Here is a 113,096-nt window from a genome sequence, read left to right as displayed (position 1 = left end):
AGTTATCAAATTTCCTCCCATGATCGAAGACAAATACTCTCGGGATGCCAAATCGAGTGATGATATTCTGCCAGATAAATTTTCTGACAGTTTGCTCTGTAATGTTCGAGGCTGCTTCGGCCTCGATCCATTTACTGAAGTAGTCGACACCAACTATCAGCCATTTTTTCTGGTACACAGCCTCTGGAAATGGTCCCAGTATATCCAGTCCCCATTGGGCAAACGGGAGTGGATTAAGGATCGGCTGAAGATCCCTTTCTGGCTGATGGATAACTGGAGCGTACTTTTGACATTTTTCGCATTTCCGAACTAGCTCCTTAGCATCTGCGATCATGGTGGGCCAGTATATCCAGCCCTCAATGCCTTGTGGGCTAAGGTCCTTCCCCCAATGTGGTTCCCACAGATGCCGAGGTGAATCTCCCGTAGGATATAATCTGCATCTGTTGGTCCCACGCATTTCAGCAATGGGGCTGAGAAGGACTTTTTCAAGAAGTTCCCCCCTGAAGACAATGAACCTAGAGCTGGTTCTCTTTATCTTGGAGGCTAAAGCTTTATCTTCGGGAGTTTCTCCCCGAAGCTTGAAAGCTAGGATGGGGTCCATCCAACTAGGCTCTGGGTCAGCGCAACACACTTCAGGTGCTTCGTCGACACTTCTCTCTCGACGCACTTCTACATATACAGATCTGTTCAGCTCAGTAAGAGATGAACTGGCAAGTTTGGAAAGTGCATCGGCTTGAGTATACTGACCCCTTGGATCAGCTGAACCTCAAAAGTTTTCAGCTCTGCAATGACTGACTTGATCTTGGCAAGATAAGCTATCATGGAGGGCTCTTTGGCCTCGTAGCTGCCGCTGATCTGATATGCAACTAGCTGAGAGTCTGTTTTTAGGCAGACGTGATCGGCTTCCAGGGAGATGCACAATTCTAGGCCGGCGATTGCTGCCTCATATTCGGCTTCATTGTTCGAGGCCTTAAAAGAAAATTTTAGTGCATACTCAAAGGATTTGCCTTTGGGAGAAGTTATCACCACTCCTGCCCCCGAACCGTTTTCGGTGGAAGATCCATCCGTAAACACGGTCCAGACTTTCTTTTCACTGTCTAGCGCTTCTTGGTATGAGCATTTGGCAAGAAATCCGCTAGAGCTTGAGCCTTAATGGCAGCCCTCGGACGGTAGCTGATGCTGAATTCGGTGAGCTCAAAAGCCCACTTGGCTAGCCTACCAGATTTTTCAACCTTGCCGAGAACTTTTTCCAACGGCTGATCAGTTAAGACCACTATCTGATGGCAATCAAAATAGGGCCTCAGCTTCCAAGCAGCTACTACTACCGCGAAAGCGACTTTCTCGAGTAGAGGATAGCGAGTCTCGGCATCCGTCAGTGTATGACTGACAAAATAGATCGGTTGCTGACTTTTGCTTTCTTCCTTCAGCAATACTGCGCTGATGGTGGCTGGGCTAACGACCACATATAGGTACAAAGTTTCTCCTTCAGCTGGGCTAGCCAGCGTTGGGAGTTGAGCCAGATGCTCCCGAAGCTGTTTAAAGGCGTCTTTTTGCTCTTCCTCCCAAACGAGCTCTTTTGTTTTCGGGAGTTTCAGGGCTTTGAAGAAAGGTAACCCCTTATCCGAAGCTCTGGAAATGAACCTCGAGAGGGCTGCCATTCTTCCGGTGAGCCGCTGAACATCCCGCTTCGTTTTCGGCTCAGGAAGGTCGAGCGCCGCTTTGACTTTGGAGGGATTGGCATCAATCCCCCTTTTGCTGACCATGAACCCAAGGAATTTCCCTGACTTCACGCCGAAGACACACTTCTTCGGATTCAGCTTCATTTGATGCTTTCTCAAGGTGGCAAAAGTTTTCAGCCAGGTCCTTTACATGGTCCTCTGGTTTTTTGCTTTTGACGATCGAATCGTCAACATAGACTTCCATGTTTCGGCCCTTTTGATCGGCAAAAACTTGATCCACCAGCCTTTGATAGGTTGCCCCCGCATTTTTCAATCCGAAGGGCATCATTTTGTAATTGTACACCCCAACGTTCGTGACGAATGCTGTCTTTGCTCGATCGTCGGGGTGCATGAAGATCTGATGATACCCCGAGAATGCGTCCATGAAACTAAGTAAGGCATGGCCACTTGTCGAATCGACTAGCTGATCGATCCTCGGCAAGGGATAGAAATCCTTCGGACAAGCCTTATTTAGGTCCGTGAAGTCAACGCACATCCTCCAGGTACCATTGGGCTTCTGAACCATCACCACATTTGCCAGCCATTCTGGATATTGGCAAGGTTCGATGAATCCTGCCTCCAGCAATTTTTTGACCTCGGCTGCGATGTCTCGGTTCTTATTAGCGGAGTAATTCCGCTTCTTTTGCTTAACTGGTCGACACGTTGGGTCAACATTAAGCTTATGGGAGATGAGGTCTGAACTTATCCCGGGCATATCAGCTGCCGAGAAAGAAAACACATCTCTGTTGTCCCGAAGGAGCTGAATAAGTTCACAACGGGTGTTTCGGATCAAGGTCCATCCCGATTGTTACACATTTCTCAACGTCTCCTTCGGCCAACTCAACTGTTTCAGTCTGTTGGTCCATGTCCATTGCTGATGGACTGGACTCTTCATAATCTGGCCTGCTGCCAATGTCAGCAGGTGTCCTAGTCTTTTTGTTCTTCGGCTGGCTCTCTGAGTCTTGCGGCTCAGCTGAAGAGCTAGCCTTTTCCCTTTCGGGCCCTTTACCTCTGGGTACAGATCCTTGGGCCGAAGCACTTAGGCCTTTCGGCTTTTTTGTGCTTGACTCTCTTTCTTTTTCTTTCTCCTCCTCATCCTTGTCGTCATCTGGGCGACTACTGGATGGCTTGAGGTAGTTGCACCTTCGGGCGTCCTTTTGGTTGCCCTGTATCCTTTCGGGGAAGCCGGCGTCTGAGACGTAAATCATCAGCTGATGATAAGTTGAGACGACCCCTTGGATCTCATGAATTATGGGTCTCCCCAAAATCACGTTGTACACTGAAGGAGCGTCAATGACCAAAAATTCAATCATGACGTTCCTGGCTGCCTCATCGCAGCCGATGGTGACAGGAAGTGTCACCTTCCCATCTGGATAAGTTGAAGCCCCGTTGAACCCGGATACCGGGTAGGGTACCGGCGTAAGGTGCTTGGGCTTCAGCTTGATTTGATTGTAGGCCTTTCGGAACAGAATGTTTGCTCCGCTGCCACCGTCAACAAGGACCTTATTGACGTCGTGGTTGGCCACCGTGGCGATAATCACCAACGAATCCTCGTGAGGGAACGTAATCCCCCGGCAGTCGGCGGCTGTGAACGTCATATTCGGCACCGGCGACTGGGGAGATTGAATGTCAGCGTTGTTCACCTGGTGAGTCAAAGCTCTAAGGTGTCGCTTGTGCTCCCTCCGAGAGTATATTCCTCCCGAGATAACATTGATCGGAGGGAATTTCCCCTCCGGCTTTTTACTGTTTTTCCGGGGGAAGTCGAGGTCTTGCCGAGAGTCCTTTGCTGACTTCTCGGATTCTTTTTTCTCGCGGTGATCCGCGATGTATTTTTTCAAGTATCCCTTCCGGACCATGTCCTCTATCTGGTCCTTCAGTTGAATACACTCCTCAGTGTTGTGTCCCGAAGACTCGTGGAACTCGCACCACTGATTTTTATTTTTTCGCTGATACCACTCTAGGAGTGGTCTCGGCTTTCGGTAACTCTGCTCCTCCTTCGTCACACTGTAAATTTTGGCGCGTGGAAGAGAGAGCGGAGTGTAGGACTCGTATCTGCCTGTGTATGAGGCAGATCTTTCCTTCTTTGGGTCGCTGGCCGAAGATTGCTCCGAGGCCTTTGACTTTCCCTTTGCCTTATGGCCTTGGCCTTCAGACAAGGGTATTTGTCTTTGTTTCCCTCCCCCAAATTGAGGTTGGGTTTTCGCTTTGTTCCATTCTTCGGCTCGGATGAACTTATCCGAGGCATTCAGAGCTTCCTCCAAGGTCTGCGGGGTATGCATGACCATGAAGTCTAGGAACTTTCCGGGCTGAAGGCCATTCTGCATCGCAAAAACGGCTAGCCCCTGGTCCAGCTGAGAGACGCTAGATGACTCGTTACTGAAACGGGTCAGATTGTCTCGGAGGCTTTCGGTTTCCCCCTGTTGTAGACTCATGAGTTCTGCAGTAGTCTTCTCTCGGCGGTTTTGCCGTGGAAAACTTGCTCCTGAATTTGGAGGACAGATCATCCCACCCTGTTATGGAGCCTTGCTTTACTCCCTTGGAGATCCACGCTTGCGCGACCCCCTTGAGAGTGGTTGGGAAATATTTGCACCAAGTCGCTTCGGATCTGGGGCAAAGATGCATATGAGTCTCATACGAGGCCACGTGATCCTTCGGATCCGAGGTCCCGTCATATGTGATGTGCGACGGTATTTTAACCGTGGGCACGCGCTCTTCCAGTATCCATTGCTCGAATGGTGAACTGGCGGGTAGCATAACGGCCTTGCCCTTGTTCCTGGCCGAAGGGACCGCGCTCCGCCCTCTTAGAGAGGTAGGAGTGGTTTTCGTCCCTGGCTGGGAAGTCTGGGCCTCGGCTGCAGGGAACGAGAGGCGACTGCGCACGCTCGGTTCCTTGCCGCCGAGTCGGTCGAGGACGCTTCGGCGAACAGTCTCAGGTTCTCGGTGAGTAGATTCTGGCCGAGAAGCTGAACTGCTGCTCTTATGAGCTTCTAGTCGTGAGGATGAGGATCCTTTTAAAAATTGAGGGTTCTTTTTCCTCTCTTTTTCATTTTTCCAGGAATCCTCTTCCCACTCTTCCAGTTCCCGGAAGGAAGGAAGCTTCCCACCATCATGGTCTAGCTTCCTTCGCTGATGTCGGGTATGCGGAGGAGTTCGATCACGAGGTGGTGGCATATTTTGTGCCCTCATCGCCTCCATGAGTACTGCCAGCGCTCTTGCCACCTCTTCCGAGCTGGGCCCCGTCAAAGGGGTCCTCGGCCGAGTATGGGAATGAGGGCGCACAGCCGATGGTTGGCTTTGGGGCACTGAATGTGTCCTATGATCGGACTCACCCCTGCTAGACCGAGAGTGACTCGGCCTACGATGAGAGTCATGAATTACGGGAGAAAGGGAATCCTCCTTGTATGATCCTCCCCCCGAGCTGGCACCCTTGGGAGAGTTCCGGTCCGGCGAGGGTGATGGTGTAGGGGTTTTAGGCTTTTCGCCCGCTCCTTGACGGAGGCTTTTGCACTTGCGGTTCTTAGCCATTGCTACTAAGATTATTGCAAGATGATCTTGGTTAGAAATTTGGCTTAAAGATTTTTGAAAGTCTTCCCCACAGACGGCGCCAAATTGTTTCGGGTGAAAACAATGGGACCTTGCCGAAGGTCCGCTGAAACGGAGAAGACTAGATTCGGTCCAAGTTATGTTGGGCTGAAGGTTTCCTGCACAGTAAACACACGTAAACTAGCCTCGGGGGTGTTGCCGAGGAAGGCCCCTCCGATGCTAAATTCAGTACAATGTGTAGAAAGAGAACACTATGCAAGAGAATTTGTTGCTTGAGGCTTTTCTTGAGTATATGAGAATATATATGAGAATATGTGAATGAATCTGAATATATGAATATTGATGGCTTTTATACCTCTTCATACATGGAGAAGTTGGGCCTTAGCCCAATTGGCTTGCTTTGAGGGCTGACCTTTGACTTTAGCACAATTGGAGAGATGAACCTTGACCTTGGGCTTTTAATTGGATCATTTAATGCCTAGGCCCAATTGGACTAAATTGGACCCAAACATGAGGTATTTTTGTCTCCATCTTTTATCTCCGATACTCTGGAACGAATGAACCAATAGGCTTCCTACTTGTCATGGAGATCATCGAGTATTTTCTCCAACCGCATACACTCAGCAACACTTTCCTCTGTAACATCCCACCCTTTAGCCGTTTTTTAAAAGTTCCTCTGCATCAGTGATCTTTTTTTTCTAGATCATCAAACTTACCTCGGCCCCAACTTGCAAGCGAATTAACCATAATACCAAGTCTATAACTGACATTTACCCCAGTAGAACCAGCCCAGTTTTCACGCACGATCTTTTCACACTCGGGATCAAGTAACCATCTAGTTTCAAACTTCCGTTCTCTTTAATTTTTCTTCTTCTTTTTCTCGCTCAAAGTCTTCGGCATCATGAAAATGGGAGAATGATCAGACTTGTACCTACAAATTTGCTCTACACGAGCATTCGAAAACAATGACCACCAGGCAGAATCCCCAACAAAGCGGTCTAATTGTTCACGCACTCGGGTCTCCACTGTTCTTCCCCTCTCCCAAGTATACCAAGTACCCTCGACGCCAAGGTCACGCAAGTTACAATTATTCATAACTTCAAGAAACCAAGCCATAGCTCTCCGTTCACAATTGGAGGTCTCTTCTCTTTCATCATAACTGAGTATTTCATGAAAATCCCCGCCAAAAAGAATCGGACCATCAACCTCATCGTATAACTTGTAAAAAAGATCCCAAGTTTTGTGTTTGTTAGCCTCCTCCGACCAGCCATAAAGTCCCACAAACCTCCTTTTTGCGAATTTGGTACTGTTAACATCACCATAGATATGATTTTGAGAGAACGAACGAATCGTGAAAGACGTCACTTGTTCACTCCAGTAAACACACCACCCTCCAACAAGTCCAACACTACTCACTCCCAAGACATTCGAATATCCCAACCTTTACTTCAGATTTTCTACCATCGATTTATTAACCTTAGTTTCCGAGATGAACACTATCTCAGGGGCAAGGGAGGCACACATCCTCCTAAGAGTGGAAACTGACCGAGGATTAACCATTCCTCGACAGTTCCAGCAAATAGTACTCATTTGGAGGGGCGGGGTTTGGTCGAGCCAACCTCCACCAGACTAGAGAATCCAGATGAGACCTCAGGGACAATTTTTGATTTTTTCCTAAAAGGTAACTCCTTTTCCTCTATAAAAGAATGGCTTTCAACAATAGATCTTTTTTGAGTGGTCATGATTACAGGCAATAAATTTGTCTGCATTGGCTCTCTGGGAATCTTTTTCCACTTTTTCCTTAAGGAAATAACCTTAGTAGCTGCATCTATCATTATAGGATCACTAGAAATTAGGGAAGCACCTTCTTTATTAGCTTATTTCTTAGTAGGATTGGGCTATAACACCCCAATAATTCTCTCTTTAAAACCTGTATTAACCTGTAATAACCTGTAGTAACCTGTAAATACTTTTAATAACCTGTGAGAGAATTACTGGCGTGCTACCGCCACGTGTTCAAACATTAAGGCTAGTTTCAAATATCAGCAGCGGAAAACTAATTTAGTTTTAAAAGAAAATGTAAGTTTCAAAACCAGTAATCAAAACCAAAGTTAGACTTACAAGTTGAAACCATAACGACCCTTATTCAAAACCCAGTAAAATAGGAAGCGAGTAGAGTAAAAGTCAAAATAACATCAATTTATGAAATGAAATAAGCTAAATGATTAACCAACGCTCCACTCAAATCCCATCACCCTGATGCAAGTTCAGTTTATGCAGAAACCTGTGATTAGTCTGCTCCCCAATATTACAAGTGTAAGAATTGGATCATTATAGGGTCATTGAAGGCGAAGGCCATGACCAAGAGAAACACGCAAAAGCACGTCATCAGCAACGCTGAGTACATACAAGCTACGAAACACAGTAAAGAGCCTTAGCATGATACTAACAAGCATTACATAAACTCAATATAATCATTGACTCGAACACATGATTCAATTGTTACTTATTACAAAGTTTTTATTTAAGTAGCATTGACCACTTCATTAATTGATTGGATTAAGCAATAGATCGGGTTGTCCCCCTGTGCTCCATTCTGGAACATTAAATAAGAAAACCCTATGCCTCCTTTCGGATGACATTAATAAAAATCCAATGGCAGACGGCGCGACTCCGTGGCCATAGCTAGTATGAGATCTCATCTAACTCATTATAATTTTGAAAGAATTTAAAACAAGAGACTCGTAGATCAGACGGCCTCTGAAAAGTGCACGGCTAATACCCCGTGAACCCTAACCCCTGTTTGTCATTACTCTAGATGTGCACAAATCCAGAGTTTTATTGCTCATCCTTCTTGCACTTTACGTGATTTACTAGTTTAAATTTGGTGATGACTCATATGCAAACAACACAACTAATCATACATCAATCATTCAAGTTTCCAATTCAATTCTTAATTTATTAGTGACAAACAACATTTATTATTGAATCCTTTAACTACCTCGGTGTATAAACACCTTAAGTGCATAAGGCACCTCAATCCTCAACCTCGTCTTATAAGACTTTAAATCTCCCTTTACTCATTCCATTTCATTAATCATGAACGAGTAATACAATAATTCATTCCACATATTCACGTACCTTTGCCTCTAAGCTCAACTTGCATGTTATTGCATAAATAATACTTACAAGATAAATTAATACGCAATTCTCATACATGAAACAAAGCCAATCACCACATTAATCACCAATCAAACTTACTACCATACAATTCCAACCAATCTACAAGTTTCCTAACATGATTCTAAGGTTTTCCAAGTCTTTAACATGCTTCTAAAGTTAAGGTTTTCGTATCCTCGTACGTACCTTGAGTACACGAGTTGGTTGGCCACTTACGGAACTAAAAATCGCCTTCTACAAAGCCCTCTCCTAAACCAAACAATAATGGTTCAATCAATACCCAAACAATATAATTTACAGCAATATTAACTTACTTTAAAACCCCTTAAACCATTGAAATAATGCTTTTAAATTACTCACAATAGTCAAAGTTAATAATTCAATAGTTCAAGTATAAGTTTATATGTTAAAATCATGAAAATATAGCTTATAACATAAAATTCCAGCAACTTTAAAGTAAGGATTATAATATGGAAATTTAGTTTAAGAATATTAAACAACCTTATAAACATCTCTACTTAAAATAATCATTATATGCTAGGTTAGTATGTTAAAAACCTAAATAAAATCTATCATAAAACCATGATTTAAAACTTGTAAAACCAAGATTAAAATCTGAAAATTTAATTTAATAGTAGAGTGTATGAATACAACAATCTAAACTTAAAATATATATTTAGAATTCAACTAGTTTCATAAAAACTCAATTAAACCTTCAAAATTCAATTAAACAACACTTTAAAACCTTCTTTTTTGCTAGAATTAAAAGCTTATATATTATTCTTAAAATTTCCTATATAAAAACATTAAAATACATAATTATTCATAAAATTACAGCAAGTTTAAAGTTTTATAAAAGTCTGAAAATTTATTTTAAACATTAAACCTTCGTTAAAAATCAAAAATTGCCCGAAAACCATATTTAGAGGCTGAATTTGGCCACGAGAGGGTGGTGCTTACTACCAAAGGTAGTGAATTTTTATTAAAACGTCGTTTACACACGAAAAACAAATTTTTTTGCAAAAATCAGACGAGTTACAGTCAAAACGTGATTAAAACGTGATTAAGGAGAATTACGAACGGAATTCAGAAATTAATTACGAAATAATTTAGAACTTGCTGTTGAATTAAACATCATCATAGTCATAGAAAAATCACAACAAAATCATGCTCAAATTGAATAAATTTAGCAATACGCTTTTAAGCCCTAAAACCATGAAAATCAAGTTTTAAACCCTAATTTCACAAATTATGTAAATCTGAAAATTTAAACTACATATCATAATTTATAAACTTGATAATTTCTCATGTTTTTAAGGAATTTAAACATGATTAAAGTAATTAAAACTAACAATATAAATTAAAATAACAATCTTTCATAATAATAAGGAAGAAGGAGAAACAAGGAAGGAAGGAGGAAGAAAAAAACCGGCGACCTGGTGGTTGGGCGACGGTGGTCAGGCGGCAGCAAGGGTCCTGGGCGGTGCTACGGTGGTGGTTACGGTGGCAACAAGCTTCGACCCTTTTTTTTTGTTTGATCGTGAATGTAGTAGGAGGGGGAAAGCTTGGGTTTTTTTTTATTTTTTTTTATTTTTTATAACGTGAGATTAGAGGGGGAAATAAGGGTTTTAGTTTTTCTAGTTCTAATAAAACTAAGATTAAGGTTTGGGATTAAAGTAAGTGGGTTTTAGGTAAAAGAATGGGTTTAGTAATTTATGGGTTGGGCTTGCATATTAATGCATGATTACAATATGGGTAGGGAAATAATTTAATAAAATAGTTTTATTAGTTTTATAAACATTAAAATTGTTAGCTTAAATCATAGTAAAATAATTTATGTAAATAAATAACTATAATCAAATATTCACAAAAATATGTTAAAATATAATTTTAAATTTCACAAAATTACGGGGGATTACATGGGCTCAGGTTGGTGAAGTCACAAGGGTCCCACAAACCTCTGCCACCACTTTAGGGTTTGATCCATCTGCTTCAATGCTCAAAACTCCCAAATCACTCACTTTATTAGCAGCAATAGAGTTCTTTTCAAGAGTTTTATCAACAATGTGGTCAGCAAACTCACTTTCCAACTCAACATCTATTCTCTTGTGATCTTTGCTTGCTTCAAAAATTAACTTACGAGAAACACCTGACAACACCAGGGTCATTATACAAAGTCCTGCAATTATTCTTCCTTGCCTGTATTCCTTCCATCCATCTCCTAGCTTTCTCCTTCTCAGCAAAAGAGATTAAACTTTTAAGAGGAGAAGCTTTCATGAAAGGTCCATATTGATAAACTATCTCACCACTTGCCTCCTTTTCCATCACATTGTTCTGGAAATCACGATCGGTATGCCCAAGTCTGCCACAGAAAAAACAGAAATCCCCCAATCTCTCATACTTAATGTCTAGCCACTTCTTTGAAGCATGATTCATAGAAATGGTACATCCTCTCCTCAAAGGCTTATTTATGTCAAGGTCAATTTAATGCGCATGTATTCATTCCAACCCAAAGGATCAAAATCGTTGTATTCCAAGAATCCACCAAGACTCTCTCTAATGTCATAGGCAAAAGAACAGTTTCTGCTACCAAAAGGGACATTCATGAGTCTGATCCAAAAAGGAGATCGAGAAAAACAATTTCGGATGGTTGTTTGTCACCATCCATCTCTTGCAGGAGCAACAACTGATTATCGAAGGACCATGGTTTGCCCTCTAATACTCTATCTTTATCATATTCACAAAAAAATTGAAATGCAAACAAGTTTGTCTCGACCACACGCACGGTGTAATACCCCGTATTTTTTAAACGTATTTTCTAATTAATTAATTAATTAATTAATTATTTTCTAAAAAGGGTATTTTAGTCATTTATTTTATTATTTGAATTTTGGAGCCAAAAGATATTTGAATTTTGGCGCCAAAAGTATTTTAAAACTTAATTATTATTTTTGGATTTTGAATAAGATTTATTATCCATTTATTTTATTTTAAAAACCGGATTATTTATATATTTTTTGGATTTTTTAATTAAGCAAAAACTATATTTTATTATTTAAATTAGGAGACCCAAAAATTCCAATAAATTGGCTATTAATTTCGGATTTTCCTAGTGTGGAAAATCTGATTTTCTTAGTTAATTTATTTAGTGAATAATTGGTATTCTCTTAATTAATTATTTTATACAATATATATTATTTACACAATTATTTTTAATCCCTTAAATCTAGCAAATAACTTCCTAAAATACACTAATGAGGTCCAAAAATTTGAGCTATGGAAGCTAAAAATATTCGGCCCTCTTGGTTGATTTTTGGGGGAATTATTTTGATAATTTGTATTTTTATTTATCTTCCTCAAAATTATTATTTTCCTTAATTTTTATTTCTCACCTTCTAAATATTTGATCATCTTATTCCCCTACCTTATTTCATCCTTGATTATTCCCCAAGTAAACCTCTTTTGCCATATTATTTTTCAGGACAACATACTTTCCTTAAATTTATTATTCTTAATCACCTTAATCTCAAACTTTTCATATTTCTTTAACAGTCTTCTCCAAGTAATTTCCTTAATTCTTTTTACCATAATTCTTCCTACATTCTCTTACCATAATTCATGCATGAGCTAGCCTATAAATACCCATTGATTCATGGCTAAACACTCACACCACTCTAATTCTCTCTTAATTTCTCTCTAATTCTTTTCTCCTTTTCTTTTTCTTTTCTTGCGCCACCACCACCAATCACCACGACCACCACCAATCACCGCCAACCACCACCACCAATTACGATTAAGCACCGCTATTTATCTCCTAATGTTAATCTAATTCGATCAAGAAGTATGGTGGGTAAAGTAATGACTAAAGGGGATAGAATAACAATTAAAACAAGCACTAGGGGGAAGGATCAAACATGTTATGAATTCAACGAAGTTGGGCATCGGAAAATAGGTTTACATGTAACCCAAGCAACTCATACAAGGCAATATCAAGAATACTCTCTAATCACCTATCGGGATTAAGAGCTTTCCTAGCTAGCATACACTCACACTATCGTCGTAAGGCATACAAGCTAAGGTCATGCAATAATCAATCACCTAATGACTATTCCTAAGTCGCACTATCGTCACGATTTAGTTCACGTCATTCAACCACAACATGCATATGGCCATAAACATGGAGTGGCTAATAAGTATAAGCACAAGGAAGATTTAATCATAAATATTCCAAATTAACCTAGCCTAGCATACATCAAACTCAAAGCATATCTTCACCAAACCCCTAGCAACAAGAAACTACTCACTAGTCATAACTACAACTACAATCATACTAAGCAACATTATAACCAATGAAATAGTAAGAAAGACAAAGTTTTTATCAACTAAACTAACAAAGGTAGAAACTTTAATCATAAAAACAAGAGAAAATAGAGAAATATACCAAAACCTTCATTGAAATCCAAATAAAGAGCCATACATCATTCAATCTCCAAGCTTGACCATACATCAATGTTGCAAAATTACTTCTTCAAAAACTAAGAGTAAAACTAATGTTGATAGACAATGAAAATTACACTAAAAACTATCAAGATTGTTCAATACAAAAGTGGCTAAAACAAAAACCTAGAAAAATTCCTTAAAAGCTCTCCTCTAAGGTTTCTATGCTAAAATAATATCCCTATGCTAGAATGTTCTCCCTCGTTAGCCGTTTTGCCTCCCCCCTTTTGTTAATTTGGGCTGAAACCGGGATTTGAATCAGCAGCAGACAGGCGCGCCCGCGCCTAACAATGGCGCGCCCGCGCTTTAAATGATGGAGCGGCCGCTCCTATAAATGCGCGCCCGCTCCAAAGTGGGTATTTAATGGTTGGTCCAGCTCATCAACGCGCCCGCGCTCAAGGGATGCGCGCCCGCGCCTATAGGTGGCATGCCTGCTGCTCTGGTGGCGCGCCCGCGCCATTTGCCTGGTATGGATTTCTTCCCGTTTTGCCCTTGTTCCTTCCATCTCCGAATCAACGGCATACACCTGCAATCATAAAACAGGAAAGCAAGGCGTAATACAACAAAAGGGGAGGGGAGCATAGACTACCTAAACCATATGAGTACACATTACGCGCCACAAAGGTAGAATACTCGAACTAGGCGGATCATAGCAAAAACATACTAAAATGGACCGAATTATTACTAAAACTACTAGAAAAGACTGTCCTAAGAGCGACATAAATGTCACTCATCAACAGCCGCCAGCTGCCGCCACCTCTCTCTCTCTCTCTTTTCCTTGGTTTTCTACCTTTTCTTCTTCTCTTCTCTTATTTAATTAATTAATTATTATTATTATGGGGGATTTATAAAATTATTATGAGTAGTTTTATTTAAATAAAATCATATTTTTATTCATGTTTATGAAAAATAATTTAAAAGGTTCATTTACATATAGTTGGGGGGGGGTTTAATTTAATTGTTGTGATTATTTGTTAACCTTATATTAATTAAGATTATATTTATTTGTAGGGTGTGTTTGATCCAAGTTCTTGAAGTTTCTTTGTGTGTGCTAAGCAAGGACTAAAAGTACGTTTAGGTGGCTAGATACCTTTGAAATTGATTGCGTTGAATAAGCATGTTTTATATGATGATTAAATTATGAATTATGCAATAGAAGCATGTTAAAATAATTGGTTTGATAAATAAATCGGAGGATTGATATTATATCATGTTTTGAATGGTTTGAATTACTTATCATGTTTGAATAAAGAAATTGATTTGAAAAGTTTGATGAATTAAAGAAAAGGGGTTTTTTTTCAAAGGAAGAATTATTGATTTTGAAAGGTTATTAATATGAGATTTAATTCTCACGTATTTATTAAAAGGTTGATTTTAAAAGCATGTTGAATTTAATTAAAAAGGAGTTTGAGTTATTTATTGGAATTATTGAGTTAAAGAGGTTTATTGAATTATTTAAAAAGCTTTATAAGCATATTTATTATATTAATTCCACTATGTGGATTCATTGAAGGCTATGGACTTTGTATGACCTAGTCTTTCTCCAAGAATAGCCTTGAAATAGTAGGAGAATAGCTTGGGGGGTTTGCACACTTAAAGAGGAGATTGAGTTTTCGAAAATAATTGATTTGACTAATCATTATTATTGAATTATTGAGTTATTGGAATTATTTTGAGAATATTTGAGAATTGGTTTTCGAAAGAGGAATTGGTTTTATAAATCGTTTCATCGAATTGTTGAATTATTGGAATTGATTTGAAATCATGAGTTTTGGAATTCATTGGATTAATTATTGGAATTGGTTTTAAAAGCATGTTTGCAAATAAATTGAATTTACTTATCTTGCACTTATCGTACTTAGCATATTTTGCTAATCCGTATTTCTTATTTATTTTGGTTCACCCTATTTACAGTAATGGTAAGCAGTGTTGACTAATTTAAGGTGGAGTCAAGAATTGAGCATATGGGAGTCTCGGGAATGTTCTTCACCTAGAATTAGGATCTTTGGTCTTTGATTAATTATGAGTACTCATGACAATGGTTTCTATTTATAGTTATTATTAATAAAGAAAGAGTTTGAATTTCCGCTACAAAGTATTGGTTTTGGTTAGTAGTTTGAGTAACCTTATGTAATCACGCGGCGGTAATACTGATAAGTGGTTTATCTGACCAATATGCGCTCCTAGCTACTTTGCTACAATCTGCCATCTATTGAAGAACAGGGGAGCGGGCGTGCACCACCTTTAGAGTGGGTGCTCCTTCCTGTCAAGTTGAATTTTTTTTCCTTCTGAGGACACCGGAACGGGCACACATTTCTTTTGGATTGGGCGCTCCTAATTGTGGAGCGGGCGCTCCTGACTGGGAATCTGGGTTACTTTTGACGAATTTCCCTTTGTAACTCGGGGAGTATAAATACTACCCCTTTAGTTCATTTTTAAAAAAAAAAAAAACCAGTAGAATAGTTTTCAGAAAACTTCCTCTTAGTTAAATCCTTAGTTCATTAAATTAGTTGATGATTTAGTTTGGAAATTCTCAAATCTAATCATTGTAAAAGCAAACTTCAAGGTTCATTTTCAGATTTTCAGCATTTATTCAACATTTTGAAGCTTCAATAGTAACTTCTTTCACTTGTCTCTACTTATTTTCTGATTTTATTTTGTTGTTGCAAGTCACTTGAATCTCTTTTAATCTTGATAAATTGTTGTTGCATGTTATTTTTATCCATAGTGAATCACTTTTCTCCAATTTTAGAATTACTTAGAATCCCAACTTGGAACTTTGCATGTTACTCACAATAAATTGTGAGTAGTCCTCCTTACTAGGGGTTGGGTTAAACTCAACCTAATGGTTAATTAAGTAAACTTGGGAGAAGTATTGATGTTTGATTTGTGAATTGATAGTATGAGATTGCTTGTTAGTTCTTCATGATAGGAGTAGCTACCCTTGAATTTGGAGCTTGATGGCATGTAGAGCTGTCAATTCGGGTAAACGGGTAGGGTTTGGGTTGGGTTAGTGTGGGTCGGGTCAACTCGGGTCGGTTAATTTTGGGTTAATGTCATAATCTTTACGGGTCGGGTTCGGGTTGGGTCATGCTTGAGTCGGGTAACGTCAGGTCATACATCTTTTCGGGTTTGGGTCGGGTTTAGGTCAGGTTAATAACATGTTGGGTTACATTCGGGTCGGGTGAATAATAGGTCGGGTTTAATTCGGATTTTCACGGGTTAAAACGGGTTAGGGTCATTTTCGAGTTCGAGTCGGGTTCGGTTCAAGTCAATAATTTGCGGTTTATAACCAGGTCGGGTCAATCTCGGGTTTGAGTCGGGTTCGGTTCAAGTCATATAATTTGCAGGTTATAATCAGGTCAGGTCATTTCCAAGTCGGGTCATTCCCGGGTTCAAGTCGGGTTCGGTTCAAGTCGATTATTTGCGGGTTACAATCAGGTCGGGTCATTTACAAGTCGGGTCATGTTCGGGTACAAGTCGGGTTCAGTTCAAGTTGATTATTTGCGGGTTACAATCAGGTCGGGTCATTTACAAGTCGGGTCATGTTCGGGTTCGGATCTCAAATATTGGGTTAATCTGGGTATCGGGTTGATTTCAGGTCTAGTCATATCAGGTTTGGGTACATTTTCTGGGTCGGTTTGTTAACAGCGTATGTAATGACATTCACGTTGACTCATTATCAATTACTTCGCTTATTATAAGAGAAATAATTTCAGATAAGTTAAATTCTAATAAATCTAGATAAGATAAGGTTTAATTTAGATTTTTAGAAGATAAGTTCAAACCCTATTCTAATCTATTCACATTGTTTCCACTCATTGTAGGGATAACAATTTCAGATAAGTTCATATCCGAGATGACTTGTTTTGATAAAATACAATAAGTTCATATAAATTCGGATAAAATAAGTTTAGTTTAGATAAATTAAAATACAACAATTTTTTTTCTAAACTTATTTTATTTGAAATTATCTAAACCTATTTATTTTTAATAAGTTCATATCCGAGTTCACGTTTTTTTTAATGGCATTTTTTTTAAAAATAAGATTAAATAGGCAAATGAATAATAAAATTAGAAAAATAAAAGATCAATAAAAGCCTTTTAACAACTCTTGTTCGAGTCACCACTTTCTCGAGTACGAACAAGTCAAGTCATGATCGGGTACAGGTAAATTATGTGGGTCAGATTATCATCTTATTCAATCATTATCACGTTCAATTCAATCATTATTCGAAATTATTATTTTTTTTTTAACTTTTTTTTAATGGAATTTTTTTTATATATAAAATATAGGATAAAACAAACAAGCCTAAGGTCAAATTGTATTTGTAAACCGTAATTGACTACATTAATGCACATGCGCCTATATAGTAGTAGTATTCGTACACCATAATTGTTTAATTGAAATATATAATGAACTTGCATATAAAAAGTAGTAGTATTCGTAAATCGTAATTACTAGAGAATTGTAATACAAATAATAGAGAATTTTATTGAAAATATTTGAATAAGCTTAAATAGGAAAATAACTCATATAATTAGGGAAAAAAATATGACATAATATTATTTGGAGAAAAATGTGATAGTTTACGACTTAATTAGGTAACAAAATAAAAAAAAATATATAAAAAGGAAAAAGAGTGATTAGAGCGTTCAATTCAATCATCAGTAATTCACTCTCAAACTTCAAATTATCACCTTCATTAGAGCATAGAACTCCTAATATACTAAAATTCTCAGCGCAAATCTCGCCATTTCCGCCATTACAATCTAGCTTTCCTAATATACTAAAATTCAGAGATCCACCCATGGCTATAATTCACCACTGTTCGGCCTCTCTTAGACTCACACAATACCACTCTCAATCTCAAATCTCACTCCCGTATTCTACCTTCAACAAGGAGTCAAGGAGTGGTAATCAGTCCAATTTTACATTTTAATATTATGCTTAGCATTTTGATTTTAAATAATTTGATAATTTTACATTTTAATATTATGCTTAGCATTTTGATTTTAAATATATTTAGGGATTAAAACGTTTAGGGCAAATTTTTAGATTTAGATGTTCTTGATAATTTTTAGGGGTTTAATTTGTTAATATGTTTTGGTGTTAAAGGGGTCAAACTATCATGGCGGAGGATGGATTTGATTACGCAGCTGAAAGAGGTATGGTTCATTCTAATTAAATTTTGCAGATTCCATTTATATGCTTCAGTTAAGGAGATAGTGATTCAGAAACAATAAAACGTGAAATTTAATGTATCAATCTTATACTATATGCCATTGTAAAGTAATTGGCAAAAATTAATTGATTTGCATGTATATAGAATCGCCAGATTAGATAAAAAAAAAAAAGAATCGCCAGATTTATAAGTTTCTGGTTTTGCTGTCACAGTTGCTCGATTATAGGTGTTGTGTGTCTCTTTTACTAAGTACTATGTATGAATTAAGAGTAGAACAAAATATTGGCAATCATATGTCTTACTATTACAAAATATATTTCAAAATTCTCTTTATTACAAAGTAGTATAATAAATTATGCATTTTTATTGATCTAACTCCTAATCTTTGCCTGATTGTTTGGTGTAGTGGGTGACTTCGAGTTTGAACAAGCATCAAATACATGCATGAGTGTTGGAAATGCTACCCCAACACCTGAACCCCATCAATCAATATCTCCAATTCAAGGAAAGCGATCTCCTATTTGGCAGAATTTTGAGATTAATGGTGAACATGCTGCATGCAAGTTTTGCAAAAGACTAGTCCAGAAACATAGTGGTTCAACTGGTATGTCTAATCTAAAGAGACAACTTGATAAGTGCCCACTATATAAAGATTCAGATAAGTCTGATGAGTCTAATGCATCTGAATTTGACCAAAAAGAATACTGTAAGTTATTTGCTAGAGCTATATTGAAGCATGGTTATTCTTTAAGTATTGTTGAACATGAGGGGTTTAGGGAATTGCATACATATTTGAATTCCAAGGTTAGAACTATTTCTAGAAACACAATATTGAAATGGTGCATGACAGAGCATGATGTGTTAAAGCAATATGTTCGTAATACGTTTAAGGCCTTAACAAGTAAAGTGTCCTTGACTTGTGATGTATGGACAGCTTGTACTACTCGTGGTTATTTGTCTCTTATGGCCCATTTTGTGGATAACGACTGGAAATTACGGTCTAAGGTGCTGAACTTTAGGCATTTTCCACCTCCCCATAATGGTCATGAAATTTATAATCTGGTTTTTAGTTTGATCAAAGATTGGGGTATTGAAAGAAAAATTTATAGTATGACTATTGATAATGCAAGTAATATGGATTCTATGGTTGGGAAACTCCAAATTGAATTGGATGCAATGGCTAAATTACTTCTTGACGGTAAATATTTTCATGTTAGATGCTCTGCCCATATCTTAAACTTAATTGTCAAAGAAGGTTTGAAAGTCATTGATGAATCTATTGCGAAAGTTCGGGAGAATGTGAAGTATGTTGATTCTTCTGAAGCTAGACTTATAAGGTTTGAGCGGTGTGTTTCTAGTTGTAATTTAGCTACAGGTGTAAAGCTATGGATGGATGTTCCTACTAGATGGAATTCTACTTTCTTAATGCTTCGTCGAGCTCTTGATCTTTTACCGGCTTTGAAAATGTTCGGTAGGATAGAGAGCAATTATCACTTGGCGCTTACTGCTCATGAATGGGATATAGTAGAAAAAATGTGTGATTTTCTTGAACCCTTTTATGACATTACTAATTTGTTTTCCGGTTCTGAATATCCCACCTCCAATCTTTATGTTGCCAACATTTGTAAAATTGAGTCACTATTAGTGGCTGCTTCTAAAGGGGATGATCCAAAACTCAAAGAAATGGCAGATCTTATGCGTTGCAAGTTTGATAAATATTGGTCTGATTACTCTGTGCTATTATCTTTTGCTGCAATTCTTGATCCTCGGTTTAAGTTGAAATTTTTGAGACATCTTTTCAAGGATTTGTATGAAGCTCACATGGTTGAAACAAAAGTCCAGGAGGTGTATCATGAATTTGTTCAATTGTTTAACCATTACAAGGATCCTCTTCCTACTTATTCTTCCCAAGGTAGTTCAAATTCAGATGCATATCGTCCACGCAAGACTAGTAGAGTTTATGCGGTAAGATTACGACAAATATTATCATTATTCAATATGTTAATTACTTTTTTGGGTTATTCTGTTTTGAACTTTTTTATTTGTGATTTCAGAATTTTGTTGCTGATGTTGCTAGTGGTGACATGGGTAAATCTGAATTAGAATTATACTTAGAATTGCCTTTAAAACCTTGTAATGTTGATGAGGAATTCGATATTTTGGGCTATTGGAAGGAGCAATCAACAACTTTCCCAAGTCTTGGTCGTATAGCTAAAGATATTCTTGCGATACCTATTACTACTGTTGCTTCCGAATCTTCTTTTAGCATGGGTGGCAGAGTTTTAAATAGGTGGAGGAGTTCACTCTTGCACAAACATGTCGAAGCTTTGATAACAACTCGAAATTGGTTGTATGGTTATGTTGAGTTGGAGAAAGATGGGGTTGAGGTGGAGAAGGAGAAGGATGTGGATGATACTTCTGCATAGCCAGATTTGTAAGTTGTATTTGAGTTTTTGAAAATGAATGTAATGTTTTTTTAATCACTATAACACTATTATGTCTCTTACTCTCTTATTTGTTTGCTTATCTTTTTGCAGGTGGATGTCACTCACCCTCATTTGCTCACTGGTTTAAAACCTAAAATTAATAAAGCATGCTGCCTGCTTGAGCCTTACTGTCTTTTTCAGCATTTTAGTTTAAACTCTTTACTTAGTTTATGTACTTGTTCAATTGTAACCACCTTGTTTTGGTGATGAAGAATTGCTATCATTTGAGCTTTTTTTTGCTTCACTTACTCTTTTTACAATCAAAGATCATGAAAAAATGGCTATATTTTTCTAGTCTCTTGCTTCTTATCTATGGGATATTATGAATTTCTTGCTGATATTTTGTACATTGAATATTGCAACATTAAAGTTTTGTGGAAGAACAGCAAGTGCTGAATTTCTGGTCTGCTTTGGTTGTTTCTGTCTTCTTATTATTTCTGGCAGCTGATGTTTCTTGCTAGTGCTCTGCTAAAGTCTGATCCTTGCTGGGTTGGTTCTTGCTGGTTCTGTTTGTGTTGTGGTTGTCATGCTGGAAGTGTTGTTGCTGCTTGCTTGCTACCTGGTTTATCAATGGTCGTTTTTGTGTGCTTTTTGTTGTTGCAAGCTTGCTGGTGTGGTGTCTAGAGGTGCTAGTTGTTGTATGTTGGTTCAGGCTGCTGGTGTGTTCTGTGTTGTGTGCTTCTTGCTTGTTTGCTTTATGCCTGTCTTTACTGCTGCCTGTAGTGTGTTGCAAGGTGTACTGGTTGATGTTTTTGTCTTCTGCCTTGTTGTTGATGTGTTGTGTCGCTGTTTGCTACTGTAGCTGCTTGTTGGCTTTTGTCTTCCTGTTTGTGGGGTTGTTGGCTGTTGGCTCTTGCTGTTGGCTGCCCTGTTAGGAAGTGGTATGTGTGTTTCGCAGGCTGTTTATCTGCTGTTGTCAGCTCTAGCTGTGCCTTCTGTTCTGGGTTTCTTGCTTGTTGTCCTCTCTTCTGCTGCCTGCGTGTGTGTGTCAGTTGCTGCTCGCTTTTGGTTTGAGTTGGTGTGGTGTCTCTTTGCTGTTGGTGGTCTATTGGAAGTTGGAATTGCTCTGGTGGTCTGCTGGTTTACACAATACTCTACCTTTTTGGTGTAGTAAGTGTAGTGTGGCAGAGACTAGTGGTTCTCCACCTTCAACCCCCTGCTTACAAGTTATTACCCACTAAAACTATTCACTGATCAAGCCACAAGATTGAGGATTTATGACACAAAATCAATGAAATCGGCAACAGCAATTGATTTAATTAAATAGGATAGTTAGAATTACAATGTATTTGTATTACAAAGCAATTCAAAAGATGTATTTGCTGATCAAGTCTGGTACGAATGTTGGTAGCCAATCATTTTTGAATAAACTGTAGATGATAACCCCATTGTTGAAGATGCGCATGTCATATATAATTTTATTTTTTTTAGTTATTGGTTGATTCTTTCCTAAAATATGCATTCATTATTTTTTTTTTACTTAATCTTATTTGCCTATTATATTGTTTACATTTCAATGATTGTTCATTAAACTAAAAGAATTGAAAGACTTGGTAAAAACTATTACTTTGTTTAAATATAAGATACATTATTGTTTCGAACAAAAATCTGAAGTATATATAGTCATCAGATGACAAAGTTTCGACAAAACGAGTAGCTTAGAATATATATAGCATATATCTTTATTCAGTATCCGATCTACAATACTAAAGATGTATAAAATAACAAGTTGAGTTGATTTCAGGTCAGGTCAATAACAAATCGGGTTGAAGTCCGGGTTTAGTAATAGGTCGGGTTAAATTCGGGTCGGGTTAGTAATAGGTCGGATTAAAGTTCGGATCGAGTTAGTAATATGTCGGGTTAAAGTTCGGATCGAGTTAGTAATATGTCGGGTTAAATTCGGGTCGGGTTAGTAATAGGTCGGGTTAAATTTGGGTCGGGTTAGGAATAGGTTGGGTTGAATTCGGGTCGGGTTAGGAATAGGTCGGGTTGAATTCAGGTCGGGTTAGTAATAGGTCGGGTTAAATTCGGGTTTTGACGGGTTTAATCGGGTTTGGGTCAATTTCGGTTCAGGTCGGGTTCGGTTCAAGTCAATATTTTACGGGTTATATTTGGGTTGGGTCATCTCCAGGTCGGTTCATGTTCAGGTTCGGGTCTCAAATAATCGGGTTAACTCGGGTTTAGGGTTGGTTTCAGGTCGGGTCAAGTCGGGTTCGGGTCATCATTTTTCCGGGTTTAAACGGGTCGGTTAATAATCGGGTCCGGGTCGGTATTTCGGGTCGGGTCAGCTTTTGACAGCTCTAATGGCATGTTATGCTTAGTTTGACATGGAAATGTAGATTAAGTATGTTATTACTTATTGCGATTTGATTATGTATCTCCTATTGCTAAACTAATGAGGGATATAAGTTTAGGAGTGTGAGTTGTTTTCCTAACTGCATGAGGTTGGTCTTACATATAGTCCTTGCTATCTCTTGTCTCTTTTACTCCCAATATGCCTAATTTCCATGGTTGAGTGGATCCCATTCCCTAGTGCTTTTAATTACTTGATAATAGTTTGTTTGTCTATTTGACGAACCCCCAATCAACAAAAGTCTTCGAACTAGCTTGCGTATTAAGATCTTTAGCGATTATATCCCGTTCCTTATGGACCGAACTCTTACTTATCATTGTGCTTGGTTTGTGAGATGTTTGCTTATAAATGTGTTTGAATGAGTGTGGAATGTGCGACCGTTCTAACACCCATCAAATAAGCCTAAGTTTATCTCTACGGTATAATTATACATATTATACTAGTATTTCCATAGAGGGAGATTTGGGGGTGTTACACACAACCATACCTTCTTTAAGTCTCCAGATTGAAGTTAGGGTTCGCTTCAGGGCTTCCGCATTGAAAGGCCTGCTAGTTAACAATGTCCCAATGAGAGTCAGCGAAAGAATTGTCTTCGAACATTGATTACCATCATCCTCGAAATCTCCCCCAATAACAACACTCTCCTCTTCTGTTATATGGAGTTTCTTCCAATTTTCCAGCAAATTGTCTTCCATAGTAACAGAAATCGAAATCGGTTGTGAGAAACGAATTGCAAATAGATCAAAGGAGGGATATGCACTACGAAACGAAAACTCAACCCTAGGTTAAGAACTCACTTGAACCCTAAGCAAGGGATTTGTGTAAAATATTTTATATTCTGCATTTAATCCCCTCTATAACGTCGGTTTCTATTTTTTTTTTTTTAATGTTTCTATTTATTGTGTAAAATTTTACAAGTTAGAAAATCTTTTAAATTATTATTAATATGAAAATTTCCTTTGATTTATCTACACACTATAAAAATATCAAATTTTTAAGTAACTTATTGATACATAATTAATCAAAACCGTTGAAATGACAAGAATTTGAATTTTTGTACGAAGTATATATATATATATATATATATATATATATATATATATATATTATATATGAATTAAACAAAAATAATCGTATGTATAAGTTAAATGGGCATGTATCAATCAATCATAGCCTTAATCCCATAAGTGGGGTTGACTACATGAATCAAAATTGATTATTTCGTGTAGTTAGCCACAAAAATCTTCCTACTCCATCCCTTACAATCCAAAGTTTCATTCTCATGCAAATCCATATACTTCATATCCTTCCTAACTCCTTCCAACCAAGTCATTTTCAATTGAGCATGTAATAATGTCAAATTTAAATGTATACTTCTACTTTATGTATTTATGAATTCTTATGCTCTGTTTTTTTTAAGGGAAAAGATAGAAATTATTATTGAAAAATTAAACTAAGTCCAATTCCGCTAAAGTTATGATACTTTGTGGGAAAGGGCCCAAACGAACAAGTTCCGAAGCATCCCTTGTATCCCATCTAGCTACTAGGTGGGCAATGGTGTTACAAGAACGTTTAATATGCGAAAAAATACAAACATTACACAAATTGCTATCCTTCCTAACATCATCATAAATTAAATAAATTGGAGCAGCCCCTTTGAAATTTACATTGTACAACAGGGTGTACCATGCTCATGGTACACCTGGATGAAAATTGTCATTAAAAAAAAAAAGCAAGCTTCCTAAATTTATGCTCCTTAATTGAAGGAATTTTGGTATTTCCTTTCCATAATTTTAGCTTCTCATATCCATAATTGTTCATAATCAGTTTTTGAAAAAATAGAGAATTTTTAGAGAGAAAATAAAATTTCAAGAGAAAGAAATAAATTTTTTTAGAGAGAAAATGATGGCTCATCGTGAATTTCGTCGCGATCTATGATTGTCGATTTGCACCTGATGATCAGTAGATTGATGTTTTTGATAATTGATATTTAATTTGAGATTTTGTCACCAAATGAGAAGGTAGTTTTTAATTTTTTTTTTCAATTTATATTTCATAATTTTGTTGTTGATGATGAAGTTTTTAGATTATTATATTTGTTCATGGATCATTGTTAACGAATTCATCACCAAAAGAAAATGTAGTTTTTTTTAAAAAAAAAATAATAAATTTGTGTTATTTTCGGAGGTTGAAGATGAAGTTCTTTTAGATTAGGAAAAATGTTCTTATATCAGTTTTTTTTTATCCGTATTCATTGGAATGAATATGTTCATTGAGTTTAATTAATGCTTTTTGGGTCTAAACTATATGTTCTTTATAGTCACAAACTATGTTCTTTGGATTTGAACTATGTGTTCTTTACGTTACAAACTATGTTCATCTAATTGCGTATTTTTTTCAAAAAAAAAAATAATCTAATTGTGTATATGTACATTTTTTAAAATCAGGATCATAAAGGTTGATGAAGACGACATACTTTTGGGACCTCTTCTATTGATGATTGATTTTCCGATAGATCTAAAGAACATTCGCTATATTAATAAAGAACATGATAATATTATTTAAAGAATATTATTTATATTATTTACCCAACATGTTAAAACATAATTCAGAAAACATTTCACAATAAGTAATGAACATTGTGTGACAATGAAGGTACATTAAAATTACAATAAAAAAACATGGACATTTAAAAATCATATAATGAACATCATAATAGATACATATGACCAAGATGAATATCATAACAAAATATAAAAATATATAATTGGTTATTTAGAGAATTTTTTAAAAAAAGAAAGAGAACAGAATTAAAAATATTGGAATTTGAAATTTTGAAAATGAAATCTTGATAAAAATAATTTTAGAGAGAGAAATTATAAAAAAACTGAATATTTTGAAATGATTTGACATTAAATACGTGGTAAAAATCAATTGGTAATTTATCTTTTACCTTTTTTAAAAACTGTTTCACCAAAATATCACGTTTTTTATATTTCAATGCTCTGTTCTTTTATAAAGTCGTGATGTTCATTACAAATATAAGTTATGTTCTTTTTGCTTTTTTTTATAAACTAGTTTTGATTCGGGTGTACCATGCGCATGGTACACCTGGGTGTACCAACCAACGATTACAACCCCTTTAGTCCCTTTGTTCAGTGCATAGATCACATTGATAGCATCACTCTTTATAATCACGTTCAAATACCCCAACCTCGCAACAAGTTGTAGCGCATAATGAACAACCATAGCTTCCCAAATCTCTAGAGATGAACCATATGCCGACTTCACTACAGCAACAAGCTAACAAAGAACGGGTTTAAAATATTTATATATATAGTGAAGAAATCATGTAAGACATTTGAAATATATACTTATGTGAAGCTTTGGCTTAGTGGTAGAGTGAGTGGTGGTCACTAATAAGGGAATAAACGCGTCATCAAACGAATATTCCTAAATCAAATACAATTTATAAAACCTAAACAAACCTAATACGAGTATAAGGTAAGCATAGGGGTCGAACCACAATGAACGATTAAACACCACCAAATGTTATCAACAACTAAGCTAGTTCGGGATAAGGGAAAGTAATCTAAAGTCTAATGACACTAAAACAAGAAATAAAGTACTAAGGGAAACAGTTTAGGTATAGCTAGCATTCACTCAAGCATAGAAAAGGCATGGAATTGAATTGAAACGTGAACTAAGCAACTCATGTCAATGATTTAAAGCATAATCTAAGCACCTATCGGGGCTAATTGATTTCTCAACTCAAGCGCAACTTACACTGTCGTCACAAGCCACACGAATCAAGGTACAAATCAAGCAAATCATTCAATGGAAATTCCTAGATCACGCTATCGCCATAACCTAGTTCAATCCACCCAACTACAACAATTGATGGGCCCCTCAAATGAAATAATTGGTAAGACATGGAAAACAAAGCATTTTAATCTCAAACAAATCAATTCCAAACCCTAAGACATGCTCAAGATCCAACTACACCACCACTATCCCCTTAGTTGGGGAATTAATTACTAATCATGCTAATAACAATATTAATCAACAAATTAATAAGCGTCAACAGGATTAAGCAATACTAACAACTAAAGCAATAAACAAAATAGAGAAGAGAAGGTAAGAAATTTCTCACTGATTAATGATGGAAGGCTCCAATACAAGCAGTGTTCTTGAATCTTCAACAACCAAAATCCACCATTGGTTTCCTTACTTTCTCTCTCTAAAAACTACTCCTAAAACTAACCCTAAAACTAGAGAAAGAGAGAGAGCTAAGAAAAATATTTAATTAGAAGGTAAAACTAAGCCTTTTCTTTTAATTACCCCAAAATGGGTATTTATACTAAGCTAGGAAAGTAGAAAAATTAAATAAAGGAAATAAAATAAAAAGGAAAATAAAGAAAGTAAAAGAAAGAAACAAAAAGAAAATAAAAGAAATAAGAAAGGGGAAAAATAAATAAAACAAAATAAAGTAAAAAGAAAACTAAAAAAAATAAATAAACCCAAAAGAGTCAGCCACCCTCTTTTCTCTTTCTTCGAATTAGGTTTCCCTCATTTGGCTGCTTTGCTCTTCCATCATCACGCACCACCCAAACATCAACGGTCATCAAATCAACGACCATAATCACAAAATTACATCATCGTTATCACCAATAAGCCGTTGGATCTTCATTAATATCACGTGCGAAGCTCGTGACCGAACCTAGATTTGCGCGCCCGCGAAGACACCGCGCAACGGCCGCGCGAGCTTGATGTATTCATTTTATATAGTATTTTATCCCCGTCCCGTGATCATAGTTAGGAGTATTTTTGGCTCTTTAGAGCCAATTTTATTACTAATATGTGTTTTCTAGTGTTTTCGTAGTTGTGGTATTATTCTACAGGAAACTGCAGATTTGGAACATTTTCCGGCATTTAATGGAGCCACCGCGAGCATTGGAGTTGAAACGTATTTATATGATCGTGTTTAGAAGCCCAAGACCGTAATTGATGATTCAATCCGGTGATTAAGGGCTCAATGAGGAAATTTGGAGCTTGGGCAATTCGATCCAATAAGGATGACGAATTGGGCTAAGGTAACAAGGCCCAATGGACGAAGAAGTGTAAGCCCAAGTATCCGCCCGATCGGGCAGTGCTCGCCCTGAGGCGCGCCCGGCCGGGCGAGAGGAGAAGGCCCGGGCACGCTTCGCCCGGATGCGCGCCTGTTTCTGAAGGGAATTTTATTATTTTCTTTCTTTTGTAATTTCTATCTTTGGTTTATTTTTAGTAGGAGTATAAATACGCTTTTTAGTGAGAAATTACGGGTCTTTTACGCTTTCATTAGTATTAGCTAGTAGAATTTTCTCAAAGATTGGATTTTTCAGTTTTCTTTAGTACTTGAGTACTTTCTCTCCCTAAACCTTTTAATCAATCAATCCCTTATTTTCCGTTAACTCTTGGTACGATTTCTTGCTTACTTTATTTTCGCAATTTGATTAATTTGTTGTTTTCATGCATTCCTTGATTACTATGATTAGTTTAGATTTAATTATGTGTGAGTAGATTTTAATTCTAGGGTTGTGGGGATCCATGAATAATACGAAGGGGTAAATTTATTATTGTTAATTATTGATGATTGATTAATTTCCTATTGATTGATTTAATGCTATGCAATTAGATTAGGCCTGGTTTAATTGTATGAGTTTTGCATTATTGATTCGAGATTCGAGAGATGAGAATTGATATTTAGGCTTAGTTTCAATAGGCATGTTAATCTATTAATGGTTAGGTCGAGATTCGAGAGATGAGATTTAATACCAGCAGATTGATTATGTGATTATAATACGTAGCGACAACCCTTTATAATCTGGTTAATTTATGCATTGATAATTGATCGTATGTTTTACCCTGGAGTATTATTTATTGGTGAACCTATACCCTAGAGCTCTTTATTATTGATTATTCCTTTGATTTATTTGCTTAGTTTATTATTAGTTTAATTCACACAAACACAATTTGGTTACTTAATAATTTAGATTATAATTATTGATTAGGAATAAAAGAACACTGTTTCCTTGTGGATTCAACCCTACTTCCCTATCTACTTTAGTTAGAGGACTTATGTAATTACTTTTGATTAGGTGATACGACTAGATCCTGTCAAAACTTTGGCGCCGTTGCCGAGGATACGGTTTTATTTTTATTTTTGATTATTTTTTGTAGTCTAAATTATTTTCTTTCGTCTCAGAGAACGTAAGTTCTTTGGGACAGTTTCTCATACTTGTTTTTTTAGTTCTGTGTTTATGCCCAGGAGTTCTAGATCAGGTTACATTCCGTTTGACCCTGAGATTGAACGTTCCTTTCATAGACAGAAGAACCTTTTTAGACATGTACGAGCTACTTCCGAGGGTTCTATACCTTTGGAACCACCATCTGATTCTAGTGATACAGAAGTTTATTCAGAACTAGAAGCAGAGATGACGCACCAACCACCTCGCAAGCTCAGCGATTACTCGCAGCCGTCCCTAGCAGATTTCCCACATCTTACTCCTCCACCTGCCCTCGAAGGAGTACAATTTGAAATCAAGCCCCAGTTTATTACTATGATTGAAAGGTAGCAATTTAGCGGAGCTAAGGGTGAAGATCCAAATCTTCATATTTTAGATTTCTGCCAGTATTGCAATACTATCAGGCAAAATGGGGTCACGCAGGACCAAATCAGGGAGATTCTTTTTCCCTTTTCTTTGTGTGGTAAAGCAAAATTGTGGTATAATGGATTGAATAGAGTTGCTCTTGGTATACTAACTGGGATACTCTTGCTTTGAATTTCTATAATAAATATTACCATGTAGAGAGAACAGCTCTACTACGGAGTTCAATCACAAATTTTTCCCAAGAGGTTGATGAAAGTTTATATGAGGCTTGGGAAAGATTCAAGGATCTGCAGAGAGAGTGCCCACACCATGGGATGCAACAATGGCAGCTTATTCAAGCCTTCTACAACGGGCTTGGAAATTCATCTAGATCAATCCTTGATTCGGCAGCTAATGGAAGATTTATGAATCTTCAAGAAGATGTAGCAGGAACAGTAATTGAAGAGATGTCAATCCATAATTCTCAATATGGGAATCCTAGAGGTTTCGCTAACAAGGGAAAACATAATGTTGATTCAGTATCCTTTTTGCAGGCTCAATTAACCTCTATTTGTCAGAAATTAGATAATCTTAGTACTGTTATTCCTGCTCCCGTATCTAATGTTTCTGCTGTCAATAATACTAACGATTCTTTTTGTGAAAATTGTGGAATTGTAGGACAATGGGAACAAGAATGCAGGAGTTCCATGGAGCAAGTTAATGCCTTCCAAACCTATAGGCACAATAACCCATACTTCAATACTTATAATCCTGGTCTCCGAGACCATCCAAATCTTTCCTACAGGAGTACCAATGTGCTAAATCCTCCACCTCCACAACAACCACAGCAAAAATACTATCAACCTCCCAACCAAAGGGCCCAATCATAAAATCCACCTCCATCCACTGACCCTGCCTTGTCAAAAATTAGAACTATGTTAGCAAGTATGCAAAAACATATGCAGAGTAGAGATGCACAAATTGATTCCCTTGTAGCCCATAATAAAATTATTGACAATCAAATTGCGCAACTTTCTGCTACTCTACAAAATCGCCAACAAGGAACCCTGCCATCACAGCCAGTACAACCCACAAATCATGCTAATGCAATTACTCTGAGGAGTGGTGTACATTATGATGGGCCTCCTATGCCCCCTGATGATGAAATTATCATATCTAATAATGTTAGCTCTGATTCTGCAGGGTTAAATAACTTTGTTACTAGCCCTGTAGGGTTGCAGGGTAAATCTAGTACTTCAACTGATAACACCCTGCAGGAAAAAACTAACCCTTCTCTTGATAATGCATTGCAGGATAATACTAAACCCAAAGCTGGTGATGAAGGGAAACCTGTTATCAAACTACCATTCCCCAACAGACATTTAAAGACAAAGTTGGACAAGCAGTTTGGTAAGTTTTTGGAGGTAGTGAAAAATTTGCAGGTAACTGTCCCTTTCACAGAATTAATTACACAAGTTCCTGCATATGCTAAATTTATGAAAGATATTCTGACTAGGAAAAGGGCTTTTAATGAGGTAGAGACTGTAGCTTTCACTAAAGAATGTAGTGCTTTACTACAAAATAAATCTCCAAAATTAAAGGAGCCTGGAAGTTTCTCTATACCTTGTCATATTGGTAATGTCTTTATAGATAAAGCTTTATGTGATTTGGGTGCCAGTGTTAGTGTCATGCCATCGTCTATTTGTGCAAAACTTAATATGGGTGACTTAAAAGTGACTAACATTACCCTACAAATGGCAGATCGTTCTGTTAAATATCTCTTAGGTATTTTAGAGGATGTTCCTGTTAGAGTGGGAAAATTTTATATCCCCGTTGATTTTGTAGTTTTGGACATGGCTGAGGATACGCAAATTCCTATAATTTTAGGGAGACATTTTCTCCACACTGCAGGAGCTATTATTGATGTGAAAAATGGAAAACTAACCCTTTCTGTAGGAGATGATAATATTACTTTTAATTTAGGGAAGGTTTTAAAAGGTCCTATGATTAAGGAAGATTGTTGTAGTATTGAAGTTATTGATGTGATTGACATTATTTGTGAAGATAGCTTACCACAGGTTCTTGCAAGAGATCCCTTGGAGGAAGTACTTTGTGGTGATTTTACTACAGGTGATGCTGACATATGGAGCAAAGAAGTGGATGCTATAGAGGCAGCTCTCTCCCTTGAAGAGCTTGGCCCTAAAGAAAATTTGAAGGTAGAAAAATTGGTTCAGGAATCAAAACCTGCAGAGGTAAAGAAACCTGAATTAAAACCTCTTCCTTCTCATTTAAAATATGTTTTTCTTGATGAGCATGAATTACACCCAGTGATCATCAGTACTGCACTTGATGAACCACAGATTTCCCAACTCTTAACGGTTCTTAGAACTCACAAAAGGGCAATCGGGTACAGTATTGATGATCTAAAGGGTATTAGCCCTGATTTTTGTATGCACAGGATACACTTAGAGGAGAACCACAAGCCATGTATTCAACCTCAGAGAAGGTTGAATCCTAATATACAAGAAGTAGTTAAGAAAGAGGTGATGAAATTACTTGATGCAGGTATTATTTATCCTATTTCTGATTCATAGTGGGTTAGTCCTGTGCAGGTAGTACCTAAGAAGGGTGGGATGACAGTAATAAAAAATGATAGGAATGAATTAATTCCCACTAGAACTGTGACAGGGTGGCGTATGTGTATTGATTATCGTAGATTAAATATAGGCACTAAGAAAGATCATTTTCCCCTACCCTTCATTGACCAAATGCTTGAAAGGTTGGCCAATCATAAGTTCTTTTGCTATTTAGATGGGTACTCTCTATTTTTCCAAATTCCAATTCACCCTGATGATCAGGAAAAGACTACATTTACTTGTCCCTATAGTACTTTTGCATATCGCAGGATGCCATTTGGCTTATGTAATGCCCCTGCCACTTTTCAACGTTGCATGATGAGTATTTTTTCTGAATTCATAGAGTCTATCATGGAAGTTTTTATGGATGATTTTAGTGTGTATGGTTCTTCATTTGATGCATGCTTAATTAATCTCACTAAAATATTGAAAAGATGTGAAGAATGCAATTTGATTTTGAATTGGGAAAAATGTCACTTTATGGTGACAGAGGGAGTAGTTCTTGGTCATATCGTATCTGATAAGGGTATACAAGTTGATAAAGCTAAGATTTCTGTGATTGAGCAATTGCCTACACCAGTTAATGTTAAGGGGGTTAGAAGTTTCTTAGGTCATGCGGGATTTTATCGCCGTTTCATCAAAGATTTTTCTAAAATTGCTAAACCATTAACTCAGCTTTTGTTGAATGATGCCCCTTTTGATTTTACTAATGAGTGTCTTGAGTCTTTTAACAGGATTAAGCAAGCTCTAATATCGAAACCTATCATATGTGCTCCCGATTGGAATTTACCTTTTGAGATTATGTGTGATGCCAGTGATTTTGCAGTTGGAGCCGTGTTAGGACAGAGAAAGAACAAAGTTCTACATGCTATTTATTATGCTAGTAAAACTTTGGATGAAGCCCAAGTCAATTATGCTACCACAGAGAAGGAGTTTCTTTCTGTCATATATGCTTTAGAAAAATTTAGATCATATCTAGTTGGTTCTAAAATAATTGTTTTTACTGATCATGCAGCTCTGAAATATCTGATTGCTAAGGCAGAAACAAAGTCTAGGCTTCTCCGTTGGGTTCTCTTGCTCCAAGACTTTGATGTGGAAATTAAAGATAAAAAGGGAGCAGAGAATGTTGTAGCAGATCACTTGTCTAGGATCAGATATGATGGTGGTAAAGATTCTCTCCCTATAGATGATTCCTTTCCAGATGATCACTTGTTCTCAGTTGTAGAGCAACACCCTTGGTATGCTGATTATGCTAATTTTTTAGTGGGTGCTACTCTACCTCATGACTTGTCCTATCAACAGAAAAAGAAATTCCTTTATGATGTTAAACATTATTTTTGGGATGATCCTTTTTTGTTTAGAGAGTGTGCAGATGGTTTGTTCCGCAGGTGTGTTCCCGAATGGGAAGTCCACGGAGTACTCACTAGCTGCCACAATTCCCCCTATGGTGGACATCATGGCCCTGCTAAGAAAGTCGCCAAGATAAACGAGTCAGGATTTTATTGGCCTACCATGTTCAAGGATGCTCAGGCCTTTGTCATAGCTTGTGATTCCTGCCAGAGGACTGGCAACATCTCGCGGCGGCATAAGATGCCCCAAACAGGTATCTTAGAAGTTGAAATTTTTGATGTTTGGGGTATTGATTATATGGGTCCCTTTCCCTCCTCAAAAAGGAATCGTTATATACTTGTTGCCGTTGATTATGTCTCTAAGTGGGTAGAAGCCATTGCCACATCAACCAATGATTCCAAAGTAGTTCACAAATTATTTAAGAAAATTATCTTTCCTAGATTTGGAGTCCCTAGAGCCGTAATTAGTGATGGAGGATCTCACTTTCATGAGAGGAAGTTAGACACCCTTCTGAAAAAGTACGGAGTATACCATAGAACAGGTTTAGCCTACCATCCCCAAACTAGTGGGCAAGTAGAGGTTTCAAACCGTGAAATTAAAGCTATTCTGCAGAAAGTGGTAGCAAAGTCTAGGAAGGATTGGAGTGATAAGTTTGATGACACCCTTTGGGCATATAGAACTGCATTTAAGACCCCTACTGGTACTTCTCCCTATAAACTAGTGTACGGAAAAACATGTCACCTCCCAGTGGAATTAGAGTACAAAGCTTATTGGGCAATCAAAGAGCTTAATTTAGATGCTAAGTTAGCAGGAGAGAAAAGGTTACTTCAACTTAACCAGTTAGATGAGTTTAGGTTGCAGGCCTATGATAGCGCACGTGTCTATAAGGAGAAAACCAAGAAATGGCATGACAAGATGATCCTTCCGAGAGAATTCAAAGAGGGTGATAAGGTTTTGTTATTTAATTCTAGACTTAAACTGTTCCCAGGAAAGTTGAAGTCAAGGTGGTCAGGTCCTTTCACTGTTAAAAGGACAAATAAATTCGGTTCTGTTGAATTATATGATGATCGTGGTGGTCTATTTAAGGTAAATGGTCAACGATTGAAATTCTATCACGACGGGGCTACGATAGGTGCAGTTGAATTAATACACCTAACCGATCCCTCCTCATCTTGATTAACATATGGTAAGATGGTCGTGCGGGACCTTGATAAACCAGCGCTTTGCGGGAGGCAACCCGTATTTTTCCTTTATTTTTTTTCCTTTTAATGTTTTTTTTTATTTATTTTTTTTCTTTTTAGAGAGGCAGAGAGAGGGAACTAACACTGTTATAGAGTGTTTTGACGCAGGTTGGAGAAAAAGAGTTAGCCAAAAATCAAAAATCTAGCGAATTTTTTACGAACTAAACATTCAGCCTCGCGCCCGACCGGGCGCGAGAGACCTTCGTAAACGTCAAAAAATCACCCGACCGGGCGAAGACTCACCCGGCCGGGCGCGAGAGTAAGTTAGTTTTTTGGCAAAAGCTCGCCCGACCGGGCGCGAGATTAAGGTGCGTTACAGATTTAGTTCGCCCGACCGGGCGAAATCACGCCCGGACGAGCGCGTCTAGATCGCCCGACCGGGCGAGAGTTTGCCCGGCCGGGCGCGCCTCTATTTCTCCGGAATCACCTTATTTTTTCCTTTCTTTCTTCTTTCTTTCTCCTTCCTCCATTACTTTCTCTCTCTAAAACTCCATTTTTCTCTAACTTCTCTCTATGTTTTTTTCCTTCATCCTTCATCCAAATCTCAAATTTCTTCCATCATTATACTCCCCTCTTCATCCCCTACATTACTATACTAATATTATTATTTTTGAAGGGTTCAACAATCATAATTTTGCCATGTTCAAGAGACAACGAAGTGTTCGCGTTACGGGGTCGGGCTCGGGTTCGGGCCAAGGAGTTCCGTATGATCCGGAGCTCCAACTTCCGGATTTGTGGCCAACCATTCGGATTACTACATCCGATCAGCGTGACCGTTTGATAAATCTCGCCGTACGTGAGGTAATTTCTTCCCGGTGGTTACACCGGGACACTCTTAAGAATTTAGGCTTGTATGATCATGTTAAACAATTCATGGCTGATATTGGCATGCGAAAATTTGTTGATATGTACTACTCGACATATAGGGAGTTGACATGTGAATTTCTTTCATCCCTTAATGTAGCACAATCTAGGAATGGTCCAATTCTACATTTTCGATTAAACAACAGAAACATTAATTTAAATTATGTGGAATTTGCTGAACTGTTTGAACTGGATCCCTCTCCCCCTACTGAATGGAGTGAAGAGTATAAGGCAAATGATATTTATTTTTCTCTAACGGGCAAAAATTGCCCTAATTCGCAGCATGCCAGTACTCTTCCATTCCATCACCCCGTCCCTAAAAATTTTCACAGATTTTCAGGGACCTGTTTTCTGGGACGTCACGAACCCCACAATGCTCAAACTAACGAATTAGATATCCTAGGGCATTATGTTTTTGGTTATGGACGATTGAATATCGCCCGTTATATTATTCATCACCTGAGTAGGCACGCCAATTCCTGTAGCAACAATGCTAAAACCCCCATTCACATTGGCGGCCTTATCACTAGGATAGCCCTTAAAAAGGTTGGGTTCAGTGAGTCTAAGTATGCAGGGATTACTAACTGTGGGGGGAATCTCTGATAAACCTGTCATATATGCATTTTTTAAACTGGATTAAAACCAGTCGTAACCAAGTTTCAGAGTGGTTAGTCAGAGTCGACAGGGAGTACATCCCTGTTTTCCCCCTCCCTAACCCTGAGTTGACAGCTTTTCCCCCTGGGCAAGAGTCGTATACCTACGAAATTCTACTTGCTCATGCACAGGGTTTGCCCTGGCATCCACCACGTGCCTCACCTCGTCCACCATCACCTCCACAACCTCACTATGAGGCACCACCACCTCCACCTCAGGTACCTCGACCCCGACCCACACCAGATTCCGAGACTATTTGGGATTTACAGAGTATAGGTCAGGCCATAGGTAGGGTAGAGCAGCCCAAGGGTGACCTTAGGCGGATGGTTGGCTTTATTGACCAACAGTTAGGGTATGTTGAGAGGAACCAGGGTAGAGCCCTTTTTCCTATGTATGATGATTATGCTCGTTGGGGTGCTATTCTCGATAATGTTGTTTACCCTGACTGGTACCAGCCACCACCCCAGGGATATGTGGATCCCACCACCCATGGTATTTACAATGATTATTCCGCATTTGCCGGTTATGGGCAAGACTTTCCATTTGGGGGGTTAGGGGGGGATGTTCACCCTAACTATTTTGGTGGCGGTTCTTCTGGTGGTGTAGGTGGCAGTGGCGGTGGGTCTGGCCAGATGGATGAGGATGGAGATGATTAGTCGCGCTGGACTAATTCCCGAGTCAATGAGGACATTGTCTGATTCTGGCTTGGGGGAGATTTTGGATGTAAGTATATTTTCATTTCTTTATTTTATTTTATTTTATTTTTGTGTGTGCTTTAGTATAGTTTTTATTGTTTTCTAGGGTAGATTTACTGCTTTGAAAAAAAAATAATACAAAAATACGTTTCAATGGATGATAAATCATGCTTCCCTGTGCCCTATACATGAAAATTGTTTTGATTCTTGGTATATGATGATGAGTATTGTGGATAGGTTAGCCATGATTTGATGTTTGATTGCTTTGAAATCTTAACATGAGTCAATTTTGCCCAACTGCTTGTGAATATAGTGCTTGACTAGTTGATTTGGTTAGGAATGTGTGTTAGTTCCTGGTATGTCAATGAAGTTGAGTATTGGTTTATAACTTTAAGTAATGTTTGTATGACTCATTATTATGCACAATGAGGAGGACGAAGGCATTTGTTCTTTTAGGTGGCCTTCAGATGTTTTTAGATACATTTGTTCCCTTCTTGCTACCCATGTTGTTGCTTGTGCCCTTTTATTGTTTATTAGCCACATTACAATCCTATTTTGCCCCATTGGTTACTAGTCCCAAGCTTGGCTTGAAGGAGCTATTAGTGAGTGAGGTGAGGGAATTTGTAGTGTGCATATTTATTTGCACAGTTTTGGGTGAATTTGAGAAGTTGTTTATTTGTTCTTATTTTTGTGGATTGAAAAAAATTGAGAAAAAGTGTTCAAAAGTTGAAAAATTCCGAGTGAGTTCTGTGAAAAAAAAAGAGCAAAGAAAAAAAATTGTTGATGTTCTATTATAAGAATAATAGCCCTTTTATTGTTTATTTAGCCACATTACAAGCTTATTTAAGCCCCATTGGTTACTAGTCATTCTTATAATATTATAGGTTCACCAATAAATAATATTATAGGGTAAAACACAACAATCAATCATCAATGCATCAATTAATCAGATCATAAAGGGCTTTCGCTACGTATTACAATCACATAATTAATCTACCGGTATTAAATCGCATCTCTCGAATCTTGACTTAACCATTTATAAATTAACCTGCCTATTGAAACTAAGCCTAAACATCAAATCTCATCTCTCGGATCTCAAATTAATATTGCATAACTCATACAATTAAACCTGGCCAAATCTAATTGCATAGCATTAAATCAATCAATAGGAAATTAATCGAGCATTAACAATCAACAATAACAAATTACCCCTTCATATTATTTATGGATTCCCACAACCCTAGAAATAAAACTACTCACACATATTAATATCTAAGCTAAGCAAAGCAATAAAACAAGACATGATTAATCAAGCAATTAAATTATTGAAAATAAAAGGGAAATAAATCATTACCAAAATAGACAGAAATAATAAATTTCATAAACCAAAAGAGTTGAGAGAACAAGAGTATAATTCAAAAGCTTAAAACTAAAAATCTGGAAATTAACTAATGGATGATGTCCGCTAATCTCGCTTAACAAAGTGTATTTATACTTAGGCTCCTAAATCCTAAAGTAAAACAAAGTTTAAGTCGCAAAAACGCTCCTCAAAAGCACGCGCTAGGTCGGGCACCATCTCGCCTGGCCGGGCCCGCCTTCGGCTGGCAGCCCTCTCATCTCGCGCCCGGTTGGGCGCGCTTCAGGGCGAAGAGTGTTTCCTTCCTATCTTCCTCGCCCAACCGAGCACGCCTCAAGAGCTTCCCTGGTCGGGCGAGCATCCGGGCAGCTTAGACTTCTTCGATTGGGCTATTTTCTTGGCCCAATCCGGATTTTCTCTTTAGGTCCTTAACATTCGGTCCATTGCCTCGGTCTTTTCTCAACTATCGAGCCCTTAATCATCGGTTTGATTGCTCCAACGCGGTCTTGGGCTACGGAATGTGGTCATATGAACGCGATCCTACTCCAATGCTCGGAGTGGCTCAAATAAGTCCAGGAAAATGCTCCAAATCTGCAACTTCCTATAAAACAATACCATAGCTACGAAAACACTAGAAATCACATATTAGTAATAAAAGTAGCTCCGTAGAGCCAAAAATACTCCTAAATATGACCAAGGGATGGGGGTAAAACACTATATAAAATAGACATATCAAACTCCCCCAAGCCAAACCTTTGTTTGTCCCAAAACTAAGATCTCATCAATGAACAAATAAAACATACTTCACCCCAAAATCAACTAAAACCAAGCATAATCGACTCAAGGCAAATCCAACAAATAAGCATCAAAGTCAACCAATCAAATCCATCCAACTACTCATCTACCCTAACAATCGTCAAACAAGCGAACCACAAGTGCATATGGAATTCATGACTAGTGCTCACACACTCTTTACTCATTTATGTGGCGGATATCAAATGTATCCAATCGCTCTCCATCCAACCCCTTTATTGTGAACAATGCCCTTCCAAACTCACAACACTCGTGTGTTTAAGAAGACAAGCACTCGACCTAGTAGTCGACTCGAAATATGTCAAATCATTCTTTGCATTGATAAACAACTAATTTCACATTCATACAACTCTATGCACAAAGGTCGGAAGGTCTTCATTCAAAGCTTGTAATGTAAGGATTTGGTAAAGGTCTTCAAATGTAAAACTGTGAATGAAAAAGTGTTAAGAGGAAAATGTTTCAGGAGGAATCTCGAAAGAATAATTTCTAGGCGTACCTTGTTTAAAATTGGAGCGTATAAAAAAAAAGGCATAAAGTGGGAGAAAAAATGCGAGTCGAGAGCCTACCAAAGTACCAACTCCTAAAAACCCAAGAAATGGAATAATCGTATAATAGAGAATCTCGAGTCATTGGGCGCTACGTGAGGCTGAATTCACATCAGACGTTTGATATGAACTACTTCTGAAGAATTTAGAAAAAAAAAAAAACAGAAATTGTGAATAAGTAATGTGATTAGCTGTAGTCGTCAACAAAGCAAACATGTACGAGGTTTAGCTTCAAAAATCCATCTATTCAACATAAAAATATAGTGGAATTTAGGTGTAAAGGAACCAGTTGAGGAGGGTGGTCCCCCTTTTCTTACATAAAAAGTGCTTATGACTAAACTACCTTTAGAGGGTAGGACTAGTCTAGCTTATTCTAGGTCGAAAGTTTGGCAAAAAGTCAGGCTGAGAATGAAGGGTCGTGTCGGTCCAACAAATTGCTTTCACCGTTGGTGAGTGGGAGGGATGCACAACCCTGACCGCGTGTCTTTTTCATATTAACTACTCATTCATATGGTCATGTAGGACATGTTTTCTTCAACTTGTTTCAGATACTTATTACTTATTCCTTATTCCTTAATAGATTCTGATCAGATCAGATCAGACCAGAACTTTTAATTATCATTTACTTATTACTAAATATCGTTAATTGTGTATTAAAAAAAGATATGAAAATTATATATTTGAAAAGATCATAATGAGTCGAATCTAACAACATCCATTTTGATAATGTTTTTCTTTATAGAGTATTAAAATGTGGTCAAAGTTTTGTCAAATTATAAAATCAGATCAGATAATAAAAGTTCAGATTAGACCAGATCAGATTTTAAGAAAATCAGACCAAATCTCCTTATTTCAGGTGAAGAGAACAAGTTCGTAGTCATATATTTAGCGCGACATCACACAAAATTATCATTAAGGGACATTAACCATTAAGTACGGAGTAACAAATCAATTTTTGGGTAGAAAAACGAAATTAAAAATTAGCGGTTAGGTGATCTAGTCTAGTATGGTGTACTGAACAGTGAACACTCAGCACTTCTCTACTTCTCCGACGAGAGGTTGTCGGAATCGCAACGCTCAAACTGTTGTTATTGTTTCGGAAACTCTGACACTGCAGTTGATCGCACCTGCAATCTTTTCCCAACAATTGGTTCTTTAATTTAGGGTTTTGGCGGATTAATTTTATTTGAATATGAATGTTACGGTAAACTCTTTACCATCTTCATCTTCATCTTCTTCGTTTTCGGAATTTCTAATGGCAATGCAATGTTAACAGGAATTGAAAACCCTCGAAGAACTCGCGGATTCTCACCCAGATGACCCTTCCCACCATTTTAATCTTGTAAAGTTTCTCTCTTTTTTAGGGTTTTAATTGCAATTGTTAATTTTGTTGGATTTAATTAATTATAGTTTCGCCGAAATTAGATTGAATTGCTGATTGTCTGGGGGGTGGTTTCAGGGGAAATTGATTTGGGAAAGAGGAGAAGAATGGAGAGAGAAAGCTGCAGAGCATTTTCTGAAGGCAGCTAAATTGAATCCCCAAAATGGGGAAGCATTCAGATTTTTAGGTCATTACTATAGTTGTGTTTGTTTGGATACCCAGAGAGCTCTCAAATGCTACCAGCGTGCTGTTACGCTTAATCCCGATGATTCGCAGTCCGGGGTTTGTTCTCTTAGCTTTGAATACCAATTCAATCATCAATTATGTCTTGTATAACAGTTATGCTTTCTGTTTTGTTACTGCTTTCTAGAATTTAAGGTACATTTTGTTTGGTTTTATAAGGAAGCATTGTGTGATTTACTGGACAAAAGTGGGAAGGAGAGCTTAGAGATTGCTGTGTGCAGGGAGGCGTTCGGGAAGTCACCCCGTGCCTTTTGGGCATTTTCCAGACTAGGTTTGCTGATGGTAAATACATAAAAAAAATTTCGTTATAGTTGTTCCTTTTGCATGCATCCTTGAAGGGAAAAACAATCAAACTTGAAAGAGAAGATTGTGTATTTATGTTTATATTGAAATGCATTGCCCTTATATGTTGGCATATACATACATATGTTCAGGTGCATCAAAACAAGTGGTCTGAGGCTGTTCAGAGTCTTCAGCATGCCATCAGAGGCTACCCAACCTGTGCCGATCTCTGGGAAGTCTGTATCCCTTTTTATACTTCCCATTGTATCTCCTTTGTGTAAATGCATGCACCTGATGTTTTGTATTTATCTAGCCAAATTGACTTTACTTCTTTTCCTTTAGGCGTTAGGTCTTGCCTATCAACGACTTGGCATGTATACTGCTGCCATTAAGGTACACCCCCTTCCCCACTGCTTTTTTTTTTGTATAAATTTAATATTATTGGCTTGTCAAATAAAGTGATTAGTGGTTTTAAGTTCATTCTGCTATTTCCTCACATGTGACCTCAAATGTATTCTACCTTTTATAATTAGGCTTTTGTGCCATGCCACAGCCATGTGTATATGTTTAAAAGAATTATTTATCTTCTGCCATTAAGACACAGTATGTCAGCATCTTTATTGCATGGAAACAGGATATGGAAACACAAACACACAATTGCTGAAGCTCCAATTTCATACTCGTAGGAAATGTGGAAACTCAAACTTGAGCAATAAATTAATAAGTTTGATTTTGCTAATTTTGTTAATTTTAAGAAATGTGAGAAACATAGGGTCATTTTGTGGCACTAACTATCCTTGAGTAGTCTTTTTTATTTAAAGAAAACGTTCCTCTCTTAGTTTCCCTGTGTCCAATGTAACCTCTGTGGGAGTTAGCATGCTTTCATAGGCCAGTATATATGTCAGTCCAATTGATTTAAAATGAAAGAGTTGCCTCTGTTTTTACCTCATTTTAAACTGAGAATTTAAGTAAATCCACTGAGAAGCTACATACTTGTGAAGCCTAGACGCCTAGTGCTTAGAGCCATACAAAATCTCTAGCTTCACGCACTGAATTTTAAAAGAGGTAGCAAGAAGAAGGTTGAGATTTATATTGAAATGTGTAATTGCCTTGGGAAAGAAGTAATGATGTGATTGACTAAGTGTGACTACTTTTTTAGATGTCATAATTTCTTTGACAAGGAAAAAAGATACTAAGTACCCCAAAGAGAGTATGATTCTCCTTAAGAAACTAATGAAAAATATTGCATGCTAATCTCATTGGATATCAACCAAAGCTAAGCCCTTGAAAATACGTGTAGAATCGAATTTTTAATATTTGATTCCTGCTCTACTCTAACGATAGAGACTTTATAAATCTATGACTCGTATGAGTCACAGCTCCACCCCCTCCCCCCCACCCCCCAAAAGTTGATTTTGGCTTGATCTTGAAAGTTGTTAATGCTGGACTGCTTGTGCTGCTGCTAGTAATGTTTTAATATGTATATATGTTTGCATCTTCAAGTTTCCCTCTTCATACATCTACTAATGAATTGAACATATGTTTTCTGCAGTCTTACGGGAGAGCAATGGAATTGGAAAATTCAAAAGCCTTTTCTATGATTGAGACTGGAAATATTTTTCTAATGCTTGGTTCATATCGGAAGGTATGTCTCTGTTTAAAGCTTTAGCTTAAAAGAATTTAATGCATTAGTTCAGATTAAAGGTTGGATTACATTGTGAGTTTCGCTTATGCAATCATTGCAAAAGTTCTTACACTGTACTTCAGTCCTTCCAAAACAGTGCATAAGGATTTGACCATCGCTCATCCTTTTTTTTTTTTTATTAAGCATGTCTTTATTACAAATGCAATAGTAATATTGTGTTATTTGAGTATACTTAGTACATCAAAGAGGTTAAGGTGTCTTTTGAAAGAAGATCAATGAAAGAAACTAGTTTGCTCGCTAAATTTCACGTCAGCAAAAGAAAAACTCCTAAACATTTCTACAGAGTAGTGGCATGAAAGAAAGTCTTTGATAGCCATGTAAACTATAATCTTAGTAGCCATTTATATTTTTTAATATTTATTTTGAAATTTTGTCCTAGCCAAGATTGTTCCCAAAATTGACAAATTGGCTTGGAGATACTATTAAGCAATAGGTGAGCCAGGCCACTGAACACCCTTTTAGGCAGCCTATTCCATAGACAAGCCACTGGAAATGTAGAAACTGATGATTTCTAGTTTTTGAGCTCTCAGAACACAAAAATCTGTATGTAGGCACTGATATGCTCTCCAAATTTACTAATTGTCAAATAAACGTTTCTCAACAACTCATCATTGCAAATTCCTCTAAGGGGCGTTTGGAAAGTGAGGGTAAGGGAAAGAGATGGTCTGGCTATTTTAGTTGTTTGTTAGGCCAAATTTACTAATTGTCAAGTGTTAGTTAAGCCTGATACTTGATGTTTCTTGATTAATTGCTTCATATTAGCTCATGAGTTTTTTTTTTTTTTTTTTTTCTCTTATTCTTCGCTTTTAAGTGATATACCCTTGGGGTCTGTATAACTTATATCTTTACTATTTCAGGAAATATAAATTTCCTATCTCTCTCTGAACTCTTTTGTGTGTCCTTTCCTTTTAGGGAATTGAGCAATTTCAACATGCTCTAGAGATATGCCCTCAAAGTGCATGTGCACAGTATGGGCTGGCTTCTGGGCTTCTTGCTCTATCACAAGAATGCATTAAGCAGGGTGCATATTCATGGGCAACATCTCTATTGGAGGTTCTTGTCTTTTTTTCATGAATAGGAAGGTGCATTTGAGATTTTTCTTCTGATAACATAGCTCCTAATTGTTGCAGGAGGCATCTGAAGTTGCAAAAAATAGTGCTGTTTTGACCAGTAATATGTCATGTGTATGGAAGCTACATGCTGATATACAGGTAATTGTTTGAGCTTCATCTTAAAAAATAAAAAAAGCACACAAAAAAAAAAAAAAAAAAAAAACACTGTTCTATCCCTTTTTGGTTGTAATTATATTAGCATACCTATGCAAGAAAAATAAAATCCTGATTCTTTTCTACTCTCAAATTTCATGTGAAGTAAGTTCCCACAAAGGGCAGAGGCATTTGTTTGGACAACTATACATATTGCGAAATTTTACAATTTGCAAACTTGGAGATGTAACAAGAAGCTTTTTCCTGTTTCTGTGTGATATCTTGTGATAGTGGAGAGATTTGAAATCACCTATTTTCATAATTATAAGGAGGTTGGATTTGTTGAAGTTTGTATGCATGTCAAGTATCTATGTTATTTGAATTGAATCTTTATAAATTGAATCTTCAAGTAGATTCTCTTATCGCAATTCTTTGTTGAATAGGATAATTATAGTGTATCTTTGGACAAGTGATACTAGTTCTAAGATTAAACGCCCACAATCACTGCTGTGTGCTGTATGACTCCCTCCTCAATGCACTGTCACCATTCTTTTTCTATACCATCACCACGTCTTTCCTCTTATTTTAATGACCATTCTTGCTCTCTTTTTTTGTGTTGCCTCTCTCTTCTTTGCCTGATTTTGTTTTATTCTAATGATCATTGAAATGTTATGTTGGTACAATAAAATCCTGTTTTAGTTGTACAATATATTGAAGTACTTTTCAAACTTTAACCAGTGGTTAAAAGATCTTGCTAGCACATGGCGCACTTAGATATTACAATACAAAGTTATTATGTAACCTGGTTTGCCTTCATGAGAGGGAGGGAATCAAATATGATTCAGTCTTCTACATGTTTAACACAACTGCAATTAACTTGTGCTGGTTACTAAATGCTTCTTATTTTGTTTTGCCAGCTTACTTATGCAAAATCATTTCCATGGACAGAAGGTGGTAATCTGAAGGGCGAGGAAGCCTTTTCTAGGTCTCTTCTTTCCTGGAAAAATACACGGCAAATAGCTGCTGTGTCAGCCAAATGTTCCTACCAGCGTGCTCTGCACTTAGCTCCATGGCAAGCAAACATATATATGGATGTTTCTGTGGCTCTTGATCATGTTTGCTCTTTACAGGGGAGTCGTGAAACTGATCTGAGCTCCTGGTAAGATTCTCCATTCTGCTTCCTTTGAACTTAACTTTTCCTTGCTTGTTTCAGTTCTCAAGATGTCATTTAATTCATGACTTCATCATCAGGAAAATATCTGAGAAGATGCTGTTAGGAAGCTTGCTACTTGAGGGTGACAATCATGAATTTTGGATGGCATTGGGATGCATGTCTGATCATAGGGCATTGAGACAACATGCCTTTATCCGAGGGTTGCATTTGGATGTATCTCTAGCTTCTGCTTGGGCTTATCTCGGCAAGGTATTTCCTTGGGCACTCCTAGAAGCATATTTAACACCAGTTTTCTACTAAATGCACACACACACCCAATTAAATTTTGGAGAATGGACAGGGAGTTGTGGCTCTATTTCCAGAATATCTAAAAAGAAGGAATTATATTATTCTTTATTATAGTAGTGCTATGAATTCTTAACATTACAGGGATATAACCATTATATGTTTGTAGTAATATGTTTACTTTTTCAATGGCTGTTTGTTTACATCTGAAACCTGAAATGCAGAAAATCTGCTGCAGGTAATAACATAAGTGATACATGAGTGAGCGCCATTAAGGGATGTACAAGGTTTTAATTGAGTGGATTTCGTTGTATGTAAGAAAGTTATTTAGTGAGTTCTGCTGAATGTAGTAGTTTCTTGTTTCCCACATATCATTAGTACTCGTTTGTTTTCCTCTTACTCTAAACAAAGTTATATCTTAAGCAGTCTTTTGAGTCAATGGATTCGCTTCCCTTACTTTTTTGAATAAAGACTCCGTTTGATGGACTGTATGTGGTCATTATAGAGCTAAAAGTCAGTCTTAAATTGTATAGCAATAGCTATCCTTTACTTCTACTGCTTTATATTTCCGTACACATTAATGAGTGTTAATTCATTGACTCTGTACAATAGAAGGAGCCTTGCGCACTGCGTTGGCGGCTGTTTGGATTTCTTTCTTCCCTATAAAAGATGAATGATTTCAAAGTCCAAAATGAAGCTAAATAGTTCCATCCTGCATAATTTTAGTTATTGTATAGGCTTTTGACATTTGAAAATTCAGCACCATGTGGCTCATGCCTATTTTGGATTTGTGCTGTGGGGTTTGCTTTGGATTTCTCCTCTTGAAACTTCTATCTCTAATGGTCTTTATGACGTTGAGGCTTATGCTTTGGATGTTGCTTTTTATAGCTATACAAAGAAGAAGGTGAAAGCCAATTGGGAAGACAAGCCTTTGACAGGGCTCGAAGTATAGATCCTTCTCTTTCATTGCCATGGGCTGGCATGTCAGCAGATACGATTATCAGGTACTACCTCCGTTTTTTTTAGTGCATCGGTTTGGCTGGCACTAAATTTTAGGAAGGTGAGTTGAATGGAGTAAACTATCTTGTATGTGGGGTTTGTTTGGGAATTAAAAATTATAGAATGGAGATAGTGGGGTAATAGTTTATAAAAGAGCAAGGGATGTGAGAGGAGAAATACTTGAAAGGTAAGAGTGGGGACCATGTGAGGAGAGAGATATAATAAAATATACTACTAAGAGAACATGTCCAAAAAGGGAAGTGATGCACTAAAAAAAAATAGTGGGAGTAGCTCTTTGCTTGTTTGTCTGACTTTTATTGATGTTTCCACCTGATTCTTCTTTTATATGATATTACCGAAGGGAAACTGCATCAGATGAGGCTTACGACAGTTGCTTACGAGCCGTTCAAATATTGTCTGTAAGTTTATCAGTTCATACATGCTATCTAAATTACTGGCAACAGATGTCTTTCCTCTGGAGCTTAAAAGAATATTGCAGTAATCTTATTTTTGATTGGTTATTAATTTTATTTTACTTTATAAATATTTTTCCTCGGTCAATAACTTTGTGATGTGATGTACCTGAGCGTTGTAGTTATAAATTTCGGTTTTTCCTGCTTCACAGCTCGCTGAGTTTCAAATTGGTCTCGCAAAACTTGCTCTACGTTCAAACAACCTATTATCTTCAGAGGTATGATGAAATTCTGATGGATTCAATTGAGACTGGGTAATTGTGCTGAGTGCTAGGCTGATTGTTTCAGTAATCAAATTTCACATTTATTTCCCTCATCATTGCCCCAGGTATTTGGATCTATCAGGCAAGCGTTGCAGTGTGCTCCTTGGTATCCTGAGTCTCATAATCTGAATGGGCTAGTTTCTGAGGCACGACATGATTATCAATCTGCTATCGTTTCTTATCAGCTAGCACGTTATGCATGGAAGACTTCTACACTTTCCTTGCCCCATTCTCATTTTGTTGATATATCAATTAATCTGGCTAGGGCACTCTGCAAGGTGTGTGTATATGTTGGCTTCTCCTGTATAATTTTTTCATGTGCCCGTTTTTCCATTTCTTTTGGTTTAGATGTGAAGAAGCTGCTCTCATATGATAACTGAAAAAGATATAAAACTGGTGAATAGGGATGGCAAATAAAAAAAAAAGTAAATAAAGTTGGGAAATATTGGTTCATTCTAATATCGTTCAGAAAACGATTTTTCATGAACCAAACATTTGTGGTTTTGGGTGGATCCAGCGGGTTTTTTTTTTTAAAAAAAATTATTTTTTATATAACAAATATAAGTATGTTATTCATTAAGAAATTGAAAATTAATTCTATCTACTATTTCATGGTACGGGAATCAATGGAAGGAGAACAAGTACACGGTATACCAAACTAGGAGACCAAAGAGAAATGATTGATCTTACAATAGTATAACATAAAGAATGCAATGAGAAGAAGAGTACAAGATTAGAAAAGAAAAGGATTCTTTTGTGGGCACTGAAAGGGAAAAGGAGAACATGTTGTGGCGTAACACTTTTATGGTGATTTTTGTGGTTTCTGGCCAGAATATGTGAATCTTCTCAGGAACTGCTTTTACTAGTGATTTGTTTTGGGATAGAATAACCTTTTAGCAATTCTGGGGGCCAACGCAGTGGAGGCTTTTTAATAGTTACTCAGTGAAGGAAATTCACCGGTGTTGAATAGTTCAACCTATTTTTCTTTGGCTGATTTGAGGACAATTTATCCTCTGCTCTTGTGCTTTCTGCTCATAAATATATCTTTTTGGTTATATAAAAAAGGAGTTGACCTTCTCTTTATATAAAGAAAAAGTAGTGAACTTTTTCATTATAGAGGTTCATGGGATTTGTGAACAATTTTGAATGTTTCAACCCTACAATTCACCACAGCAGGTTGGGGTTGACTCGTTATGCTGTTTGTTTCAGTTACAATTTTGTGTTCAAAACCCTAAATTCTCATGTTGATTTCAGGACAGATAAAATGTTGCAAGGTCTATTAATTATATATTGTTAATGTGTGACCAAAACAACTCCAATTTTGTTTTGCTGTTAATATGCCTTACCTTGTCTTTTTCCTTATATTTAAACCTCATATCGTTACCCTTAGAAGCCTCAAATAGATAAAGCATTCGGAAAAGAATCTTTCTAGATTTCTCGTGATTGTGATGTTTTACTTCTGATACCATGAAATGCTGTTATGAGTGTCTGCTAAAACTCTCTAGAAACATGTATTTTTGTTGCAGGCAGAAAATGTACTAGAAGCTGTGCAAGAATTGGAAGATCTGAAGGAAAGAGGTTTGTGCTGTCAAAGCGTCTGCCATCTTGAATTTCCTTTACAGTGTGTTGATATTCTCCTGTTGCTTCTCTCTCAAAGCTGATTCAGAATAATAGCTGAATCTGAAAATTTGCGTGAAATTATTGCATCTTCGTTTGTTATAGAGGATGTGATTTAGAAAATTATATGTTGTAGAGTCGTTGGGCTTCCCGCCTTCACTTGCTGGTGTTTAAATTTTACCATTCTATATTTTGACAGGTAGCTGGTAGTCTGGTGTTGATATGTGCATTAACTCAGTGTTTTTAATGAGCATTTTAGGTTTTCTTGACGTTGAAGGCCTTCAAGTATATGCTATATCATTATGGAAACTTGGCAAGAATGATATGTCCCTATCTGCTGCTAAAGATCTTGCTACATGTGTTCCCACCATGAAGCTGTCCACTGCAGGGGCATCTATTTCTTTGATTTGCTGTCTTCTGTACTCCATTTCCGGGGTAGGATCAACTATCAATAACATTTTGCAAATGCCTAGGGAGCTGCTTCAGAGTGCAAAAGTCAGTTTCATCATATCTGCTGTAGATGCTGTTGATCAGAGCTGTCAATTACAGGCTTTAGTCTCAAGTAGCCGCCTTATCCTTTCAACACAGGAAGAGATTATGGAAATGCATTTGCTGATTGGACTAAGTAAACTAGTATGTTTCTTGTCTAAGTGTTGTTTCTCTTGTTTGTATTATGATTTCTTTGTTCAGATTTCGGGATTCTATCACTTGGGCAGTCATTTATGGTGTGAAATTGGTATACTGATGAATTACACAGATAAGAAATGGAGATGGACATTCTCTCGGTTTACAAAGTGGCATAGATCATCTTAGAAAGGCGTTGCATATGTACCCCAATGGAATTTCTTTAAGGTACATCACTTAATTGCTGTAATATTTAGATTTATGTAAATTATTGTTCATTCACTATCTGGGTATATACTTTGTAAATGTTATATATATATATATTGTGTATGTTTCTGTCTAGCTTTTTTCTCAAATTGCTTTCTCTGTTTTCTTATTTTATATATGCACTATCTACACTATACAATCTCTATTTTTGGCTATTTTTTCACAAGGAAATCCATAGTTATGTGGGGTCTTATTAGATTCATTTTGATTTATACTTTCCACTTACATTTTTTTCTATTAATTTCTAGTCATTGATTATTAAAGTTATAATTAGTTGAAAATATGCATTGGCAAGTGTGTAACAAGAAGTGGTTCATCTGAATAAAAACGGAGGAATTAGGAGATATATACATACTCTGTTTAATAATACTTGTGCTTTCTATGCTTCCCTTAAATGGAAATGCCACAATACTTGCTACCTAGTACTACTTAGAAAATTTTTACACCTTAAAAATACAAAATTGCCTTAATATTGAATGATGGGAACCAGATTTAGGGGGCTAAAAGGTAATGTTGACATGCCAAAAGTTGGTCCCTTTCTATCTCATTCTCTATGTAGCAACTATTTTGAAACTGATGATTTATTTTTTGTCAATGAGCTTGTTTAATATGCAGGCTGTTTTGATAATTTAACTCATCATATTGTAGTAATTTCGAACTTAATCAAGGTGCCATAAGTTATGTTTTGACTTTATGAGAATGGAGCTGCCAGAAAGTTTGAATATTATATACTTTATGTACCTTATAGAAGAGCCATGGAAAGTTTTAGAGTGGGCTGAAATGAGAAGACTTTGTCAGTTCATCTTTTGTGAGTTATGTTTAAGAGGATTTAGAGTATGCTTGGTGCTGTCTACAAGATGGCAGCTGTTAAAACAGCTTAAGGATCTGGCCATTTTAAGAGAGTAATAATTAGCTGATGGGCCTATAAGGGTTTAAATTTCAGGTGTTTGCATCATCTTTCAGCTGTCCAAAGAAGATCAATGTGAGAATAGACCCTATGTGTCATAGTGACAACATAACTAGGCATTTTATGTGGAGCTCTATCAGGAGGCTGCTGTTAGATGCTCAAGAGTCATGGGGATATTCCTGTAGAGTTCTATCTATGTTGTTCTTGGTGGACTGGTGGTCCTCTCTTATGTCTTAGTATTTAAGCATCAAAATTTTTCTTGTAATTTAGGGGAAACAATTTTTCTTGTTATAATTTAGATAAATTATTATTAGTTTTTAAACAAATACCAAAAAACACTGAACTCCATAAATCCCATTTCAACTGTCCGTTTTTAGTTTTAAACAATAATCAAGCCTACATTGGCAATAAGAATGGATGATATCCCTTATCCTTTGTCCATCTTCAAAGCATGTGAACCACCCCATTAGTTTACTCTTATTTCATACTTGCAACTGTTGCAAGTGCGTTTTCTGTTTAAGGCTTCTCTCTCTCTCTTCTTCTTTTTTTTTATTGGGGTGATGAGGCTTAGCTGCTTGCAGAAATATGCTCGGATATCTTTTGTTATCTCGCAAACAATGGGAAAACGACCATGTTGTAAGGAGGTGCTGTGCTGTTGTTCCGTTTAACTCAATAAAGCAAGACTTCAGATCTGCACATGAAATTATTGGTGCCGAAGCTGTTGCTTGTCATGCTACTTACAGCTGCAAACCGAAATACTCTCTTTCAACATGTAAGTACCAGAATGTGCATGGTGCATCACTGATGGGGTTAATGCAGAGGTATGATTTATGTAAGAAGTTTTGAAATGTATAAATATTTATTATTTAGACTATGCATTGCAACAAGACCATCTAATTTCTACATTGTATTCATGTCAACTAAAATGAAGTGGAGGAAGTATTAGAATACTGTTTGGTTTAAATTACAGCTGTCTTCTGGAACTACTAACTTACGAACATCAAATTCTGAATGTAGAAATTAGTTGGTCTTGTTTAATGTTTTGGTGACTAGTTGCGCTCTTCAATATTTATGTTTTGGCCGGGTCCTATTTTTATTCAAAAAAATTTGGAATTAAATAAGAATCTAGGCTAAAACAGGTGATGAGAGGCTAGTTAAATAGTGTTGTGGCAATCATTTCTAAGCATCTTTGCACACTCATACTTTCAATTTTTTGATTTACTCAAGCTGAAATATCATGGCAGCTTGTAGTTTTCCCATTTTATGTTGTGGTTAAGATGTTTCATATACATAAGTTATATCAAGGAAATAGTTATACATAATGTAATCAGGATATGGTTCTTGACTTCACTGACGACAAACAGGTCTTTGAGCCAGTGATATTTGTATAAATTTCAGTCTGTAATATCTATTGGTGCGTACATCAATAGATCTTGTTTATTTGAGCTATAATGTGGTATTCTTATGGTGCACTTACTCTGAATATTTAGTCTCTATCTTTTCCCAATCCTCTTATAAGTTTATAATTGTTGTGTAGATGGCTTCGGCTTGAACCGTGGAACCATAATGCAAGATACTTTCTAGTACTTAATTTGCTTCAAACAGCATGCCAAGCAAAATATCCGCAACACCTTTTGAATGTGCTCAAGCGGATGACTTCTGTAGCTCTCACGAGTCAGTTATCTTTGAATAAGACATTTGAAAGATATAAAAGATTTCAGCTGCTTCTGTGTTCCTCTGAGCTCAATTTGCTTGGTGGAGATATGTCAAACAGTGTTTCTCTTGCAAGGGATGCATCAAACCTTTCGCTTTCTGATGCCTATACCTTTTTTGCCCATTTGCAATTATGCCGCGCTCATGCTGCTGAAGATAACCAGACAAGTCTCAATGTAGAGTTTACAAAGTGCTTGAAGCTTAAAACTGATTACCCTATTGGTTGGATTAGTCTTAAGATTATTGAATCTCGTCATAGACCCCAGAATGGTTCCACTTTTTTAGATTCAGGCTTTAGAGATAGTATTAAAGAGATCAAGGAGTCAGAGAATTCATGGTTGGCTGTCTACAAACTGTTTTGTGGTTTAGTTTCTCAATGGGCTCAAGATTTTCTACGTGCAGAGGAGTTCCTTGCTGAAGCGTGTTCACTAGCACCTACTGAGAGCTGCTTCTTCCTGTGCCATGGTAATTGGTTGCATAACTGGCCTTCTAAGGCTTTGTTGTTGTTGTTGTTGTTGTTGTTGTTGTTGCTGTATTAGTCTGTTTGGCTATGCTCACTTTCTTTCTCAAACTTGGTACATCTGTTAGAAGTTAGAATGATTATGTGAAAGAATCTTATTCCCTGTTTTCTTGACCTGAATGTTGCTGAATGTAAATTATTTTAGCTTATCTTAAAGGTTTTTATTGAAATTTAATTATATTTGCTGAAATTAAACTATTTTTACTGATTAAAGCTTATTTTTACTAAAATTTAATTTTATATTGATTAAAGATTTTTTTTTTTCAAATTCGATATTATATTTGTTCATTAAAGTTACTGATTAAAGTTCATTTTTATTGATTAAAACTTATTTTATTGAACTAAACTTATTTTTGTTGAACTAAATGTGTTTTTGCTATCTGCACTTAATTATACTGAATCGAAATTATTATTACTCAATATTATTTGTTTTGAACAGAGCCTTAATGTTTTCCATCTTTAATATTATTGATAGAGAGAAATAGAGAATATGTGATCTTGAAGATGATGATTTTAGTTGACAGATAGTAAATATTCTTGAGAAGATAGTACCTTTCTGTTGATAAATCAAATATTAGGATTTTCAAAAGGTTACTAATAAATCTTTAGTAATTGTAATTGTTTTTTATATTAATTTTATAGTTTTTTTTTTTTCGTTAAAAAATTGTGTAATCAAATATACTCCCTTCGTCCTGAAATAAAAGTCTCATATCACCTTTATCTATTTATTTATTCACTTTTAATTAACCAAACCCCACTATCAACCCTTGTTTTATTCACTTTAATTCTTCCCCTCCTTTTTTTTTTCTTCTATATTCATCTTTAATCAACCAAACCCCAATCTTCTAGCTATGTTCACCTTCCTAAAAACTTGTGCAAAGGCCAAATGAGATTTTTTATGAAAAATGCGGAGGGAATATTTGATCAAAGATTGAATGGAGTTTGTGCAAAAGCTTGCAAACAAAAGAGAAATGCGGGAGTATGATTACAAGCAAATAAGATTTGAGAAGGACGGAAGGTACCTGTGAGTCTGTGACTTGAGAATGGACTTTGATGGTGTGAAGGAGAGCGAATCAGCAACTCCTCAAATGTAATAGAATTATTATTTTTAGATGTTCCATTAAAGTTGTCAATTGTGCTTAAATTTCCTGTTGATCCTTGTGTCAACTGGGTATTAAACGTTTTGCAACTTACAGTGACACTTTAGTGCTGTTTTCTGAATTATAGTTGCTTAATTGGAAGGAAAAAGGGCAGCAGCATCTTTAGGAATGTGATTTAATGGCTTGAACATGTTTTTACTCAAAACATGTTTCCCTAGTGAGTCCCCACCTGTTTTTGTACTATCAAATGACATGAACAGTTTTTTTTTTTTTTTTTTTGATTAATCTTAAGTAGCCAAATTATACATGATCTTGCCCGACTATATATAGTTGTTCTAATCCCAGTTGTAGGATTTTGTCACTGGACTTGCTTCTTTTGATAATTAGTTATTAGCAGTAGTATGCATCTTATTTTGTTTTTGTTCTGTTAATAATAGATACTAACTTATAATTTATAATTTCAAGAATGAGTATCTGTTGTCATCAACTATCTGAAATCATCAACTGTATTTAGTCAAATAAAGTAAATAATTAGACATTTTTGTAAGGATTTTTTAATTTTTTAATTTTTTTTTTTATTTTCTTCTAAAATTGTTTCTGCATTGTGCTTAGCTGTCTTGATTTCGTATGAAACTTAGCTTAGAATCAGCATTTCTATTTTTTTTACCTGCATCTGATCTGTACTTCTGATTTATCTTTACAAGCTATACTATGAGGAATTTCTGTGGCTATTTAAGTCAATTCAATTCTCTGTTTTTCTGCATATCTTTTTCTATCTGATTTAATTCTGTGGTGCTGTCAAATCATCTCCTTTGTCTTCAGGTGCTATCTGCATGGAGCTTACAAAAATGCAATACGGCTCTCAGTATCTGACAATGGGTATAAGAAGTCTTAAAAAGGCTCAAGGGATGTCCTCCATTCAATTGCCATTTGTTTCCCTTTTGCTAGCTCAAGCAGAGGCAAGCCTTGGATCAAAATGGAAGTGGGATAGTAACCTCCAATTGGAATGGTATTCTTGGTCACCAGGTATAATTTGTTAATTTAATTTCTGAGTTGATGTGCATATGTTACTTTATCTTCATATTTGCACCCCCTTACCAAAGGTCTAACCTTCAACCTTGAAACATTTGGTGGTGAGAAGTTCAATTTATTGAGTTTTTACATAATTCCCTGTCTTTTGGGTACACTGTTAAGTACAAAGTAGATACTTTCAATTTCTGCTTACTGTTATGATCCATATGTTTGTAGCAGAAGGAATCATCATTGAAGCAGGGAAGCTTATATGAAATTAATTTCCTCTTGCCTTGTCTTTTTTCCAGAGACGAGACCTGCTGAACTCTATTTTCAAATGCATCTGCTTGCACTTGGGTCTGGAACCACATCTAGTCAAGATTATGGAGATCCGCTCAACTGGGTTCTTCGAGCTATTCACTTGAATCCTTCTTGCTTGAGGTATTGGAGAGTCCTGTGCAAGCTTGCTGAGTGAAGTCTTAGCACATAAGGGTTAATTCGATTATATTAGAGCCATAATATTGGTAGTTGTATTATTTGTGTTCACTGGCTTCAATTATACTTGAGCTAGAAGACACAGCCCCATCAAAGTGTACATTCTTTTATCAGATATCTCATCAGTAGGTGTAATCTGTCAGTGTTTTGCTTTTCCTTGTTATCTACTCTTCTGACTTCAACTGTAGTAGTTTATAGTTAATACTCAGTTATATTAGTTGATAGTTTGTTAGTTGATGGCTCATAATGGACTGTATTATCGATTTTCATTGAAGTGAAGGCGATTTCTGCCTAATGTATATATGAGTGATTGAGTGGTGATAACTGTATACAATTTCTCATAGTTGATGTTCTGACTTCTGAGCCTTGATTTTCATATAAATATCGAGCAGTGTTTGTATTCATATTCATGTTCATGACTTCATGTCAATAAACAAGCCTCCCCACAATTGTATAACCAATCACCAATCAATAATATAGAAGACACCTATGTTTAAGTGTTAACAAAATAATTAGTACCTCAGTATTATCATCAATTCACACCGAAGGATCGATCTTATCATTTAATCAAATGCTCATCAATAATGCTTTAAACCTTGTGATTATATGTATTTAAACCAATTAGTCTTTGTGATTTGCAATTATATACATGTATTTTCATATTTATAAGAGGGTTGCTAATAGGTTTAGATAGGTGACATGGTGTAATGAAATGGTATTCCTAGTCTTCTATATAGCATCCTAATTAGATTATACGGAGTACATAAAGATTTTCTTACTACATTTAGTCTAAAGAGAATACTTCCGTAACTTTGGTGTATTTTTCCTTTAAAAAAACAATGATTAATTAACCAAGTATCCATATATACAACAGAAGTGCATAGGTTTATTTTTTACTGTAGTACATTAAAACCAAAACCCAATGTATCTAATACACTATATTGTTGTCTAACAGTTGGTCTTAGCGTTTTGAGGAAAAAGAAACATACTTGCTACAAATTCGTTGTTTAATAAGATGGGAAATTCTCAATGGTAACACTAAACTTTCTAATTTTCTAAGTGTAAACTGCAAAAGTACTTATTACCAATGGTAAACTCTAATTATTTACTTATGCTTAATGGTAACATTAATGATGGATTAGAGTAATTTTAAGTCTAACCCTAGTTAACTAATTACTGAAAGACTGATTTAACCTTTTTTTAATTGTTTTCCCTCCAAAAGTTAACCCTCACTTCCCTCCTAAACGATTTCCCCAAATTTCCCTATATAAACCCTAATTTAACTAATTCCCCCAATTTCCCCATTTCATGAACCCTAGTTTTCGCAAATTCTCTGAAAGCAGTCCTTCAGCTATGAAAAATTCGCGCTCATCTTCATATGTGAAACCTATCACCATGGATGATAAGATAGGATGGGTTAAGCACGTGCGTTGCGAATGTGTTCCCTCCCCCTCCCCTCAATTTGCTGCAATGAAGATATTAGAGACCACAAAGAACCCACGAAGATTGTTCTTCAAGTGCAGGGATTGCGATTTCTTTGCTTGGTTGAAGGAAGGGGATGTAATTGTTGAACAAGGTCTATGCGCTGCTGCTGTTGTTGATAAGGTTGATGAATTGGTGAAATATATCAAATTAGTTGTGAAGATGGCTCTAATTATGTATTTTGTTTTGATATTTGTTGTTTCTAAGTGATGTTAGTTCGAATGATGTATCAGGGAGATTGGTGTAATGTGTTGAAGTTTTTTGTGTTAAGAACTAATTGCAACTGATGTAATGTGTTTTTAATGAATAAAAAAGTGCAATCTTTGTTACTCAATCCTGTTATGCATTATTTGTTCATTGAATACAACAAAAATTTGTCCTGCTTTGGTAATAATAATTGATATATGGCAATAAAATCAGAACATTGCACAAATTTGATAATTTAACTTTGTTCAAATTGACAAGTACACATATGCTTCAAATATGTCCCAAAAAACCAGCAAACATTACAAGATGCTTCAAATTTGTCCAAAAAACAAGCATACACATTTAAACTAACAGTGTTTACTAATGTTCAAAACCATGTCACACATAAGTCATACATATATCCCAACTAAGGAGCAGGTTGTGATGCTGAGACACCTCCCTTGGCTGTCTTTGATCTGGTTGCCATTCTTGTTGGCTATAATGAGGATGCCACTGTAGTTGGATCTGGTTGGCTCAAAGACACCCCTTTTTTTTTCTTTGGTGGTTGTTTCTTCTTGTTCTTGCTTGTTCCTACACCCAATGCAGTCTTTTCTTTCTCAGTCAAGCCACCTTGGCATGTTTGTGTATTATGCCCATACTGTTGGCATTTGCTGCACTTAACAGTCCTTGATCTTTTGCCCTTAGCTTGCTCACCCTCTTCTCTCCTTCTGTTTCTTGCTAGTCTTCCAATCCCTCTTTTCATTGTCGGAGGGGCTATTTCTTCATAATGGTTCGTTGTCAGGCTATTGCTCAACATTAGGTATGGACTTTATACTGTTGGCATATGCAAGATTGTATTTTCTGACTAAGTACCACTCACTTATATATTTCTGTGGGTCATCATGTGCATGTAAAATTGCTCTCATAGCATGTTTACAAGGCAACCCTCTTAGTTGCCAAGCATTGCACACACAAGTCTTCTCCCTAAGGTTATGGGTGAAAGTTCGGTTTTCGGTTTGGTTTATACACCAAACTGAAAAAATTCGGTTTTGGATTTTTCAATCCAAATCCAAACCGAATAAAACTTTATAGCCCAACCCAAACCGAACCGAATTTTCAACCTAAAAACCGAATCTAATCCAGAAACCGAAATAATTTTGGGCTACTTTTGTAGATCTACAATTTTTTAATTAAAATTATTGCAATTTCATACAACTTTAATCACAAATTATAAATTAACTTAACAAGGCTTAAATTTTCCCTTAAACAGTCTCAAATTTAATAATTAAAAGCACTTTACATCAAACAACCATGAATATTTAGATAGAATTTCAGATCCAGCAACCCATTACCCAGAAAAATAAAATACAAACAAAATAAAAAAAGATTAAATTATAAATTTTAGCATAATTAATTAAAATTAACAACTTTGAAGCAATTCACCCACAGTTTCTTCATATCCTTCTTGAAAAACACCCTTGTCGGCAACAAGGCGATGACCGTAGCGGTTGTCATGGCTGTCTTCAGAAAAGTTGCGGTTGAAGAAAAAGAAATCGAAGAAAAATTGGGCTAAACTTGTAAGATGTAGAAAGAGGATTATTAGTAGTAATACTAATACACTGATTTGAGCATGAGTAAAGGGGAAAGCAATGGATCTAAGATTCTAAGAGCAAAAGGAGAGAGAAAGAAATTAAGAGAAGGTATGTAAGAGGCAGAGTGAACGAGAGGACATCAGACTAAGACGAGAGAGAAAGGGAATTAGGTTTTTTTTATAGGTTATATATAATGGGTAGTAGAAAGGCTGGCTAAGGGACGTAACTGGGCTTATGCTCTTTTGGGCCGAAAATTTGGTATGTAAGAAACCGAATCCAATCCATAATCCATATTTTGTAATTTTTCCAATTCGAACCGAACCGAATTATAAAAAATATCCAAACCGAATTGCTTATTCGGTTTTAATCCGAATTACTTTCACCCCTACCTAAGGTTGACATGAAGAATTGACTTCCCATCCAAAATCTCATACTCCCCATGACCAGATTTCAGGAATTTGCAACTCCTAGACTCTTGACTTATTACTTGCAGCCTTTTCAGTATATTGGGACAAATGTCATCCCTCCAACCCTCAGCATTCTCCCTTCTTGTAGCCATTCTCACCATAATCAATCTCCTAATTCATGTATACATAATTTACACAACTATTAGCATTATAGCTTGTAAGAACTTTTGATTAGGTTTAAGTTAAGTCTCATACCTTCCAGTCTAGTCCAAACTGGTCTGCATCTATCAACACCTAAAGTGGCATTGAAGCTTTCAACAAAATTAGACTTGTTGACATCACATTTGATTGCTTGGTTAAAAGCATGTTTTGTCCAAGTTGACTGGGGTCCAACCTTTTGCCAACCATACATTGGCCTTTTACATTGCTTCCGTAGCTTTCTTGAATGTGAATAAGTTGTACGCCCCACAAGCCTTCCAAAACAAAGAGAACATCAGCAAGCCACGGAAGTTGGCTTGAAATTCTTCACCAAGTGTTTATAGCAGTATCTTCTCCCCACTTTTGGCCATAATTCTGTCAATGCCACATTAATTCCCTACTTAAGCATATGCAGTTGTTAAGTGTCAGTATTTATAGGCATTAATAATCAAACGTATAAAGGGAAAGGAAATAAGAAAGAAACAAAAATGTACCTTTTGCCTGTCAAACATTGTGCACCATTCATCACCTCTACCACTTTCTTGCAATGCATTCTTCAAATGCCATACAAAGAATTTCCAACTCTCAGCATCTTCAGCTCCCACAATTGCCCATGCAACAGGAAAAATCTAATTGTTTGCATCAATAGCAACTGCTGAAAGCAACACTCCACCATAATTACCCTTAAGATGGGCTCCATCAACCCTAATCAGACTTCTGCATCCAGCCATTAACCCATCCAAAGCAGCCCTGAATGCTATGAAAATGCTACTAAACACCAAAGGTCTCTCAGGGCATGGTTTAGCAAGCACAAAAGGCCTTAGACTCTGGGTTTAGTTGTCTAATAACATCACAGTACATGGGCAAAGCATTGTATGAAACATCATGGCCACCATGAATTTCTTCCAAGGCCTTAGTTCTCACTCTGTATAAAGTGCTTGGGGCCATTTCCGCTCCATATCTCTGCCACAAAAGCTCATTAAGAGTCTTAGCAGGGATGTCATTATTAGCCCTAATGTCATCAAGTAACACTCTCTAAATGTAATACCCCGTATTTTTGAAACGTATTTTCTAATTAATTAATTAATTAGTATTTTCTTAAAAGGGTATTTTAGTAATTTATTTTACTATTTGAATTTTGGATCCAAAATGATATTTGAATTTTGGCGCCAAAAGTATTTTAAAACTTAATTATTTTTGGATTTTGAATTATCCATTAATTTTATTTTAAAAACCAAATTATTTATATATATTTCGGATATTTTAATTAAGCAAAATTATATTTAATTTAAAAGGGACGAATTTCCTTAATTAATTAGCTAGGATTTTCGGATTTTCTACGTGTAGAAAATCTGATTTTCTTAGTTAAATTAATTGGTGAATAATTGGTATTTTTTTAATTAATTATTTTATACAAAATATATTATTTACACAATCATTTTTATTCCTTAAAAACTAGCAAAATAATTGCCTAAATATTTAAAGGGAGGTCCGAAATTATGAGCTTAGGAAAGCTCAAATTTTCGGCCACCATATTGTATTTTGAGCAAAATTATTTTGGTAATTTTTGTATTTTAATTATCTTCCTCAATTCTATTATTTTCCTTAATTCTTATTTTCCATTTCTTAAATATTTGATCATCTTATTTCCCTACCTTAAATCATTCTTGATTATTCCCCAAGCAAAGCCATTTTTCCATTTAATATTTCATGACTACATACTTACCTTATTTCTTCATTACTTAATCACCATAACCTAGACTTTCCATAATTCTTTAGCTCTCTTTTCCAAGTAATTTCCTTAAACCAATTTACCATAATTCTTCTTACATTCTCCTACCATAATTATTGCATGAGCTAACCTATAAATACCCCTCATACCTCTCATAATCTTCACACCAAAAACTCAATTCTCTTCTTCTCTCTTACTCTTCTTTTCCCTCAACCTTTTCCTACTTTTCTTCTCTATTCTAAAAGAAAATCAGTCCGTATATCTTTGGAGTCGAGAACTTTTCATCAGTTTTGGTGTTTTTCTATTTGACAAAAAATTGTTCCTCTCGAAAAATCCTTGAGGTTAGGCTCAAGAATCACCCAATTCGAAGTTATATTGAAGGAGTTATGGCCTTTGCAAGTTCTGCCTATTCTTTCCACCGCAAATCCAATTCTCTTTAATCATATTCCTTTATTTTCTTCATGGTTAGTTTTCTAAAATATAAATACCTATTTCGAAGCTATAATGTTATATTAAAGTATTATTTTTAAAAGAGTTTTATAGTCCATGCACGTTAGATTTGGGTTTATGTCTAAAGATGTTGTGATAACCTTATGGTTATGTTAATTACAAGGTGTATTCGAAATTGAACTTTGAAAGTGCGAAGTGTTGATTGATATTCGGAATCAAGGTACGTTTAGGTGGCTAGATACCTTCGAAAGTGAATGGTTTGAATAGCATGTTTTATGATTTTATTGGTGATTGAATTAAATTGATTTGAACTATGATTTATGAAATAAAGTATGGTTGGAGGAATTGACTTTAATATTTGTTTTAATAAATGTATTTTTAAAGGATTGAAATTATTTATTTTTAAAGAAATTTGGTTTTAAAAAGTATGTTGGATTGTCTTAAAGAGTTTTTAAAAATGTTTATCAAAGGAAGAGTTATTGATTTTGAAAAGTTATTTATATGAGATTTAATTCTCAAGCATTTATTAAAAGGTTGATTTTGAAAGCATGTTGAATTAAATAAAAAGGAGTTTTGAGTTAACCTATTATAAAGGTTGATTTTATTCAAAGAGGAATTTTATGAGGATTTACTGAATTATTTATTAAAAAGCTTTACATGCATGATTATTATATTAATCACACTATGCGAATTCATTGAAGACTGTGGACTTTGTATGACCTAGTCTTTCTCCAAGAATAGCCTTGAAATAGTAGGAGACTAGCTTAGGGGGTGTGCACACTTAGAGAGGAGGTTGAGTTTTCGAAAATAATTGATTTAACTAATCATTATTATTGAGTTAATGAGTTATTGGAATTATTTTGAGAATATTGAGAATTGGTTTTCAAAAGAGGAATTGGTTTTCAAAAGAGGAATTAGTTTTATAAATCAATTCATCGAATTACTGAATTATTGAGAATTGATTTGAAATCATGAGTTTTGGAGTTCATTGGATTAATTATTGGAATTGGTTTTGAATCATGAGTTTTGGAATTATATTATTGGAATTGGTTTTAAAAGTATGTTTGCAAATAAATTGAATTTACTTATCTTGCACTTATCATACTTAGCATATTTTGCTAATCCGTATTTCTTGTTTGTTTTGGTTTGCCCTGTTTACCGTAATGGTAAGCAGTGTTGACTAATTTCAGGTGGAGTCAAGAATTGAGCATATGGGAGTCCCGAGAATGTTCTTCACCTAGATTAGGATTGTTGGTCTTGGTTTAATTATGAGTACTCATGACGATGGTTTCTATTTATAGTTATTGTTAATAAAGAAAGAGTTTGAATTTCCGCTGCAAAGTATTGTTTTGGTTAGTAGTTGAGTAGCCTTGCGTAATCACGCGGCGGTAATACGCCTAAGTCTATCTCTACGGTATAATTATACGTATTATACTAGTATTTTCGTAGAGGGAGATTCGAGGTTGTACACTGAACCCATTTCACATTTACCATATTGATTCTGGTTTCAACTCCTTGACATGTGTGTTTTGGATTATGTATGTTTTTAATTGCCCAGGTTGTACTATCTGGAAGTATAGATGCATGCAATCTCCACCTACAGTGAACATATGAGCATCTAACACCATACCTCAGGTTGCTAGCATAATCTACCACTATAGCAAACCCACAATGTATGCAATAGTCTCTTACAACATCCCTTAGATGTTGCTTGTCAGTAAACAGTTACCACTCCTTCAACATAATTTTCCCAAACCCTTCATCTTTGTACACTTCTCCATTATTATACAGCTTAGTTAGGTAGTTGTCTTCTTCATTCTCACATTCAAAATGAGGTTCCTCAAATGGGTCATATGAATCTTCAATCATGAGCCCATATTCATCCTTATCAATCTCATCTTCTGATTCCAGACTCTCTTCTTCTGTATCTTCCCTCGTCTCTTCATCATCACTCTTACTTGGATTGTATCCTTCATCCTCTTCATCACCATCTACTCCAGCATCATATACAACCACAGTAGTGTCAACAAAATCATCCCCTAAACTAATCTCATCCCTAACTTGAACATTATTCACATCACTCTCACCTCCACCACTTGTACTAAAACTAATCACAATGCCCTTCCTTTTAGCAGTGGTCCTTTCTTTGAAAAAAATTTGACACCCTAGAAGACTTAGATGATTCATTCTGCCTTGATGTAACTCCTATCCCAAACTCTCCAATGTTCTTCAAGGGTGGTATGATTGACTGGGTAGATGATTGGGGCTGTGTGTTCTGGGTAATGGTCTCAGACACTTGGTACTCAGTGACAGGGGAAAGACTAGTATGAGGTTGCTTAGGTTGCATTGGTTGCTAAGGAGTGAGGGAAATGTTGAACCAATTCTCCAGTGCATTCCTTCTTCCTCTCCCTGTCCCCCTATCTCTCCCAAACTCTCTCTCACTTCTTCCTCTACCAGCACCTCTCCCTCTCCCATTCCCCTTCCCAGTACCTCCACCTCTACCAGCACCTCTCCCTCTCCCTCTTCCTCTTTCAAGTTCATCAATTCTATCCTGTTCAATGTCAACCAAAGTATCATTTGGGTCATAATTTAGAACCTCAGGTTCCACAACAGATGTTTTACCTAGTTTCTTAACATGCTTGTCAAATTCAGCCTCACTAACTACTACAGCTTCAGGCATTTGGTCCTTAGTCACATCAGGTCTTTTGTTCTTCTTAGGTGTGAGTTTTTTCCTGACACTAGGTTGATCTAGTTCAATCATGGGATTCTCTGGTTCAACAATGAGATGCTTTCCCTTAACAAAAGACCTAGCAGCTGCTACAACCCTAGTGTCCTTAAGACCATCCCTAACCCATATATAGATCTTTTTTTTTCTCAGGCAAGTTTGCAAACATTTTCATCAAATCACTATCACTTTGAAGACTGACATGCTTCATTTTATACACATACTGGAATGTAGGATTTTGGGCAGTTTCAACTCCCACTTCCTTTACTTTTTCCCAATACTCCACAATAAGGTCAATCAAATTGACCTTATCAATATCATCAACATTAATCGATACATCTTTACCTCTATATTGGAACTATAACACTACATTATCAACCATTCTGCATCAATCACACAAATAACAACATATCACAACTTAGATTAAACCCTAACACATAAACTAGAAAATTCCAACAAAGACAGCAACTTTAACCTCAATCAACAACCAATTCAAACACCCAAACCAAAAAATATACCAACTTCAACATTAAACAAACAAAATCGGACATAAAAAAAACATCATAATCTACAGCATTGCATATTATCCCAATACGAAACCAAAACAAAGCACAACATAATGAAAAGCACAAATAAATACATACCTGACTTCAATCCGCACTACTAGGGGTATATATCTTCAAAAGATCGATCCTTGATACCGAATCAACAATCCTCGAGCAAATTTCAACCCAAAAACCAGCTGAAATTATCGCAAAGTATACTCAGAATTTTCACCAAACTTGCCGAAAATTACGTTAATTGCAATTGAAATCGAAAAATACCCAGATCCAAGAATTACGTAGCCCCGAATTACCTAGCCCTAATTTTTTCACACACAAATTCGCAATCTTGCTATCAATTTATCTTCGAAATACGAAGGTAGAAGATGAAGAAGGTGAATTGGTTTTAAACCCTTCATCAATTTATTTTGATGTGACATAGTTGGTTGAGGAAATAAGTGAGGGCATTTTGTAATTCCATAATTTTCTGTTTTGTTTTTTATTAAAAATTCGTTAACCATGGTTAACCATTAACTCTAATCCATTATTAATGTTACCATTAAGCATAAGTAAATAATTAGAGTTTACTATTGATAATAAGTATTTTTGCAGTTTACCACTTAGAAAATTAGAAAGTTTAATGTAACCATTGAGAATTTCCCTAATAAGATTGTGTAGTCTCTGATGATGTTAGAGACTCTCTAATGACCTTTGGGATCCAGGATTTTTATTTTGTCAATCATTGTGGATAATTCATGCCATAGAATGCTCTTTTGGAACATTCTTAGAGAAATTCTTCCTATATGAGCTGTCCTAGCCTCCAAAATTCAGAAGTTTGACCCTATTTATACTAGATGCAACTCCCCCTATGAGGATAATTTACATCTTTTTAGAGATAGCCCTAATAGCCATGCTTTTTGTGCCCTAATCTTTAACCATTTTCCTCCTACAGATTTTAAATATAATGATTTACAATGAGAATTTTGAAAACTGGATTTACTTAAATTTTAATCATGATAATTCTTGGAGAGTTTTATTTTGTGTTGCTCTTTGGCACCTTTGGTCAATTAGGAACATGATGGTTTTCAATCAAACTATGGATTCCATTCACACTTGTTTTAACAAATTTAACTCCGATTATGCTATCACCTTGAAGTTGTCACAAGTTGAAATAGATGTTGCCTCTTAAAGTAGATCGGTTTCTGCTAGAGTTTGTCCCCTCTGCAAAGAGGGTACTACAAACTCAATACGGATGGCTCTTAGCTAAGTTTGGGAGAAGCTGGTGCTAGAGGTGTTATCCGCTGTGAAAAGGGACGTGGCAAATTGGGTACTCCATGAGAATCAAGACTCTAGGGGCAGCTTCAGCTGAGTTACTTGCCATTAGAGAAGGCCTGAACACTGCCTAGGAAAGAGGTATTAGGTTCCTTAAGCTGGAAACCGATGCACAGGCCCTCACTGACATGATTCAGAACCCTTCATGCTACTTGGATCATCAACTCTTTAACATCATCAATGATGTCTCACAGTTGCTTAGAAGGGAGTGGCAGGTTACGGTTCTACATGTCAAGAGGTCTGCTAACAAGTTAGCTCATGGCTTGGCTGACATTGGCAGGAGGATGACTGATGACAACATTCTTTTCCACTTCTACTCTCCTCCTGGACTTACCCATTCCTACACCAAGGAGCTTGCTAACTCCATTGCCATGTTAGATGGCAACTGTATGTTATACTATAAGCAATAAAACAGAAATTACTTATCTCTTCATGCGTGAACCAAAACTGACAGTAGTCGTATCGTGGCGAACCATTGACCTAAAAGACGATTCCACGCTACCTCCCGGTGCAGTAGACAAGAAGCGGTCGCCCTCCAGGATAAGCACGGCGCCGGAGTTTATGTGCACTCACAAACCCGACTGGAATTCAGAATGCTTGCCCAGAAAAATAAAGAACAGTGTTTAGTATTTTAGAGAAGAGAGAGGGGTACGAATTGTTGTATATTTTGGCTGAAGAAAAACCGAGTAACGGGAAAATGGCTAGCAGAAAAGAAGGAAACTGCTCGACCAGAAAAGCGTTCAGATTAAGTCGATTAATATGGAGCAAGAATCAAGGAGAGTAACGACCAGCTATAATCAAGGAATTAATCGTTGAACACATTCCCAACCGTCAGAAAATTTCAACAGTCAAAACCGGAATAAATGTTAAGGAATATTCTGTCAACAAAGAAAGGAAATAAAATTTCTCCAAAAAAATAAGGACCCACGCCCGAGTATTCCCCAAGACCCCGAGACCCAATACAACCCAGCTCCGAGCGCGCACATGTGTGGTACAACACCTACCTCCAAATCACTCAACTAAATAGTGTTAAGACACTACAACATATAAACAAGGCAAAACCTCTCCCCCCAACCAATGTGGGACTTTTTCCCTTTTATTTGTGAGTCTCTCTCTCTCTTGTTTTCTTCCAACACTCTTGTTTTATATCAAGAAATTCCAACATGATCTCAGCCCTGCTGCTGGGCTCCCCAATCAACTTTTACTTTACTTTCTTGCTTTCGATTTTAGCTTTCCTTTACTTTCTGTTTTTCGGTTGGTTTAGGCTAAATAATATGCAAATTTCAGCTACTACGCAACCATGGAAGCCTCTTTTGATTCTAAACCTTGATTTATTTGTAATATATTTTCGTTTTCTTGTTAAAAATAAATAAATAAGATTGTGTAGTCTACCGTAGATAAAACTATACAATTATTCCGTAATATTTTAGAAATTAAATTAATCGGTCAAAGGTGGCTTGCAAAGTTTTAATACTGTACTATATTTTTTTACTTGCAATTTTTTACTTCATTATTTTGTTGATTAAAGAAGCTAATTAGCTATGGAGCTACCCGTTTCCCTTCCCTCTTGACGAAAGAAAAAGAACAGGAAAAACAAGAGCTTCATAGCTGTAACATTAAAAATTGATCATAAATCTAATAACTTCATATATTAAGTCAAAATGAAGTATGTAATGACATCAAAAATCAAACAAAATCACTAAAAAAAAACACAACAAAGGTTTTATTAATTTACTCCATCCCTAATTTATTTAGGCATATAACCAATTTAATTAAATGAAGAAAACACAATGCAAAATACAAATACAAATTAAATCTTTGCTAAACTTGAGTAATTATGCTATAAATTTTTTATTTATTTACTTATTTTTTTATGGAAAATTAGCCATCATGATTTATAGTGTGAACTCTATAGAGTACAATGGCATACGGCATTGTTTAACTAAATCACAACGTGACAATTTTAATATGTATATATAGTAAATTTAAAAGAAAAATAAAAAGTAACAAGCAAATTAATAACTCAAAAGAAAGAACACTTGTTCAATACTTTTGTTTTTCAAGTAGAGACCAAAACAAAACAAACAACCAAGGCATCAAGTTCAAACAATATCTCCACCTAATTTTCAAAAGCGAATGCAATCAACAAAATGAGGCAATCAACCAACCTACAATACAATGTTTCCTAGAATAATTTAAATCAAGTTCAATCGGCAAAATGATCCATTCATGAAAAGTTAAGTTCCATTCACCCAAAATAGCACAAGCACCTAACGCTTGCCAAGTACGGGTAAAGCACAAACAATAGCTCCAGCACTTCCAGCTAAAGACCTAAAAGAGAAGCACATCGTTATATGAACAAGTGAAAGATCCTTTTTATCAACAAATACAATACTGAGAAAGGTAGAAAAAATGTGCAAACAGGTCAATGGCATAAATGATATTTTTCCCAATTAGTACGTAGTACGAATACAACACAAATGCTCTAGAACAGAACTTAAGTTCCTGTAAATAAGTATGTGAAATCATAAGAACAAATATATATATATATATATACTCTATACAATCTTCAACCTAAACCAAGACTAAAACTTTTATGTTTATTAAAAAAAAAAGGACAAAAATACCAACAGAATTTGAACAAAAGGCAATGTATATAACAATTATTTATAGTCAGAGGAGGGATTTATAAAAGAAAACAGCACAGAAATTTAATAATACAGTAGGACTTGTACTGAACTAATAATCATTGATGGAGATGACAAAACAAGCAGGGACGACATTCAAAATTAAAAATAATCCTCCAAATGCCTCTCCAACAATAAGACATATAAAAGTTATAGAGGTAGAGGGAAAGATATCGTTTCAGTAGTCTCATATATAACTTACAGGTCCTAACAAACTATTATGCCAAAATTTACAGTATATATTTAAATATAAAAACTAACCTCTATTTTATGTAATTTAATTTTAATTTCAGAATAATTAAAGGGCCAACCTACTAGAGTTGATATAAATCCCAATAATAACTACCAACAGAATGAAAATCTTTAATTTGTGAAGCATATGCTATATCAAAAGTTAAAAATAGATTATTTAAGAGAAACAACAAAAACAAGGAGAAAAAAGAGCTTATATGTAAATGACAAAAACAAACCTATTATGATCATCTTCATCAATCAGTTTCCCAAGCTCCTTCTTCTCCTTTTGCTCACGCCGCCTTTGCCTTCTCTTCATCTTTATATCTTCCTTAGATTCAAAGAGAGGCGTTTGAGGGGTATCATGCTTTGTAGGTCTATTAACAATGAAGCAAGAGAAATTAGGACAAAATTAATCATTGTTGTAATAACAAAGAATCAAAGAAGGAATGCACATAACACTTTATAGTATCTAGATGTTGTCAAAGAAAAAGCATGATGAAACAGGAGTATTAGAGATCATTGTGACATTTTAAAGCTCTATGTTGCTGCCTTACAAGTAGTATGACTTCAGCTAAAACATCTGAATGTCAAGAGCAAAACGATTTGAAAAGCTATATGAAACTCAAACATAAACTGAAGTTTAGTTGTGCATAAGTAATAGTAATTGCATGTCTTTAATTCTATGCACAAGAAATCATCATTTTATGCAAACAATCTCAACTACATCAACTCATCAATTTTTCTTGCCTTATTCTAAGTAAAGTTTTTTATCCTCCGACGTCATTACCTTATCTTTTTATCACTCAATGGTCTTTAGTGACAGGAATATATATATATATGGTGTTCTCCAAAATATTGAAAAATTCATCAATTGAAAGCTTCATCATGGACAGTTTGACAGGAATAAAATTGACTTTAAACTTTACAGATTTACAAAATTTAACTTATTTGGTATTAAGATTAAATAAAACAAATAATTAAGGCCTTACCCTTCAACATTATCTCCTTCAGCTCCATCAACTGGCAGTTGCTTTTTCTCCCTTTTCTTCTTTCTTTTTTTTTCACTAAAAAGCAAAGATGATGATGATGATAAGATGCAGGGATAATAATTGCAGAGGACGATGATCAGAAACTAATATATACTTTAGACAACAGGTACAAACAAATTCACATGCCATTTTCACCTGAAATTATACAGTATATCATAATTTAGAAAAAAAATTATCAAACTGAGCATAGGTTTTAAGTTTAAAAGACGATTGAGCCACATAAAATAAAATTCCTATATGCTAGATAGACAAGAAGCAAGGCATATACTAACAACTTAGCTTCATTATTTTTATTAAAAAAAAAAAAAACCTTTCCAAAGAAGCTTATGAAAAACAAATTAGTTTCACTAATCTAGCTATGGTGCCAAAGGATTACAAATGAGTGGGTTGTTGCATTTAGATAAAAGAAAAATTAACCAAAAATAAATAAAAAAAAAAATTTAAGGCCATTTGTCAGGTATATGCCTTTAATAATATCTTTGTGTTCTTATGCTCATGTGCTTCTCTGTTGTTTCAAATTCAAAACTACATATCTAATAGTGGGTATAGAACGGAATTGTTAGAATATAATGTGTTCAACCAAATTCAATTAAATATCTAGTTCAAGAGACGAACACAATTAGTAACAGCACTAACCATTATTAGAATGTAAACAAAACAAGAAAGCAAGAATAAGGAAAGACAATACCTCTCCTTTTCATTCCTATCAGCTGGCTGGACTTCTTTCACCGGCAACACATAATCCAGCTTTCTTCTTACAGAACTTCTAATGCAAATAAAGGTGGTGAAAAACGTGATAAAGCAATAAAAGACGAGAGACTAAGAATCATAACTACATCAATTTTTGTTACCACAATTTTCCAAGGCACAATTCATTCACATTGAACCAATATGCTTTTTAAGCTTATGCCTTTATTATATTTATGGAACAAATTCAAATCTATGGTCCAATATGAAATCAACAGCTCAATATATTAAAATAGAAATACATTCCATTTAGATTTAAATTACAATATAGATGAATAGAAATTTGAATTATATTAAGACATGAATATAATTCACATTGATTGTTGATATTAAAATAGAAATGCATATTGACAATGAAACTCACATTACAAAAATTCGAGAAACCCAACTTAGAAAGGCATTAAAAAGACATGAATATATTTTCCATTTTAATACATTCATCTAAATTCAAATCTAAATAAATAAATGGAATTAAAGTAAACATGTATAAAATAGATTTCATGAACAGTCAATATGCAATTTTGTGTCAGGTGTATCAAAATACCCATTAGCCTTCATTAGTATATTCATGATCAATCATTAATGCCTGAACAATCATTTATCTCACGTGGATATAACGTCAATTCTATTTTAATATCTCTAAATAAATATAATTATTATCATTTCTATATAATATATTAAAATAGATATTACCCTTCATTTGATGAAAATTATGTCACAAGAAAAAATGAGAAAACCAAGTAATAAGAATTAAGCTACCAAAATGATAGTCTTAAAAGTATAGTAAAACAAGTTAACAAGGCCTTACCTTTCATTGTTTTCGCATTCAACTTCATCAGTGATTGGCAGCGGCTTGTTTGATTTTTTCCGTTTTCTTTTTTTAGAACTAGAATTCAAAAGAGAAAATAAAATGAGACAATCAAATTAAAGTATACGTGTATAAATTAATAAGGTGAAATATGTTAAAAAGATCGTACTCTTCATGATTGTCTCCGTGATCAATTTCAGGAGAATAGGCAGACACTTGTTCTCCCCCTTTTTTGTTCTTTCTTTCTCGCTGAAAAATCACAAGGATACTAATTAAGGGTACCATCTTTAGCAACACTGAAAAATTAAGATAATAAGCACATATATTCCCACACCATCAACAATCCAACAAATCTTTGTCTCGCCCGAAAATTATGTATTAGTTAGGACCAAAATGAACTATTAGCATATTGAGCATAGGTAAAGAAAATGATTGAGGCTTACTAGATAGATTGTTTATAGTAATAGACACAAGCATCAAGACATTTACTCAAAATCCATCTTCATTATAACAAAAAAGAAAAAGGAAAAAAAAAAAAAAAAAACCAGTTATACATAACATTTTAACCTATAAACCCTCTGTGGAATATGAACAAACTAACATAAATGGTTTTACTTTTACATGTTAGAAATTGAAGACAAGAATTATAATCAGAAAATTTTATTAGAAACAAAAGAGGAGATTTTGTCCTAGAAATATTTCATGCTTCAAATTTTCCAACTTAAGTACCAACTCTAAGGATATGTTTCAGCAATAAGATAAAAAATGCAGGCCAGGCAAAATTTACCCTGGTTGTTTCTCTTCTTGTATAAGATCTTGATTTACTAGCGCCTTTTCAATTGCATCCTTAATGATAGCTGCACTTTGAGCGTCAAGTTGCTCTTCAAGGCTAACTGGAATTTGGTTCAAAGATTCAGCTAAACCCGGTAGCAATATTTTGAAACTGAAACTTGATTTACCACCTTTTTCCTTGACTGCTTCACCCACAAAATCAGCAATACCTAAAAGAGATGATCGATTGCATTAGAGAAGTTTGAATAGCTACCTTCACATCTACCGGACACAAACACATATCTTTGAGAATGAATCATATAATTTCAGCACAATTCTCCTAATGTTATCAGGTTCAGGTTTCCATGCCAGTGCTATAATAACAAAGCTAAAAACATATTGTTCGTATTTTAATCTTTACAGTTTTCAGCTAAATAGAACAGAATATTATACGATCAACCTTTAATATTTCATAAATGAAAATGCAGCAACATTACTACAAAGCGTTAAATTTTACAGATTCTTAATTAGTAACATTGCATTATCACATAACAACTTAAAAGTAGTGGATTTTACCAAGACCAGGAGTCTTGATACTTAGCACAGATTCCTTTTGCTGGATGTCTCTTCCTCCATTATCCATGCTGCAAAAAAAATTAACATTCATAGTAAACCAACAAATTAATATATATGTTGTTCATAAAATATACTCGTAATACTTAAAAGTGATAAATAGGGAAAGAGAAACATACATTGGAGGGGCAACAAGGTTAGTAGGTGAAGGAATCCTATAGTCGCAGAAATATCCAGCAAGATGAACTCCCCTCGGACCTCTAAGGGAGAAGACCATCTCACAAGGTCCGTGAAAATCTAACTGTAAAGCGGCCATATCATAGTGATTTACTCTCAATGAGCAAATTAGTATATCATTTTCACCATTGTAGTTTACGGAGACTAAGCTTGGCATTTTGATGTCCCCCGAATTTAAATATTCTACAGTAGCCTACAAATTATTCAACAAAATACATATTTAAGACTTGGATTTAAATGTTATTTTTAACTTCCATTCAAGGAAAAAAAAAAAAAAAACCCTCCTTCAAATCAGTTATCTTTCACAAATAAAGTACTGTAACAAAGACTATTTATGCTTAAAAAGGAAAAAAAAAAAAAATAAAAAAAAAAAAGCTTAATAATTTTACTGGAAATTGCTTAATTTATACAGTACAAATACTGAAACATACTTCCTAAGAAAATCACTCGTATAATTTATAAGTGGTTTGATAAAACAATTAATAAACATAAAATAATTATAGTGAAGGAATAGTAACTAGTATTTAAATGGTGCAATCTAATATATATTGTAGTGTTAGACAACAGTACAGTATATAGAAAAATTAGAAAGAAAGAAGCAAGAAAGTGAAGAATGAAAAGAAAACCTGGGAAATATGAAGACTGTTGAATGAGTTATTAGGCAAACTCACGGCAACGGATTTTCCCGGCAAAACCTTGATCCCTACGAAATTATTCATTAATTAAATTGAATCACAACAAATAATAAAACAAGAAATCAAATTAAAGAATGTTGGTTACCCCAGAACATCGAAGAAGAATGTTGAAGTTGATCTTCTGATGAAATTTCTTTGATAATCATTATTAAAATTGAAAAAGTTAAGATTTTTAGAGAGTGTAATGAGTATAATACAGTAGTAGGTAAATAAGAGTGAAGAGTGAAGAGTGAAGGGTTACTTGTAGTGTTACTGATAGTGCGCCTAACAAAGATAGCATCGGTAATAAACACTCCTCAATTTAATCATCATACCTTTTCTCCGTCCTTTAATTTAATTTAATTACTGTCTTTTCATCTTCTTCGGTAACAAATAAGATTTACTCCGTAGCGCGCAAGAGAAAACGTCATTCTATTAACATTTGTACGTGTAATTAAATATTTATGTGTACATTTAAATAATTGTTACATTACATCCAAAAAAAATTGTTACATCTACTGACTAGGGATGTCAGTGGGACGAGTCAAATAGGAGACCCGCCCCATCCCCGCCATGGGTGATGGATCTTGGTTTAGCGGGTGATGGGGCGGAAATAGGGATAAAAACCATACCCGCCATGGGTGATGGGGCGAGGGTGAATTTTAGGTTGTCCCGCCCATCCCCGCCCCACCCGCCCACTTCGTACCCACCCTATCCCCGCATTCATATATTTTTAAAAACAAAATTATATACTTTTATACAATTTTATAAACAAAATTATGTAAAATAAAACAGTAAATATAATATAAACAAAAAAATGTGTAATATTAACAATAATTTTTTTCTTTTTGCAATCTTTATTAATTATGAAGGATTGTGTATTTCGGAGGCGGGGATTAGACGGGTCTTAGGTGGGGATTAGGTGGAGGTGGATATCCAAATGGGGGTTCGGGCGGGGATGATTTTGGAATTGTACCCGCCGGGGCGGGGATGGGGATGAATTTTAGACCCGCCGCGGGGACGGGGATGGTGATAGGACGCCCCGCCCCATTGACATCCCTACTACTAACTATTGTATTATTTAAACACTTTCTTTGTACTAGTATATATTTCCTGGTTTTACAGTGTTAAGGCATTGTCAATCGGGAAATCGTATTGTCAAACCTCAATTATGGTATACCAAAATCCATGAAATGTTACCTCTAATTATTTAAGGCCTTAAGCAATGACCCATGTAAAAAAAATAAAAATTCTTCCGGTGGATTTGGAATCACTAAACACAATCTTCGTATCAAATAGCATGATAAAAAAAAATACTACTTCGTAACTACAATTAATGATTCGAGTGCACATGTGTAAAAGTATTATTAAAAAAAAAATATACAATTTCATTATCTTAATTGGAAAAGTAATCTTGCTCAATGTGTTATGGTACGTTTTTTTTAATTGGGTAAATAGAAAATTAAGCACAAAAATTAAAATAAATAAATAAATAAATAATGTTGGGCAAGAGAATTGATCCCATGAGGCAATGACCTTTGATAGAAAAGTGAGTGTCCTAACCACTAGAATGTTGGTAGCATAAGATATAATTATGCACTTTATCTTTTATTTTATTTAACTAAAAAAACGTGCCTACCAGGACCCTAGCTAGCTCCACCCTTGGTGCTATACATAATTTAAGGGGTTAAAAAATATATAAAGATGATCTTATAGTTGCATATTGTTGTATGAAATTTCTAAGATAATTTTTTTTTTATTATTATTATTCATGAGATTATATTGAATTATTTAATGTTGATCGAAAATTCTAAATTAAATAAGACATTAAGCTCCATGAATATATATATATATATATATATATATATATATATATATATATATATATATATATATATATATATATATTGCGTGTGCCAATAAAAATGTACACATTAAACCGATGTAGATCCTAATTCCTAAGCCAGTTAATATTAGGAATAGAATTGTGACATACCATGGCAAGCATGCACAAATGCATGCTCTCCTTCTTTCCTAACCGGAGATCTTTTACATGCTTGTATAGTTTTATAGATTAATGAGATTATTGACATGTTCATGTGTAAATTTAAATTTTAAAAACATTTTGTTACATATATTGGGAATGTATTAACCCTTTCGAGTTGATATTTTTTATATATATATATTTTTTTTTTTGATGAGAACAACTAGCTAGGGCTAATGTGGAAGAGTGAGGAACTATATGTTTTGTACGGAGTAATAAAATATTTCGTTTTAAAACGGTCAAAATCTCCATTTCAATTAATTTATATTCTTAAAATATTGATTTACAAGATGAAAATGGATATTTTCTTAATTTAACCCTATAATTTACATAAACTCATGAAAAGATTATTTTCTTAATTTAACCCTATAATTTTTTTTATTATTTTGCTTGTTAGAAAACGGATAATTTGATTTATTTTTATGCAACTTATAATGCGACCTTAATTTACTAATATTAGTTATATGAAAATTATAAGTATGATAGATATTAGAATAAAATCATAATCTTGTTCGTATTTTTTTTAACCTGTGAATCGTTTTTATAACGAAAACACGTTGTTCAACTATACATATATAGTTATAAAATCACTATTTTTCTTTCACAAACAATAACTTAGACCACCATTATTCTTTTACTCCGTATCAACTTTATACTATGAAAAATTAATAAAATAAACCTAAAACTACAGGGTTAAAATAAAGACGGTGGGAGTAATAGTAAAAGATATGACTTTATAAATTTTTAAATAGTTAAATGCAATGTATATATATATACTACCAAGAGTGTTGCATTACTAAAATTAATCTAATTGAATAAATTAAATCTTTATAATGAAATTTTATTATCATATGTCCTTAATAATAGAGTTATATGTATACACTACTACAATGATTTTTACAATAATAATATAGATATTCTACCAGAAACTATAATACACAAAATTTAATACGATAAGTAACATAATTAGATTAGGTAAAATAAAACAAAGCATACATCTTATAAAATAATGAATAACAATCAATTTATTTTGTTTACCGTCAGAAAGCCTTGATATACTTACATTATTTCCAATATTTTTTGTTAATCAACGAATTAGACCTGAAAAAAATTCACACCATGAAAAAGTGTAGATAAATAATATTCACATGTTTGTGTTTTTTGTATAGTATGTATATATTGTCTATTTACAATTGAAAAAAAAATCAAAATTATATTTTTGAGAGGATGTATATAAATCTTTAATATCATCCTATCTTATATATTTGTGGAGTACCAAATAAATCTCTTATAAATTTTTTTATCTAATTATGAAATGGTTGCCAGATAAGATAAAAATTGAACATTATTGTGTTTTTTTTTTCTTTTTTTTGAAGAATATTTATAAAAGTTATTGTTAATTTTTTTTTTCTTGAAGAATATTGATTTTTTTAAAAATTTTTTTTGAAGAATATTAGTTCATTATTAATAATTTATGTTTCTTTTAAAATGTTTTTTTTAAAAAAAAAAAAAAAAAAAAAAAACTTGATTGTACGTCTTCTTAAAAACAAAATGAACATATATTTTCCTTTTTCAAATATTTAATTTTAAAGTGTTTGTATATAAAATTGTATAATCTATAGTTTTTTTTTAATATAAATCCTAATATCAAAAGATCATCTTTTAGAAATGATAATTTTTAGTTTTAAAATAATTTAAATCTTAATAAATCATTATTCGTTATTTTTACCTACGTGGAAATTTTTTAAATTTCATTCATCACTTTTACTAATATTAATAATTTAAATCATAATAAATCATTATTCGTCGTTTTAACCAACGTGTCGATTTTTTAAATTAATATGTAACAGGCATAATTTTTAGCCCGTGCGATGCACGATTTTTCATACATATATCTCAAGAAAATATATTTCCTATATACTCTAAGTTTTTTTTTTATTTTTTATAATTATTTGATTTATTTTACAATTTAATAATTTCAGACAAACAAAAAAACAAATAATAATTTAATTAAAATGATATTTCCAATTACAAAAGTATAATTTTTTTAATGTAATTCATAATGCGACTTAATTTATTGTTGTTTTGTATTTTATTCGTTGTTGTTAGTTATATGACAATAATATGATATCTTTTAAAAAAATTGTAAATATGATATTTCATTGATTACATATTAGGATAAAATCTTTAATGTGAAAAGAAAATAACTTTTTATTTTTAAAATAATTTAAATCCTAATCATTATTCGTTGCTTTTTACACTTGAAATTAAACTCTCACATCTATATATCATTTTGTATATTTCTTGTGATCTCTTGATCTCTAACAAATTATCTGTCTTTTCAAATTTTTAGACATAAAATGTTTAAAGAAGGTAAAGTCTTTTATTGCGTTATAAGTTTTAAATTTTTTTTTATGAAAAAAACATTTTATTAATCGGGTATTTAGATAAAACCATTAATTCCATAAGATAATTTTTTTTTAATAATTTAAATCCTAATATCCCTCTGTTTTTTATACATAAAAATAATTTTTGTAATTAGATCATACTCATAATATTTTTGAACTCTAAAAATAATAGTTATTAGATGTAATATTTCGATGTAAAAAAAATTATATTAAATTTTTTTTTTGATAGGATCACCAACTTTGTTCACACCGATATCTCTTCCATCTAATAAAAGTGGATAATTAGAACATATTATCAAAAAATAAAATTTATATAAAATTAATCTTTATAGTCTTATAAAATAAATTAAAATATTTACCAGAAAGTGAATAATTGTTGTGAAAATTAATCTAAAATTGTAATTATACAAAATTAAATCTATGCATTGGAATTTTTTCATCGTCCCCAATTGCACAAATAATAATATTTTGGAAAATTGAATCATTATTTTATTGTCACTGACAATGCGTGCGATATTGCTTCGTATTTATAACGACTGAAAAGTATCTAATGGAGTAAATTTTTTTCTTCAATCAATTTTGAAAAAAATTGTAGAACAAAGTTGACTTTAATTAAGGCATGAACGTAATCACCCTGTAATTAAAAATAAAAAAATTAAGTTAATTTTATGACTTAATTAAGCTCCTAAATCACAAAAAATTTGTTTTAATCATAAAATTAATTGATAAAAACTAAAAAGTTCATTAAAAGATTAAATAATGTAAACGATTTATAAAGATATAATACCTCCTCATCCAATAGGATCATCAGGCAAGAAACTCGTACTTTGATATTCCAAAGATTTTTGCTCGAATATAATTCTCTGATCTGTAAAAACAAAATTCAGTAAACAAAATATAAACATATAATCATTAAGTATCCCAAATAAACACAATTTAAGAAATAATCACAAATATACATTTAAACATGGGTTTTAAAAATTAGGCTAAGAATTACCCAAACATTGATGACCTAATAAAACTGACACAAAATTAATGACACAAAATTTGCTTGGTTTGGTTTTGTATTGATACGAAATTTTGTTGGTGTCGTATGATGTGTCAATTATAATGGTAGGTATCACAAATTTTAATTTAATTATAATTAAGGAATAATTTTTATTTCTTATCATAAACACTATCAAAATTTATCTTATAATAGTAGGTATATAAATCCTATATCTAAAGATGATTATTTAAAAAAATAATTTTTAGTTTTTTAAATAAATTAAATCCTAATAAATCAATATTCGTTGTTTTTACTTATGTGGCAAAATTCTTAAATCTCATTCGTCACTTTTGTTTAGGTGGCAAACGAATTTTTTAATTCCAAAATAAAATAAAAATCTAATTTTTAATTGGTCGAAAATATACATTTACTTATGTGGCGCGCCGAATGCTCTAGAAAAATGTCTACTTTATTTATATATATATTAGATTTTAGTTTTATTTTATAATATTTTACATTACTGCTATAGCTAACTGGACAAGGTGTTACCATGCATGCGCCGTTACACACATTTATTTTGAAGTAAATGTAAGATTATGTTAATAATAGTAAGCTTTGGCAATCTTTTCTTCAAAAAATTAAAATAAAAAATAAAGTAATATATGTGATTATATATTTTGTTTTAAGTTGTTTAAAGCCGTATAATTTAATGATATACAAATAGTTTTTTTATTAAGAGAATATTTAATTATTACGAATTTGAGGAGTTTATACGTTAAAGGTCATTTTGTAAATTCGTTTGTATAAAAAATTAAAGCAGAGTAAAAATAGACCTCAAAAGCATAAGGATTAATGAAGGTGATTGAGGTTAATTATTAATAAGAGGAGATGAGGAAATTGAGATATATATCAATTATTTATATAAAAAAAGGATCTTGCTAACAAGCATGTCGGGGCATTAGATAAAGGATTAATATATTATTAAAATAGTATTGAGTTCGGAATGCATGACAAAATCATGCGTCGATCGATGTAATTAATGTATTACTTAAATTTGGAAGTGATGGAGCACGGAGTGGTCAGTAAGATGTTGAATGCTTTGGCAATGCAACCTTCTATTTATGATGATATTAGGGAAAACCAGTTGGGAGACTCGATGTTAAAGGCAATAAAAGAGAAGATTGAGGAAGGGAAGGTTTTGGGCGTTACTATTGCAGATGAAGGAAGTATTGAATTCAAAGGGAGATGGTGTATTCCACAACAACGTGGGGACATCTAACAAAGACTGATGGAGGAGGCCCATAATTCTCCTTATTCAATGCATCATGGAGGGGATAAGTTGTATAAGGATATGAAAAAGGTCTTTTGATGACCAAACATGAAGAGAGAAGTAGCAAAGTTTGTGGCAAAATGCTTAACTTGTCAGAGGGTGAAGATAAAGCATCGAAGGCCACAAGGAATGGTTCAATCTTTGGATGTACCAAAGTGGAAGTGGGATTCGATCTCTATGGATTTCGTGGGGGCATTACCAAGGACCGGGGCAGGGAATGACACTATTTGCATTGGGTCATTGTGGATCGATTGACTAAGTCTATGGATCAGTTGGGAAGGGCATATGTGAAGTTATGGTGAAGTACCATGGAGTGCCTACACATATAATTTCATATCGTGATTCGAGGTTCCTGTCTAACTTTTGGCAGAGTTTACAAAAGGCTATGGGAACTAAGTTATTGGTGAGTACAACTTTCCACCCTACAACTGATGGCCTGACTAAAAGGACCATACAAACCTCGGAGGACATGTTGAGAGCATGTGTATTGGAGTATCAAGGTTCATGGGAAGATCACTTAGACTTGATTGAGTTTTCATATAATAATAGCCATCATGCAAGCATTTGAATGCCCCCATTTGAAGCCCTATATGGAAGAAAATGTAGAGGCCCAGTTTGTTGGAGAGACATAAGTGAGATCGTTGTACTTGGGCCTGAAATGATCGAGGAAACTGTTAAGCAAGTGAAGTTGATCCAGGAGAAAATCAAAGCAGCCTAAGATAGACAGAAAAGTTACGCTGATGAGAAGCGTAGAGATGTAGAGCTCCAAGTTGGAGAGAAGGTGTTGCTGAAAATATCCCGTATGAAGGGGGTAATGAGATTTGGCAAGAGGGGGAAATTGAGCCCAAAATACATTGGGCCATATGAGATTCTTCAGAAAGTTGGGAAAGTAGTATATAAGTTGGACTTACCCAACGAGTTGGAAGGGGTACACAATGTTTTTCATGTGAGTCAGATTTGCAAGTATGTTCCTAATGTTGCACATGTGCTAGAACCAGAGACTATTGAGCTAGATGAGAGTTTGACCTATGAAGAAAGACCGGTGAGAATTTTAGATAGTAAAGTGAGAAGCACCCGAATGAAACAAGGATATGAAGATAGTCAAGAATTTATGGTCGAACCATAAGGTTGAGGTAGCAACTTGGGAGGCTGAGGCAGAATTGCGTACAAAGTACCCTAACCTTTTCATGGTGAGTGATTAAGTGACAGGGGTGTAACTTCCGTTTTAAGCGGGGTAGAATGTGATAGAGTTTTGTGCTTTTCTTTTAATGTCTTTAAATGAGTCTTTTAATTTGAGTCTTTAAATTGTGCATGAACTTACTATATTTTAACCAATTCAAGATAATTTGGAGTATTAATTCGAGTAATTAAATAATTTTAAGTTTCGGGACGAAACATCTTGTAAGGGGGTAGATTGTAATACCCCTAATTTTTGAAAATACTTTCTTAATTATATTAGTAATTTCTTTAATTATTTGAATTTGGAGCCAAAATAAATTTAAATTTTGGCGCCAAAATTATTCGAACAATTAACTATTTTCGTATATGATCTTGGTCGGTCCATATTTTACTAATTTTATTAATTAAATTATGTTGTACATCGTTTTGAACTTAACTATATTATTTTCCGAATTTTATCTTTATTAATAATACTTAACAACCTTAGCTTAGTTATTATCTTATGATTTACAACTAATTTCGATTTTGGATATTATATTTTATAGTTGTATTTTGATGATAAACTTGATTTAATTATCAAATTTAATTATTTTCTTAATTAATTAATGGTTTTCGTTGGAATTAAAAAAAAATCAGTTTTTTTTTTTAACTTGAAGCTGCCAAAACATGGTTTTAATTAAGAATTGATTTATGATTATATTTTTGTTAATAAACATATTTTCTTAACCTCTAGCCTTTTGTTATCCAAATTTTGCTTCCTATCTTCATTCTTCCAACCATATGTATATCTATCTAAATTTCTTCTCATCTTTTAACTCAACTACTAACCTAGACTCAATTTGATACAAGTACTTTAACAAACCCCAAAACTTATCATATTTTCTAGTAATCATGTCATACCTTTAACTCTATTTTTTTCACCCTCTAAACACTATAAATAGACCCTCAATCATTTACAAATTCCTCACACCAAAAATCAGAAAACCCTCTTCTCTACTCTCTATCTCACGCCCTCTTCTTCCTCTATTTCCCTTCTTGTTTGCTCAAAGAAACACCGCACCGCAACTGCACCACCTTTGCTGCCACCTTACTGCTGTCCTTACGCCGGCCACCTGCCGCTGCCAGCCTGCCCTGACGCCAACCGCTACTTCCAGCAACATGCAACACGCACCTTTCCCTCCTTATGCCTTGCCGCAATATACATACAACTTTTCTAATACCAATTTATGATAATACTATTATGATACTAAGATTATTATTTTGATACTAAAACGACTTGTTAAAAAAAAAAAAAAACAAGACTTGATTTTATAAAGGTTAATGTTTAGGTAGTCCATGAAGTATGTAATGATATCAAAAATCAAACAAAGTCACTAAAAAAACAAAACAAAGGTTTCACGAGGACTGTGCACTATTCATATGGTTTTACGAGTATTAAGTTACTCTAACTCCCTCCCTAATTTATTTAGACATATAACCAATTTAATGAAATGAAGAAAACACGATGCAAAATACAAATGCAAATCTTTGCCAAACTTAAGTAATTATGCTATAATTTTTTTTTTAATGGAAAATTAGCCATCAAGATTTATAGTGTGAACTCTATAAAATACAATGGCATACAACATTGTTTAACTAAATCACTAGGTGACAATTTTAATTAGTATATATAGTAAATATAAAAGAAAAAGAAGTAACAAGCAAATTAATAATAATAACTAAAAGAAAGAACACTTGTTTGATACTTTTGTTTTTCAAGTAGAGACCAAAACAAAACAAACTAGCAAGGCATCAAGTTCAAACAATTTCTCCACCTAGTTTTCAAAAGCGAATGCAGTCAACAAAATGAGGCAATCAACCTTAGTAACCTACAATACAATGTTTCCTTGGATAATTTACAGCAAGTGCAATCGGTAAAATGATGCATTCTTGAAAAAGTTAAATTCCATTCACCCAAAATAGCACAAGCACCTAACGCTTGCCAAGTTCGGGTAAAGCATAAACAATAGTTCCAGCACTTCCAGCTAAAGACCTGAAAGAGAAGCAAATCGTTGTATGAAGTGAAAGATCCTTTTTATCAACAAATACAATACTGAGAAAGGTAGAAAAAATGTGCAAACATGTCAATGGCATAAATGATATTTTCCCAATTAGTACCTAGTACGAATACAACACAAATGCTCTAGAACAGAACTTAAGTTCCTGTAAATAAGTATGTGGAATCATAAGAACAACTATATATATACTCTATACAATCTTCAACCAAAACCAAGACTAAAACTTTTATGTTAATTAAAAAAATAAAAATAAAAAAAAAATAAAAATTACCAACAAAATTTGAACAAAAGGCAAGGTATCTAACAATTATTTATAGTCAGCGGAGGGATTTATAAGAGAAAACAGCACAGAAATTTAATACAGTAGGACTTGTAACTGAACTAATAATCATTGATGGAGATGACAAAACGAGCAGGGACGACATTCAAAATTAAAAATAATCCTCCAAATGCCTCGCCAACAATAAGACATATAGAAGTTGTAGAGGTAGAGAGAACGATATTGTTTTAGTAGTCTCATACATAACTTACAGGTCCTAACAAATTATTATGCCAAAATTTACAATATATATTTAAATATAAAAACTGACCTCTATTTTATGTAATTTAATTTTAGTTTCAGAATAATTAAAGGGCCAACCTACTAGAGTTGATATAAATCCCAAAAATAACTACCAACAGAATGAAAATCTTTGTGAAGCATATGCTATATCAAAAATTAAAAATAGATTACTTATGAGAAACAACTAAAACAGGGAAAAAATTGAAGAGTATTAGAGATGATTGTTGTAATAACAAAAGAATAAAAGAAGGTTTGCACATAACACTTTTATGGTATCTAGATGTTGTCAAAGAAAATGCGTGATAATTTGAACACTGACAAAAAAGAAGAGTATTAGAGATCATTGTGACATTTTAAAGCTCTATGTTGCTGCCTTACAAGTAGTATGACTTCAGCTAAAACATCTGAATGTCAAGAGCAAAAGAATTTGAAAAGCTATATGAAACTCATACATAGACTGAAGATAGTTGTGCATAAGTAATAGTGATTGCATGTCTTTAATTCTATGCACAAGAAATCATCATTTTATGCAAACAATCTCAACTACCTCATCAATTTTTCTTGCCTTATTCTAAGTACGGTTTTTTTATCTTTCGACGTCATCACCCTTGTCTTTTTATTACTCAATGGTCTTTAGTGACTTTATTATAAATTGATCAGTAATGCTGTTCAAAAAGGCAAATATATATATATGGTGTTCTCCAAAAGTCCATTGAAAACTTCATCAATTGAAAGCTTCATCATAGATTTGACAGTAATAAAATTGACTTAAAACTTTACAGATTTACAAAGTTTAACTTATTTTGTATGAAGATTAAATAAAATAAATAGTTAAGGCCTTACCCTTCAGCGATATCTCCTTCAGCACCATCAACTTCTGGCAGTTGCTTTTTCTCCCTTTTCTTCTTTCATTTTTTTCACTAAAAAGCAAAGATAAGATGCAAGAATAATAATTGCAGAGGACGATGATCAGAAACTAATACATACTTTAGACAACAGGTACAAACAAATTCACATGCCATTTTCACCCGAAATTATACAGTATATCGTAATTAAGATCAAAAGAAATTATCAAACTGAGCATAGGTGTTAAGTCTAAAAGACGATTAAGCCACATAAAATAAAATTCCTACATACTTAATAGACAAGAAGTACGGCATATACTAACAACTTAGCTTCATTATTCTTATAAAAAAAAATATATATAAAAAAAAAAAACTTTCCAAAGAAGCTTACAAAAAACAAATTGGTTTCAGTAATCTAGCTATGGTGCCAAAGGATTACAAATGAGTGGGTTGTTGCATTTAGACTAAAGAAAAATAAACCAAAAAAATAAAAAGTGAGGCCATTTGTCAGGTATATGCCTTAGCTTTAATAATATCTTTGTGTTCTTATGCTCATGTGCTTCTCTGTTGTTTCAAATTCAAAACTACACATCTAATAGTGGGTATAGAACGGAATTGTTAGAATATAATGTGTTAAACAAAATTCAATTAAATATCTAGTTCAAGAGATGAACACAATTAGTAACATCACTAAACATTGTTAGAATGTAAACAAAAACAAGAAAGCAAGAATAAGGAAAGACATTACCTCTCCTTTACATTCCTATCAGCTGGCTGGACTTCTTTTACCGGCAACACATAATCAAGCTTTCTTCTTACAGAACTTCTAATGCAAATAAAGGTGGTGAAAAACGTGATAAAGCAATAAAAGACGAGAGACTAAGAATCATAACTACATCAATTTTTGTTACCACAATTTTCCAAGGCACATATCATTCACATTGAACCAATATACTTTTCAAGTTTACGCCTTTTTATCATATTTATGGAACAAATTCAAATTTATGGTCCAAATATGACATCAACAGTCAATATATAACTCAATATATTAAAATAGAAATATATTCCATTTAGATTTAAATTATAATATAGATGAATAGAAATGTGAATTATATTAAGACATGAATATAATTCACATTGACTGATATTAAAATAGAAAAGCATAGAGATGAAACTCACATTATAAAAAACTCGGGAAACCCAACTTAGAAAGGCATTAAAATAGACATGAATATATTTTCCATTTTAATACATAAATTCAAATCTAGATAAATAAATGGAATTAAAGTAACATGAATAAAATAGATTTCATGAACAGTCAATATGCAATTTCGTGTCTGGTGTATTAACATAGACATTAGCCTTCATTAGTAAATTCATGATCAATCATTAATGTCTGAACAATCATTTATCTCACATGAATATAACGTCATTTCTATTTTAATATATCTAAATTAATATAATTATTGCCATTTCTATATAATATATTAAAATAGACATTACCCTTCATTTGATGAATACTATGCCACTAGAAAAAATGAGACAACCAAGTAATAAGAATTAAGCTACCAAAATGATAGTCTTAAAAGTATAGTAAAACAAATTTCATTGATGGTTAAAACATGAATATAACTAATACTATGCTAATTCAAAAAATCAACTTTGGGATGAAGATATGAATTGAAACAAGGCCTTACCTTTCATTGTTTTCGCATTCAATTTCATTAGTGATTGGCAGCAGCTTGTTTGATTTTCTCCGTTTTCTTTTTTTAGAACTAGAATTCAACCGGAGAAAGAAAAATAAAAAAATTATATATATATATAATAATAATAATAATAATAATAATTAAAAAAAAAATGAGAGAATCAAATTAAAGTATACATGTATAAATTAATAAGGTGAAATATGTTAAAAAGGTTGTACCCTTCATGATTGTCTCCATGATCAATTTCAGGAGCAATAGGCAGACACTTGTTCTCCCCCTTTTTTGTTCTTTCTTTCTCACTGAAAAATCACAAGGATACTAATTAAGGGTACCATCATTAGCAACACTGAAAAGATTAAGATAATAAGCACATATATTCCCACACCATTAACAATCCAACAATCTTTGTCTCGCCTGAAGAATATGTATTAGATAGGACCAAAATGAACTATTAGCATATTGAGCATAGGTAAAGAAAATGATTGAGGCTTACTAGATAGAATTTTTATAGTAATAGACACAAGCATCAAAACATTTACTCAAAATCCATCTTCATTATAACCAAAAAAGAAAAGGAAAAAAAAAACAGTTATATGCAACATTGTAACCTGAACACCCGCTTTGGATGGAATATGAACAAACTAACATAAATGGTTTAACTTTTACATGTTAGATTGTTAGAAGTCAAGACAACAATTCTAATCAGGAAATTTTATTAAAAACAAAAGAAGAAACTTTGTCCTAGAAGAATTATTTTACTCTTCCATTTTGCAACTTAAAAGTAGCAACTCTAGGGATATGTTTCAGCAAGAAGATAAAATATTGTAGGTAAAACTTACCCTTGTTGTTTCTCTTCTAGCACAACATCTTGATTCCCTAGCTTATTTTCAATTGCATCAATAATAGTAGCAGTTTGAGCTTCTAGTTTCTCTTCAAGACTAACCGGTATTTGCTTAAATGATTCAATTAAACCCGGGAGCAGAAATTTGAATCTTACACTTGTACCACCTTTTTCCTTGACCGCTTCACCCACAAAATCAGCAATACCTAAAATAGATTGCATTAGTTTAGTTTAAATAGCTGACTTCAATTCACATCCACTGGACACAAACAAGAATGAATCAAATAATTTCAGCAAAATTTTCCTAATGCTATCAGGTTAAGGTTACTATGACAGTGCTATAATAACAAAGATATAATTAATAAAACAAAACATAGTACTAACATTGTTTGTAATATAATCTTTAATTTACAGTTATTAGCTAAATAAATAGAATATTATATGATCAACCTATGCAGCAACCTTACTACAAAGCATTAAATTTTACAGAATTTATCTCTTAAACCATGCCTAAATGGAGTTGGTGAGAACTTTACAACTAACATTATCACATAACAAATTAAAAGTAAAACAACTAGTAGTGGAATTTTACCATGACCATGAGTCTTGATACTTCTGCCTCCTCCTCCTCCATTATCCATGCTACAAAAAAAATAGTAAATCAACCAATTGAGATGTTGTTCATAATATATACAGTATCACTTAAAAGAATAGACAAAGAAAGAGAAACATGCATTGGAGGGGCAACAAAATTAGTTGGTGAAGTGATACGGTTATAGAAATGTCCAACTAGATGAACTCCCCTTCGACCTCTAAGGGAGAAGACCATGTCACAAGGTCCGGAAAATTCCAATCCCAAGGTCGCCATAATAGTGCGCTTTACTCCCAAGGAGCAAATTAAAATTTTATTTTTACCGTCACATTTTACGGAGACCAAGGTTCGATTTTTGTTGTACATATTTTCCGAATTCGAACATTCTGCCGTAGCCTACAAATTTTTTGAGGAAAAACAGATTTTAAACTATGGTGCAATAATCTACAAAGAAAGAAGCAAGAAAAAAAAAAAAAAAAAAAAAAAAAAAAAAAAGTAACGAAAACCTGAGAAATGTGAAGACAATTGAACGAGTTATTCGGCAACCTCACGGTGACAGGTTTTTTCGGCAAAACCTTGATCCCTACATCAATGGAAATTACAAATTTTTATTTAATATTTTTATTTAACAAAACCAATCAAAAAATCAAAAGGAAAAACAAGCTTAGCTTACCCCAGAAAGTCCTCTCCGAAGAAGATTGTTGAGCGTCTGACAATTGTTCGATGATCATATTTGGAAATTATTAGAATTGAGATTGAGAAAAGAAGATGAAACGTTAAGTTTTTGTTTTGTTTTTAGAAGGTAAATACTGTACTGTAGAAAATGAGGAAAGAGGTGAGTGGGAATAGGAAAGGATTGCGCGTTTTCCAAAGTTCCTCTGATTACACCACACCATCGTCCTCATTTTAGAGTATGAGTACTCCTTTTTTAACTTTCTGTCTTTTCAATTTCTCCTCTAAGAATAAGAAGTGCGCAAAAAAGAAAGGCCAAGTATTGACGTATAGAAAATAACAGTCCCTGTACAGCTATAAGATAAAAGAATGGTAAATTTTCTAGTAGTATAAATATGAGATTTGTTAAACATCGCCCGCAAATTATCATATAAAGTCTACAAATATGACTTGGTGTGACTTTATTGCCCTTTTCCTTTTAAAAAAAAACACTCTCTACTTCTCTCTAAAAAAAAATCAGAAAATCTACCTCTCTTAAAAAAATTAATTACGACAATGTCGAGGCGGCAAGGGAAAGAGGTGGCGGCGGCGACGGCGGAGGAAAGGCGGCGACCTGGTGGCAAGGTAATTATTTAATTATTTTTTTAAAAAAAAACAAAAAGACGGTGGCGTGTGGTGGGCGTCAGGTCCGACAGCCACAACCGGTGGGGTGGCGACTGGCTTGGAAGCCCAGCCACCGGAGCAGGCGTCCAAACCAGAAGCCAGCCCGTTGGCTGTGGCGTCCAGATCTGGCGCCTGTGCCAATGGGTGGGCGTCCAGTTCAGGCGCCTGCCCACTGGCTACGGCTGCCGGAGCTGGCGCCACCGCCAGTGGGTGGGCGTCCTGGCCCTTTTTGTTTTTTTTTTTGTTTTTTTGTTTTTTTTGTTTTTGTTTTTTCTGATTTTTTTTTGTTTTTTTTTGTTTTTGTTTTTTTTTTTTATTTTGTAAAATCAGAAATTTAGTTTTATTTAAAATAATTTAGTTTTATGTCTAATTTTTTTTTGTTAATGTGTTTTATTTTTTTTAAATATTTATCAACTTTATGTTTTTTTTTATAAATCGTGTATATTTTATTTTTATAAAATCAGTTTTTTTTTTTTTGTGTTTATGTTTTATTTTTTTTATGTTTGATGTTTAAACATTTTTTATGCCTTAATTGATGTAGTATGTGGAAATTGTTTGTGTTAATGTGTAATTGTTTTTTTTTAATTTAAAATGTGTAATACATTAGGGTATTATGTGTGTATTTGTGTATGTGTAATATATTTGTTTTTTATTTTTTATGTTTAATTATTTGAAATAATTTTTATTTTTTTTGGAAATCATAAATTTTGTAATATATTAGGGTATTATGTGTGTATTTGTGTATGCCGTATAATATTTTTCTATGTTTAATTAGTTGAAATAATTTGAAATTTTTGTTTTGTGTCCTATTTAGTTATCATGTCTTTGATTTTTTATAATCTTTATTAATTTTATGTTTATAAACATGACGATATGTTGGAAGTGTTGGTATTTTGTATCTGTAGGTAGTTATTTATTTTTCTAAAAAACTTTTGTATGTTTATATATTTTTAAATTTTTTGTAGAATTCACTGGGTCGTCATGGTGCGGGGAAGAATGTAGAGCTTCTTAGTAGAAGCTATTCAGTGGAGAGGTCGGGGCATAGACATGTTAGATCCCGTGGTATTTCGGCCTCGGCTCGTAGAGAACGGATCCACCGTCGGGATGAGGATGACGATGATGATGCTGAGGAGGGTGACCAGGAGGAGGAGCAGGAGGAGGGCGCATATGAGGATGAGGATGTGGACGATGGGAGTGGACCGTATGATGATTACGGTCCATTCAGTCAGAGGGTTGATGACATGTACGAGACACATATGGTGGAGGTGCGTAAGGGTAGGGGTGGTAGGTTTGTTAGTAGATCTGGCACATCATCTGCGTCCACTGTATCTGGGGCAAGCAAGAAACGGTCGAGGGCCGTTAATGATTCTTGGGTTGTTAGGAGTGAGGTGCCCGGTGGGCCTGTTGACGGGAGTGTGATTCCTAGCTTTCTAATACACATAGCTGCCCGTATTTGGGAGGACCAGGAGAGGCCTTCAGTTACGGGGTTGTTGAAATGTCATACCCGGGAAAAGACTGGTAGCTTTTTGCGTACATGGGCTGAGGCTTGGCCGGCGGAGAGCGAGATGTTCGAGCGACTGGAGGGCACTGGGGTGAATCACGTTCCTGCCACCATGCACGATAAGATTGACAATACGCTTATCACGACTTTCGTTGAGCGATGGCAGCCGGATACAAACTCTTTCCACCTTCCGTTCGGGGAGATGACGATCATGTTACATGACGTCGAGGCCATTCTGGGGATTCGTGTTGAGGGTAAACGACTTTGTGCTGTGGCTGATGCGGATCAGGCAGATTTGCTGGCGGAGTTGTTGGCGGTGGACAGGGCTGCACTGTACACCGAGGCGCTTGGTGTTTGGGAACACGGTGGTGTGAATATTGCATCCGTGTTGCAGAGGTGTTTGTAACCCAATGCACGTAGGACGCACGACGCACAGCTGGCTGCTTATGTTTTTCTACTCCTCGGATGTACCTTGTTTCCGGACAAGAGCGGCGGAAACAAGCTCAGGCCACGCGACATAGTAGAGGCGTGTGACCCCGACAGTGTAGGCCAGTTTTCTTGGGGATCGGCTACGTTGGCGTATTTGTATCGCCAACTAGGATTTGCGAGTCGGGCTGACGCGGCAGGTATCACTGGGTGTCTGACTTTATTGCAGACCTGGATATACGAGTACTTTCCTGCATTGCAACCACATCGTGACCCGGTTCCTATTGTTGAGGGGATGCCGCGTGCTTGTGCGTGGAGTTCGCGCTCGGAGAAGAAGTTCGTTGACCGCCTCCGATCGATACGGTTATTGCTGGACAGGCTGTCCCCCTTAGAGGTAACGTTTATAAATTGTTTCTACATTTTATTATATGCACATATTATATTCATGTTATTAAATTTTAAAACTATGTGCAGGTGAACTGGATGCCTTTCGGCCCGAACCCTAGTGTTAGGGTACCCAGGACCCTGTACACGGGTGTCATTCAGTATCGTGAGATCGTCGAGGCGTACATGCCCCAGCGTTGTCTTCGCCAGCTTGGATTTGTCCAAGTTGTCCCTCCTCCCCCGGCATGCCCGATGAAGGCGGTTTGACCTGCATCGTCGAGGGACTACGTCGTGCAATGGCCGGATATCATGACTGGGACGTGGGACCAGTTTCCGATGGTGGCCCGCTTATGGACTGCGGAGTTGCGGCGGCCGCCCTCTGGGGTTCCTCCTATGTGTGACCACTACTACATGGAATGGTTCAACCGGTATTCGCACCCGAGGTTGATCGCAGATCTCGACCACAGCGATGATGATTATGTGCCACTGCCTACTGCCATGGAAGCGATATGTCTCATATTATATTTATCGTTGTTTTTTAATTAAGTTTTATATGTTGTTATTGTATTTCATCTTTTACTTTTTGTTGTATGCAGTGGATGGAAAAGATAATGAAGGACGTACAGAAACTCTCTCTGGAGAAGGACAGCATCAGTGCAACAGTGAGAGCTGCTGTTGATAGTCTGGAACAGACCCTTGCGCATTGGGAGTCGGCGTCGAGGAGGGATTACTGATGGTTTTGTCATTTTATTTATAGAGCACTTTAAATATTATCGTTTTAATTTATTAAATTGGACATTATGTTGTAAGTTTGTAACATTTTAGATTGTTCTTTTAGCTTTCAACTTAGACATATTATCATTGCTGTTTTTAAATTTTGACATAACCATTCGTGGATCCGCGCAACTTACCCATGCAACATATAGAATGCAGTAAGCAATACAATATAAAAAATTAATGTTCTCATTAAAAGAGCAACGTACAAATAAGATTACATAGGAAGAATGTAAACATGAAAAACTAAAATGCAGCTAGGGTGTTCCATTCGTGGATCCGGTCATGATATAGCGCATCCCAACCCTCTACGCTCGCTGTGCGAATGGTGTACCACCGAGGTATAATCGGTGGCACTGGAAAATCGGATGACATGTCCAGTCGGATGAAATGTCTGTATGACGACCCAAGAAACGCAATAGCTACCTCTCTGACCAGTGTGGTGACAGTCTCACGCGAACGCCAAGGGAGAACCGTGGTACAAGGATAATAAGCTTGACTATGCAATCCCAGGCCGAAATGCATGACTACGCACTTGTAAATGTTTGCAACGGCAAACAGATCTAGGGGCGCGTCAAAATAATGATTTTGGCCGCAAGGTCCACCTCCCCATCGGATACGCCGCAGAGCGCCATCCAAGTCATCTTGGTACACATGACGATAAACATTTCGGTTAGAGGCAATTTCGTTGTACATCAACTGACGCACCAAACCGTAGTTGTCTTCGCCCATTTCAAAAACATCAGCCACGACCCGGAATCCGCAGTTACCATCTCCGACTACATCATTCCACCCTTCCAAGTACGGCATGATGATCGCAAGTATCCTGTCCTTGTACGAAAACTGATCAACATCGTTTCTTCCTATTCAATGTGCAATGTAAAAAAACAAAACGTACCAGTTCTCAGGGGCATATTCACAGACGATGAAGATTGACTACGACTAGATGACGATGTCCGACCATGAGCACGACCACGACCAAGACCACGGATATACTCAAACGCACTCCTGTTCCGCCGTTGCCGACCTCGAGGACGGTCAACTCCTTCGGGTTCCTCATAATCTAAGGTAGACGTGTGGAACATGTCATGAAGTACATGAGTAGCGTCACGAATAATAGAAGGATGGCTGGAGGACACTCGGTCGTACATCGAACGAAACTGCTCCAACTCCTCCTGTTCACGGTCGGCCGTTTGAGTATTTGCATGCTCACCAATAACGAGCGTCCGCCAGAATGAATGGACCTTATCAACATGTAACAACGCCCTTTCTTCTGTAATAACGCGGTGAATGGTGCATGCGCAAGGTAATCCATGAGTTACTGAAATAGCACACCCACACCGAGCATACACTTCGTCAGCCAAGTCCCTCATCCTGTTCAGCTCAGTGAGAATCAACCCCAAGCAGTAGTGCGACACACGACCATGGAGAATCTTAAATATGAAATGGCTATACATCGTACCATGTCGTCGTCTGGAGTCCTCTAGAGAGTTCCTAGCCGTTCTTCTGAGTTTCAATTGACTTGTTAAGTCTATCGAACAGTGTATCCAAAGCAGCGGTCGATGAATCAATCCAGTCCTTGGTAGCTCTATGAGCGCTCTCAACTCTACATGTTGTAGTGTTCCCGAAATGAAGTACCTGGTTTGTCCAATATTTGACAAACTTTTCCCTATGAGGGACCCATTGTTGCATCACATAATCCACCAGTGTCGGACACCACTGGTACGAATCCCTGAAGTTAGCCAATTCTCGCTCGTACGCTTCCTCTGTGGTAGCCTGTAGGATCTTCCGCCACTTACCATTCACCAATCTCTCTGCCATTTCCAAATTATTCTTGAAAAGGTTGTAGGCTTTCACTTTCATGCAGTTGTTGATGTGCCATGTGCACAATAAGTGCTTCGATTCTGGAAACAGCTCTGCTATGGGGGCAAAGAGACCTCCCTAACAGTCGCTGACGATGGCTGCTGGATGAACATTAGGCCCGATATAGTTTCTCAGCTTCTCCAAGACCCAATAATAACTTGGAGCCGTCTCATCCTTGATGATTGCATGACCAATCAGAAAGTTCTTGTTCGTTGGATTCATCCCCATGATCTCAACCAGTGGGAACTTGTACTTGTTTGTCTTGTACGTTGAGTCGATCAAAATCACAAATGGCCAAGACTTGATCATATCAGCACAATCAGGATGCACAAGGAAAAGATGAGTCACCTCCGCTGTATCTTCATCAGAATCAAACCAGAACAGGTAACCACGTGATTGTGCCTGGTGTAGCAGCTGCTGTATAGGGTTCCTTCCCTCTGACCGCTCAAACCTGATTTGCTATCTGACGTTGTAGATGTGTCTTCGGTTTGGATGGTCTTCTGGAAATTTCTCTAACACAGATGCTAATATTTTAGCAGGCTTGACTTGAGCATCACTCATTTCTTTCACAACTAGTTTCGCAGCAGGACTTAAGCCGCTCAGCTGTTGATGACCCTCTTCATATACTATCATCTCATGGTTGTGATACCCCCATTTAGAGTAACCAATCACTTCCCAACCGTCACGACTCCGTAGTTGTCGGACCTTTACTCTGAACTCACACCCATAACCTTTCCGCTTTGTATCAAACCGAGTGGCTGTACGAAAATCTCTTTCTTCTCTTTTGCGATAACGGTCACATCTCAAAATGCGATCCATTCTACCATCCCGTTGAGATTTATGAGTTACTACTACCAAGCAAAATCCAGCTGCAATTGCAACCTGTTTTGCCCAATCAATCGCTTGTTGAGCTTCTTCGAATGGACCATCATGTCCAAATATCCCACTGTAATCATTTCCGTCTCCACCATAATCCTGCATCAATTATATATTATAATAAATACATTTAACGGATAATACATTTAATTTCTACATTTACACAGAATTAACAAAAAAAAACATAATTATGTATAATATTATTCATACACATACACATACAAATTTTAAACACAATCATTTATAAAAGTCATATAAACAATTTGCATTTTTTTTAATACAATTTCGAATTGTCAAACTTAATTTTAGAAAAAAACCTTTCTCAACAATCAAACTTAATTTTTAAAAAAAACCCAATTCGAATTTTCAAACTAAATTTAAAAAAAATACCATTTCGAATTGTCAAACTTAATTTTAGAAAAAAAACCTTTATCAACAATCAAACTTAATTTTAAAAAAAACCCAATTCGAATTTTCAAACTAAATTTAAAAAAATACCATTTCGAATTTTCAAACTTAATTTTAAAAAAACCTATTTCGAATTTTCAAAATTAATTTTAAAAAAACCCATTTCGAATTTTTAAAAAAAATCAATTTCGATTTTAAAAATAAAAAAATAAAAAAATAAAAAACAACAACAAAATCAAAAAAGAAAAAAACAAAAAAAAAATATAAAGGTGGCGACTGCCAGGGCCGCCACAACCACTGGACTGGCGCCTGGCAGGGCCGCCTCAGCCAGTAGAGTGGCGCCTGGGCAGGACGCCAGTCTGGTGGTCTGGGCGTCTGGGCTTGACGCCACTGTGGTGGTTCTGGACGTCCATGCTACGGTTAGGGCGTCCATCCTAGGCGCCGGAGCCATTCCTACGGTAAACCGTGAATTTTAACGGTGACTTACCTTGTTTTCCGTCGACGACGACGTACCTCCGGCGTCCCCAGCATCTTCGGCCTGCCCTCCGGTCTCCCCCGGCGAGCCAGTACGGCTCCACATTGTTTAAACCGAGATTTGTTCAATTTTAGAAAATGGGCATAATGGTCACACCAAGTCATATTTGTGGGCTTTATATGATAATTTGCGGGCGATGTTTAGCGATTCACATAAATATTGTACCACTATTGTCTATAATGGTTATAAATAGACTATTAAAATAACTTATATTCTAATAGTATAAAATATATGTATAATAGTACATTAAAAATATCACTGTAAGTATAATAGTACATTAAAAATACCATTGTAGCAATGAAAAATCACAAAAATTAAGTGCATTTATCAGTTAGCCCTTCTATATGCATTGCAAATAAATAACAGCTATGCGCCTAGTTGCACTCAGAGAGAAGATATTAATTTATCAATGGAGTATCATTTGTACTATTGTACATGTACGTGATTCTAATTATATTTTTATATGTACACATTTTAATACTTGTTACATCACTTACATCTACTTGCATTATTTAAGCATTAGTGCAATTATGTATTTGTATATATTTGGTGATTTTTTTTATTTTGTCTTTATAAATTACAATCAAATAAATCAATTACGGTGTTTAAGAAATAGTACTATACTTAATCCAAGCCATATTGAATAATTGTTATAATAATTTGGTATGACGGTATTAATGAAGGGAATTACATTAATAATAATGTTAATAAATAATAAAAGTAATTATTGTTAAGAATTTTTAGTTATTGTATGTTGTATGTAGAGGTGTCAAAATCGAATCGACTCGAAAAAAAAAACCATCCGTTTCGAATTGTAACCAATTCGATTTAATCCAAGAAATTCAAGACTCAAACCCGATCTGTAACTAAACTGAACTCAACCTGAATTCGAATTTGACCCGATTTGAACTTAATATCGGCACCAATTTGACCCGACTTGAACTCAACCTGAAACCGATTTGATCTGACTTGAACTGAAACCGAACCGGTTTGACTCAACTGGAATTCAATCCGAACCAAAATTGACTCGACTTGAATTCAATCTGATCTTTTTTTTTTATCCAAACTAATATTTACCCGACTTGATTTTTGACTCAACATAATTTCAAACCAACCATAATTTTAAACTCAACCTATTATTTAACTATTTTTTACTTAAACATATATTAATGACACGATATGAAAAATAACACATGAATGACTTAATATCAACCCAATAACAAGTTTAAAAAAACTCAATAATTACTCTAGTTTTAAAAATGTACATATTTGAATATTAAATTTGGTCAACTCAGCCAAAACTCAGCTAAACACAAAAAGTATTTGAATTAGAATTGATCGTATACAGAATCAACCTTAGTAATTAAATCAACAAGAACCGAAATTAACCGATCCGGAACCAACCCGGTCCAAAGTCATTCGACCCGAAATTAACCCGGTCAAAACCCGTTTTGAATTCGATCCAAATTATTCCGAACTGAATATGAACCGATTTGAAGTTGACCTGACCCAAACCCAATCTGAACTCGACATATCTTGATCCGATCCGACTCGAGACGGGTTGAACGGGTAATTTTGAACCGAATATACCCGACGTGAACAAACCCGACCCATCATGAATCAACCCAAACTCCATCCAGTTATCCGAATTAACACCTCTAATTGTATGTCCAAATATATTATTAGGGTGTTATATATAATACATTTATTGGTCTATGTGTACTCCTTGCTTTAAACTTTATTTTACAAAATAAAGTACATGAACTACTATATCAAGAAAAAATGAAAAAAATAATAGGTCAAAAATCTCATAATACTCATAAAATGGTCCAATTTTATATATTATAGCTAGGGGTGAGCAAAAAATTTGGGTACCTTCTGTCAAAAAAAAAAAAAAAAAGAAAAAAGTTACCTAAAATTAAAATTGAAATCAAATGTTTCAGACTCCGGTGCTCAATTTTTGAACCAACCATCTAATATTACTATGACCGTTTATATTTATAATTAATATAACGCCACCACCTAATATAACCTTCATTTGATCCAATAATGGTCATGTATGTCCGATTTCATTTATTATTGCCTTCATTTTGTACAATATTCGACTCCAACCTTTTGGATCCGAAAGGAATTTAGTTGATGAGGAGTTTTTCCATAGATTCACGAGACCCTGAGAGTTCACTTAGGTAGTTGCAACCAACTAATTTTCCTATTAATCTCCATATTGTGGTTACAAATTCACCATTCATTAATTTAATATCACCACGTGCCTTTAATTATTTAAAAGAACAATGGGCGAATAAGGTTTTAAACAACGTTTATGACCCTAGAATGAATACCCTACCATGCATCACTTCCGTTTCGATCAACATGGGATTCCAATGTTTCCAAAATTTAGGCCAAATTAGAAAATAACACCTGCTAAAAACCCCGATTTTGTTTTTAACACCTGTTAAAAAAAGTTTTATTATAACACCTCCAAAAATCCCAAAATTTTGGTTTCACCACCCACTAACGGATTTTTGGATGGAAACCGTTAGTGGGGCCAACTAGGGACACGTGTCAATAAGGTATTGGCTTAAATAAAAGATAAATAAAAATAAAAAGTAAAATTAAAAAAAAAAAAAGAAAAACCCCTAAATCCTAACCCAGCCACCAGCCCCACCACCGGCGGACGTCACTCCACCGCCGGAGATCCCCACTACCGCCGAAATACCTTCCTTCACCGGCGCAACATCACCACCGTTGCCCCATCACCACAACAACAACCCCATCACCACAACAACTGCCGAAGCGGCGAAATCCAAGCCCCATCACCAGCCCCAACCCACTAGCCGAAGAAAACCATGCCCAATTCCACCTGCAGCCCTGCCAGATCCAGTTGCGACCTCACCCCTTGCTAGCGACGCGAAACCACGAATCTTAAACTAGCGAAAAGGATTGTTGGTGGCTAGTGTGGTTTCGACGGAGGGAGACCGGGAAAAAGAGGTGGTGGTGGAGACTTTTCCTTTTCATCGGTGTAGGGATCGTGGTTTCAACGATAAAGGAGGGGTTGTGGTGGGTGGGGTTGATGGCCAGCGATTTCGCCGGTGAAGGAAAGGGTTCCAACGGCATTGGGGGTCTCCGGTGGTGGAGTCACGGCCGCCGGTGGCTGGGTTAGGGTTTAGGATTTTTTCTCTTTTTTTTGTATTTTTTTTAACCAATAAACAACTGACACGTGTCCCTAGTGGGCCCCACTAACGGTTCCCATCCAAAAGTCCGTTAGTGGGTGGTGAAACCAAAATTTTGGGATTTTTGGAGGTGCTATAATAAAACTTTTTTTTAAAACAGGTGTTAAAAACAAAATCGGGGTCTTTAGCAGGTGTTATTTTCTAATATGGCGTAAAATTTATCCAATTTTAGTATGGTTGAAATTTCACACTTCCAAACCCCAAAAGAAAAAGGGTTGAAATCTTACCGTGGAACCGTGAGACACCGATAGGTCACTTGGGTGTGTTGTTGAAATACCTTGTAAATATCAATTGAGCATGTTACATATTCATATCTCATCATCAATTTAATTCCACCATTAGTTTTTATTGGACCAAATGAATAGTGGTCATATATGGTTCCAAGCAATATTTTATGACCCTAAAACGCATGCTGCAACTTCACTTTTGTTTTATACATTGGTTCTTGATATTTTTTTTTTAAAAAGGTACAATTATGTGTATTATAGAATTCAAATCTGTACAATTACAAATTCATAGTCAAAAAGGAAAAGGATCGAGTTATTATCATAGACCTCACTCATTGGTCCTTGATATTTTTTTTTTAAAAAAGGTACAATTATGTGTATTATAGAATTCAAATCTGTACAATTACAACTTTTCATAGCCAAAAAGGAAAAGGATCGAGTTATTATCATAGACCTCACTCACATAGTCACATGACCACATGAGATAATTTATTAGGTGGTTTTGAATTTCCTAAGGACTATCAATTTAGTATGTATGTTAAAAGTGTGTCTTCGATCCCATCATTGATTTCATGTCACCGCTTGTCTTTATTTGATTGAATAGTGGTTGTATATGGTTCCAAACAACCATTAATGGCCCGGATGAAATCCTTCCGTAACTTCAGTTTCAACAACAAATTCCAAAATTCTAAAAAAAGAGGTCCAATTTTGTGTCATGTATAGCCTATTTGGGAAAAATTATGAATTTCAAATACCATAATGGACTGGGTTCAAAGTGCTTCTAGTGACCTCATGCAACCTTGGGAGGTCACTTGGATGGTTTTAACCGTCTAATATACTTTTTAACAATCAATTAAGCTAGTAACATATTTTAATTTCTTCAAGCCATTTCTTCAATGCCGCCATTGGCCTTTATTTGATAGAATAGTGACCAAATATAGTTTCAAATAGTCTTTTATGAACCATAATGCATACCCCACATTCACTTCATTTTACAACATACAGTAGTTCTTGAAATTTACGAAAATGGGTCGATGGCTACATATGGTTTCAAAGAACTTAGCTATAATGAGCCTAGGTTAAATCTTCCATCATCAATTCAATTTCAACATCGTACTCCAAACTTTAAACGGTACAATTTCGTGAATTATATAGCATTAGCTTCGAAATGGGAGAAATTTCAACCTTTCCGATCCCAAAAAGAAAATTGGTTTAAGTACTTCCCGTGGACCCTACATACAAGACCTAGCCTAAGGATATCATTTAGGTGGTTGGCATTGACAAGCGCACTTTAGGGCGCGCTTTAGAGCATATTTTAGGATGATTTTGGATGTATTTGGGGCCGCTTTGGCCGATTATTACCTTGTTATGCTTACGTTCCCCATATTACGTGCTTCACGGGTTTTCGGTTTGTTTTTGATGTGTTTTCAGGTAATATCAACCGAGTTTAATCGGATCCCGAGCCCTTGATGCGTAATCGAGCTAGCCTTGACCGGAGTCCGAGGAGTTAAGGAAGTTCAAGTGCCGTGCATTGATTACATAGCACAGGCAGCACGACCGTGTTACCATAGGCACACCCGTGCTGGCCTATAAGAAAGCAACCCCAGGCAAGGCAGCACGGCCGTGCAAGCCAATAGCACGGTCGTGTCAGTATCCACGCACCCGCACGGCCGTGCAGGCCATTAGCACGGCCGTGCCAGATGTTGCCCGTGCCCGTGTCAGCTTCAGTATGAGCCCCGTGCTAGAGCATATTCAGCACGGCCGTGTCATTTTTAGCACGGTCGTGCCAGGAAGCTGCACGGCCGTGCCATATATAGCACGGCCGTGCCAATTTGAAGAAGAAATCCGGTTTACTTACTGACAAGCTAGCACGGCCGTTCCAAATACAGCACGGCCGTGCTGATCCAGGGTTAACTGCGCGCTTGACTTCTCCGCATTAGAAGACGTATATAAGGCCCAACTTTAAGAGGATTCCTCAGACAGATTTAGAGACAGTTTTTTATAGATAGTTTTGAGAGCCTTTGTAGAGAGTTATTGGAGAACGTTCTTAGTATTAGAGATTCATTAGTTTTCTTAGAGATATTTCTAGAGATTTTATTTTTCTTGGATTGATTTGAAGCAAGATTTGCGAAGATTCTTTGTATTATTCATTGACGACGGATATCAAAGTTCTGAACTTTTCCATTGATTCGCATCAATACAATTGGTATTATTCATTCTTGTTTATTAATCAAGCTTTATTATTCCTTAATCAGAATTCATGTTTATATCTATTATGCTTTTGGAATTCATTATTGCTTTGATTATGAATATGTGTGAGTAGTCTCCTAGCTAGGGTTTCGGGATGAAACCCGGCCTAGGTAACCTATGTAATTGAGGATTGATTTTGATAAACGGATTGTGATTAAATTGATTATATGCGATTGCATGTTAATTCATTATAATAGGAGTAGCTAACCTAGAATCTTGAATTTGATTGCATGATATCCTTGATTTGAACAAGAGATTGTGAATTGAGTATTTCATTGTTGAATGTGGTTTGATTATGTATCGAGTAATGTTAAGTGCATGAGAAATCCAAGCTTAATATTGTCCGTTGTCTTCCTACCTCATGATATTGATCAGACATATAGTCTTTGCATATCCCGTTTGTCTCTGTGATTCCTTGTTGCGTAGTTACCGATGGTTTGGTGAATTCTCGTCTTCCCTAGTGTCTTAGTTTATCTGGTTTATCCCATCTTATTAGTAGTATTTTAGAACACCATTTTCCATTGATTTCGAACTAGCTTAGGTTTAAGATTGATTTGCAATTACTCTCGTTCCTCGTGGACCGAACCTTTATTTGCCATTGTACTTGGTTATAGGGTGTTCGTATAAGTATTGTTTGATTGAGAGTTAGATTGTAGCGACCGATTTAACCCTCGTCAGGCATCGTCAGATATGCCTTTATGGATTAATTATCGACATTAATTCAATAATGTCACCACTGGCCTCTTTTCGATAAAATATTGACGTTATATAATTAACCTGGGATATGTGTCCCACCATCACTCCTGTTTTCAACAACGATATTCGAAAATTTGTAGATTATCGATTTTGTGTATTATACCCTAGCCTTCACTTTTTGTGAGGTGTTATTCATGGAAGCCATAAGACCCGCGAGGAGTAGGTCACTTTGGTGGTTGGTATAGTCCAACTTTCCTATTAAATATCAATTTAGTCGGTTACAAATTCCTCTCATATCATTAATTTAATGTAAGTATGCAACTGTAAATGGTTCCAAAAAAACATTTATTTGTTCTTTGAAATTACTAAATTTTATTGATTAAAATTTAAGTTTTTTTTGTTTACGTAGATTAAAATTTAAGTTTAGTAAACTTATTTTCACTTGTAACACCCTAGTAATTTATTTCCTTTAAAATATCTGTTTTGCTCTTTTTAAAATACAAAATAGGAAAATCTAAGACATTACCGCCACCGTAAGGCAATTATCATAGACACACAACAGAAGACTCACTTTAAAAACCATTCAAAACAAGTCAACTTAAAAAGTCAAACCAAACGAAAGTAAAGTCAAACCAAAGTCAAATAAAGTCAACCTACAACTTAGAACCATTGTAGGCCCTTATCAAAACCCAAAACGAATATTAAAACCTTTGCGTTAGTTTCACAAGCAAATATATAATAATCAAAGCAAATAAAACACATCATATTCTTGTGGAAACTAAATAAGATTCACTCTTCACTCATGCCCATCATGAATATGCTCCATCACCTGAAAAAGTTCTCTTTACTTTGTCCCCACTACTCGCCATTAGAAATGGGTCGTCGTAGGGCCAATATAAAGACAAGGTCAAACAAACATAAAAACACACAATCAGCAATGCTGAGTACATAAGCGTAAACATTAAACACCAACATGCTTTCATCCTATCAACACATAACTTACCTTGTTGCACCTGTTTACAAGCATACAACATACAACACACCCAACCAATAAATAAATAAATTGCTTATTTAATTTGATTACGCATCGAACAGGTTTCCCCCCTAACCTGCCCCAATAAAGGGGTACTAATATGGGAGCTAACCGTGCCAGTATAAAAGAACCACTCGTAAATGGCGGAATTCCTCCGCATAATAATAAAAAGGAAAATATAGTGTCCTGTACTCCCAGTAGAAGCTATTGTTAAATATAAAACCCCATAACTCCCCCCATATGTTCATACTCCAGGTATATACGTTCCAAGAGTTTTGGTGCGTAATCTCTTTCACTTTACGTTGTTTACATATTTTAGTCTTGGTGATGACTCTCAATCCATAACACAATCAATCATCATAAATCATTCAAGCAATCAAACATATCAATTTAATTCTCGAATAATTAGTGACCATATTTAATTTAATGTTGAACCCTTTTTAAACTACCTCGGCGTTAAGTAACACCTTAAGCGCATAATGCACCACAAATCCTATCCCTCGGTGTTTAGAACACCATAAGTGCACTTAGGCACCAAAATATAAATTAATCCTCGTGTACGTAGACACTTAAATAGCTCATTTCCCATGCTTATAGTATTAATAAAAATTCCATGAACCTTAAAAAAATTCCCTTTCAATATTCCAAACTCAATTAAACATTTAATTTAATCAAACATGCTCTCAATCATGCCAATAATAAAAGTGTGGTTCATAATTAACATGCCAACATAATTAATTCCAATAAATAATTCACCTCAAATAATTAATACTTCACAAATTAATCACCAAAATCAATCCAATCAACAATTACAACAAATACTTATCATGATACTACCTTGAAATTAATCAACCAAAATCTAGCATGCTTCTACACACTTAAATAATTACCGAGTACGCGAACGTACCTCGAATATGATTTCAAAATCGCCACGATTACACAAAACACTCACTTGGAAGTCTCCTACAACCCAAAATTACAAAGAGACATTAATACCCATTCATAATAAATTTCAAGCAATATATACACTCTTTAAATCACTTTTAAAACTTCTAAAACATGCTTAAAATTAATTTAAACCACCTACTTTTATTCCCAATTAATGGGTAATTAAAAATCCTTTCAAGAAACATAATTCTAGCCTCTACATAAAAATTCGAGCATTATAAAAACTCTTAAACTTGCTGTAATTTAGTTTAAAAATATTAATTTCAATAGTTTTAATCAAATTCCATCAATAAACATTAATTTAGAAACCCAGGGTTTTCAATTTAGGGATTTTTAATTCAAAAACTAAATCTGAAAATTATATACATATTAATCATGATTAAAACATTATAAAATCATCACACACACCCAAAATCAATAGTTAATCAAAGTTAAATTAAATTAAAACAAGAGAGAAGTTTTTTTATTTTTTATTTTTTATTTTTTTATTTTTTATTTTTAATTTTAAAACTTGCGCACAAAAAGGGGAAGGAGGGGAGAGTGGTCGGCGCCACCTCCCCGTGACTGCTACTGCTGCCGCTTTGTGCTGGCAGCGGCCGACTGTGGTGGTGGTGGCAGCCGGCCACTGGTGGTGAAGGTGGTGCGTGCGTGTGAGGTGAGAAGAGGAGAGGGGGAAAAAAATAAGAGCAGATAGAAAGAAATTTTACCTTTGGGTATTCTCCACCTTGGGCAAAGTTTAATTTGCTCATATGATGGGTATTTAATATTTATACCCTCTCTCCAAACCCTCCTAACTTAAATTCCTTTTCTACCCTTAATGATTCTTACTCCTATTCCAAATGACATTTGACTTTCTTTAAAGCTCCATTGACTTTAAAATTTCCTTTTATAATATAATTATGCCCCAAAGTTTCTAAATAATAAAATAAAATATTTTCAAAATGATTTAATAAATAAAAATGGACTTTTAATTAACATAAACCTTTTTAAATTATTAAAATACCATAAATAATTCATTTCAATTAAAAGTCTAAATAATACGTTGTATATTAATAATTTAAATATACGTGGTATTACAGTCTACCCCCCTTAAAAAAGCTTCGTCCCGAAACTTGAGTAACGAAAAATTAAACTTTTTCCTCACTTTGTGTAATATTGTTGTACTCTTTTGACATACTTTTACCTTTAATGTCTCTTTGAAATCAAAAGTACTCGAAATAACCGTTAAAAATGTGCAAAAGTACTAAAATAACCGAAAATATAGGGAAAAAGTACGAAATTCTACCGCATTCTACCCCCCTTAAAAAAAAGAGTTACGTCCCCGTAACTCAATATACCTCAAACAACTCAGGGTATTTCTTTTTCATCTCATCCTCAGCTTGCCAAGTTGGTTCCTCATATTCTTGATTAGACCATAGCACTTTAACAATCTTAACTTCCTTGTTGTGTGTACTACACACTTTACTAACAAGAATCTTGACAAGTCTTTTCTCATAAGTTAATCTTTGATCTAACTCAATTGTTTCAGGTTGTAGCACATGTGACTTATCAAGTATATATATACCTTCTTAACTGCGACACATGAAATACATCATGTACCTTACTTAGCTCTATAGGTAAGGCCAACCTATAAGCTACTTCACCTATCCTCTGTAATGTCTCATATGGAACAATATACTTTGGGCTAAGTTTTCCTTTCTTCCCAAATCTCATGACACCTTTCATTGGTGACACTTTCAACAACACTATATCACCAACTTTAAATTCTTCTTCCTTACGCTTCAGATCTGCATAACTCTTTTGACGATCTTGTGTTGCTTGAATCTTAGCTTTAATCTCCTTCACTTGCTTGACTGTATTTTTAATCATTTGAGGCCCTAAGATCATTGTTTCACTTATGTCGTTCCAACATACCGGGCTACGACACTTTCTTCCATATAATGCCTCAAATGGAGCCATACCAATACTCGCATGGTAGCTATTATTATAAGAAAATTCAATTAATTCCAAGCTATCTTCCCATTCCCCTTGGAAGTCTATGACACAAGCTCTCAACAGATCTTCCAAGGTTTGAATGGTTCTCTTAGTTTGTCCATCTGTGGCATGGTGAAATGTTGTACTCATCTTTAGTGTTGTACCAAAGTTTTCCTGCACAATCTTCCAGAACTTTGAAAGAAACCTAGAATCTCTATCAAACACAATATCTTTTGGAACTTCATGTAACCTCACTACATTCTTGATCTAAGCTTTTGCAAGTTGCTCCATCTTCCAAGTCTCCTTCATTGATATGAACACTGCAGATTTGGTAAGTCTATCCACCACGACCCAAATGGTATCATTTCCACTCTTTGACTTAGGGAGGCAAGTCACAAATTCCAATGAAATACAATCCCACTTCCATCCATGGATTTCCAATGATTGCACGGTTCCTTGCGGTCTCTTGTGCTCTATTTTCACCTTTTGACAAGTTAGACACTTCGCTACAAATTCCGCAACTTCATTTTTCATTCTAGGCCACCAATACATCTTTTTCAAGTCTTTGTATAGCTTATCCCCTCCAGGGTGTACTGAGTATGGTGTATTGTGTCCTTCCTCCATTAATTTTCTCTTTACTTCCTCACATTTTTGTGGTACACACTAGGGGTGAGCAAAACCGGGTACCCGATCATATTTACAATACCCGGATCCGGAACCGGTTATGATCGGGTCCCAAGAATTGGAAATGGTCCCGGAACCAGTTAATACCGGATCCAAGTTTCTTGAAACTAGTCCCGGAACCGATAGGAACCGGTTCCAAAATCGGGTACCCGGTCTTATTCAAGGTACCATCACCAAAAAGTGATTTGCATTATCCTATTTGATTCGCATTTTCCATAAGCAAGCAATAACAGTTAGGTAGATCATAAATTCAAGCAAGAACAAACTCATTTCTCATACTCAAATTACATTGAAATAGAATAATAAACCAATTCGCAGCAATTCAACCAAAATAATTCATAAATCTAAATCAAAATCAAACAATTAACCAGAAAAAAATAAAAAATAAATAAATACAGTATATATGAATTAACAATTCGGCGAAAACGAAGGAAAATCCAACAGAAAAAAGTGAAAAAAGTGAGAAAAGACTTATGGAGAAGGCGTCTGGTACTAGAGAAGGCAGAGATTAAGAGAAGACCGAGAGAATTAGGAACTCAGGAAGGATGAGATTTTGAGGAGAGAACGAGAAAATCAGAGAAGAGTAGAAGATGAGAAAAGAGAGGAGAACGGAGAGTCAGAGAGAATCAGAGAAGATGGAGGCTGGAAGGAAAAGTAGAAAACCCTAGAGTAAAAAGACTAAAAACTGTGAAAAATGAATAAATGGGCTTATAGGCTGTTGGGTTTTTTTTTTAAAAAAATAAATTTTTATAACTAAATCAGTACCGGTTCCGGGTACCCGGTTTGTCTGGATTCGGGACCGGGTACCCATTGTTCTTCTCACTCACACCATTGTAATTTAATTTCTGGTAATTAGATGCATTATTTGATTATATTAATTGAGTTTGATTTGTTTTGCTTCTGTTTTTCATTCGTATTGTAAATTGAAATTATTGTTTTTGTTGTTGATTAAGAATACCCGTTTACTGGAAGGAGGATGAGGGTGAGTTAATTGGCAAAGGAGGATGAACTGGAAGAAGTGGCGGGGTGAGTGATTTACTTATTTACGGAGTATTTGATTTTGTTTTTGTTTTTAGTTGATGTTCTTGTTGGATACAGATTGGTATTTTTTTTGTTTTGTTTTTTTTAATGGGGATATCGATTGCTTTCTTTTATTTATTATTCAGGTATTTTTGGTGGGTATCGATGGTTGTGGTGGTTTGGGTTTGGGGGTTTTGGTGGTGTTGGTGGTGGTGGTGGTGGTGGTCTGGGTTTTGGATTTCGGTGGTCTAGGTTTGGGGGTTTCGGTGGTGGTGGTGGTCTGCGTTTGGGGTTTCGGTGGTGTCGGTGGTCTAGGTTTGGGGGTTTTGGTGGTGGTGGTGGTCTAGGTTTGGGGGTTTTGGTGGTGTTGATGGTTGTGGTGGTCTGGGTTTGGGGGTTTCGATGGTGTCGGTTGTGGTGGTGGTATGGAATGGAGAGAGGTGGAAGGGGAAGCTCTTGGAAGGAATGGGTATGCTTGGGAGAGAGGTAGCAAGTGCATCTGGGATTGAAAGGATGGGAAGAAATTCATTAATGTTTTGGCTTTGTTAAATAATCTATCAAGTCATAGTGTGTTGGTGTGTGAAACTGTTGATGACCAATTGCGGTATGAATATGCAGGATAATGCCTCTGTTTCATGGATTTTTAGCAACATTGCAAGCTATAATTAACATAGTTATCTTATCTTTGTATATAGTGACCTTTATGTAAATGTGGTCAAAATTTATATAGTTACTCTACTTTTGTATATGGTGACTTCAATGAGAATATGATCAAAATTGATATATTTACCCTATATTTGTATACAGTGACCTTAATGTAAATGTTGTAAAAATTGATATAGTTACCTTATTTTTGTATATAGTTACGTTATTTTTTATATATAGTGACTCTACGTTATTTGTTTTTTAAACCGTTAGATCTTGTTAGTATTAATGGATGGTTGAGATTTTCTGTTTTTAGTTTTCACATAAGCCCTGTTTTCAGCGGAACCTCCCCGTATATATATATATATATATATATATATATATATATATATATATATATATATATATATATAAAGTAATGCAATCAATTTTTGTAATGTTAGTCAAAAAATTTCTATAATCATATAATTTTAATAAAAATATGATTTATTTGACAAAGATTATATAGTACTCTATAAAATTATACTAAAATACAATTGTTTTTGATAATTTCACTTTTTATATGTATTTGACAAAGATTTTATACATGTTTATAATATTCATATTTAACATATATATGCGATTTTATAGTTATGAGAAATATTCTATAATATGCGATAATATATATGAATAAGATGTTTGACAAATATACACGGAAATCATTTTTAACAAAAAAAAAAAAAAATCTAAACTAAAGCTGGGACACGTGCTAGCCATTAAGCTAGTGTACCCTGTTTTAGTATATATATATATATATATATATATATATATATATATATATATATATATATATATATATATATATATATATATATAATGAATGTCATTGCTAATATAAATGTTAAACACAAATACTATGTATAATGTCTTGCAAATTATGTGTGTACATATAATAATGTTAGTAAATATTAATTATGTTAAACGTCATACATGGTAAATTTTTTTAATTATATCTTAAGAAAATATATACTATACTTAAAAGATATATATGTATTTAAAATATTATTTTAAGAAAATATATTTTCTCTTTAAAGATATGTTAGTGATAATCTTTAGAAGATCACATATCTATAAATTGAGTAGATTATTGCATGGGTACTACTATACTAAGAGTATTTCGGATATAACATGAGCAATAATCTACTCAACATGACATTAGGCCCTGTTCACTTCACCTTAAAAAAAAAATTAAGTAAAAATAATTTCAGTTCAGTAAAAATAAGTTCAGTTTAGCAAAAATAATTTTAGTTCAGTAAAAATAAGTCTAGTTCAGCAAAAATAATTTCAGTTCAGTAAAAATAAGTTCATATCAGTTTCTTTAAAGAAGAAACTTAATAGAAAATCAGTAAAAATAATTTTAGTTCAGTAAAATTAATACTAGTTCAGTAAAAATAATTAAGTTCACCAAAAATAATTTCAGCTCAGTAAAAATAATTTAAATTCAGCAAAAATAATTTCAGTTAAGTAAAAATAATTTCAGTTAAGTAAAAATAAGGTGAAGTGAGCGGGGCTTTAATCGGTAATTCTAATCCTTATGACTTAACTTGTTATTATTGATTTTCCAATGCAAAATCAATCCTTAATTTTTTAATGTACCGTACCTATCTTTTTTTTTTTTTTTTTTTTTTTTTTGAGGAATACCGTACCTATCTTGTTCCAAGTAACTTTTTAATATAAGAATTATAATTTTTTTTTATGTAAGTAAGGAGCATTTGACCGTTAATTGTCGGAATATGTGGCAAATGAGCTCCATAACTTATGACTTATGTGCAAATCAGTTCCTTTAGAATTGATTGAAGCAAATAAGCCCTACACCTTTTGTAAACGTGTAATTAACACATAAATGATATATTCTGGCCATATATAATTTGAAAATTATAATTTCGCCGGAATACCACTATAATTTTACCACTATTCTATCCTTATACTATCCATATACAACCTTGTACATTTGAAGTACGTTATTTAAAACTCATATACAATAACTCTATAATGAAATTAAAAAATGCATCAAAAAAATAAAAAACAAAAGTGAACTACATGAACAGCAGCACACGTTCAAGCACCACGCTCTCCAAAACATCTCAACTCTCTTCCATGGCTTCCTCTACAGGTAACTTGATTTCTCTCTCATGATGTAAACCATGATTAAAACCTAATTTTAAATTGTACCTTTAGAAACACATCAAGATATTATGTAATTGGAAAATAAACTTACAACATTCAGTTTTATACATGAGATTGTGCAACTATTTCAGTCTATAAATCAATTAACAAATAAACTTACAACATTCATAATAAGATAAAAATATGAACTTGATTAACAACTTTGTAATTGACAAATGAGAATTACCTTTGAATATTTAATTTGATGAAAAAGAACCAATAACTTTGCAATCGTAGTCCCTAGCTGTGCTATGTTGGTTGGAGCCCCGGTCGACGATGGTTATGGCGATGGGAAAGTGCTGGAAGTTCTACAGAAATTCTTTGAAAGCTAAGGTAGAAGGTGGTAGTGAATATTGACTACTAATAGGATTCGTAAACAACCCAATTCTTCCTCTCATTATAATAGCTACTTTAATTTGCACTTAAATTGAAAGATAATTTGCCATTTAGAGGAGAGAGAAAAAATGGGAATTGGTGGGTAGAGGGAGAAAGTTGTGTCTTATATTCGATGAAGATGAAGACCAAAAGTAAGTAAGATGAGAATAATGGGATACAGATGTCATGAACTATATTAGCATAAATATACGTGTACAATATTTATTTGGGGAAAAAAATATGTAGTAGTTGTTTTTCGATTTGTTTTATGTATTTAGATTAAATGTCACCGGAAAATATCTGATGGGAGTTAAATTACACGATTTAAAAAGTAATGGGGGTTAATTTGCTATTTTTAGTACTTAGGGAGCTATTTTGCACATATGTCTTAAGTTATGGGGCTCATTTGCCACAAACGCCGTTAATTATCAACTAATCATGCAAGTTATGTCCAAATAGATCCAAACCCAATATTATTGCACATACTTAATATTGCAAATAGATCCAAACCCAATATTATTGCCTATATATTATGTCCAAAGTGGGCGGACAATTTATTATTTTAGTAAAGAAGAATATCTTTACTAAAACTATATACGAGTGGCCCTGTCAAGTTAAAGCCCCATATACGAGTAAGAAGATAATATGAACAAAATTATATGAAGTAATAATATAAACTTCTATTATTAATGGCAATTCTATAAAATATTATATAGTC

At 35.1% G+C, this 113,096-nt stretch overlaps 3 protein-coding genes across 4 annotated transcripts; 2 read left to right on the top strand and 1 right to left on the bottom strand.

Moving 5' to 3' along the window:
* Positions 1-30,527: 30,527 nt before the first annotated feature.
* LOC110699114 lies at positions 30,528-36,286 on the top strand. The gene is made up of 7 exons (XM_021876605.1): positions 30,528-31,999; positions 32,051-32,157; positions 32,719-33,111; positions 33,244-33,466; positions 33,617-34,278; positions 34,567-34,664; positions 35,468-36,286. Exons 1-7 carry the CDS (start codon positions 30,528-30,530, stop codon positions 36,284-36,286), a joined length of 3,774 nt encoding a protein of 1,257 aa, XP_021732297.1.
* A 4,381-nt stretch (positions 36,287-40,667) lies between these two features.
* LOC110699110 (tetratricopeptide repeat protein SKI3-like) lies at positions 40,668-56,413 on the top strand. The gene is made up of 22 exons (XM_021876599.1): positions 40,668-40,951; positions 41,024-41,089; positions 41,207-41,410; positions 41,531-41,653; positions 41,806-41,889; positions 41,996-42,046; positions 43,206-43,298; positions 44,271-44,411; positions 44,489-44,569; positions 45,481-45,722; positions 45,815-45,986; positions 46,911-47,026; positions 47,383-47,440; positions 47,647-47,712; positions 47,823-48,035; positions 49,284-49,335; positions 49,634-50,007; positions 50,132-50,226; positions 51,754-51,993; positions 52,710-53,350; positions 55,328-55,531; positions 55,825-56,413. Exons 1-22 carry the CDS (start codon positions 40,940-40,942, stop codon positions 55,989-55,991), a joined length of 3,495 nt encoding a protein of 1,164 aa, XP_021732291.1. The 5' UTR covers positions 40,668-40,939; the 3' UTR covers positions 55,992-56,413.
* A 27,667-nt stretch (positions 56,414-84,080) lies between these two features.
* On the bottom strand, positions 84,081-90,120 carry LOC110699108. 2 transcript variants are annotated; one of them, XM_021876597.1, is made up of 10 exons: positions 89,663-90,120; positions 89,496-89,572; positions 89,132-89,385; positions 88,990-89,039; positions 88,396-88,603; positions 87,775-87,855; positions 87,548-87,625; positions 86,599-86,676; positions 85,849-85,925; positions 84,081-84,418 (listed from the first exon to the last, which is right to left on the bottom strand). In XM_021876597.1, the coding sequence occupies exons 1-10, from the start codon at positions 89,718-89,720 to the stop codon at positions 84,411-84,413; spliced, it is 969 nt and encodes a 322-aa protein (XP_021732289.1). In that variant the 5' UTR covers positions 89,721-90,120; the 3' UTR covers positions 84,081-84,410. The 2 variants fall into 2 exon arrangements, with proteins under 2 accessions (XP_021732289.1, XP_021732290.1); XM_021876598.1 differs by having other exon boundaries at positions 86,599-86,673.
* Positions 90,121-113,096: the final 22,976 nt, after the last annotated feature.

This window comes from Chenopodium quinoa, unplaced genomic scaffold, assembly GCF_001683475.1.
Source record: "Chenopodium quinoa cultivar QQ74 unplaced genomic scaffold, ASM168347v1, whole genome shotgun sequence".
Classification (NCBI taxonomy): domain Eukaryota; kingdom Viridiplantae; phylum Streptophyta; class Magnoliopsida; order Caryophyllales; family Amaranthaceae; genus Chenopodium; species Chenopodium quinoa.
Note: the sequence above shows the minus strand (reverse complement) of the source record. Positions and strands in the feature narration are given on the sequence as shown.

What these genes read in the sequence shown, in the direction of transcription:
- LOC110699110 (XM_021876599.1), top strand. An exon ending in CTTGGGCTTATCTCGGCAAG is followed by an intron (nt 45,987 to 46,910) that starts GTATTTCCTTGG and finishes TGCTTTTTATAG; the next exon opens with CTATACAAAGAAGAAGGTGA. An exon ending in GGAAGATCTGAAGGAAAGAG is followed by an intron (nt 49,336 to 49,633) that starts GTTTGTGCTGTC and finishes TGAGCATTTTAG; the next exon opens with GTTTTCTTGACGTTGAAGGC.
- LOC110699108 (XM_021876597.1), bottom strand. Translation starts at nt 89,720, where the DNA reads ATGATCATCGAACAATTGTCAGACGCTCAACAATCTTCTTCGGAGAGG. An exon ending in AATTTTGTTGCCCCTCCAAT is followed by an intron (nt 89,040 to 89,131) that starts GCATGTTTCTCT and finishes TTTTTTTTGTAG; the next exon opens with CATGGATAATGGAGGAGGAG. An exon ending in CTAGAAGAGAAACAACAAGG is followed by an intron (nt 87,856 to 88,395) that starts GTAAGTTTTACC and finishes GTGATTTTTCAG; the next exon opens with TGAGAAAGAAAGAACAAAAA.
- LOC110699114 (XM_021876605.1), top strand. Translation starts at nt 30,528, where the DNA reads ATGTTAGCAAGTATGCAAAAACATATGCAGAGTAGAGATGCACAAATT. An exon ending in TGCATTTAAGACCCCTACTG is followed by an intron (nt 34,279 to 34,566) that starts GTACTTCTCCCT and finishes AACTGTTCCCAG; the next exon opens with GAAAGTTGAAGTCAAGGTGG. An exon ending in ATCGTGGTGGTCTATTTAAG is followed by an intron (nt 34,665 to 35,467) that starts GTAAATGGTCAA and finishes GCCATGTTCAAG; the next exon opens with AGACAACGAAGTGTTCGCGT.